This window comes from Centruroides vittatus, unplaced genomic scaffold (assembly GCF_030686945.1).
Source record: "Centruroides vittatus isolate TY-2023 unplaced genomic scaffold, ASM3068694v2 contig_301, whole genome shotgun sequence".
In the NCBI taxonomy this organism is placed as follows: Eukaryota; Metazoa; Arthropoda; class Arachnida; order Scorpiones; family Buthidae; genus Centruroides; species Centruroides vittatus.
In genome coordinates this window covers 4,176,495-4,320,673 of record NW_027121927.1, presented here as the reverse complement: position 1 = coordinate 4,320,673, position 144,179 = coordinate 4,176,495, and the positions used below count along the sequence as shown (strand labels likewise).

At 27.5% G+C, this 144,179-nt stretch overlaps 1 protein-coding gene and 1 pseudogene across 2 annotated transcripts; one reads left to right on the top strand and one right to left on the bottom strand.

The window, feature by feature from the left end:
- Window positions 1–24,960: 24,960 nt before the first annotated feature.
- Window positions 24,961–117,905, bottom strand: LOC136972786 (zinc finger C3H1 domain-containing protein-like). 2 transcript variants are annotated; one of them, XM_067267430.1, is made up of 34 exons: window positions 117,189–117,905; window positions 106,699–106,952; window positions 103,849–103,992; window positions 103,210–103,297; window positions 97,185–97,261; window positions 94,034–94,127; window positions 91,858–91,949; window positions 89,168–89,302; window positions 88,852–89,010; window positions 86,732–86,934; window positions 83,038–83,212; window positions 80,701–80,859; window positions 79,096–79,473; window positions 75,979–76,134; window positions 67,989–68,101; window positions 62,373–62,501; window positions 60,032–60,153; window positions 59,760–59,858; window positions 58,466–58,570; window positions 57,966–58,146; window positions 52,830–53,016; window positions 51,669–51,863; window positions 49,742–50,065; window positions 48,957–49,126; window positions 48,757–48,877; window positions 48,238–48,422; window positions 47,125–47,226; window positions 35,363–35,470; window positions 34,337–34,597; window positions 32,892–32,993; window positions 28,779–28,818; window positions 27,992–28,054; window positions 27,691–27,809; window positions 24,961–25,688 (listed from the first exon to the last, which is right to left on the bottom strand). In XM_067267430.1, exons 1-33 carry the CDS (start codon window positions 117,625–117,627, stop codon window positions 27,708–27,710), a joined length of 5,262 nt encoding a protein of 1,753 aa, XP_067123531.1. In that variant the 5' UTR covers window positions 117,628–117,905; the 3' UTR covers window positions 24,961–25,688; window positions 27,691–27,707. The 2 variants fall into 2 exon arrangements, with proteins under 2 accessions (XP_067123531.1, XP_067123532.1); XM_067267431.1 differs by having other exon boundaries at window positions 103,210–103,290; window positions 103,845–103,992; window positions 117,189–117,902.
- Window positions 56,005–56,588, top strand: LOC136972705 (uncharacterized; annotated as a pseudogene).
- Window positions 117,906–144,179: the final 26,274 nt, after the last annotated feature.

Below are 144,179 nucleotides of genomic sequence, written 5' to 3'. Positions count from 1 at the left end.
AACTATTATAACTTGAATGTAACATCCATATATGATCCATAATACAGTTAAAACTATTAAGATCCACACAAGATTCATATTGTTGTATAGATCTTACTCACATATAATTCGCATCATAATTAGAATAAAGTAATTACTAATAATATGTTATTTTATATAACGAAGAGTTTTATAACAATATCATTAAATTTAACAAGGGATTTATTTTTTCTCAATAATTAATTAAAGTTTGTTTTTTATTTTTTGTAAATATTTTTTCTAATAAGCTAACAAAGATACTTTGAAACAAACTTTCATAATAACTTCCACTTCAATTTAATATATCTTATTATATTTATTATATAAATTTAAAGTAATGATCCTGATATATTGTTTCATGTCGGAAATAAATATAAAAAACCCTATAAAATCCAAAATTTCTGATTATTTTGGATTTTATGGTTCTGTTTTAGTGCATTGTTACATAAAATACTATAAAAATTATATGAAGTATAAGTTAACCATAGGTTATAAAATTTATTTAATGATATTAATCTTCATAAAAGGAGTTTTTGGAAGGAATTTATTAAAATGTCTGTCCAGTTTACTGATAAGAATAGACTGATTCCATATTTTCCATTCTTCTATTGGTGCTTTCATCATATGAACAAAATTATTTAAGTCTTCAAGATTTAATTTTTTGAAATTTTAAAGAAAATAGCTTTAAAATATATAACTTTTTAGTGCTTATGCGAGAGGTTGCCTTCTGTGTAAGATGACGATTTTCTGATAAAAATTATGGTGCGTGTGTTGCTAGGAATTTTATAAATTTCCTCAGTTAAGTATAGTAGCATATAGTTATTGCAGTAACTTATGAGCATTATCTTGTCCTATTTATGCGTCATGACGAACTGTTTCTGACCACAATATTACAACTTCTTCTCTAATAATAGAAACTCCTACATTTCCTTAAGTAGATTACATAAATAATTTTTGTTTCCAGAAAAAACAGCGAACTTCTGTAAGCTTCCATGTATCGTGGGAATCTATAATTAATAGCTCTCGTAAAAAATTATTTTTTGATTCCTGTGTATCTGCTTTCTTCTTAATATATTTTCAACTGTTTCCATAATCATACGAACACCATTTTGGCAATTTTCTTGGGATTTTCTTTGTTCTAATGTACTGTAATTTCGATCCCTTGAATAACATGTCTTAATAGTCCTTGGTGGTATCGGTGTTGCCCGAATTGTCCACTGAGATTAATATGGATATTTTCTCTTTTTTTCCAGAAATATGATAAATTTGCCAATATACCCAGCTGTATTTATGTTAAACACCATATAATACAGAAAATAAGAACGGTTCTACTAGTTCCGAAGATCTCAGTATAATATTAAGCATTTACGGTGGTTAAATTTAGCATTTATTCTCATATATATGCTATTCATTTCATTTACTGATTTGCATATTGACAATGCTCTTTTTATTCCATAAATTTCCGTATGTCCTACTAAGTTTTTTTTTGAAATTGTATTGAAATTTTCGCATGGCTTAATAAAAATTAACTTTAAAAATTCATAGAACTTTAAATTGTTTTTGCGTATTTGTTTAATTCTTAGTAATTTTTCACAGCAAGATTCCTAACAAATTTTATTATTTCAAAATTTTGCATCGTTATTTACAAACATTTTTCATAGCTTTCAACAAATCTTCTTGTAGTATTTGTAAGCAGGACCATCTGGCAATACTGGCAAATGCCAGAGAAGTCGAGGCATTCGGGGCTAGTTAACATGTCACTAGAGTTATACAACAAATATATAATTTTAGAAACCCATTATAAATATCTTTTATATTAAAATAAGCATAGTATTGACAGAAGACATTAATTTCTTAGTATTATTTTTTCCTTTAATTGAACATGATTGTCTATTTATAGGTCTATTTTTAATACGATGCCAAGACAGAATTTTGTTTCCAGTCCGGACCTTCTTGTAAATACTAAATACGGTAACATCAAATCTGCCGAAATCCAAAAGATATAGAACCTAAATCTAAGTTTGGAGTTTCGAAGGAAAAGTATTTGCCATATTTTAATATAAATTGTACAGTCCAGAAAACAGTTCATTCCATCAAATAAATCGAAAAATTCACATCATTTTTCTTATTTCTAAGAAAATCTAACAATGTTCAATCATTCTAAAAACTTTTCTGCTACTCATCAATCATATTTCGTAAAGAAATATAATTTTTTCTAAATTTATTTACATTCTAAAAAATAATCGACATTGATTTAGTTGCTCATCAATCGATAAAAATCATCGAATCTATCAACAAAATAAAATATATATATATATATATTTATTTATTTATTTATTTATTTGAAAACTTCTAAATTATAAAATAATTAAATATCGACAATAAATATTCTAACAGAAATTATACTGTAATTTTATAATTATTTCAATTATTTACAATTGTTTTCTTAAAAAATTAAACTATAATATGCTTATGGTATCATTCTTAATAATGGATTAATATAATGCCAAATAATTTACAGGAAGATTTTAATGTAAAATATGTTATTAGAATCTAAAAAGTTTTTAAATTTCAAAAAAACTATAATAATATAATAATAAACATTTAAATTCTCTTGTAGAATGAAGCTATTAAGGTTTTGTTTATGGATGCAGCGAATCTTGTCCAAAATGCAATACGATTTGTTTTATTCTCGAGGTTTATTTATTTATTTATTTCCTTAAAAAATCAATAAAAAAATCTTATAAAAGCGTTTTGAGAGACTTTTATCCAACTATTTTTACAGTAAAATGAGTTCCATTTTGTAGAATATAAGTGAATCCTATGCAGACAGACTCGATACCTGTGAGATTTCGACAGAGAGACTTTACAGTTCTGCTATTTATTGAACTGTTTTTATCTAAAAGTTCACATTTAATCTATTTAACAGCGTAAATATTTATAAATCGTTTTAATATTCACTGTTTTTTGATAGAATTTCAATAGAAGAAAAACTCTTCTAATGCTTACACGACGGAGGTGAGAGAGTAAAAAGGATCGCTTCTAAAAACTCCTACTTTTACTATTGTTTTTAGATGTTTATAAAAACACTTAGCGACGTTTTATAGAAAGGTAAAAAGCATAGAAAATAGCTACTATGATTTTTTTAAATAAAATTTAAAAAATTAATATTAACTGTTAAATCATTTAAATTATTCAAATTATTATCCAAAACACCGCTTAAACTTTTTAGAAAATATATTTACATTATTTTAGACCGACATATTCCAATAATAGCTCCAAATTATTCCTAATTTATATTGAACATATCATCAGAATATGCAATTAAAATCCTTGTTATATCATCAAAAGTTAGTTATTATTTCCATAAAAATCATTAAAGAAATTACTAATATACCATAAATAAAATTACTTTCTATGTATCTATATAAATATAATACTGAAAGAATTTTTCCCTTATAAAAATAAGTTACTTTTAAGAGTAGGAACTTTTTAAATTTTGTCTTCTTAAAACGTCGTTTTTTATTTTATTTTATGCAGAAATTTATTCTTTAATGTAAATAATTTATGCAAATTTTAATATTTTTGAATATGCTTTTTATATCATTCTTATATTATAGCCTATATAAAAATAAAATATTAAAATTTAATCTTTTATCTTTAGTATTAGTTATAAAAATGGAAATGAACAAAATGTACTCTGAATCTAACTTATATTTTTTAAAAAAATTGTTCGAAAATGTCCGAATTTCAATCAATCAATCAATCAATCGATCGATCAATTCTTTATTGACATAAAAGGCTTTTCCCTGTCTGCGGAGGGATATAAATATTAATAAAATGAGGCAAAATTTAATAAATTACGAAAGGAAATCTACAAATAATTTTTAAAAGATTGTTTAATTAATCCTTAATGAATTTGAAGTACTTTATCTTGTTACTTGAGCAGATTCAAATTTCATAATTAACAAATGAATTTACACATAATTTTGTTAATTTAAATTATTGATCAAGTTGATTTTTCCCCCTCAACAACTGATAGGATATTCATCTCAAAAGTAGAAAAGTGTGTAATAAAATTCAAATCTTTACAATCGAAACATTTATTTGAATATAATTTAACAATTTGATTTATTTTATAGTGTAGGACTATTCTGAACGTATTCGGTTTTATCTAAAGTATTAAGGAAACTAATTCATAATGTAAGCTAAGGTAAAATAAACAATGAATACCATGAATGAAAACTTGGGGCATTTAATTTATCGCGATCGTGTTGCAAGTTATCATAGCTCCATTCGAGGCTAAAATGTGTCTACGTTAGGATGCTTCCCGTTTCATTGACAAAAAGTTATCCAGATAAACTTGTCCAATTACTCTAAAATTCGGCGTATAGCTATGTCTCAGACAGGCATGTAAATCATTATAGTTGTTGTGATGCGACACTATCTCAGTATCATATAAACACGCTCAAAACGCTCATTGTGATTAGTAAGTACCACTTGTTGTTTTGGAGATCTTCGAACTCCATGCATGCCATTTCGCCGAATTACCCGACATCCAAATTGTTCTGATTGACTGTGAGGAAGTGTTGGGGCAGTAGGTACGTCAGGATACACATACGCCCCAAACAGATAAACAGAAAAGACTATTGTCTGATCTTAAGACAAGAACGAACAGCTGCAGTGGTGTCATTGTCCATCATCCACAAGGAAAGTCTTACTCCGGAATCCTGTCTTTTTCGGTACTATTGGCAGGCGACTAGCAGAAACAAACTTGCATGCAGTCGCCATGCCTCCTGCCTTTAGCACCCCAACAACGTTTGTACTCATAGTGGTGCCGTGACAGAGAAACATGAACTGCTGCTGAATGATAGCGCATCGTCTTTAGCGACAAATCCCGGTTCTATTTAGGAAAGGACGATCTCTATTGTAGAATGCGGAGGGCCACTAGTGAGCGCTTTAAGTCCGTCTTTATTCTTGAGTGCCAAATTACCCCACCTCTGACCTATCTCGTATGACAGTCGGTCACCCCTATTAGTAGTGCCACGGATATTGGTGGCACAACGATATGTTCAGGAAATTCTACGTCCTCACATATTGCTTCATGGCAGAACTGCAAACAATCTTTCTTCAGCAAGATAATGCCTCGGCTGCACACAGCTAAAGTTTATTATATTTATAATTTTTAAATTTTTTTCATATTGAAAATAAACAAATTGAATAATTTACAAGTAACTTTTGTGAATTTTTTATCCAATTAACCATGCAAATTTGTATTTATTTATACAGAAATGCCCATTTCTTTTTAAATTCATTAATTTTTAGAGATTTATAATATTTATAAACATTTATAAATCATTATTTTAGGTTTTTTCAGATTCAAAAAAGCTATAAATTTGTATTTAATAGTGTAAAAAATTACTCATTTTAAAATTATTCGTAATGTAATTTTAATGAGTTTTCAGTGTTTTTAATTTTTTTCATAGATTATAAATAATGTAAAGTATCAAAAACATCGCTTTATTTAATTATATATTTTAAAAAATTTTTAATAAATTAAAATGTGTAAGATAAAATTTATCTCTAGTGACTTAGAATAAAAAATTAGAGTTTGATACGACTTAATACAAAATTAATAAATTAAAGAATTTTTAGAAGATTAATAAATACTTAATAAGAATAAATTAAATTCTATCTCGAGAAAATAAAATATTTAAGACGTTAAGATCATATTTTATATCCCTAAATCCCATAGAATTACGTTACTTAACTAGAATTTGCATCGATTATTCTACGTCATAATTGGAAAATTTTTTGAAAAACTTATTTTTGATTAAATTTTTCTTGTTAAATATTCAAAAGAATTATTCGGAGTTAATGTATCGAGTTGTTTTAATGCATTAAATTAATTATTTTATTAATTTATAACGTGTTTTTATATAAAATAAAATTAATATTTTTCCTAAATCTTATAAAACTTCAAAATATTTTATGAATTTAGGGATTCTAGAATAATTTTTAGAATATTTATTTTATCTTTTAATCAAAAATTATCTAAAAATATGTAAATACCGTATATACCGGCATTTATAATTACATTTACCCACATATAAACTTAATTACAGAGAAACAGGAATAAAAAAAATCAGTAGAATGAAATCAAAAAACTCAATAGAAAGTAACAAGAAAGTTTGGTAGATTTTTATGCTTATTCAATGAAAATTAGATACATTTTTGTAAAATATTAGCATAAATGTGACAGTTGGTGCAATGCACATTGACAGCTCATTAGAACTATTTGTGAAAACAAGTAGTTAATTAGTCAATCTGGAAAGCTTCCTGACCTAATTAATCTTTCAATATCCCTCTAACCGATCAATATCGTCTCCAACCCTACTTACACCTCATTGATTTTCATATATTTATCCAATAAATTCAACAAAATATTTAATAAATTTTCAATTCACTTCTTCAACTTATATTATTTTTTTCGGATTTTTACAGCGATTTCTTCTAAAACGGCTCCTCTAAAAATACATTCCTTCGAAAAATGTATTCCCTAATATATCCTCTTCTAAAAACACCATAAGTCTTTATCAAACTCGACTTAGTTCAACATATATGTTTATTAAATTCAACTTACATGTGTTTTTAGAAGAGAATAAGTTGAATTTCATAGACATTATCTTTAAAGTCATGTGTGCTTATAAAATTTAACTTAGCCTCTTCCAAAAACACCATACCTCCCTATTAACACTCATCCTTTTCTAAAAACACTATGTATTTAGTAAATCCAACTTTTCTTCATCTAAAAAGTTATATATATTAATTAAATTCAGCTTTACATTTAGTATTTTTAGAAGAGGATATGTTAAATTTAATCAGTAGCCTCTACGTGTTTATTAAATTTAACTTATTTTCTTCTAAAAACACTATATTTACAGTGAGTATTCATTAAATTGAGTTCTCTAAATTAAGATCTTGCAGTGTGATGAAAGTAGCTTCATAATCTTAAGTTGAAAAGGAAAAAAAATGATTTTTTTTAGATTTTAGATGAATTTAACCTTTTGACATTTGTAAAGTATTGGATAATGTTGCTATTGTTACAAATATCGATATTCCTCTCCTTTATTTTATAGTTAAACAATTATAGAAACGAATGCTTTTGTTACTATAATAGCACATATAATAACTGTTATAAAAATTGATTTTTTCGAATCGAATCGATAGCAATGCAGATATTTGTATGAAATTTTAATGTTACACAGCTTTAAAAAAGAGCAATCTTTTACATTTTATTTAATTAAAATTATTTTATTTTAAAAGTGATCCAAAAAGTCATTAGAATTTCTAGTATTTTTGTTTTTAATTTAATATATAAATTTAATAAAATGCTAAATAGATTTTTATGAATTAATTTAATTATTTTAGATTTAAATAAACTTTCATTATAATTGATTTAATCATATTTTTAATTTATTTCATTTAATATATATATATATATATATATACTCTCCGCCTCAAATTAGTAGTGGCTTGCCCCTGTACATCATACTTTTCCTTTGGAATATCGAATCGTGCCAGTCATCTAACTCCTTTCAGAGGAATTTTTGAATTGAAATAACGTGACTTCCAGTTTGCATAGAAGGTTTATATATAGTCAATCGAGACCTTCTATCCCTAATCTTTCTACAACTAACTTCATTGTATATATTAAGGAAAGACAGACAAACAGACGGACGGACAGACTGACGACATGAAAATTTATGTCTACAGTTTTTTTTTCAAATTGCAGCCCAATTACAAGCATATTTCCTCGACGAAATTCTTATAAAGAATTTTTTAGAAAATATAAAACTAAGTTATTTGTATTTGTTTGTTGTTCCTGATGCTAGAAGAATTCAAAAAAAAATCTCATTTTAGTTCTAATTTAGCTCCTGTTATCAAGAAAAATAAATCAAAACTAAATAAACTTTATGACAGTCGCGGAAGGAAACATAAAAGTTTGCTTTTTATTTTTTTCCTTCTAAAAAATCTAATAAAATGAAACTAGACAGTAGTTGCTGCTGCATTTTTAATATTCAATTCATGAAAATGTTTGGAAGTAAAAATGATTTTTATCAAAAAAAAACTAAACGAAAAATATATTTTCTTTATTTTATTATCGACTTAAATATTCAAATAAAACAAAGAAAAGAGGAAAAGTTTATCTACAATTTAAAAAAAAATTATTTATGAATTAAAAGAGCTTCTAATGCGTAAATTTAATATGGATCGGTTGAATGGTTTTCCAAAAAAAAACCTTTTACTTTAACTCCATTTATCTGTAATGGAAACAGCGATAACAGCAAACCATTCATTAAAAACAAAAAATCTGTTATATAAAAGTGTTATATATAAAAAAAAGTGTTTAAAACATTCGAAAAGAATTTTTTGGAAGAGAAGAATGTAGAGAACTTCTAAAAAATAATTCAAAAAAATACGATCGATTAATTCCTAAGAGGGTGTTCTTGATGGATTAACAAAACTTTATTGGATGTACCAAACTTATCTAAAAGATTTTTGAAGGATAGAGTTAATTTCTTTTTAAATCTGAATAGAAACAATACGATAATAGCTTTTTTAGAAGTTTAAAAAACAATTTCTTTCTTTCTCTCTTTTATAGCTTGTATGACAAGAAGACCAAGTAAAATTCCAATTTCTGTACAGTTCAAATGACTTTTTTAGAAAAAAAATCGCGATATATATATATATGTACACACACGAATAAGGCTTCGTCTTCTAAAAAATTCTTTGCCACTTATCTGTAAATTCTAGTTCACTGTCTCTTAAAAGAACATCGTTGATAGTTCAACATTTGCAGTTAAGTCGACTTGAGAGCGTGTGAGGAATCTTATCGATCTGTACAAGTTGAAAACGTTATTTTCAGTAAATGCCAACTTTATTTGAAAATTTAGAAAGTTTTCTTTGAAATAAATTAAACTGCATTTATGTTTTTTTCATTTATTTATTTTAAAAAATGTTAATTTGATATTAATATTTTCTTGCAACATCTCGAACGTATTCAAGTATCCTCTATGAATGAAAGCTTAACTTAAAGAAAATTCTTCGTCTAAAAAATTCATAAAATATATTTTCTAAAAATGCAATTATTGCTTAAATTAATAATTTATAAATTATATTTAAGTAGCCATAAACTTTAAAGAAATCGTAACGTAAATGATAAAGTCGCTTCCACCTAAATGTGTAATTATAAAGTTGCTTTCTTTTTAAATTTTTCTATAAAAAACAATAAAATATACTTTGTAATTTGATTTCTTTGAAGATTTTCTTAGCTTTCTTCTGTGTAGTTATCATAATAGTAAGTTATTTTAGAATTAAATCGAGTAGAAAATCGACTCCAGTTTCAATCGATATAATGAAAGTTGAAGAGTTAATCAGCACATAAAACCATTTCGCATTAAATTTTCAGTAAAAGATTCTTTTAGAAGGAAAAAATTGAATTTTTAGAAAAAATTTTAATTATTAAAATCTCCAAATTTACATAATAAAATCGAAATATTAAAATGAATTACCATAAAATAAGAATATACGTTTTTTATCCAGACGAATTTTTTTATAATAAACTTCGAAATGTACATCTAAAAATAAAGTAAAATAATTAGAATTAATCAAAAAGATCGACAGAATCTAATGATAAAAATTTTTTTCATCATCTTTATAAAAGCGATAAAGGCAACAAAATTAGAGAAGAGCTTCTAAAATATATATATATATATATATATATACGTTTAGAAACTGTCCAATTTGTTAGTTGATGGAGCTGTGCTTTTAGTATTTTTTTAGAAGATAAAATTGCGTTTTTTGATGGGAATAAATATATATATAAGTGCACTAGGATCCAACTAATGCTTTACAATAAACTAGAAACGGCTATTTACACAACTTTAGTTTTTTTAGATGATGAAGTTTGCAACAACATCAGGTATTTTCTCACATCATCTTTCTATTGGAATTCGACCAATTTTACGTAATGCTGACTTTTTTTATATAAATTTTTTTCTTAAACTTCTCTGAAGAAAATTGCATTTTATTCAACTTTTCTATTTCAATAAAACGTGGATATTTTTCAAATAAAAAAACGTTTTTTTTTAAAGTCTTACTCTCTTTACGAATGGTTACAATAATACATTACATTAATTCCATTTGTATGAAAGCTAAAAAAAATCTATATTTGATGTTTTAGAATTTATTAATGCAGTTATTAATCTACGTATACATCAAAGTTCTTTATATACAGATATTACATTTACTAATGTATTTAAATGTGATATTTTTGAGCAGCTTCCAATAAACTTTTTGTATTTGAATTATTTAATAGTGTTACTGAGATATTAGAAATGAATTTAACATAAAGGTAAGAATTACATAAAGTTTTATATAAAGTCTTTACACAGAATTTCAAATTATATAAACTTTTTTAGAAAATAAATTCAGTGGAAAACTAAATTTTGGCTTCAGTTTAAAAGTTTCTCAATGTACATTTAGAAGTTTTTAAAATGTATTTATATTTTCCCCCTTTTAAATTGATTATTATTATTTTAATTACTCAATTTTGTTTAAAAATTACAAAAATGTTAGAAGAATTGTAATACAGTCGAACCTCTGAACGACAGGCGTTGACGAGAACGTAAAAAAATGGCCGTTGTTCGGAGGTGTTCGTTGCTTACAGGTTCGACTGTAATTCAAATAAAAATTGCAAAAACTGTAATAATTACAAATATTTCAAAACTTCATTTTATTTTCTATAAAATTCAACAGTTTTACAAGTTTTTTTTACCAGAATCTCTTATTTATTAAATGTATTTTCGAGATATTTTTTAATTAAAAAATCGTGCAGAAACTAAAAATTTACTTGAGTTTTTTTAAGAAAGCGAGGAAATCTTTGTGGAAATATTATAAAGGTAGCAATTAAATGCAATCAGAAGCAAAAAATTCATTTGTAAAATGATAAATAATTTAATTAAATATTGATTATTCTTTTAAAATTAAATCATTATAATTTCAAAAAATATTTTTGTTTAAGAAACTCAAGAAAGTCAAAAAGAAAATTCATATTAATTTTTAGAAATTTTATATTTAATCTTACATTTTCTTTCTTTGTTAAATAAGAAGAGTTATTAATTGAATTTTTAATATTACAATTCGATTTTTTTTTAAATTTTTCTCAAATTCGTTTATTTAGAAAAACCTTACAATTGTTTTCTTTTAATTTAATCAATAATTTTTTTATCGTACTTAATCTAAAAATATCAAACTTTTACGGTTGATTTAATGAATAATTGAATTTTTCACACTTTCACCGAAGAAGATGCCTAACAATTTATAAGATTGCAAATTAATTTTTTTGATAAAATTAATTCACAGTTTGATATTGATCTAAAAAACACTAAAAGTAATGATTTTCTATTAATTAAAGCTAATAAACAATACTTCTCCAATCGAAACCGTAAAAATCATTCAAACCATCCATCCTCAGCATCCTGAGATGCTTCAAAAACACCATCCAACACGATCTTGCTTCCTTTTTAAAACTATTTTATATTATTTTTTGCAACTTTTGCCAGCTAATGATTAAATTTTCTTCGCGGACACGATGTGTCCTTAGAAAAAATTGATTTTTTTTTATTAGAATCCATTTTGCAACAATAAAAAGACAATATATTCTTATGAAGAAATGGAACCCCATCCAAAGATTTTTTAGAAAGTAAGAGGAGCAGCTGTGAGAGAAAGTTCAATGTCTAGCCTCTATCGATAACAACTGGATATAAGATGTTGACAGAGAACAATATCGACAAATAGGAAACGAGTGGATAGCACTTCAATAAGAAAGCATCAGTCGTGCCAGAGCGTGATAATTCGTATCAAAAGAAAACAGCTTATTAGACGAATTCAATGGCTACTTTTATAGTAAATATAAAAAATTCATCGTTTTATTACATTTTTAACATTTTTTTTTCAACGTTTTCAACACGGTTCAGCAAGCACTCCTTCAGAATTTATGTTCTTCAAGCATCTTCCGTAAGGTATCTTCGATGAGATAATGAACATGATTAAACGCAAAATATAAATAAATTGTGTTTTAATTGTAATTAGTTTGTTTTAAAATGTTAATTGTCTACTTTTTCCATAAATTTGTATTAAAAATAACATAATTTTACCATAAAAATGAAAAATAAATTGTTGGATAACAGTTCTTAAAACATCCTACGTAAGATATCTTCAATGAGATGTACAGTACATTTTAAAATAATGCAAAATTTAATTATGTAATTTAATTTAATTATGATTAGCTTGTTTTAAAATGCCAATTGTCCATTTTATTAACAAACTTTTATTGAAAAATGCACGATTTTTGCATAAAAATGAAGAAAATATCATCAGATATTCAACACTTCCATGAAGGATACAATTAATTTCGGGAGGTTTTTAACACAGAAACTTTAAAAAAATGATATTTATAGCTAAAAACTGTCAAAAAATTAATAAAATTCTTTAAAAACACTTCTGAAAACATTGTTATCCAATTTTTTTAATTATTAATTGATTTATTTTAATTAAAATATTGGAGAATCACTCAATAAAGAGCCATTACTTTATTCTCAATTGCCAAACTACTTTAAAACTTCTTTTTAAAAAAAACGAATAAAAAGAAGCAAATTATCTCCATTAAAAAAAGGAAAATCTAAGAATAGTTTTGATGAAAAATAAACATTTTTTTATTATTATTTTATTTCACTTTTACTTGAGTTAAGTCGAAATCAATATTATTATTTATACTTAAGTAGTTAAAGAAAACTTAACTTTTAAGATAGAAATGTTTTTTTTAGAATTCATCTTAAAAAAAATGAAATATTTATAAAGCTATTTCTTTTTTAATATATTTTGTAATTTCGAAATTTTTAGAAGGCAAATTCCAATAGAGCAAATTTTTAAAATAACTATTAATGTTCTAATAAATCAAAACTTAAAGAATACCATTAAGATTTTTAAAGAGAATATTCTAAAAATACTGTTAAAATTCTAAGAAAGTACAGTTTAAATATATTAGCAAGGTTCTAAGAAAACATTTAAATTATGTTTTCTTGGAATTTTAACAGTTACTTTTGTAAAATATATTATTAAGATTCTAATAAAATTTCTCAAAAGAACTGCTGTTTAGATTCGAAGAAATGGCATTTTAAAGAAATTATTAAGATTCCAATGGAGCAAATTAGAAAAAAAAGTTGTTATTAAGTTTGGAAGAAAGTGCGTTTAAAAGATATTATCGAATGTCGAAGAGATTGTCTTTTGTGTAGAAGGAAATGATGAAAGTGAGAGTGAAGAATTCACTTGGCAAAATATCAAGTTGTGCAGAAAATTTAAACAAGAACTACAGCTGTCACATTCTTTCATTTCTACTTTTATTTCGCTACCTCTTATTGATTTTTCATCATTTAACACTTTTAATCCGAATTTTTCATCTAAAAAATTAGCTGTCGTAAAAATTCAATTTAATGAAATCAATCGATAGAATTTGATATTGTTCTATAAAGAAAGGCGACTTTTTAGATTTTTTTCATAGCAAAAATTAATATTTTTTTGTTTGTTTCTAATTATGTTTAATGTGCACTATCGATCGTGTGAAATCGAACGGAGCAACGAACTGACAAATGATCGATTGATCGTTTGTTAGTTCATTGCTCCGTAATAATAATAATAATAATAATAATAATCTCTAATATTGTTTGCTATAATAACTATTGTTTATTGTTGTCTTGTTGCCGGTGTTTTATTGTATTTCACGTAAAACTGTTTGCTTTGAAATCGTTTGTTCTTACACTGTCGTTAGTATTGCATGCTTATTCTTACAGTTCAGTGCATTGTTATTGTTATATTACTATTTTAATGCACTGTTACTAGTTTTAAGTTTGAACAGTACAAAAAACTACTATTGAATGCCAAGAACAATGCGTTAACTGATACGAAAACACTAATAGCGGGAGAATAATTTGAACCTAAACACTAATACTAGCGCAACGTTAAAACGATGTAACAAAATACATAAAAATAATAATAATAATATAATAATCAGTCTAAAAACAGAGCCGCGAGGAATAGAATACCATCTTCTTATGTCTTGTATTTTATTTTTTGATATTATTTTAGTGCATTCAATGTTTTCGCATTAATTATTGCATTATACAATATGAATACACTATTGATCTGGTGTTATGATTGTTATTAGTATTGATTCTTTCATTATTAGTATGTTTTTACTTTTCCGTCTCTGTTAATTATAAAGAGGGAGAGTATGGTCATCGGTCAAAAAATGACATCCCAAGATTTTTACACTTTTGGATTCAGGGAACCTTGAAACATCGAGAAATTCAAAAAGAATTCGGGTTTTTTCTTCTGTATTTATGGAGAGGAACGATTTTGTTTACCCTCTTTGAAGCTTAATAACTCCTGTGCTTTTTGTCGAAATCTGAAATTTTGCAGGGAGGTTTATGTATTAGGGGGATTGATGCTATTAAAGGTTGAAGGGTTGGGGAAATGGAGGAGATTATGTGTCATATCTCGAGTAAAGTCGGATTTAATGACGATTTTACTCGTTAGTAGCATTTACAATTTTTTTTTTTATAAAACCATTCTTGCCTTCAAAATTAAGCTTCTTGCCATTTTATAATAGTTAAAAAATATAAATAGTTTTTAAATAAAATATCATAACAGATGGCGTCACACAAATAGTTTTGAACGTTGCCGGGAAAGTTAAGCAACTCGTAGCTGGATTTTTATAGTTTATTGAGCAGTCGCTAATATAGTGTACTGCTTTTTGCACTTAATACTATTGTTTTCATTCTAGTTATTACATCGTTATTAGTGTTTTAATATAATACTGCATTGTCACTAATGCCGCACATTAATTTTGCATTATTATTATTATTAGCTTTATATATTTAACTAGCATCTCACAATACCGGCTGCAATCTGCGGCCGGATGGCCGAGCGGTAAAGGTTAGCAGCCTGCCGCCCTGGGGGACCCGGGATCGAATCCGGACGGGTCGAATAATCCCCAGGAATTTTTCGGGGGGTGGTCCGTCCGGATACGTCGGTCCCCGTCCCTCACCACCCGGTCGCCCCATTGTGGGCCTGGCCGAACCCATAATGGGCTTGCTATAACAGGCCCTCTTAATGCCCACAGGGCGGAGTTACAAAAAAAAAAAAAAAAAAAATACCGGCTGCACTATTATCATTGCTAATTATTTGTATATATTTATAATATGAAAGTTTATGATGTAAAAAGTGAAAATTTAATGAAAAGATCTTTCAAAAAAAGCCTTCTAAATAACATAATTATCTAAAAAAATCAATTTTTTTTACCTTCATTACTGCTACTCTCCAATAAATGTCACTCGCAACTGCAAAATATAAATTTCTTCGATGTTGGAAGTTTGTATTTTGGTAAATCCGTGTGTTTTGTAGAAGAAAAGAGAATTTTTATAACTAAATAACTGTCAAAGAATTAAAGAATTGTTACGTGTATCTTGCTGTTAATAGTGGGGATTTTTTTTGATGAATTGTTGACAGAAACAAGCTTAAGGTTAGCCACGACATGGAATTGCACTTCATCTTACAAGCATCAATCTCGTTTTCTAACAAAACGAATTTGTTAGAAATTTCTTCAATTCTTTTGTAAGACTTCTTTTTTCAAAATTTCTTTGAAAAGTTCTATATAATACGAAAAATTAATTTGTTATTACTATAAACAGAAAACACGAAAGTTCTGATACGGAATTCATTTCTAAAAATACTTCAAAAGTGTGGTCTAAATTCTAAAAATCTGTGGTTTGTGTTTTTGATAGTTTCTCAAACATTCTGGTTTTATTGAATTTCTGAAATATTTACTTACCTACTTTTGATATTTCCTCTAAAAAATCAATAATTTTGTTTTAAAAATCTCATATTTTTAGATAATTTCTAAAAAATTTTATGCAATTTACTAAATTTCTAAGCTTTTATATGCTTAATTTTCATGTATTTAAGAACAACTCGAGAATTTCATGTTATTAAACTAACTTGCAAATAGTTTAAAACTTTTTGATTCTATAAAAAAAAAACTCTCAAATTTCTTTTCAATTTCAATTGAACTTATTGTAATTCCATACTTGAACTTAATTAATATATTACGATTCAAAAAAACTCATAAGTAATCACTGGAGTAGAAAATAAAATGGTTTATGTATCATCTGGAACCATCATAAAAATCTAAAAAAACACTCAAGAGAGCAATTTATTTGAAGAAGTAATGGAGATTTTATTCGAATCTCTATGCAATAATCGAAAATTATAGCTTGCAATATCTTAAAAACTATTTTTTATGGCAATATGTTATTAACGTTTGGTGAATTTCCAAAAAAATTTATTATATAATTCTAAATTTAATTAGATTATTATTACATTTTTTTTCTTATTGTGTCAGTAGAGATAATTTCAGTTACTCGAATTTAATAACATTCTAAGAACATTAAAAATGTTAAAATGTCTTCAATTACGAGTTATAAAACCGTTGTACGTTTACATCTAAAAAGAATTCAAAAAAAATAATGTTAGATATAATTTTAAAAAATTCATTTTTACAGTAATCAACTCTCTCTCTATTCAATATTTTTTTATAATTCAAAAAAAAGTTAAATTAATTTTTGCTATTTTCTAAAAATACGTGTCTTTATCTTAAAAAATCACAATTGTCTTCGAGGTTTTGTTACATTAATCATTTTTCAGATGCAAAAATCTTTAATATGGATTTATTCGTTACATGTTAATAAGCAGTGTGGTTTTTTTTTTCAAAGCGTGTTAACTTTATATCTAAAAAAAAACCTATTTTCCGATACTAAGATAAGAAAAAAAAATTCTTTTAATTGCCTAATGTAAAGGATTTTCTATTCATTTAATTATTTGTAGTATCAAAAAATCGTTGATTTTAATACTTTTTAATTTTCCGTTCTCATTTTTACACCTTTTAACAATTAAGAAAGCATTTGAATTATAAATCTTAATATTTGAATTATTTCTAACAAATTCCAACAAAAAAAAAGTATTTTTTGAAAGTTTTGGTTATTATATTGCAGTCTTATATCATTATTCTATTACTATCCGTACTTTCAATGGACAAGAATAAATTTTTTAGAAAGTTGATGTTTTTTTGATGTATGCAAAAAATAGTAAAATCTTGTTGCCTGTCTCCTGACCTACGCAAACAGAATTTACAGCGAATAACATAATTTAAATTTTTTTTTTGTTTTTATTTTTTAAAAAAAAGAATAAAAAATGAATTTCCAAATGTTACAATCTACATACCGAATTTCAAAAAAGCAATATATGTAATAAAATTTCGTATATATTTTTTTCAATAAAAATCTTTTTAGATATATAAAACTATCCATTTTGTTTAAAAAAAACAGCTTGTTGACATAATTATGTGCATCATCATAAAGTAAGTAGCATTGCCTTTACCAATGAATTTTCATGAAATTTTTGGAAGTTAGGACACTTTCTAAATTGGAAATGTATCCTTTTCTTTGATTGGAGGAAAGTTAATTTTCATTACAAAAGACTTGTTTGCTACCTAGAGCAAGAGGAAAGTAAACCAGACAGGGATGTATCAAGGATCACGAATATCTGTCTAGTGTCATTTTCGGTTTGTGATGACGATTTTGATGACTCACGAGTCATTTGAAAGTCATTAAGGGTTTGCAATACGGAAATGGAAGTTATCTGTCCTCTGAAGATGCTCGATGTCCATAATGTACGCCCCTCTTCCTAATGAGATCCGCAGAAGAGCCTGTTGAAATTAGTGTAAGCATTGATTCAAGACAAGAATCAATCTAGATTACTACTGATCTTGATTCAAGTCACAACGATGATTCTCTCTGCAAAAAACTATGCAGAGAGAATCAATAATTCATGACTGGGCTTCTAATATCAAAGGGACAATTACGGGTTGGTGGTTTCATGATTTGGAAAGAAACTTCACGCTTAATACGTCATCGTGATAGTTCTGAATCATCGGTAAAGTATCACTTCATTTTTAGAAATGACGACACGATAATTAAAAAAAAAAAAAATGGAACCGAATGATATCTAATTAATGAAATTTTATTTTAAAATATTCAATTAAATTCTTTTTTGTTCGTGTAACATTTAATCTTCATTACGAGAACTTTTATTGGGGATTTTTTTCGAAAATTTGACATTTTTGATATAAAAAAAACAAAACAAAAAAGAAACAGAATACTTGTTTCAAAATCTGTAAAAAAAAAAAAAAAAAAAAAAGAAAATCAATAAATATTCTGTGAATTAGCAATGGACAGATGGAAAATTGAATAACGGAATTGGAGTTAACAGGCAACTTCACCTTGCATGTTAAAGTCCTATTTAAATTTTGATGCACTCGCTTAATGGATAGAGAACAATAGGCCTATACTTTTGTTTGTATTTACTGTTATTTGTCAGTTATTCTAATTTTCTGCACAATTATCTCTGTGATGGACCGGCAACGAATAACTAACTTGTCGATACGAATCCAAACACCTATAATGATCCGTGGATTTTTTTTTTTTTTTTTTTTTTATTAAACAAAAACAGAATTTAAAGCAATGTGTTGTTAATAAAAACTTAAATTTTTTTTTTTACATACCGACATATTTTCCATAAAAGATGAACTTGATAGTGTCGTGATAACCATCTCTTCGTAGAAACTTATTTTGTACGCAGTACCTTTCAATGGCAGCGAAGCAATTTCTAGAAAAACTATTAACAGATGTGTTATTTTCGTAAGAACCCGCCAATAATGTTTTCTTTTTCTAATATATTCTCCACTATGAATTCTCACTTCTCTAATAATGAACTACATCGTTATTACCACTCAAATATATATATATAATATCCAGTAAAAGCCTGTGAAATAAATTCTAAAAATTAACTAAATGCTTTTAGATGTACATTAAACTCATCTCAGTTAATTCTAATATGCCGAAGTAATTTTTTTAGGCGAATAAAGATGGGTGGCATATGCAATCACTTACACTTTTTCCATAAATATATTTTGGATTGTAAATTAAAACACACATTAAATCTAATAATGTGCGAATTTTATTATTATTTTTCGACCTTATTATGCAAAAGCTTACTTAATTAAGCTCAGAAAAGAATGATTTTTGTTAGAAGAATTACAGAAGGCGCACACGACTAAGTCCGACGAACTTCGGTGCATTGTGTTCCTTCTTTCCGGTGAAGCGAGCAAAAAAAACCTTTTGTTTCCAATTTATGTACTTTTGAAATTAGAACAGGATATAATACTTTTACACAGTAATTCTGTAAACAACTTTTTCATTCTTGCATCTCGCGAATATAATTTCGACGGCGACTTAAGAGATTTCATTACTTCGCTTGTTAACAATCACCAAAACAGTAACATATAATTTTTTTGGAATTATTACGTGACCTGTAAAATAATCCAAGCAAATTCAAAAAAATTATACGGTAAATTGAAAGTATCAATAGAAATAAATAATAAAAAACCTAGAGAGGCTTTTTACAATGTGAATTTCTGACATTAATAAATATAATAGAAAGTAAAGGTTCCAATACAAAAGATTTTTTTTTTTTTTATTACTTTAGAATGTTTCCATGCAATTAAATTTTTCCAGTTTAGTAAATAAAATTTTTCTGATTTCATATTTTGAAAAATAATTAAAGAACCGTATTATTAACAGCAATTCGACTTAAGTAACGCAAACTAAAAATCATCATATAATTTCCAAAACACGTCAGTTTAACTGACGTTTAATGTAAAAAAAAAATTGAAGAGCGTTTTATTCACAAAAATATTATAATTCATTTTTTAAATTTCCAATCGGCGCACACATCACAAATTTCAAAAGTACTAAACTTTCGGATCTTTAAGCAAGTTATTAATTACAAACAAACGCTATTTCGTTGTCATTTTAATCCAAAAACATCTAAAAAGGAGTTTTAGGAACCCACAGAGAGTCACTATAATTGACTCATACTTCGATTTTTTAGAAGAGATTTTCAACAGAAACACTCAAATCCCAAAATAACGAACGAATTTTGGATATATTAATTACATAATGAAATTCGTCGCCATTTTTATTCCAAAAAAAGGTCCTTTAAAATTCTTAAAGGCTTCAAATTCTACAATAAATTTGTCGCGCGAAATAAGCATTTTTTTTTTTTTTTTTTAGAATTTCAAATGAAATTAATAGGTTATATACACGGTCGGAATGTAATATTTTTCTGAATGGAACGTCTCTCAAGGTTCGATTTTTTTTTTTTTCCAGAAATTCTAAAAATAGAAATTCTATCTTTGAAAAAAATACTTTCCTATCGAATTGAAATCAGAAATATGAAAAAATCCAATTCGAGAAGTAATTACTTTTGTAACGATGGGGGATGATTTGTAAAAATCAAAATGGAAATCTGCAAGATAAGTGTCAAAATGACAATTTACCTCCGAAAGTTTTCTGATGGAAATTTCTTTTCAACATCGATATTTATGTAAATCATCTACTTTTTTTTCATGTACAAAATAAAAGTAATTGCCTGCTTAATCGATGCATTTTTAATATTGTAATGAACCAATCTTTTATGTTTTTGGAATAAATTTTTTTGGGTCGTTTCTAAAACCTTACTTCAAAAAAAAAAAAAAAAAAATTAAAACACGCAAACCTAACCGGTTTATAACTAAACAAATTACTTTCGAAATTTTTTGGATAATTTTATTAATTTAACGAATAAAAAATATATCTGATTTTAAATTAACAGAAATACTTCAATTTTCGGCTTTATCAGGGAGAACAATTTTTAAAAAAAGAAAGAGGGATATACCCCCTTTAAATTCAGAAATTGATATCTCGAGACGATAAAAAAAATTTTGAAAAAATTCAGCGATAAAATTCAATTTAATCGATTAAAATAATTGAATTATTATAAATGTTTACGGCGCGAACTTAGATGCAATACGACTAAATTGTTTTTTTTTTTAGATTTGAAATATATTTAACTACAAAATTCAGATGTTTATACACAATTAAATGTAATAAATTTAAATTTAGTTTTGTATTTTCTATAAGGGGAAAGGAAGAATCTTAAAGTTGAACGAAATTTAACGAGCAGAAAATAAAAATTAAAAAAAAACCCAAGCAAAAAATTCAAGTCGAGAAAGAAATATACGATTCATTTCTCAGATTAAATTTCAGCCTTCAAAAAAAATTATCGAAATGAGAAATTATCGAAAAAAATCTTCTATTGATTTTTTTTCTTTTTTTTTGAATCAACAAAGCATTAGCAATTCAAACATTATTTTTAGAAAGGCACCAGATGTTGTTTCGTGCAAACTTCCATTAAAATATGCAAAACACGACGTCGAGCAATTCTCCAGATATTTTATATGCAAAAATCACGTTTCATTTGAATTTCTAAAAAATTTTTATATAAATATATTACTGTTTTTTGGATTTTTTTTTAAACAACACGAAACGAAATCAAGTGAGAAAATATCATTATACACATCATTATTAAGATTTTTAGAGGAAAACATTTTGAAATAGTCTCTAAATATTCTAAAAAAATATATTTAATAAAAATATTTATATATTTATATATTCGAGGGATGTTTTTTAATGTTTAGCAAATATTCAATAATAAGAAAATTAATTTCTAAAAATCGTCTTTTCAATATTTTAAGGTTTTTTTAATTTTTTTTTTATGCAAAGGAATTTTAGTCAAGTTTTCTTCCTCTATCCAATTAAGATTAAAGATGATTCTCTTTATTTGATGATATATCTTGAATGTGGTAGACAAATACCACCGAGTTACCGGTATACTGTACTTATACATGAACGATAATTTATCCCAGTGATGATAGATATACTTTACTGTGATGGTAATATGATGATGAAGATATATACAGGGTGGGCCAGCGAAAACGAAACGGCAGAGTGTTCGTGTTCGTCTAAGCAAAGCGCTCGGACAGGTCGATTTTACTCTCGAGGGGACAACTTTTGCAATAAAGTTTTTGCGATTCTGAATATTAACTAAACAAACATTTTTTTCGAAATAAATGCTTGTTTACTTAATACAAAATAAATGAGTTTTTAAAAATTTTTGTTGTCTGTTGTATTCAGAATCGCAAAAACTTTATTGCAAAAGATGTCCCCTCGAGAGTAAAATCGACCTGTCCGAGCGCTCTGCTTGGACGAACACGAACACTCTGCCGTTTCGTTTTCGCTGGCCCACCCTGTATATATACACCGTAATACATACCGATATAGATATACTTGCTCTGGTAAAGATACTACAATAATGAAGGTACACTTATCCCGACAAAGGTGTATAATCAAGTGTATTTATTCCCTTGAATAATCAAGTGCTTTTACTGTCAGGTATAGTACACTTATCCCGATTATAAAAGGATGTTTATGTCGAGGTGCAATGGACGAAGATATACTTACCCTGATAAAGGTACACTTAAACTTGACATCATCGTCTGATTTAGAGTGCCTTCGCTATTAAGGTAAATGTGTCAAGGTACGTGTAATTCGATGAACACTTAGAGATGTACTTACCCCTATGTTAAAGACGCATATATTCTGATAATGACAGTATACTTTCTTTGATAATGAAGACACTATTAATGAACACAAAACACTATTGATTCACTACTTTCGTGTTCAGATAAATATGAAAATTTACTGGGCACTATACAGACATTAAAGACTCTTACTCTAACGATAACGGTACATTGCCATCGTATATTTATATAATAACGTAGTTACGTACAATCACTTTAATCATTTTTCTAACCTCCCACAGACCATCTCCCATTAAATCCAGTGGGTAGATTAGAAGGATGCGAATAATGGTGACAATAGAAATCAGTTTGATAGAAGACAGTTAATGACTCGGTAGGGTTCCTCGGAGAAGATTCGACGAATTCCTGACTGATTAACGACTTCGAGTTGGAAGGTTCAACTTGGAAACTAAGAGGATTTACTCGTCCAGATGTCTGTTCTACTCATTATCCTTGTCTGCAGGCATCTCTTAATTAAAATGTTACACAATAATTCTTTCCCCTAACTCCCTTCTCAACAACATCTTTATTTCTTACCATAAATAATCAAAAACAACTATTGTGGATTTTCTGACACTTAAAAACATCTAAAAAAACACATTTTAATGAGTTTTTTTTTAGATGTTTGTCTGTGCTTTAATTAGAAGAAATAATTTTACATTCTTAACAATCGATTTACACCAAATTGCTTATGATAAACATAATTTTACTGTATAAAGTCTTATAATAAGTTAGTTGTGTGTTATAGAAACAAGAAACTTATCAAAACAACAGTTTTTTCTTCTTTAAAGTAAACTTTGAGGAAAATACAAGAATTATGTTGGTAGATATGTCAGATGGTGATATAGTACAAGAAGAGAACACTTTTAATGCCAGGTTCCTTCTTAATCTAAATTTAGAATTTAATCTAAATTTCTAAATATGGTATGATAATAAATTAGGAATCAAGAAAGAAAAAAAAAGAGAGAGAGAGACCGACTTGAACCTACTAAAGAATGTTTTCCATTTTTCTAATGGGATTTAAAAATATAACAAATATCTTTTGATTACTTATAAATCTGTATATATAATTCTTTTATAGTGATTTTATTTTTGTATGTGAATTTATAACAATTCGTAAGTCATTTTGTATCATTCCTTATTTATGCAAAAAGCTAAAATGCATATTATAAGAGGTTTTCTTTAACAGAAAAAAATATGGTGATTTTAAATACTAGTCTCTATTCTCAGTCATACAATTTAAAGCATAGGAGCTTTTGTGAACTTAAAAAAGCTATATCACAATCTTTGTAAAGTCATAGCATCTTTCAGTAGTGTGATATTTGTGTTCTAGAACAGTGGTCGGCAACCGGTGAATTTTTGTATGGTCCGTGAAAATTTGGGTGGTGCGTGGAGACATTGACGAAAGAAATACAAAATGCTTAGTTGCTTTTTTCACCCATTGGGGATTTTTATTCAAATCTAAAACCAAATACGAAGTGACTGTTATAAATAAATAATGAACAATAAACAACATTGTGAGTGCAATTGTCGTCCTTGGTGGAAAGTGCTAAGAATCCATATACTTATTTCAAATGAGCAGCAACAAACTGTAGGCTTGCATCAATTATAATTAAACACACCAGTTTCGTATTAATATAGTAAAATTGAACTTTTACAATCATTATTTTACAGATTTTGTATCATCTAAAAAAATCATCATAGTGGTCCACGGGATTCAAAGTTACGAGTTTAGTGGTCCATGAGGTCAGAAAGATTGCCGACCGCTGTTCTAGAACATGCCTTTCTTTTTATGTCCAAATGTAAATTGAGTATAGAGAAAATAAAAATATACTTTATTGAATTGTTTAAATAGTTCTAGAAATTGATATTGAATTATTTCAACCATTTCTAGAAATGAATTGACATTTATTTCTAGAAACCAAATGAAAAATGAGACTTTAAAATACAAATTACAAATTAACCCAAAAATCAGCTAACCCCCACTTTATATTTGTTTTCTGAAGAATACTTGCAAATATGAATCAAACTGAATCTGTAAAAACATGATGTGTATTAAACAAAAAGAGATTCATTTCAAACACTTTGTAAATATTCTAAGTAATGAACTATTTAATTGATGCAACAATTTAGTTTTTTAATGATTACTGATTTTTAAACCACTCTGTATTCATGTAAGTGAATAAATTTAATAAATTTAAAGCTATTTTTGTGCAATGTAATTTTAAGAAAATACAACAGCAAAGTTCACTTCAAAGTTATTTATTCTTTGTTTCCTTTTTCTTCTTTTACATGATTGAAAAAAACACAATAGACATATATACATTCTCAAGTATGTAGTCATTCAACTGAATATTACAATACTTTAAATATTTTATTATATATTTTTCTTTAAAATATTAATTTTGTACAGTTGAATGACTACTATAATTAATATCCAATTAATTTTGCTGTTTATAAACAAACGAGTGTTTTCCTATTAAGTTAGCAATCTTCTATAAATGGCACTGAGGTTTAATCACAGTTCCAGTATAAAAGTCTCAATTGTTTCTTCGTTACTACAATTTTCTTGGCAGTATTTTGTGGCAATTGTACAAAAAAATTTAAGATAAGATAATTTTGTTTATACTTTTTTTCTTGGCTATTTCATTTAAAGTATATAAAAACTTTCAAACACTTATACTTTTAAGTCCTGTACTGAGATCGGTAAATGAAATTATTGAATCATGCATAAAACAAGACATTATATCAATAGTGAGGCTGATGTTTTGTTTTGAACAAACAAAAAACAAAAATACATACGTATATATACATGTATATGTAAATATATACAAAACACAAGTTGCAAATTATTAAAACAAAATGAATGTAAAAAAAGTGTGTATTTAAGGTAGAATGTATATGTATATATTAAGAATACTTACTTGGAATTTGGCATAAAATTTTGTTTTAAAGCTGATTCTGAATTTCTTTTCTAGAATGATGATAAAATAATAATAATAAATAAAGAAATATGTTAAACTCTAAAAATTATTTGAATATTTTTTCAATACTAAATGTGAATATTTTATATTTTTAATATGAATTATAAATTTAAGAATTAAATATATTCAGTTTAAAAATATTCAAATGGTTCAAAAAATTTCAGAAACTTTCTCCCATTTAATTATTATTTTAAAATTGTACCAGTTTTCATTTATACAATGTGTCAGCTTAATTTTAAAACACAAAGCTACAAAAATAACATTTTACTTTATTTTAAATTAACAAAACAAAAATATTTATTTATTTTAAATTTTTAATCCTCCAGAAGTCTTGCAGTTTCTACCTGTCCACATGTCTATTAAACTGCTTTTTATTCCAAAATTGTGTAACTATCAACATTGCATCAAAAAATTTGTTTACCTTTTATTTCACCACTTTTCTACTCTCTAAGCATGTAAAATACTTTGAGTTAGATAAAAGTAATCTTAAAAATAATGTTAGTATGTAATTGGATACAAAAAATAAGCATATCAAATTTCAAATAGCCAACTGAAATGGAAAATTACATTTATTGACTTCAATTTGTTATTAAAATAAAGTTAAAAGTATCCTATTTGAAAGTCAGCAAGAAAGAATTTATTGCTATAACAGGAGAGAAACACTAGAATTCATACAAAACAGCCTCAAAAAGTAAAAACAAAAAAAAAGATAAGATTTCTGATCTGTAAAACAAGAGTTAGTATCTGGCTTCTAATTGTTTTTACCAATTATTCAATTTTTCTTATTTAAAATTTTCCAGAAAGTTAAAATTTTTAGACTCAAACTAGTGTTTTAAAATTAAATCTGAAGTTCTATGACAATTGTTCCTTGTTGTTGTTTTTTGTCAAAAAATATGGCTCATTTTATTATCATATCCTTTATATACAGAATCATCATTTATCAATCCTTGTTTATTTTCTATTATAAATAAATGAAATATCATCATTATCTGAACAAAACTGATCTATTCCATGCTTATTATATATAACTTAATATTCTAATTCAGATGAAAGCTTTATCTTAAAATAATTATTTAATAACTTTCATTAGATTTCATTTCTACTGCAAAATTAATTTTATTATTTTTAATATATCATATATGATATAAATTTTAATCATATTGCTATTAAATATTAAAATTTATATAATATGCTTCTTAATACCTCTTAGTATTTCTGTGTAGTAAGCAAAATATATTACAAGTATTATAAATGAATGCAATTTCTGTGCACTAAGTACATAAATATTATGTGAGATCATCATTCTTTTAAAATAGCATTCAACTATATATACCTTTATAATGTAGAGTGCTATTTATAAGTTTACTGTAATAATTTGTAATGAAATTATTTGTGATCAATGAAATTAACGTTTTTATCACAAGTACAACAATAAAAATTTAATGTTAAATCAATGAAAAATATCGTTCAAATTGACACTTCTGAGAGAATACAACCAGCATGACAAAAAAGTTTGAAAACTTTTTTGTATTCATTCATCATACTTAGAGAAATGGAGTCTCTGCAAAAAAAGCAGTTTGTTCAGCAAAAAAGCTATTTCTCACATAGACTTGCGTTTTTGAATTTAAATATCTTTTTACATAAAAAGAATCTAAATAAAATATTAAATAATACATAGAACAATAAACATTTTAATTCTTTAGTTAAGTTTGATAAGCAAACAAATATTTAGATTTCAGATAGTTATTTCATAAATTAATTACTTAAATAATTTTTTAACTAATAGATACACAAGAAAAATGTTTTAAACAATTCAAAAATAATTTTTCAACATTAATTTCTATAACTGATATCATCATAATCATCATTTTTAGAATAATATAGATGATGATAATGAAATAACTGATTAAAAATAAACATTTATTACAATTTACATTAACTGTAAAAATATGTATTTAAATATATAAAATAAAAATAAAATGATTACAATACCTTATATTTTGAAAATATCATCTCCTATCATCTACAATATTAATTTGAAGTTTTTTACATTTTTCCATAATCATTTCTATATGTTCTTTGTGATTTTCTGATATTTCATATTTTAGGTACTAGAAATTCATTTTTGAAATGACAAAAACAAATATATATCATTACTTCTAATAGTTTACTTAAATGTAAACAGAATAAAATTAATGATATTGAAATTTATTATGAAAAAATTAAAATAGCAATTTTGATAAAAATTTTAACTATTTGGGATTATATTTAGATTTTAAATGAAGTGACTTACCTCTTTCCATAAAACAGCACTATTTGGCAATGTTTGGATGGCTTCATTATATGTTTTATGTACCTGTAACATTTTGAACTACAATTATAATATTTATAATATTTTATATATATATATATATATATATCAACATTATAAAATTATCTGTATTATTAAAATATTCCTACATGATACTTTTGTAATAACTAATGCTTTATTAAATTATTAAGATTTCTGAATTAAAATTAACAAATGATAAATGTCATTACAAATAATAAAAATAGTACAATTTAAATAACTTGTACTCATTTTTTAATATGGTTTTTATCTAATATTATAATATTTATAGAAAGTGGTATTATCCAAAACACTTTTAAATTAAGCATTTATACTATTAGAGTATAATTATTTATATTAGATTATATTAAGTAATGCTATAGAGACAAGAAATTATTTCCTCCAAATATAAATACAACAGCAATGGAAATAAATTCATTTGTTTTTAGTTTTTCTAAATATATAATTAAGAAGGTGTGATATAATCACAAAAAATAATACTATTATTAAAAAACTTATAACTTCAAATATATTTTTTATTTATTTATTTATTTATTTGGATGTTATATCTTAAGCAATTAATTGTATTTTTCAGAAAATTTTAAATATATACTTTGTATATATTTGAATAAAAAAATAAAGTTAAACACTTTTTTATAGAAATTAACTTGTGAAATAATGACATGAATACAATTTTTCAGAAGATACTAAATTAACAAGAACAAAGTTTCAAACTGTTAATATAACTTACTTCTTGCTGATCATTTTCCTTTAACAGCAAATAAATTGCCCTGCATTAATAAAATTTTACATTAATAGACAATATTTATTAATTTAATATTTTACACAACATAAAATGAATATCTATATATTTAAATGTACTTAGCTTATATTCATAAAATTTTAATGTTGCATTAAAAACATACTATAAATAATTCAGTTTTAAAACATATTAAACATATTTAGTAGATACCCTTTTCTCTGCAGAAAATATCAAAAAAGAATTACATTTAGAAAACTGGGTTGATTTTTATCATAATTTTCAGCTTAAAATTATTTATTTTTCAATTTTTAAAATAAAGTTCAATTAATACAATTACGTCTCAGCATATAGTACATTAAGATCATTAAAATTAGCTACAAACTTTTTATTGACCATCATTCTTTTTTGCTCTATTGATGTAATTAAAAGTATCATCTATTTTATGACTAAATGGTTTTTTTAAAACAAAACTGTTTACAAAATTAATAATTTTATTTCAAAAAATATTAGTTTACTGATAATTTTTTTTTGATCATCTATCAATAAAAATAAAAAATTCCCAAATCAATAAATTTGAGTGACAATCACTTTATAGATCTACGAAAACAATTTTACACACACACACACACACACAGATATACAGATTTTAAAAAAATATCAAGTAAAACACACAACTCTGAGTCATCAATAATGAATTTCAAATGCAAATAATTTTGAATAATGTAATATTTTGTATAATAAATTTGAAAAGCAAAATATTTCTGAATTTGACTTATTACTTTATTATTACTAAATCAATATAGTTTTTATCTTCAAAACAGTATTGTATATGCAGAGGATTCTTAATTTATTCAAAGGTTGCATTCCAGAAAGCACATATAATGTAAGCAAATTTTTTGTTATGTAATGTAAACTTATCTCATTTAGTTTAGTATAAATGTCATAGTTGCATTCTGCAAGCATGAGTATAACCCTATTTACATCTGTGAATAATAGAATGAATAATAAAAAAATCAAACAACACATTCTTTTAACCCTTTCCCGGCTGGGGCACCGATCTATCGTTACCCTAATTGTTAAGCAAAAAGGCCAGAGTACCAATTGATTGTTACCCTGTTAACGATCGATTTTTATAAAATTTATGGACAACAGATGTCAGCACTTGATGGCAACGTCTTGTTTATCGTCTGTTTCACATATTTTTGTCCAGGTGGGGTTTTGTTGAGTTAAAAAATTTTAATTGTCGGTTTTTTTCTTAATTTTTCATTTTCTGATAATTTTTTATTTCATTTTTAGCATATTCATGCAATAATATTACTGTAATAAGTTCATTAATGCTATAATAAGTTTATTCAGCTATAATATGTTAATGCATTATAAATATTCAAGTTATGACCTTCAGTTCTGATATTTTATAGATTTTTTTAATTTTTAATTTTTTTTTAAATCTAAAATATCAGCAAATGCTACATCTATTGCTACTGGTAATCATATGTTTATTACAAAAATATATAACCTTGTTTGATATGAAAGGAATAAAGTATATTAATTCATTATATTAGTTGAAAGCAGAATAAAGTTTAGATTTCAAACAAATGTTTGATATAATGTGTGATAATTTCACAACAAATAAACATACATGCATAAATGTTATATCAAATTGTACAGAACAATATTCTACATAGTTCTGGCTCAGTGACAATAAGAATGAAGTAACCAGACAATGTTAATTTTGACAAAAAGTAACAAATTTTCAAGTTTGAATGTCAGTTATCATATATTATTATTTTTTTCTCATAAATTTTTCAAACAAACTTTATTGAAAAATGTCGTATTTAAAACTAACTATATTGATAAATATATGTGATTTTTTTCATATGAATAAAATAATAATTTAATTTTTGGTGAATTTTTAAATAATACTGCCTGATTCACCTACTTTGCCCTTGGCCATTTTACAAAATAAACGTAAACAAGGGGCGTGGCAAACGTCAGGCTAAGGGTTAATACATTAACTTATAAAGTGTATAAAAGGAAGTTTACTCATAAGTAAAATAGTACTACTAAAACAGTATAAATAAATAATTGTACAGGTATACCTCGGATTACATCGTTCTTGATTATATGTCATTTATCCAAAAAATATATATATGGAAAAATAAAAATCAAGTTTAAGTCATTTTATTCGGACTTTACACCTGTCTGCCACAACTACGCTACGCCACTGCGTAATATCACTAGAAAAGCGTTAAAAGCATATAAAATCATATTAAAATACGTACATTTACAGTAAATGTTAATATAATCATCATAAATCCTAGAGAATGAAATATGAAAACATCTGAGACTCTGTGTCGTCTTATTTAGCGGTCTTTAATAACTCAATATTAGTGAGGTTGCGGTCAACGTTTTCAACGCAAAAATGTGTACAACAGACGTTTAGCACTGCCTTCCTGTAAGCCTAGAAGTTTGACAATGGCGTTTGACAATGGCATTTGGAATGTCGAGTATGATTTCAATGATGTTCTAAATGCCATTGTCAAACTTCTAGGCTTACGAGGAGGTGGCGCTGAATGTCCAACATACACGTTTTCATGTTGAAAACATTGGCTGCAACCTCGCTATTAGCGTTTTCCATGGTAGTTCCGATAGCTACCATATGGCATCGTTGTCAGCGCCACTCATCATTCCTGCCAAATTGAAAACGTTTAGTTTACACGTACGCAAGGTATATATCTGTTTATTGCCTACTCTCTCATTCTCATTCATTTGTGACTTTATATTTTACCCTAATGGTTCCTAAGAAAATTCCTAGTGCATGTGCTAAGCATCATGCTATAACACTGGACGATAAACTGGCTATGATAAAACGCCATGAAAAAAATGAAAAGCTTATATCAATCGCTCAATCTTTTGGAATGAGTTGGACAACTGTATTGAAGATTGTTCACAATAAGGATAAGATGTATATCATATCTGATGCACCAGGGATGAAGAATAATGTTATCAATAAGAAAACAGAAAAATCTTTGGAGAGATGAAACAACTTCTTTCTCTTTGGATTGATAGGATGAATCATCAGCTTGCTGCTGTTAGTCAAGAAATCATTCAAGCAAAAGCATTGTCTTTGTTTGAGGACCTGAAGAAAAAATACCCAGATGAGAAAGATGTAGAGTTTAAAGCGAGCCAAGGCTGGTTTATGAGATTTAAAGAATGATGAAGTTATCACTATATTAATTAAGAAGCAAGGTGAAAGTGCATCAGCTGACAAACAAGCAGCAGATAGCCCCTAAATCATTGGCTAAGATCATCGAAGAAAACGAGTTTCTTCCTGAGCAGATTTTTAATGTTGACAAAACTGGATTATACTGGAAAAAATTTCCAGACTGTTCTTTCATTTCCAAAGAAGAAAAATCAAATCCAGGCTACAAGGTCTCAAAAGAACATGTGACTGTTATGTTAGGAAGTAATTGTGCTGGAGATTTTAAATTAAAACCATTGCTGGTGTATCATGCACACAACCCCATGTCCTGAAGAATGTAATCAAGGCATCTCTTCCTGTTATATGGATGGCTAATCCAAAAGCTTGGGTTACTGTTGTTATTTTTGAAGATTGGCTCTTTAATCATTTTATCCCAGCAACAAAAAACCATTGCAAGAAGAAGGGGATTCCTTTTAAGATATTATTGATAATTGATAATGCTCCTGGCCACCCACAAAACATTGTAGATTTTCACCCCAACGTTACCGTCATGTACCTCCCTCCAAACACCACGTCTTGTATACAACCAATGGATCAGAGAGTCATTAAAATCTTCGAGTGTTACTATATGAAGCATATGTTGCGGTAAGCAATAGCTGCAATTGATCTTGATGAGTCATGCACACTACGTCGTTTTTCAACTTAAGTCGCCTCTCCTGGAACCAATTACTGACGTAAAGTGAGGTACACCTGTACAATGACAATTAAAATACATTGTGCAGTAGACTGAGACAGAGCATTGTAGGCATACCAACATCTCCAATATAACTCACATCACACACAATATTCATATCAATTTTTAAATATAATTAGTAATTTAAAATAATATATAAACTTACATTCTCCATAAATTCAAATTATATACTTTATTATTAAGTTTCTTTTTAATCAATGACAGAGCAAATTCATCCTTTCCAGAAGTCATATAAAAATACATTGCCCTTTAAAAATAAAACATTATAATAAATAATTAACAAATAATATACATTAAATGTACATTTGATTTTAAATATATATTTTTAAAATGTTTAAATTAATTAATTGAATAAAATTATATAACAAAAATAAATTCATTAAAATCTCTGCATATTTTAAACATTTTGAGTTTTATTAGCAAGATATAAATTTTGGGAACAGTATAACAAGCTCTAACTAATATAACTTTTTCATAATTAATATTTATGTATACCTAAATTACACAGTAGAATAAAAAATAAGCAAAAACTATCATTACTAAGTGAGATTGATGCAAAATATTCTTAAAATCCAATAATACAGTGCACAATTTTTTAAATCTATGAATTTAAAGTTTCCCTTTATATATTAAACCTAACATCAGTTTATAAGGTTTATGAAAATCATGGCAAATATCCTTATAATTAGATTCATAAATGCAAGATTTTGTAAGTTGTTTACTGTAAAAAATATGAGAGAGATAGTACTCCACTATACACTCATTCTAAACTATCATTTTATAATTCAATATATTATGATAGATTTAATCTGCTGGACTTATAGAAACATTTCGCTATAGAGCACTTACCAAGAAATCTATCTATTCAACATAATCATATAGTACTCTATACTATAAAAAATAATAATTTGCAAAAATTGTTACTAGTCATATATTATTTAAAAAATTTATGCTAAAAACGTTAATATTTACAGATTTAATTTACACACTTTTGATAAAACAATCATGAAATTTATGGTGAAATTTAAATGAGAATTTTTACCAAATTAATTAGTAATCAAATATGCTCAAAATTAAATAAAAATATTTTAATTATTAATGTCAAATTTTGCTTTAAACTTTAAATTCATAGGTTTAAAAAAATTGTGTGCTGTTTTATTGGATCTTAAAAATATTTTGCATTAATCTCACATAGTAATGAGAGTTTTTGTTTATTTATTATTCTACATTTAAACTGTGTAACTTAGGTATAAATAAATAAATATAAATATTTACTATTATGTAAATTAATTGTGGGAAGTTCCAACAGGAGTTGATTACAGGGAGGATAAAACTCTGGCTTCAGCAGTAACCTACAAGGAAAGGTTTGTTAAGAGATGTGTACTTTGCCATAAAGTGAACACTATCATTCTTAGAAATGTTTCTTTTTTTCCTTTTTTTAACAAGGACCTTTTTTAAATTTTTAAAAATTTGTAAATAGTTACTGTTTTTTTTTAAATTTTATTATTTTATTAAAGGAGAATGCTAATTTTCAGAATGATAAAAATTAAATAAATAAATATATATAAAACAAATAACAAATGATAAAACCTTTCAATAGTTGATGTATTATTTGGCATCATTTGAAGAAACCTTTCAGCCATGGTTGCTTTATCAAAGCAATATTGTGAAAAAGTAAGAAATAGTTCTGTCAAGGCAGTGTGGAAGCTATAGTCAGTTCTGAACTTTCCAGGAATATGTGGAAGAGAAACATTCCTTGGCATACTTATAACACATTCTGATATTAAAGTTATTAAACTTTTGATGCTTGTTCCTTTTGATGACACATAGAAGAGTGAATAATGAATATATCTAGAAAACAGCAGAATTAATCACATTTCATAATAATAATAAAATTAAAAAAACACATATTATATATAATATTTAATATGTAAAATAATACTTTTTAAAAAAATTGTATGTACATATGTATATAAAATATTTCATATTTATTTAATACATTAAAAAAAACAAATTAACGATTTTCTTCCAGAATATTCTAAATTGTTTAATAAATATGCCCTGGAGATACAAAGTACCACCCTTTATGATAATAAAGATTAATAATAAAGAATAGTAATTAGTATAATTAATATTTTTAGTTTATATTGTTTTGATAATAAAACATTAGTTTGATGTTCTTAAAAAATGGGTTAACATAAGTAAAAACATTTTACAGTATTTTATAAACTAATTTTTTAATGAATATAATAGCATTCATTACAATAAATTACTATTATACTCATAATATTTGCTAAAATTAAAAATTCATAAGTTTACAACAGGTATAAAAATTACTTATGTTAACAAAAATATATATATACTACACTACAAATAATTAATTAAATTAATTATTATGCACATACAATGTTTTTATTAATAAAAACTTTTGTTGTTCTTTTAATTATAAACACAAGTTAATTCCCCATTTAAAATTTAATATAAAATATATATTTTGCAATTAACAACTTAAAAATTCTCTCATGATTTAAAAATTAGTAGATAAAGTACCCTCTTCTTTTTTCAGTATTACAGAAATTATGCAACTGTCAATATTTTATAAAAATAAATACTTACTGCCACCAAATAATCTTTAAAATATTGGATGAATGAAATGATGATAATGCTGCTTCAAATGCAATGACTATGTCAGAATGAGAACAGTTTTGACATTGAAGATACAAACTGTAATATATATAAAATAATCCAATTGAAATTGCTTACTTATCAATGTAAATATGCATATCATAAATAATTGAAAACATTAAAATAATATCTAAACTGAACAGTTTTTCAAACTGTTGATAATGTTTCTTTTGAACATGTATATATGGAAAGACTTCTGTAAATATCTAAAATTAATATAAAACAAATTTGTTTTAAATGTAAAAATCTAAGATTTGTCATCACAATATTATAATTTAAGCATATTTGTAAAAAATGTTATCTTTCTTACTTTTTCAATGTTCTAAATTCATTACTATTCTTATAAAAATAATAATCTAAGTTCGATTGTCATTAAATATAAATTTTTCTGATGTATACTATCAAATATTTAATTCACAATACGGTCACAGCATGATTTATTCATATTTTGAGATAAAAATTTATTGCTGTTAAATGTAACAGAATAATATATCAATAATATGTAATCATAACAGATTTTTTCATGTTCAATAGTTGTAATTCTAGTTGTTGGTTAAATAATGTTGGTTGCTTACAGTTATATGAACTAGATATCAGTTGATGCTTCTGACAAAGATTAGATTCCTTTTCTCAGCTAAAATGATACAATTACCTCTGCTCATTCAAAATTTTCTTTGAGCTTTGCAATTTTAACTAAATCTGTAAATGGCATCAGATATCCAAACTATTAAATGATAGCTCAAACTTTGTGTGTGGTACAATACAATTCAGTGAATTAAATGAAGTTATGTACATAATGTTTTTAAACAAATCTTTTATTTCTTTAATTTCTATTTATTTCATATTCTTCTGAAATTCAGCTCCAAAGTCCAGTGAAAATATTTAAAATTCAAGTTAATTATAATACAGTCATCAATTCTTTTTTCTTTTTAATATTCAGAAGCTATACCATAATATTACCTATAAACACCTAAGCATTTGCATTTAAATACAGGGTGATTCAGAAGTCACATAAACTTTAAAAAATTAATAACTCACAAATTACAAAAAATAACAACTCACTATTTACATTAAGATGATGCAGTTTTCATAGAAATGTTTAGAAAGAAGTGGGATTTTTTTGTGTGTAATAAAAATTTTAGTACCAAAATAGTTACATTTCTTGCCATAGATAACACTGTAAAAAATTGAAATCATTTGTAAATTTGTTAAAGTAAGAATAAAAAATAAAAATGTTCTTAGTGTAAGCTCTAGTAACAACTTCACAAATTATGCAATTTCATCAAATGCCATCTATGGCAAGAAATGTAACTATTTTAATACTAAAATTTTTATTGTACCTAAAAAATCCTGCTTCTTTCTAAGCATATCTGTAAAAACCACATCATCACATACTGTAAATAGTTTTCGAGTAATTAATTTTTAAAATTTATGTGACTTTTGAATCACCCTGTATATTAAATCCATAGGACTGTATAAGATATGTTAGTATTAAAGGTTTTAAATTTAATAAGATTAATTTGAACATTTTAATTATTATGTTGGGTTAAGTGAGATATACTCGGTTAACACCGGTGGCTGTGTACTATGCCAGACCAAAGTCAAGGCATAGTAACCAAAACAGAAATTAAAGAAGTGTATCAGTTTGTGTGTCTGTATTCAGGAATTTTCTCACAATATGACATGTATTCAATATAGTGGCCTTCTGTAGTGTGATGTACATATTTCTATTCAATTGTAATGTGCCCAGGCTTTTGTGTAGTGTGTGTGGTATGACACCTGTAGAGGAGAGAACAACAGGTACAATAAGCATCCTATCCATCCTCCACAGATGCCTTATTTCCTGTGCAAGTTCTGTGTACTTGCTAATTTTTTCAGTGCATGCGTTTTGTATATTGTGAGTGTTTGGAATGGATATGTCTATAATGTATGTCATTTTATTGTGTTTGTCAATGAGTGTGATGTCTGGTCTGTTGTGGTAAATTGTTTTATCTGTGATTATGGCTCTGTCGTAGTACATTTTGTGCGTGTTGTTTTCCAATACTGTCTGTGGAATGTATTTGTAGTATGGTTTGTGGATGTCTACTAATTTGTGTTTCTTTGCAAGCTCTTGGTGTATTATATTTGCTACTTGATTATGTCTGTGTAAATAATCTGTCTGTGCCAAGAGCTTGCAACCAGAGGTGATGTGTTGTATAGTTTCTGGCATGACGTGACATTTTCTGCATGTGTCATTTGTGAGTGTTGCATCTTTGAGTATGTGTTTTCTGTAGTTTTTAGTATTTATGACCTGATCCTGTATGGCAATCATGAATCCTTCCGTCTCCCCAAAGAGGCATCCCCGTGCTAACCAGCTGTTTGACGCAGTTTTGTCAACAAAATCCTGGGCCAGATCATAAGGATGCCTGCCATGGAGTGCCTTTCGAGCCCACGATTGCTTAATGGTGTCTATGCTTTTTATATGTTGTGTTGTGTCCATATGATGTGAGTGTAAGTTTAATGGTGTGTTATTTGAGTCTGCTAGAGTTACTGCTTTATGTAATTGTGATGTTTCTTGTTTTTTGTAGAAAAACTCTCGCAGTGACTGTATTTGTTTGTAGTGAAGGTTAACTATGTCAATCAGGCCACGTCCGCCATCTTTACGTAGAAGGGTTAATCTTTCTGTGGCAGATTTAGGATGATGTTGTTTATGCTTAGTAAGTGTAGTTCTTGTTTTCCTTTGGAGTTGCTCAAGATCAGTGTGAGTCCAATGTATAACTCCAAAAGAATATGTGAGTACTGGGATGACATATGTGTTTATTGCTTTAACTGTGTGTTTTGCATTTAACTGTGTTCTGAGAATAGCATTTAACCTACTTTGGTATTCTTTAATTAATCTTTGCTTTATTTGTGTATGTTCTGTTAGTTTGGCCTGTTGGAATCCTAAATACTTGTAGAACTCGCCCTCTTCCATGGATTCAATAACGTCTCCATTTCCAAGTGCAAAATCTTCTTTCTTCAGGATTCCTTTTTCTATGTGAAGTGTTTTGCATTTATCTAGGCCAAATTCCATTTGTATGTCCTTGGTGTATGAATGTGTGATTTGTAGGAGTTGATGAAGTTGTTTTTGTGTGGATGCATAAAGTTTTATGTCATCCATGTACATGAGATGTGACAGTGTAAACTGTGTTGTTTTTTCATGTCTGATATTGTAACCATATTGCGTGTTGTTTAACATGTTGGATAATGGGTTCAGGGCTAGGCAGAACCAGAGAGGACTCAAGGAATCTCCTTGAAAAATTCCTCGCCTAATAAAAATTTGGTTTGTTTGTATGGAAGTGTTATGAACCCTGAGATGTAGTGTTGTTCTCCAGTGCTGCATAGTGTTTTGAAAGAATGCAATGAGTGATGGATGTATTTTGTACATGTGTAGGATATGTAGCAGCCAACTGTGTGGAACACTGTCGAATGCTTTTCTGTAGTCTATATATGCCATGTGTATGTTTCTGTGTTGTTTGTGTGCTTGCCGTAGAATGACTGAATCTATGAGTAACTGTTCTTTGCATCCCCTGTGATTTCTACGGCAACCTTTTTGTTGTTCTGTTAGAATGTCGTGTTCTTCAATATGTTTGTATATTTTGTTTGCGATACAGGATGTCAATAATTTGTAGAGTGTTGGAAGACATGTAATTGGTCTGTATTGTGTGGGGTCTGTGGTATTGTTGTTTTTGGGTTTCATGTAGGTGATGCCCTGAGTAAGAAAATTTGGCATGTCTTGTGGATTGATGATGATGTGTGTTAGATGTTTAGCTAGTTCCTGGTGCAGTGATGTAAACTTTTTGTACCAGAAATTGTGAATGTTGTCTACACCAGGTGTCTTCCAGTTGTGTGTTCTGTTAACAGTGTATTGGAAATCATGTATGTTTATTTCAGCACAGGGCATAGTTGGTATGTTGTGCAAGTTTCTGTTCTCCTCCTCGATCCAGCCTGCATCAGCATTGTGCGTGACAGCACTGGACCAAAGAGAAGACCAATATGTTGTGAGTTCTTCTTCTGTTGGTGTGCCACTGTGCTGTGTATCAGTGTTTGCTTTGTTATTAATTTGTCTGTAAAAGAGTTTTTCATTGTTTGTAAATAATTTATTTTGTTGTTTTCGTAGTGTACATGTTTTGTATCGTTTGAGTCTACGTGCTTTGGCAGCAAGTTTTTGTTTTAGTGTATCAATGTATTCTGTAATGCGTGTGTTGTGATGTTCGTGTTTTGTGTGTGTTTTTATTTTCTTGAAAATGTTTTTGAGCTGTTTCCTTAATTTGGGTGTTATGTTGTTTTTAGTGTATTGTGTCAACCTGCCTAATTGCTGTCTAATGTCATTTATTTGTATTTCTATTCTTCTCTGCCAGGCAGGCTTGTGATAGTATTGTGTTTTCTGTGTATTTGTCTGTGACTGTACTTTCAGTCCATGGTGTGTCACTACTGTGACTGCCCCAGCATAAACTAATGTATGAATGTCTGCGAGTGTAGAAATTGAATGAATGTAGTGTGGTAGTAAGTGAGTGTTTACATAATTTAGTGTTTTTCCTACTTCCTTTGACGTGTTGATTTTTGGTATTCGTGGTCGTTGTGTGGGATCTGTGCCTGTATATTTAGTGAGTGTTTCCTGAAATATAAGTGAGAGCGTATTAACTAAATCTATGTCTATGTTATCAGTGATGGATGAGGAAGTGTCTGTAGTATCATTAGTGGTAATTGTTGTATGTGTGTTATTATCAATGCTTGTTGCTGGATTATCCTGACAGGTTACATGATCTTCATTAATGTTAGATGTTTCTGTCTGTTGATGTATTTGATCAGCAACCTGTTGTTTGATAAGTTCAAGTGTTGTTTGTGGAATAAGGTTGTTGTGTATAATTGTTCTTTTTTGATCAACAACCCTTTGTTCAGTGACAGTGAGGTGAGGATATTGTTGTGTGAATTTATGGTGTAGTTGTTGTCTGTACGCTGTCATGTTTGTTTCGAGTTTTGTGATCGTGTAATAAGTACGGATGATAAACTCGTTCATTTCTACTGTCCATTTCATCCGTTGGCGTGGTTTTCCAGCCTTTGTGGTCTGTGGATGCATTGCCACAGAAACACCAAGGCTGGGTTGGTTCCTCACATTTGTTGAGGGCATTGCAGTAGCCATGCTTGGGCCGGTGCTGCTTTCGCCACCGGTAACCAAGGGAGACTGTGGCCTATTTTTCGAACGTGAGCCTCTGCCTAACTCACGAACGCGGACCTTGTTAACCCGGGCGACGTCCGAGCCGGTATCACATTTAGATCTGGTTACTACCATGATACGTATCTCCACAGAATGTGGTGTGTGGTCACTCTTAGCTTCATTTCTCCCCATAGACCTTACTGGCATGGGTGTCCCTACCAGGAGCTTGTGCTCCAGCCTGCATTGCCCTATGGATCAGTAAAATTACTGGGCTCTCCCACCACGACCAGGTGGTGACCATGGGAGATTTATTGTTATTGTTGTTATTATTATTATTATTATTCTAAAACAAAAAAATTTTTGCTGAATATATTTAAACAATATGAGCTGAACATATTGAACAGACTGTACCGCATACTAAATTATGACAATACATTGAATATAAATCAAATATGTATTACATTCAACATACTGCCACAATAAAAACAACCTGTCTTTGAGCAATGTATGTACAGTAGGGCATTGATTATCCAAAACAATTCAGGATTGGAATTGTTCAGATAACTGATCATTTATGAAAAAGTATATTAAACACAAAACTGTACTGTATATAATTTGTATCACAAGTCTTACAAATACATACCTTATGTAATGTTATACATTAAACTAGGCCTACAGTTTAGGTTGGTAGGGAGAGGAAGAGTGCTGCAATGCCACAGCACTAGTGGAAATTTGAATTTGTTGACTGGAACACTTTTGGTTAACCGATGTTTTGGTTGATCAGTATTTGAATAATCAATGCTCTACTGTATTATCATCTGTCTTATAAATTATAATGCTGTCAAAATACATGGTCACAAAAAATGTTTCAATTCTTTAAAACATTTTTTGCTCTAAACTTTAGTTGTCTTATCATTTTAGTAAATTCAAATTTTCCTCTTGTTTAATATGAATGCTTAGTCATATTAATAATCTAAATTTCATTAATTATAATAAAGCCATGCACAGACACAAATATATTATCATGTAATGCCAAAACTATTTCAAAACACTATTTTGTACATGCATGTTTTTGATTAAAAATTTCCTGTGGAACAAAGTACAGACATACTATTTTTTAAAGCACTTTCACTTTAGAGTACTTCACTAATACAGAACTTTTCAATTACAGTAGAGCATCAATTATCCGACTTAATTGGGGACTGGGGTTGGTCAGATAACTGAAAAGTCGGATAACCGAAAAGTATGAAAAAATACATTATTAGTATAGAGTATTAGGCCTGGTTTAAATACTAGCCTCCCTTTCATGGTCGAGCCAGTGCTGCCAGCTAAAACATGCAAAAATTTAACAAAAATAATATTAAAGTAGACAAGACATAACCGAATATTGTAGCGCCACATCACTAGCAGACATTTGAATTTGCCGACTAGAACGCGGTCGGTTAACCGATAAGTCGGTTAATCGGGGGTCGGATAATCGATGCTCTACTGTATATTTATGTTTATCACTTTTAGCACTTGTTCTGCTCTGAATGAGATATGAGTTTTTTTATATTATTTTCTTATTTTTGTATTATTTTTTTAGGTCTAACATTATTGTGCACTTAAAAATGCTAATATAAGTATATTTTAGGCACAAACAATTGGAAAAAAGCCTGTGATTCACTTTAAGATAATGTTCACTTTATGGTGATGGTCTAAAAAACACTTACAAGGGAACTGTCGGAGTGTCATCTAATAGATTTTAATAAAATTTAGTTAATAATTACGTTAAAAGTATACGAAATCTATGACAAATTTCTAGTATTCACTAAAAGTGTTAATCAGAGTTATTAGCAATCAAATGTCGTACTATTTTATAGTACTTAAACACAAATATGCAAATTTTTAGAAGTGAAAGGGTCGCGGAGGAAGACGGCGATATTACATTTAGAATAAATTCTGGAATTTTCGAAAATGGGAGAAGAATTAATAAAATTTAGTTTAATTACGTTAAAAGTATACAAACTCTATATTAAATTTGTAATGTTTACTAAAAGTGTTAATCAGGATTAATAGCAATCAAATGTCGTACTATTTTATAGTAGTTTAACACAAATATGAAAATTTTTAGTAGTGAAAGGGTCGCGGAGGAAGATACAGTAATACCTCGATTTTCGTTGACTTTGGTTTTCGTCGATTTTTTGCAAAAAATTTGCCTCGGATTTCGTCGGCGTGCCACATGATCTCGTTGCTAATTTTGCGAAAACAAAGAGCGACCCACGCATTTTTCTGCTCACAAGTCCTCGTGGCGGTGTTTTTTGCTGTACGAGCATTACTCCGCGCGTCTAGCCAAACAATTTCATTGCTTCCATTCTTTTTAGTTCCATCGAGGGACCAAAGAAAGTTTCCAGAGCCAGTAGCCCTTCGAACAAGGCCAGGAACACGATCGAGTTGAAGGAAATCATTAAAAAATACGTGACTGGCATTAAAATTGCTGAAATCGGTCGCATGTACTTTTCGGGAAGTCGTCATCCACGATAAGTTTCGTTGTGGCGAAAAAGGAAGCAAAAAGGAGGCTAATGTAGCGAAAGGCGTAAATGTGCTAATGAAACAGAGACCGCAAACAATTGAAGAGGCCGAACAGTTATTATTAATTTCGATCAATCAAAAACAGTTAGATGGTGATTCTGTTTCGGAGACCATTGTATTAGTTTTTTATACTCATTTTATATTAATTCCTTAATTTTTTTAGTATTAAACACTACGAAAACAGAGGTATCACTGTATTACATTTACAGAGTAGAAGAAGAAATAACTCAAATAAATAATATAAAAGATTAGATATATATACATTTAACAATGAAATTTAATATAAAAGTATTGATAGAATAAATATAAAGAAAACAATCGAAACGTAATAAATAAATACATTTTAATAGATATATTTAAAAGTTATTATATTCACAAATTATTAGATGGACAACTATTTACATGATATTTTTCAACAAAGCAAAATAAACAAAGAATCTGTTGGCATCGTGCACATTTAACAAATCGAAGATTTTCGCAATTACTCTCGACACAATTTAAACTGTCAGTGTTTAAAAAAGAAAAACAAACTTGTTTTACATTTAAGAATTGACACTTTTCATTTATGAGTCCAGAAGCGAACCATGCATGTTTAATCAAATTATTAAATATTGGCGCAGATAATTGATGATGAAGAATCGAATGTAATTTTATAATGCCATTTCTAGTTGTCCAAAACAATTTCATCAAAGAATCATTACAGAATAATTGTATAGCATTTAAAATTTCTTTAGCTAAAAGTTTTAATTGTCTATGAAATCCGACATCTAAAGGTTGGCATATAGACGTACACTCTGGTGGAATAATTAATATTTCGCATGAATTTTGATTTGTAGATGTTTGAAATACTGTATTATAAATATTAATATTTGTTTGTCCACTCCACGAGTCAATTATTAATAAAGAGTTTTCTGTTATATTTGGAGATAATACGTCTTTTACATAGTTTGTAATAATTGCTGTAGATAATTTGCCAGATGAGCTAGCTGTAACAGTTACGTTTGGGGCATTGAACAGCGATGCTTGAACTCTACGTCCAAAGGTTCCATGAGCCTCTTGTAAGCAAATAAATACATTACCTACAACTTGTCCGTTAGCATTAATTAAATATTGAACAGTGTAGGAATGCGTTACTTTATTACTTGGAGAATGTGCAAATCCAATAGTGTTTTTTTCTCCTTTATATGAAAGTGTTCTTGGTGAAATCATTTCGTATGAAAAACCACACTGATCCGTATTGAATATGAAGTTACGTGAATAAGACGGCAATAAATTTTTTACTGTTGTTTGAAATTGCGCAGCTTTTACTAATATATCCTTTTCGTTCACTATTTCTGTTTTATTTACAAGTTTTGTAATCTTTCGAGATACTAATCTATATTCTTTTTTAAATTTTGCAACCCAAGAATCACTAGCGGTAAACTTAATTGAACTATTCAGTTGAAGAAATTTCTGTAATGCCCATATTTTTAATTGATTTCCTTTAACAATTTTATAGCTGCCTCGAGCTTCGTCAAACATTTGTTTAGTATGTTCTTTAATGATTTTTAACGTTTCAATTCTATGCTTTCGAGATTTAAATTGTTTTTCCCATTTATATAAATCACTAAAACGTTTTAATTCTTTAGCTCCTTTCCGCTGTAATGTGTGTAATTTCCATTTTGGGTGTTTCTTATGCAAGTTAAGAATTTCTTCTTTTCGTTTTGTTGAGATTATATTCTTATCGAATTTTTCATCATCTGAATATCCCAATTCACAGTCAGTGTCTGCGTTATCAGTTTCTTTCTCTAGAAGCAGACGTGTTATTTTATTATCTGAAATAGGCCTATCTATAATCAAATTATTATTTTCCATCTGACAAAACTCTTCGTCATCTCTACTTACATAACTACTTAAAATATCGCTAAATGCGTTAAAAAGCAGTTTGGCTACCTGTTTATCAACGTCTGAAATATTAGGCATACAAATATTTTCTGTAGGCCAAACATTATCACATAAACGTTTAAATTCTGCTATAATGTTTTGAATATTTACATTTAATTCTCCCATTTTCGAAAATTCCAGAATTTATTCTAAATGTAATATCGCCGTCTTCCTCCGCGACCCTTTCACTTCTAAAAATTTGCATATTTGTGTTTAAGTACTATAAAATAGTACGACATTTGATTGCTAATAACTCTGATTAACACTTTTAGTGAATACTAGAAATTTGTCATAGACTTCGTATACTTTTAACGTAATTATTAACTAAATTTTATTAAAATCTATTAGATGACACTCCGACAGTTCCCTTGTTAGTGAGGCATATCTGTACAAATAAATGTTTTTATATCTTGATACTAATATAACAATATTTAGATATAAAAATATATGTTGGATATACATTATATATTAATATTTATATTTATATATAATATTTATTTTATATAATGTATATATATCAAAATTAGAATTTTGATCAAGAATTATATCGAATTATGTTTCTTGCCAATTTATACAATTATTTTTAAGCAGTTCAGCATTTGTTTCATTAGTTAAAAGTCGAAATCTTTTAATGATGCTTCTCAAAACTCTTCTTTCTTATACTATATCAACTATTGAAAAATAGTAATACAAGGTGAGAAAAAACCTTGAAACACACTTCATAATTTTTCAATGACTTTGTAAAGGTCCGCTTTTAGCGTCCTAGGTCGAAAAGCCACGTGACCGAGATAATTAGTCCCACCTGGCGTTGGGGCTATAAACGGCCGGAAAGAACAAAGGGAGTAGCGTCTCCATTTATGAGTACACGTCAATGTGTTTGCCACGTGTTGGTCGACTTGAAAAACGTCAACAAGGGACGGACGCGATTGTAAGCTACGTCGTCCGGAAGAGGGCGGACGTCTTTGGAAGCTCCCAGGGGAAAAGAAGGATCCAATTGGTCGCAAGTGGCCGCCTTGGAATCCCTTAAATTGGAAGGGTGGCAAGAGAAACGGGAAAAAGGGCGAGAGACCGGATACGTGGTAGTCTCTGACACTAGGGAAGCCCTTGAGGTGTAGAGAGAGCGTTCTCCTCTTAGAAAGTCCTCTGAGAAGGGTTAGTGTAGAGGTTGGACGGCCACGCAGTTGAGCCAGCTCCGAAAAGCAACCTGAGTTCCCCGAAGTCTGACAGTCCCCAATAGACAAGCTGACGTGAGATACCACATCTTTGCTTCATAGTGTATGTAATGTTGTCAAACTTGTACATCCTGTAAATATTTGTTGTGTAAATAAACTGTAAATATTCACTGAACTGAGTGTGGAGGTGTAGCTTTCCTCGGACCATTGTACGGACATTCTCGAGTCGTAAAAACCAATTTGAGACGGATCATCGTAAAGATCGTAACGGATTATGTAAGGATCTTCACTGACTTGTTTCTGTTAATCCAATTCATTACATCACTATTTAAATTGTTCAAATATATACTCAATTTTCAAACCAATAAAATATTTATGACAGTCATGTTTAAAAAGAAAGAAATGGATCTTCTAAAATGTGGCACAATTTAATGTATCCATTGTTACATATTTTGTAAAGCATTAATACAAAAATGTTTTTTTTTTTATAATTAAAATCTTTCTAAATGATTTATATAACAATTAACTGAAAGTTAATAGTAATTTCCAGTTCTTTACACTTTAAGAATTTCATTTTGAATGAACATATCTGAATTAGATTTAATAATAATTATATTTGAATGTTTACATAAACATTCGGTATATTTTATCATTGAAAGAAAATTTATTCTTGTTAATCATAACTAACTTTCTACATATGTACTGTACATATACTTATTTCTTTCATCATTCTGCTAATGTATTAAAATAAAATTAGGCAAAACAAAAGTCATTGCAATTATTAATATAAAAACAATGTAAATGATACTTAAAACAAATATACATAATTCCAATATTTAAAATTTACTTACATATAATTAAGCCATAGATATGCTTGAGCTTTTTCAGGAATCTCATTTTTCTTTTGATTTTCTGATTGATGAGTTATCTCATTATTATGTTCAAGTAATTTACTAAAAGCAAGAAGAAAAATTAGTAAATAATTTTTAAATGTGTAGTTCATGTAGTAAATAAAATATTTAAATTATTAAAAAATGTAAATAAATTTTGTTAAAAAATTTTGAACTTTTCAATTATTAAATATATATAATCTAAAATAGTAAACAAAAAAAAATTCATTATTTAAATTAATTCAATACACATTATAAATCAGTATGGAAGAAAGAATATAATTCTAAGAAATTCAAATATTTAAATTCAAATAAAATATAAGCAATTTATATTATGTTGATACTAAAATAATGAGAGATAAAAACAGTGAAAATAAGTCTCCATATTCCACATACAATTTAAAATAAAAAAATCTTAAATATAATAATAGTGCAAAAATATATTTATTTTGAAGCCATTTTAATTTTAAAAAACAACAGTAAATTTACATTGTTTTCAAAATAAAACGAAAATAAATCATTACAGTAAAAATAATACATATCATGTTTAAAATATACTTCTAATCACTTCAGGAAAATTTTTATGGATACTACATTCAATTAATGTTAACTGTATAATTTGTTTCTAACTAATTTTGATATGAAAAATAAAATTCATGAATTATTTTATAAAAATAATTTAAACAGGAAAGAATTGAATAAAGTCTAATCTTCATAATACAAAATAGAAAATTATTACTATTTGTATATTCAAATTTATAACAAAAAAAAATTCAAATTGTAATATATATTAGAAAATATTTTTAAAAACCTGTGTATGTTCTAATCTTATATAACAAATGCAAATAGTTATTTTTAAATATTTTATTACCATTTTTATATTAAGAAGTGATAAACAATTTACATTGATGATAAACAACTTTCTCATTGAAAAAAACAAGAAAAAAGAAAATGTTTTATATTTTAAAAACTTATCAATATAACATTCCACTAAGTTTATCTGAAAATTATATTAAATATAAAACAATAAAGACTGGAATCAAGTTATTTGATACATTATATATTTAAACTTACCAATAAAGAGAAATGGCACTTTCTGGTATTCTACAAGACATGATTGAATTATTAAAAGTATTATATATACACTTTTCTAATAAATCCTTTGCCTTTTGTGTGTTGTTGTTATTAAAATAAAATAAAGATGCCGCATAATATAAGTAAGGATCAAAAGGTGCAACGATTATTGCTTTTTCAAAAACCTATATTAAAAAAATTTTTCATTATAAATTTCATAAAAATAAAACTTTTAAAATACTTTCTCATTTGATAAACAGATTATTATATACTTTACCTATATTTATTTTTATTGTAAAATAAAAATTATTGAAGCATCAATAAATTATTTAACATGTGTTTGTGAATTAATTAATAAAAAAATTCATTATTTAATCTTTAATCAAATGTGTATATCAGAAAAATTTAAAAACAATTAGAGAAATGTGATATCATAAACAAATAAAAATGTGAAAACTGATATGTACAGTATGACAAAATAATTTCTTATATTTAAAAACTTATAGTATATTATTTAACCTTGCTTGCTTCTTCAAATAAAGATTGATGAATATATATTCTGGCTGTTAATAACCATGTATCAGTAATTTCTGATGATAATTCTTGTAACTGCCTACAGATATTCATTGCTGATTCATAACTATAAAACACAAACATTATTTTTCAATTTGTCAACAGTAAATTAAGCAAAAACTATAATTATCAATAAAATATCTTACTTTTCATTATACAATTCTAAAGTAATCAGTTGAAAATAAAATGGAAAATATAAATCTTTATTTTTACATCTCTCTAAATAAGTAGATAAAATTTCTTCAATTGTTTCTTTAATTGTTTCTTTAGATTTATTAAGTTTTGAATATTGTGCCCAATCAATCAGGAATAAATCCTATATAAAAATTGTATTAATAATCATTTTTAAAATAAAATTATGTAATAAATAAGAACAGTAACAATATTTTAAAATATTTATTATAATCTATTTTAGTCAAATTGACACTATTATATTTCTGGTAAAATTACTTATAAACTACCTAATAAAGTTTGATAAATATATTATAATCATAATTATAATTCCTAATTTGATATTAATCTTTAATAAAAATCATATTACTTTCATTAGCTTATTACAAGATACATATTCTAATTTTCTAAATTATAATTTAATGTAATTAAGAGAAAACATCAAAAATCAATATGACAAAAGTATTAACAAAGGAAACTATAAATGTGAAATTAACAAACTAATTAAAATTTAATTATTATTCATTTGAATATGATTCATTACTTAGATATTCATAACAGTGGCTAGTAATTAAAACTAATTTTTATAATCCAATTTCAGTAATATTTGGAATTATAAACTAATATATCAACCAAAGACTACTCTTAAGTGTATTAAAAACTTATTCAAAGTTCTTTTGAAAACAAATTATTACTAAAACATTATTCATTGAATTCAAAATTTACTATTTAAATTACATAAAAAAAATTATAATCTTACCTTTGAAACTATATGACCAAGATTATCTTGACCATTTTGAAAAATGAATGCTGGTAGAGAATTAAATACAAATAAATATATATAACACAACAATGCAAAACAATAATCTTTTTCTGTTAAAAAATTAATAGAATTTTCTTCAATCTCTTCTTTTGTCATCTTCATACAAGAATCATAAACAAACTGATCATTTTCTTGAAGATTTTTAGTTTCATCAATATGGAGGGTATCTGAAATTTGATTCATGTTTACATTTTCAACCTTTTCTTTACTGTGTTCATTTTGGTCACAAGTTTTTTCTTTTCGATGGTGAATGAGTTTCCTCTAAAATTAAAAATTAAAAGTATATTGTGCTTGTCTCTCAAACAAGCATATTACAATAATAAGTAAAAAAGAAAAATCACATTAACATTTAGTAGAAAATTTATCCAGAAATCTTATAAACACCACAGTTATTAATTATACATATCTATTTTCATTTTAATCCTTTTTATTCAGGCAAGAAAATAGTATAAGTTACTTTTGTCATTCTTTTCTAACCAAAAACATATTTTTAATCATGTCATAGCTTAATATGATAAAAATGACTATTTCCCCATTTGTCTAGAAAATATACTTTTACTTTTTACTAATGAATAACATAATTGTTGTTATTGTCGTCAAAAAAGCAAGTACTTTAATTTCAGCAAAATTGAAACATTTTTTAATCACATTTTGCTTATATATAATAAATATTTTTTAAATAAAATAAAAATGATTAGTTTATAAATATAATTAAATCAAATAACAGATTATAGATATAACATTTCTTACAAAAAGAAACTGATCATTTCATATTGAGATTTTGTATGAATACAATATTTCAATATCAAATCATGACACTCAATTTGTGTAATTCCTGCACAAATCATAAGGTTTTATAGCAGGTATCACAAAATATTTACATTGAAAATAATTTTCTAAAAGCTTACAGAACTGCTGTAATACTAAGTCAAGCATTAAAAATGACTAGAGGTAGCTTCTCTTGCTATACATAATCATAAATTCAAAATATTAAATATTTGAAGAATTCATTAATAAATATATACAGAAAAACTCCAAGGAAATTTGTTGATTCTACTATATGAATTGAGATCCAAATAATTCTGTTATCAATACAAAATTATTAACTTGATAATAAGCTGAATGATTCCAAAACCACACAAAAATAAACTACTAAAGAAAAATCTGTTATCTACTGAGGTATAATAAAAAAATCATACCACACACATAGTAGGTAAAGAGCATATCATATGAGTCAGTCAAACTTTTAGGGAGAAAATTATTATTATTTATAAATTCAATGATTACATTATGACAACAAAATTTAATTTATTTTTAAACAGAAATTTCACATTTTATTTTTGGCCACTAGCAGAATCATTAACAATGTGAAGTTCGTATTATGAGTATTGGAACATATATATAAATTATTAAGATATATATATATTATTTTTGTTTTTTTTATGAGTTATTTCTTTATATATATAAAGAAATAACTCATAAAAAAACAATTGAAAAAATATATATATATATATCTTAATTTATATATATGTTCCAATACTCATAATATGAACTTCACATTGTTAATGATTCTGCTAGTGGCCAAAAATAAAATGTGAAATTTCTGTTTAAAAATAAATTAAATTGTGTGTGTGTGTGTGTGTGTGTGTGTGTGTGTGTGTGTGTATATATATATATACACACACACACACACACACACAAAAGAAATAACTCATAAAAAACATGATTGAAAAAAATTAAACTAATATTCTAACAAAACACATATATTAAAAGTGAAATTTTTAATCTAAAATACTTATATGAGTCAATATATTGCAATTATCTTGAGAGGACACAAACTATTATAATTTTTAAAGTAACTTACCTTAAATAATGAAATGGCAGATTCATAACCTTCAACTTGTAAAGTTAATTGCACTTGGTAAATTATTACTTCTAAAATGCAATGAGACAATATCTCAGGTGTAGATGTACGATCTAGTCCTTTGGAAGTAAAATATTCTAGCATCTCCAAACAAATAACATGTTTAGATGGATATTCTTTGATAAACTGAAGATACTAAAACAATAGTAAATAATATATTGATATTACATAATGAGATAACTTCAATTTTTATTGTAATATATAATTTCATTAATTAAAATTTAATTATATGAATAATATCAATTTAAAATTTTTAAGCATTAAAAAGCAGTTTAAAAAAAATCCTTTAAAGTATTAATAAACTTTCCAAGATGAAGTACTTAACTTGAATGCAGAACTTCTTGAAGTACTACATTCAAGTTATATGATTATTATTATGAATTATGATTATTCTATATATCTTTACTTTGTGTGCAATATTCTTGGCAATCTAAGAAATTAACAGTTTTATTATATATTTTTAATCCAAAATATATATTTGCATATAAATAAATTGAATCAATTTTCTGATTACATTTTTTTTGTATATATATTTCAAAAACAGCTCCTACTTAACAGATTCTAATTTCAAAATTATATAAGAAATTATGGAAAAAAAATAAAGTATATTTTAGAAAAATAACTTTTTTTGATGATTATTATTGTAATTTTTTATTTTTATTTACAAATAAGCTTCCACAAACAAATATATATAGTGTCTACATAAAATTATAACTCAATACATATGATAATATAAAAAATTAAATGGATATGTAAAATGGTATGTAAATATAAAATTATTAAGTAAGTCATAATCTAAAATTCATATGTTATGATCAATAATCTTTAATTTAAAAACAAAATCTATATTTCATAATATTCAAAATTTAATATACAGTAGACCCCTATAACACGGTAGATACGTTCAGTGTTATATGAATCCGTGTTGTACGAGTCACTTAAATACATGAGCCAATCACAGCCCAGCACACAGGCTGTGATTGGCTCATGTATTAAAGTGACTCGTACAACACGGATTCATATAACACTGAATGTATCTACCGTGTTATAGGGGGGTCTACTGTATTTAAACAATATAATAATAATTTAAAAAACCCTTACTTTCCACCAAATTTCATAAGCAGGACATAATCCCACTGCTTGTCTACAAACTCCAAGAATATCCACACTAGATGGATGTTGAGAATACATATTCAAATAATGTTGCCACAGTTCTGGACTATGAGGATTACATTCAAGTGCTCTTGATAAAACATTAAGAGACTGCTCCAAACAAAATTTTTCAGCCCTAAATATTCAATTAAATTTAAAAATAAGACTTTTATCATTTAAATCTAATAAAATATTTAAAATTTTATATTCAATTTCTTAAAATGATTTATTTTCCAAACACACTTTATAATTAATAAAATTAGATAAAATATTTTGAAAATTCTTCCTATGTTTCCTGTTATCTATTTAAAAAAATATTTGCAGTAGACACTATGTATAAAATGTTATATAATCTTTACGTGTCTTCGTACAACAGTTCTACATTGTCTCTAATGAATAGCTAAAAAGAAACATTTTAAACACAATTTCTAACAATATTTGCATGATCTTTACATTCCATTCATATTTAATGAAAATATTTTCTGCACAAGTTACATTCATTTCCTATAAAAATGGAATTTTATAAAATGATGAGTTTATAGAATTCATTTTTTACAGTACTTTTTATAGTTAGAATGTAATTTGTACAGAAATTACATTAATAGTATTAATATAAATTTATTAATACAGAATATATTATTAGAAAATTAAATTAGATTAGCAAGGAAAAAATTATAATACTTTCTCTAGCCTATTAGTATCATTATTGATATATCTTTATGCTCTATAAAAATCATTTAAAATATTGATTGTTTGTAAAGAAAATAAATAAATATTAATCTTTTTAATCTCAAAAGGCTCTGTGGCCATTTGGCCTTTTGCAAGTGTCACAAAAATAAAAAAAAACAAACAGAGAAATAAAAAACATCCAAAAATTAACAAAAAAAAAAGTGAAGAAAGTAATTTCCTGCATTACAACAGAAAAGGCTTAAGTTATCCATTGTAGCAAAAAACCCTTTGGAAAATTTACTTCGCCCTCTTACTTCGTTCTTCCTTTCCTTTTGGTGTATGTCAATTATCATTTTTAGATATTAAGTAGGCAGGAAAAAAGTCTCTAATCTGCAGAATCATTGATTTTTTTTTTTTTTGATAGAATGTTCTTACTTTGAAGATCTGACTGAAAGGGTTTTTTCTTATGTTTGAGTTAAACAACTTCTTGTTAGTTATCTTTTAAAATTTCTATGTAACAAGTTCCAGTATTTTATCATTTGAAAGACTGGGCAGTTTGTCCAATTGAAAGTTTTGTTGAGGGTTTTAAGAAGTTATAATTTAGACAAAAAGTAAATAAATTCAAATAAAACCAACTAAAAATAATAATGTCCTAAAACTTTTTAAAGGATATGTTTTAGAATGTAACTGGCCTATCAATTAAATTAGACATAAAATAATACTCATATCAATAAAAATTCCTCTTATATTAAAATATTAAATTCTAAGACATCTAAAGAACTTATTCCATAAAAATCTAGCTTTTAAATAAATGTTAAAAAATAAATAAAAATATTAAACATCTGCTAACAGTTTAAAAAGCAAATAAACAAATCTGTGACAATGTCAAACATAGATGACACATTCTGGATTATGTTATTAAAATAAAGACAGTTTCTCAAATATTAAAACTAAAATTTTATGCACATGTCAATTCTATTTTATCATCTTTATACACTTTATTTCATTAAAATATTTTAAAATTTTGACCTTTTTTTAGAGAAAGAACTTAGGTATTACATTATTAACCCACAATCACTTGTAGTAACAGTGATTTTCCAGCTACTCAATTTTTTGCAGGCATTTTAACCAAATTAACTTACTTAGTTGTAATTCCATGATAGTCTCATGCTACATGTTATCCATCTAACTGTATAAAAATTTCAGCCAAAGAATTTTTTCCATTTATCACAGATCCTCGAAGACCTGATGCAGAAAATCACTGCCTTACATGTGCTTTAGTGTACAATTTTTTTTTATTGTCACAATCACATGCATATTATGGTGATTTTCTGCTTTTATGTTATTTTTGGTAACCTGATATCATTAAAAACAACATTATAGAAGTCTTACATGATTGTTGCAAGAGACAGTCATGACATCATGTATGTTTGTCAGTTTTGTCAGCTATGCAAAATATAATGACAGGGGAGTCCACAAGTCACTACAACCTTGAATGTTTGTCTCTAAGATAGCCCAGGGTGCTATGCCTTTCAACAATTTAAATGTTTTTGCAGTTTATTTCATGCCCAAAAAATACAGAAAAACCATTTTCTTATCCTTCAGAGAAATACCCCAGCTGTCCCATCATTTATTTCAAGCTAAACTTGCTTCACATTCTTGCAAAAATTTTTTTCTATTCCATAGTTTGAAGGGTTTCCTATGGGAACCCTTAACATTGTCTGTAAACAAAACAATATCTCAAACCAAACATATGACTAACAGATCTCTTAGAATATTTTTCACTGGATTGTGCCAAATGTTTTTAACACAAGAAATGAAAGGAGAATGACAAACTTACAATTTTGGGACTGAACAAAGTTAGTAGTTCCACACTGAACTTCTGAATGTCCATTGAATAACTCAACAGACAAAGCAGATAATCATCATAAGGGTGTTAATGTTCCTTTGATTTGTCTGAACTTATAACTAAGTGTGTTATAAAATTGGCACCCAACATGGTGATAAACTGTTCCATTTCCATCTCTCTTCTCTTCTAGTAGTTTGTTGAGTGTAATGCAAAGATCTGACCAAAGAGATCTATGATATTTAAGTTATATTATTTGCTGATCAGCTTAATTAAAATATGTTTTGTATTTAGAAGATACATTTGAACAGATATATTTTAGTGTCATTAAGCCTAATCAGCTAAGAATGGCTTTCTTGGAGAAAGGTAGAAAGAGGATGATTTAAAGATAGTAGCTGAAGAACTAGAGAAACTGTATAACTAGATTAAAAAATTACTTATTCAAGAAATATAATATTGAAGAGTAAAAATTATGAAGACAAGTTTGTAAGAGAATTGCTTTCAACCATTATCAACAAAAACAGGGCAGCAGGATACAGAGAGAAAATGGAAGAAAGTACAAATTGGAAAAATTAAAACTAGAGCAAGAATTACAATCTAAGAAGATTGATGTTGGCCAGATTAAAATTCAAATTACAAGATTTAGTTCCAAGATTTTACTCTGATGAAGATATTGGTTTGTTTTTTGTTTTGTATGAGACAAATGAAAATTCTGAAGATTGCAGAAAAATATTGGGTTACAGACTTATTGGGAATGTTACCTACTAATATAGCAAAACTAATTACTAGAGAACTTGAACAAAAATCACAAGACTGATTACATTAAGTCATTCCTACTAAAAAGGTTAAACTGAGCCCTGATAAAGTCAGACAAAATTATTTTACAAGCACAAAAGGTATCAGATAACACTTGGAAAGATTTTTACTTTGAATTAATGAACTATTTTGAAGGATGGATTTCTGGTTTGAAAAGGGAAACCTTCGAGCAGTGAGATATCTCATCGTAACTGATTAAATCAAAAGAAGACCCCCTTAGGGTCTTTTTGGATGTGTGAGCAAATATTGTATCTGCAATTGAATTAGTCAAGAAGTTGAACAGATATGACAATATTAGAAGGAATGAAGGAAAGTGTAATCTAGGGGCTCTTACAAAAGAAAATGCAAAGCAAGCAGATATCACAAGCAACTCCTAAGCTGTTATCAGGAGACTAACCTACTACCAAACTGCTGTGTTTTTACAGTTTGGTCAAGAAATGCACACCACTAATGATGTGGCATATAACATCTGATCAATAATTGGTAATGATAATTTTATATCAGAAATTATACCTTATTTCAAAAGAATCTCAATTATATTAAGAAATTAAGTAAGATCAATGGAAGAAGCAGCATATACTGATAGACTTTGGAAACAAGCTCCATATTTCCAGTATGGAGATTAAGTATTAATTATATCACATTTGTGAACAATTTCGATTAGCAAAGGTGTTCTATATCGATGCCTTGCAGTGATGTATTTTGTTATATTTTTGCAAAGATCACTAATATCATACACAATGGACAATCTGGAAAAACCTACTATCTCAGTGTGTAATCATACCTCAGTCTTGAAAGAGTATCATGATCAAACCAAAATCCCAGTTGCACAATTAAGAAAATGGAGAAGATTAAGATCAGTTAGTAATTCTGTATCTGGACAATTTCGAAACCAGAGGGGAAATTTGTAACAAATCTCTCAAAAATATTTTTTTTTATTATGTGGCACTAGTTGTTGTTGCTAGATGGATGAAAGGAGAATGACAAACCTATAACTTCAAGACTAAAAAAAGTTGGTGGTCCCACATTAAACTTCTGAATGTCCATCAAATAACTGGACAGACAAAGGGAAGATCATCATAAATGAGTGTTTTAAGTTCAGTCAAAGTAGACAAATGTTAACTAAGTGTGTTATATGAGATTGAAATTTTGCACACACAGAGAAGATAAATTACAGGATTTTACACAATCATCAAATTCAAGAAACAGTAATAACATGCAATGCAATTGTGTGAAAAATCACTTCCTTATGCATATATCCTGTAAAACTAAACTATATGTTATTACAAGTTAATATTAATGAATCATTTCAATAGTCTCTTACACTGAAAATTTATACAATTGAACTGTCACTACTATAACAAAATTTATCATTTATTTAAATTATTTAACATTAACCACTATTTTTAATAACGTTATTTTATGACATTTTATTTAGATATCAAATTTTAACATTTTTTGTGAAAAGACATATACATACAATGTATGCTTTTTATAAACATATTTTTATAACCTAAATTCAATAAACAGTGACAGCTTTAATAAACAAAATGCCTTCTCACTTATGTTCTCTTTTACCCCTTCATAAAATATGGAGACATCACTAATTTAAAACAAAAATATGAAAAATAAATAAAATTTGATTTCCTAACCAACAGCCAAATAATTGCAGCAATGACTAAATTATCAATACAACTATAAATTTAAAAAACACAAGATATTAAATCAGTTTTTTAAAATAGTTAATCACTTACTCTGAATTGTGTAAATGTTTATATGCCAATTTCAGCCATAGTTGTATATTCTGTGGGTTTTCTGTAACAGCAACTTCAAGTTTAGCTATCCCTTTCTCTGTCATATTGAAATATCTTTGGTCATTTTCAGTTATCAAATTGTCAAAATCATCTTGAAAAGATGTATCAAAGCAACTCCATTCTTTAAAAGAAAAGTTAAAAATTATTCAAATTTTGAATACCAAAGAGAAAATAGTAACTCTAATTGTATAAGACGACAATCATAAGTAGTGTTTGTTTTCTCTTAAAGTTAAATTACTAAATAAAATCCTACAATGATTATATATCATTAAGTAGCATTCATTTCATAAATAAGCATAAACGTATACAGCGAAAATTTTTATGCAAAGACATACTTAATATATAACTATAAAAATTTTCAAAAGGCACACAGCATTACTTCACAAATATTGTTGTCATCTTTATCAAGAGATAAATAAACAAACTTCAGACTTTATTACCTTTAATAATTTTTGTTGAAAATTCATTATCCTCTAAAGTATACTTTTGGTTCTTTATTTTTGGTTTCCAAAATCGGTTTGCAAATGAAACAAAATACGGAGCCTCTGAAATAAATTTAATATATTTTTATTTTAAATAATACTCAAATATGACATTTGAGCAATTAAATGAATTAAAATATATATTTATTTATTTTAATTCATTATACTGTATTTACTCGTATATAAGATGAGGATTTTATTCATTTTTCCCTGCTTCAAAAACCTAGGTCATCCTATACACACAAGCAAAGAATTTTTTGCATTTTTCAATAATTTTCGTAAACTGTGTATTCATCTCTTGTGTTTAAAAACAAAAGTATTTTATCTGGGTCGTTTGAATCATTCTTGTGTATTGTCAGGAGTAAAGGTGAATAGTAATAAGAAAAGCAAAACTTTTGAATTGAATTCCAAATTCAAATTCCAAAATCACACGGTAGCACAGTAGCCCAAAATAAGTTGTAATCCATGTGAAAACAGATGATTATTCAGAAATCTGTATTCGGAGAAACTCATAAGTGTAATCGACGGAGAGTGGATTCGACTGTTAAGAATTGGCAAAGAAGGTTCCTGATTGTCCAGCTTTACATGAACAAATTATGTTGTCGATTTTACAAGATTTTTCCTTAAAGTTTAAAATGCCAGTAATTTTTGCAGAACGACGTGTGCATTTACTTGCATTTGATATGTTTGTTTTGATTAAACAAAATAAAATTAGAATTCTATTAATAAATCCAATTTTCTTTATTTTGATCTTTAAAGTCACACCTCGTCCTATATGCAAGACCGTCTTATATGCGAGTAAATATGGTAATTAAATAATTTTAAAAATAGTTTTAAATATCAAAAACCACAATTTTTTAGAAGTTGTGTTTTGGCAGATTATTACATAAAATTGTGTGTTGCTAAATATATTTTATATAAAATATGTAATAATTCCAAAGTAATATAAATTTCATAAAAATTTAAATATAACTCTTGTAAAATATGTATCTGCCAACAATGTTTTAAGCTAAATGTTGAAAAACAATAATATTTTTATTATTACTACTTAATAAAAACCTTAAAAATTATAATAATAATAGTAGTAGTAATAAAAATTTGTTAATGTTACTTTTGTCATCAAATAAAGTTTTATATTATTTCAATAGTAAAAAAAATTCATATATAAAATTTTATTAATTATTTATTGAAATACTTTTCCTGTAAAGCTATGCTCTTATCAAGATATGGGGAAAAATGAAACATCACTCACTATTTTGTAATGAAATATTAACTTTTTCCACTGCAATTTTACATAATTCTTCTAATGACAATAATGGATATTCATGAAAGAAATCATCTGCTGCTTTTTCTGAATATTAAAAGAAAACACATAATTTAATGATAATTATGTTTTATAAACTAGAAACATTGATGTTTAAAAACTTAATTATATTAATATTTGAAATTAAAATGCTTTAAAACTCTAAATTACTTTTTCTTTGTAAATTTATCAAATAAAACATTTTCTTAAATGTTACATACTTAATTTTTTTTCACACAATTGCAAATTATCCAATTTTTCAATTTTTGCAACCAAAGGAGCAAAAGCTAACAAGTTTACAAGTTTTTCATTCTCATTCAATTTGTAATCATCATAATGTTGCCTGTAAAATTAAATTAAGTTTTAGAAGCAAATTTGAATAATATCCATAAAATTGTCAATCTTTAACAGAACATAATACTATTAGAAATGAAACACTTAAAAATACATTTATCTTATGAAAAATATCAAAAGCAAATTCATCTTGCCATTATTTTTAATCACTATTAATTGACTCAATAGACAATATATAAACAGTTTTATATTTATTGATATAGAATATTTTAAATTTCTGATTTCCTCTTTTTCAATAAAGCATTCTATTATACAGGGTGTTTCAAAATGAATATCAGGGTTTTAAGGCTTTATAGTATTTATTACATTTAAGTTACAATTATAAATAATACATCAAATGAAAGAGCAACTCAAACAGTTTTTCCTACAAGTGTTCAACGTGAGCACCATTCGTCACACAGCACACATCTAGTTGATAGGCGAGTTCTTCCCAAACCTTGATCAGTGTGTCTGGAGTAAGTCGGGTAGGACAGCCGGTAGCGGAGGCACATACACATGATCCTTTATGAACCCCCAAAGGTAAAAGTCGCATGGCATCAGTTCAAGTGAATGAGGAAACCATGCGAAACAACCTCTCACAACTTTCTCACTCGTTCAACACATTCTTCAGTCACTCTTGGCCATCCCGTACTCTTCCCTTTACAAAGACAGCCAATGTCTTCAAACTGATGATACCATCTACAGATATTATCATCACTTGGAGGATTACAATGGAACTTAGTATGGAATGCATGTTGCACTGTAACTACAGATTCAGTCTTTGCAAACTGTAAAACACAAAAAGCTTTCTGTTTGCTAGTCGCCATCTTTGCAACTAGCACTTTCTAACGAAAGACAGAGGAAACAGCACATCACAGGTGTACCCAACAAAACTTTGAGTTGCTCTATCATTTGATGTATTATTTATAATTGTAACTTAAATATAATAAATACTACAAAGCCTTAAAACCCCAATATTCATTTTGAAACCAAAATGAATATTGAGGTTTTAAGGCTTCCCTCTATTTTATCATCAATAATCCTACAACCTTTTCTCTTTTTCCTTCATTCAATCTTCATACAAATTCTGCAATTCTAATGTAATATTCAATAAACTTTTATTAAATCATTCTTTAATGAAAACGAAATATTTGTTTCTTTCTTTATTAGTCAAGTTTTGTATTAAAGAACTGTTATATTTTAAAATATAATCTTCTATGACAAATATAAAATTAATTTCTGTAATAAAAATGGCTACTGCTGTAATTTTTATCTAATAATATTTGAAATAATTTGAACTCAAAGGTTATTTCACAGAAAATTTTTAGCTAAAAAAAAAAATCAATCTATTTCATAACTTGCAATTATATTTTATTTAAACCAGTATTTAATATAATTTATAAAGTGAAACTGAAATATAAATAACTAGAGATGAAGTTCAAGTAAAAAATGTTTAAATCAACATTTAAGTAACATAATTTCTGCCTGTATGCATATTAGTAAATCATGATTAACTAATTCAGATTGGTAATGTGCTTTTTGTCTTTATATTACTATAATTGGATTCCAGACACTTGTGATTCACAATTTGTAACAAGCACAGATAAAAAGGGACAAATTGACTGTCCAAAATGCACCCTGTTGTTACAACAAATAATCAATGTTCATCCATCTTTCTATGATTTCTCATATTGCATCAATATTGTATGATAAGCCCTCCTCAGAGCTGAAACTCAGCCCTTACATATCAAACAATGATCAATGAACATGACACTGTATAAATTTAAAAATTTATACAGTATCATGTACATTGATTATCCTATTTTAAATAATTTATACATCCAATAAAAATCAAACTATAATTTAGATTATAGAAAACTCAAATATTTTTATGTAATTTATAAACAGATTCATGTATTATTTTATTACAATTTCTTTTGTATTGAACATTATCAAATGCATCTTTGTATTTTACAAGTAAAACAAAAATCAATTGGTAATTCCTAAATAAAAAAACAATAGATTCTGGATTACAACAGTCATTAAAATAATTATTTATAACTCATTTACTAAAATTAAATAAAAAATTTAAAAAAAAAAAATAATAGAGAAAGACATGTCATATTAATCTTTATAAATTAAACAAAGAAAACTTTTGCCATACACTTAATAAACATTTAAAAACAGAAATAATAAATATAATATTAATTTTAAAAATTTATACAGTACCATGTACATTGATCATCATTACATGTACCCAGCAAATCAAATCTGCATATTCTACTTCTGGCATTTACACCATGTGCAAAACTGCTGCTGCTAAGATTTTTCCCAGTGATTGAAAAATAGGGATTTAAACTAAAAATTAAATATTAAAAATGAATTTCCATTTTTATAATTCCATTATTATTTTAATCATTACAAATATACTGTTTTAATTAACTATGTTTAAAGATTTAAGTTACAAAATAAAACATTTAAAATATGTAATGAAATTGATATAACATTTGTATGTAAGGTTCATACAGCAGATAATGTATTTATCAGATTCAAAACTTTTCATTTAAAAAAACCCATGGTAGGTTTTTTCATAACAGTCATTTTACTGAACATGATAATGTAAAAAAATTTTTTAAACTGGAAAGTCAAGTTTTAGTTTCAATAATTAACGATATCCAAAAGATCTTTACATGTAAAAATTAAAAAAACCTTAATAATAATAATATACCCTCTCAATGGGTGTTGCCTGGTCGTGGTGAGGGGGGCTTATGTGCTTCTGAGAAGCTGAGAGCTATGGTGGTGGTAGTATACACACTACCAGTAGGGTCACCCAAGCCAAATAGATCTCGGCGAAGGAGACTGACTAAATGGCACCTACAATCATCCCAACCCATCTACATGGTTAAGCCAAAGAAAAAAAGAATCCTATACTGAATCAGTTGTTGCCCTGGTCAATAAAGACCACAATGGATGTTAGTGTCTGTGAGCATCCATTGACAAGTGGGCTACAGGACACAGTTGCTGATGCTGATCAACCAGGGCACAGCACTGTAGGGTTACTGAAAGAAACTCAAAGGAAGAAGCGTCAGAAAAACAAGCAGTAATGGCTTCTTGTTATAATTCAGAACCGTCAAAACATGGCTACTTGAAACAAATGTACAAATTGTGGAAAGTTAAATACACAGACTCAGAGATTACTGAACAGAGATTAGCAGTCCAAAGACAATTTATCATTTGAAACAAAGTGTTTAAATGAGGTGGAATTAGAAAAGATTGTTCTATCTTATAAAATGGAAAAATCTGAAAACAACAACAAAAGAGAGGAAAATTCTCCAATGGAAATATCAAATACCAGGGTAGAAAAGATCAATATAAATAAACAATAACATTAATACCAGATACATTCCAGCTGTTAACAGGACGTGGGCACTTGATGTGTTCCCAGCTGGCATTGTAATAATTGTCAATGGTTATAATGTAAGCTTATATATGTTGGAAGAGAAGATTGGACTGGAGGTCCGGGTAGCGTAACTGGCAACACGTCTGCATGGTATGCAGGAGTTGTGGGTTTGAGTCCCGCTCCAGGCTGATTTTTTCTTCCAATATTTCTAAATTATTTAAAATTATTTAATTAAATTATAATTATTAATGTTAATAAGAGATGGCACCTAATGCCTCACTCTAGTACCAAATTAATTCATAATTAAAATAATAATATAGCCTTTATCTAGCCCGATATCTTATGGCATTGATACAGGGCTTAAAGCAGTCATGGCAATAAAAAAAAGTGAGAAAAAAGAGTTCACACTGAAAAAAAGCTAAAAAAGATAATAGTGTTAAAATGAACGAAAACGGGCGTTATTAAAAAAAAACACAAACGAACACATATTTTGTATCAATAACATTGCATATGATATTAGATTGATTATTAAGTGGACTGATAAGATTTAATATGAAAATAGTTAGGCTGAGTTTATACTCCAGAAAAGTGACCAGTAAGACTGCATTAAGCCAGAACAGGCCCGCATTAAGTTTTCATGTGCCCCGTACAGAATTTCCACCATTACACAGCAAAGCAAATGGAATAGTAACATAACTACCAGAATGTGTTTCCATATAACATGCCAAATTTCAAATGCCATTTATTTCAAGGTACATTTTTTGATTTCTTCATTAAAAAAAATGTAATTAAAGAAGGAAAAAAAACAACTTCTGGCAGAATCAGTGGATTGCATGTTCATTACCGTATTTTACGGACTATAAGATGCACTTTTTTCTTCGAAAAATTGCCTCCAAAATTCAGGTGCGTCTTATAGTCCGTAGCGTCTTATAGGTATTTTTTTTAAAAAATTGCTTAAAAATTAAGGTGCGTCTTATAGTCCGTAAAAAACGGTATATAGCAGGGGTGGGCAAGCAAAAGTTCAGTGGGAGCCAAAATGTAGGTTTTGCAAAATGCATGGGAGCCGCAGTTCTGTACTTTTTTATTCTGTACTGCAGTTCTGTACCTGGATTTTATTATATAATATAGAACAGGTATTGAATTTTTTAAATAAACATATTTTCACAAAATTGTGGAAATAAAACTGTAAAAATAATAATAAAAAGCAAAAATTAATACTTTCAGCAAGAGCCACATAAAATTCAAAAAGAGCCGCATGCGGCTCTCGGAGTCTCATTTGCCCATGTCTGTTATATAGCAATACCACTAGTAATTGTGACCCAATCACTTATTTAATAATTTTATCAATATTTTTTAAATGATTAAAAATAAAATTACAGCATTCATTACTGGTAATACTAGTCTCCAAATCTATTCCCCTGAATACAATAAAACAATTTGTTAGTCATTCGACCCACAACTGACAGAGAAGAGAGTTTATGAAAACAATGTAATTAAACATTTAGCAGTTTGTTGTCCTTCACAGTGGGGAACCGGCAGAGTCTATTACTTTCACGGGAGAAAATATACAAAGCTTTCTACTTCCCTCAAGTTGAAAAATAATACAATCCCATGAAATTTAACAAATCTGATGTTAATAAGTAAATGATGAAATTATTTACAGAGAGGTGATATTTGATAAGTTTAGTTTTTTGCTCTTATAGATCAAATTACAGAAATTATAAATAAAAATCTCATTTTTTAAAAATTAAAATCATAAAATTTCGCTTACAAAAGATTGAGATGGAACACACGCTTTTCATTTTTATAATCGCTTTGTTTTATTAGACACAGATATTATTCCTATATAGATTTATTAATTATAATAAACATACATTATGTATAAAATTACATTAAAATAACACTGTAATTAACGTCTGAAATGAAAAAGTAATTGAATCGAGTCTCGCCTCCATATTAATTAACGCGTTGTTATGGGGGCCTAGTAGAAGCTGTAATTTTCTGGGGAGGGGCACCAGGTTAACTGGGGGGGTGCCCACCCATGCCCGTTCCTGGCTACGCCCATGTTAAAGCACCACAGTAATTAATTGATTACGTCACATCAAATTAAATAATTTATAAAAATTGAAATAATAAATACGTTTATAAAATAATTGGCTGTATCTGTTCGCAATGATAATGTAAAACACACTGTACTTATAGTTTAGCATTTCCAATATTTAATTTATTTTTGAATTTTAAAATATAAGAAAAACAATTTTTTAAATAAAGTTTTACGCATTTATATCTGCAACTTTAGATAATACAAAGATATAAGAATCCATCAAAAAAGTTAATTAATAATAATTAAAATCAAGAAAAAATATAAGTTTCTTTCGAGGTAAGGAAACTTGTAAAAAGTCAGGTACGCGATCACATGATGCCCATCTCCCCACTTTGCGTAACCAAATGGTGAGGTTGAAATAAAACCCCAGCAGAAGTAAAAACAAACATTGGCGCGTGTATAGGACAATAAACTTGAACGGGAGTGAAGATGAGACATGACACCATGTAATTTATGCTAATTACTTTCTAATATTAAAATATTCAATAAATTATAATTAAATTAATTTTTTGACTGAGTTCGACTAGAAGCATATCAAAAAGCTAGATTAAAGTGAAAATAGTGGTTTTTCGACGATAAATATTTACAAATTAATCTTTTAATTTGGTGCCAGATTGACCGCAGCTGTTCGAATGCGCATGAAGAGTTTTATAGTTTGTCGAAATGGAAAGTGAAGGACACTGTTAGAATGCAGAAAACCATGGTGCATGCCAAATATATAAGCACCCACTTAAAACCAAACTTTTGTCTTTGTCTAAAGATTGTCTCTACAGAAGTTATTAATATTTAGGATATTAGTTTAAAATCTTGTATTTCCTGGCACGAGATTCGCTCGACCTTTAATTTTACAGAGTGCTAGAAAGATACAAGCTTTGAAACGAGTGTCCTACAACGTTTTATTTAATAATAACAGTAGAAATCAAATTTATTATTGCTCAACAATTATTTTTTCGGTTTTTCTACGGTAGTCAAAAACGAGTAAATGTCATCGTTTAAACTAAAGAATAGCAGGTGGTTGGGAAGAAGTTTGCTGAGCAACTTACTTCAGAAAGTATTGGGTTCTATACGATTTTCTGTTGCTAAAACATGAGTTTCTACTGTTAGTATTAAATAAAATCTATTTCTTTCTTTTGTCCACTGCACTTAAATACAAATGCTAAAAATAATGCTGTATAAAAATCACCCTTAACGCCGAACTAGAAGTGTACTTGACTTAATGCAGCGTGATTATATCGAAGCGCTGTGGAGATCGGTATTTCACAAGGATACAAGCAAGGAGAACCCACGTGCAAATTCCTACAGCATGTGCAGAGTATCAAGCTTTGGGAAGCTCCTTGTTTTGTTAGTCTATATAAATGTAGTACACTACATGTGTATACGACAGTACCTTAACATGTCGCGCACGGTCCATAAGGCTTACGGGGAAGTGCTGGTTGCTATTTCGCTCCTGAGCGCATTTACGAAAAAAAATTTCACATGGGAAGTGAAAAAAGCTAAAAAAAGTGCGTTTTTCTCAGAAAAAGCTAAAAAAGAGAGGAGCTATGAAAAAAAGCTAAAAAAGCTAAAAAAAGAGAGTCACTTTAAGCCCTGTTGATAGCATGTAGAAAAGATCAATGCCAAAACAATAGAGATGGCTTAAGTTGATAATTTGGACCAGCAAGGCAAACAAGAACATGTCTGCCCTGAGGGAGTTCCTGAGCATTGAGTTACAATTGAGTTATAATTGAGAACTTATTTATGTGACTTAATACAAACAAGATATGATTAACTATGGAATCAAGATATAACTTAATATTTCATTTTATTTAGATAATATTTATAAAAGTAGTATATTTAAGTTATAATATTGGTTTTTATTTGAAATATCTTTTGATACAACTATATCTTAATAAATGTTAAAATTAGGTGAGTGGTCAGCAGTTGGATTTTTCTGAGATATTTTTTTGCCCATATTATACCATTATTAATCCACATCTTTGTGTCATGTCCAGTCTTACATTTATTAGAAAGATTGTGATGAAATTTCAAATAATTATTTATATGATAGGAATATATCACAGATAATGGTATATAAATTGTATACTTTTTTGTTAAATCTCTGGGATAACTGTTAATCAAAATGTTTAAGTACAGAGCAAAGAAATACTGTTGTTATTGCTCATAATTTTATTTTCTTTCTCCCTAGTATGGGAATACCTGTATTCACATACAAGAGGGAAGAAAAACAATTAATGGAAGTTTTCTTATTAAAAAATTACATATTTTTATGAATATTAAAAACACTTAATTTGAATTATTATTAATATTTATTCTATAATTTAAATAATAATTAAACTCTTACCGATAAGAATTTATATGCAGCAAGGGACTGTTATATTTGTAATCAACATGTACTTTAGATGAAACCACAGAAATTTGTGGACATGTTTCTTGATAGAAATCAGTAAAATTTATCTATAAAAAAAATCAAAAATTTAAAAAATTTGATATTCCCATATTTTATCTTTTAAACAATAATTGATTTCATAAAATATTATATTTTAATTTTATATTTTAATCATATAGAAAAATTTATCTTTACATTACTGAAATAGACAAAATATTTTATTCCTCATAAAAATATCTAAAAAAAATATATAATAATAATAATAATATCTAATAATAATAATAAAAAAAGCTTAATTATGAGAATCTATATAATACAAACTTATGTAGACAATTAACATGTACTGCAGTTCATTTAGTCAAAGCATCATCACAAACGTAGTTGTATAACAATTTGGTTTTGTTATAGTATCTTAATATAAATATTTTATTTATAAATTAAGATATACTTTTAAACTCCATCTAAATTCATTTATATTGCCATTTTCTTATTAATATAAACATCAAACTTAATAATATTTACAATAATAGTGAACAATAAAACAAAACACACATCATCTTTAAATAAATATTTTAAGCTTTCGTTTGGTACACAAATTCTGATTAAAAGTGTCAGACTTTTTTTCATTGCAAGTATTTGCAAGCTGGAGAAAAAACTATGTCATCATGTAACCTTGGACCTACTTTCAGTGTGTGAATTTTGGCAAGCCTGTACCACTCTGCAATCACTGTCAAGCAGCCATGATAGTTGCATGTTCACACCTTTATTGTTGCATTAGTGATTAAGTGAAAATGGCAGAACATGATGAATCCTGACTTCATTCGGATTATAACCAGTGATGTGATCTGGATCTAGAGTTATAACCCTGAGATAAAGCACAATCATCCCAATGGAAAATGTCATGACCAAAACAGACACAGCAATCACACAACAATATGAAGGACATGTTAACCTTCTTTTTATCACCAGGGTGTGTAGTTCATCATGAGTATGTCCCTCATAGAAAAACTGTGACAAAGGAGTACTACCTAACTGTTTTACATCATTTATGAGATGCTGTTAGGTGCAAGAGACAACAGCTCTGGCAGTTTGGTGACTAGTTCATTTATCATGACAATGCTTCAGCCCATAGATTGTATCTCACCCAGACATTCCTTGCAAAACACTGTATTGCTCAGGCTCAGCAACCTACTTACTCCCCCAGAAAGGCTCCAGCCAACTTTTGGCTCTTTCCCAAACTCAAGATGTCACCTCAAAGGAAAGATTTCAGGATGCAGGAGAGATCAAGACTAACACAACAATGTGCTTGATGGAGATCCTGATAAATGACTGAAAAATGCTTACAACAGTAGCAGACCTGCTAGATGTGTGTGAACTCAGAAGGAGACTAGTGTTTGAACCAATACATACATAGGTGTTTTTTTCCTGACCTCAAGTCAGATACTTTTTGATCATTTAGTGATTATAAATTATAAAAATTAATTTTGCAATTTTTGTCATTTTTGCATTATATTTGATCTGGTAGATTTCTCCTCTACCCTCCTTTTTCCATCATTATTTCTCAATATAAATCAAAAATATATTAACCTTTCTTATTTTTTTTGTGTGTAATTTTATAAACTATTTTTTATATTCATATTTCTACCATTTACAAATTTTGGATTATTACTAAATCATAGTTCAAAATCATCTCTTTCTTAACTGTATTTTCAATTGTTATATTCATAAATATGATTAACATAATGATAACTATTTCATTTAAAAAATTTTTGAAACTTAGTAAAGCTGTCAGCCTAGTCCTATTCAGCAGTAACCTCAGTATAAAATGAAATGCAAAAAAATAATACATCAAATATATATATTGAACTTACTAATTTTTTATAAGCTAATTGTGTTAACAGTATTTCAGCAATTAAAATTAGTTCTTAAATTTAAATTTTTTTATAAATATCAAATATTTACAATAATTCTCATCAATTTAAAAATAACTGTTCTTAATTGAAGGTTTGCATTGAATAACATTGCAAGTGCCAAAATAGCCAAATTCAGATTTTTACAGTAGTCACCACTGAACTTAGACCAGACGACAGTTAACATGCCATCCAATAGATAGGTTTAAAAAAAAAATAGCTTTGATTTCCTTGCATGAATGTTTTACATAATTCAAAATAAATATACAGTAATTAATCTTTATTTTTGCTAATGTCAATTTGATATCTTAGAAGTTTAACTAAATTGAGGCAGTCAAACTTGAGTCACAGGCATCAAAAAACAGACAGATGCGGCATTCCTGTCAATGAACATAGACCAGCTAATAATTTGCAGTTAAATAATGTTACAATTGCAGTATTTCTGAAACAACTGATTATTTTGGCTTCATTTTAGTCTGTAGTGATCTTGTGAATGATACAAGGTGCTTTTTTAGTTTTATTCATGAACCTTTGCATTTTGTCTACAATGACCAGAAGAAAAACTGTTTCAGAAGATTTAAGGAATGCTATCATTGCTAAACACAGTTGCAGCATGTCTGAGTGAGCTATTAGTAAAGAGCTAATGCTAAGCAATACAACAGTGCACCAGATTATTGTTCATTATACTAACTACAGCTATGTTATACTTATTAAAGCTGCTGGATATCAGCAAAAAACTTCAAAAGTTGATGATAGGTGTTGGAAAAGAATAATAAAAAACAATTGACATGCCACAGCATTGGATGTAACTACAATATGGAATGATACAACTGGAAAGAATGTATCTATTTCAACAATTCACAGGAGAGTGCAAGAAATGCATTTCCAGTCCTAGGCAGTGCATGAAAAAACCTTTGCTAACAGCACATCAAAAGAAGAAATGGGTACAGTGGGCCAAAAAACATCTTTCCTGCTCTCAACAAACGTGGCATGAAATTCTGTGGTCTGATGAATAAAAATTTAAATAATCAGCAACAGACAAAAGCAAACTTGTCATTCAATCTGCCAATGAAGCATTATCGTTAAACCACTCAGTGATGTTTCCTGCCAGTGTCATCTTTGGGGGTGTATGAGCACTAGTAGTATGGTTCAGTTGACATTTGTTGATGGAACACTTGCCTCAGAGCAATACTTTAACATTCTACAACAGTGTCTACTTCCATCCATAGCAAATTATATCCAAATAGAACCTGTATTTTCCAGCAGAATGGGGCCACATGTCATACAAGCAGAAAAACAAAACAGTGGCTTGCAGAAAAGAACAGAGAAGCTCTTCCTTGGCCATCCAACAGCCCAGATCTTTTACCAATTGAGAATGTATGGAACATTATGAAAAAATGTCTGCAAAAAACATGCCCTCAGACAGTTAAAGGACTAAAAGATTCCATCCTAACTATCTGGAATTCCATAACGGCAGATGAATGTGAACACCTAGTCAACGGCATGCCGAAACATATGGAAGGTGTTTTGGCCACAAAAGGTGATGCAACAAAATATTAAATATGCAGTGGTCTATGTTCATTGACATAGGTGATGCAGTGGTCTATGTTTTTTGATGCCTGTGACTCAAGTTTGGCTCAATTTTGTTAAACTTCCAAGATATCAAGTTGATATTTATCAAAAATAAAGATTAATTACTGTATATGTTTTAAATTATGTAAAACATTCATGCGATGAATCAAAGTTACTTTTTTTAAACCTATCCATTGGATGGCATGTTAACTTCAGCCTGATCTAAGTTCAGTGGTGACTACTGTATAATAAAATTATGCACTGTGAAACAATGCAGCAAACAATATCTTTACTATTAAAAACAATCTGCCTGGTTACCATTAGAAATGCTTCAAACTTACCAACTGCATGGAAAAATATTGCATGTGCATATGGCAGAGAAGCAAGTATTTGCTCTCACCTCTTTAGAGTAGATGCAAAATTTAGCAAAGAGAATGCATCATCAACCCTCAAATTGGGATTCAAATTTAAAGAATTTGAATCTCAATTTCTTCAAATTCGAATCCCTCTGCATTTTCAATAAGAAATTGAAAATGCAGAGGAAATCAGGAAATGAATATTTGTCACACAATAGACAAATCAGCTGTAAAGACCCCAAGTAAGGAAAATGAAAAAATGTTGCATATGCTAAGCTGTAAATTTTAAAGCATGGAGCATGAAAAATGATATGAAGGACCTCAAGTAGTTTAAAAAATTTTTTTATGAGGCCAAAAAATGAATCCACACCACTGAAGTACAGTAGAGTGTTGTATATCCGAAAGCCAATGAACCGAAACATCAGTTAACCAAAAGCGTTCCAGTCGGACTGTGTCATGCTGAATTGAACGTTTTTGATACTAGATTAACTTCCAAAATATAAATTTTTTTTGTTTTTATATTTTTCAATATATTTATTTTGTTTGTACAAAATAAAGAAATAATTTTTAACAATACAATAGCCATGATTATTATTTTAAAAAATTTACGTCAGGCTTAACATCGACGAAAATTCAATGCGTAGCAACACGCAATGGAGAAAATTTTCAACATGGGATAGGTTAATATATTTTTTCGTACATAATCGGTTATCCGTAAAATAAGTTATCCGAACAACCCGAGTCCCCAATTGATTCGGATAAACGACGCTCTACTGTAATTTTCACAAAATTACTTCAATGATATGGATTCAGATTGTCTGATGACCCTACAGTCATTAGAATAAGACAGATTATTTACTGCCATCAAAAAGAAATCATGTACACAAGGAAGTTCTGAATTGCTTTGGCCTCCAGAACATCTATCTGCTATGTACTGTACATACAGTAGGCTGCTCCCAGTGAAAGGTGCCAAGAAGGAGGACCTACTGTCTTTGTGCAAATTTCTGGCCCAAAAATTGCAGACTTTTATAAACTCTGATGATAAAAATATAATACATGATTAAATCCAAATAAAGCATAACTTTCCATTTGACAATCTGTTTTCATTAAAGGTATTTTCATGTTTGGCTAGCAAAAGCTATTATGCAATGTTTTTCCATTCGCACACTTTTTTTGTTAAGTGTCCCAAAACATACAGCTTATAAAATTCGGTGTCAAAAATAAGAAATAAAAACATTTGTTACAAGAGAAATATGTACTTTAAAGGCAGAGTCTTGCTTTGAAACTAATATAAATTTCTAATATATAACTAATAATGTGATTCCTACACCTTTAGCTTGTTAAAATCATTGTTTCAACTACTCCAGTGCAATATAGGGATTTTCCAGTTTTTTGCATTTTTCTGAAAACATTACTTTGGCACTTGCAATGCTATTCAATGCAAGCTTTTAATTATTATAATTTCAAATAGGTAAAATTAAGAATATTTTAAAAAAACAAGTGAAGTATTTTTGAAAAATTTAAAGTTAATAAAAAGTATATTAACTATCAAAATATTAATGTTCATAAAGAACCAAATTTATGCTTTAAAGTCCCAAATGATACTACTAGGCTGTAGTGTTATTCTTTCAAATTTTTGTATTGACAATGTTCTTGTAAAATAATAAATTCTTTCTACAATGAATTTAACTTGACATTTACAAAATTTAAGAAAATTCTTAAGTAGACAATATATACAAATGTGTCTTTTCACTTAGTCCTATCACATGCACACGAGGAAAATAACAATTGTATGGAAGAGTCAACCTTTTATTTGAGGCTACTCATCCATCTCGATACGTAAAAAGGTTAAAAAATCCCTCTGGTGGTGGCACAATTTTTAAAAATAAATACATTTGATAAAAAATTTCCAGGACAAAATTTTAAATTTATGTGAGCCCAGATAAGACAAAAAATTTTTGAAAGAAAAAAAAAATCAAAAAGGATATGATTATATCTTTTCCCACAGACTTGCTTCCTTGTCCAGAGGTGACATCATCTGGATGTGTCACTGGAAACTAATGAAAAAAAAAAATGCTATTGGACATGGACTTTACAATTTACCAAAAAAGGGCATGAACAGTGAGGGGGAGGACCCCAGAATAAAAGAATGGGATCAATGACGATCAACAGTTCGTCCGTCGTAGAGAGTTGATCAACATTAAGTGTTTGCTCTTGTCTTGGACTACCCCAATTAACCATCATCACAGTCGATTGTTGCCTAGGTTAACATGCCACCTTCCTACCTGCCCTCTGAGGATCTTATATCAAACTATTGAATTGTCTAACATCCAATTGAATCTACAGGCTGTCTACATAATCAAGAAACAAGGAACCAGCTTATCAAGTGTATAACGACTACAGGTATTTATCCTCATGCACATAAGTGTAAACTCTCTCTCTCACTCACTCCTAAGTTTGTGTGTGTAAATAGTTATATAAATAAATGGGTATTTGTTGATGTTAACCCGGTAGTTGAGTGCACTTCTTTTGGGAACGCTGACTCTCAAACATCCTCAATCCTGAATCCAACCACTTTCACATGCAATCACTCGCACAAAAAATGAGTTTAGCAGTCATCCAGGTTTCTGTGTCTGTCCTTAAGACACAGTGGTGTCAGTCCTGATGAAGCAGTCATTGCAATTGTGGTGTTGACACTTCAGTCAAGTGGTGTGGAAGCATAGGGGGTGCTTCACGCATTGTCACATTTACAAAATTTAAGAAAATTGTTATTTTTGTTGTGTACACATGAAAGGACTAAGTGAAAACGCACATTTGTATGTATTGTCTACTTAAAAATTTTCTTAAATTTTGTAAATTAAAAATTTTGTCCTGGCAATTTTTTATCAAATGCATTTATTTGACATCATTCATTATACAAAATACACTTTTATTTCATTCTCAATTACTTCAAAAGTGACTACAAATGAAACAAGAAACTCTCTTTTAAATGTTATTTGTCTTATTAGAATTAAAAGACCTAAAATGTGATCATCACAGAAGAATATTAATACCTATTGAAACATTTTAGATAGAACTAATTATTGCATATCATTTTCTTTTTTTCACTACACATTCAAGAAAGGAATGTGTAGTGAAAAAAAGAAAATGATATGATTGGACTGTTACTCATTTCTTAAATTATTAATGTTTTAAGTAATATTAATTTTGTTTATTCTTTTTTCAAAGTGATACATTTTATAAAAATATTATAAAAAATATAAAACATAATAAAACTACAAATTGTACAAGAAAGTCTTTAAATGATTAAACTATAAACGCAATGAATTTAACTGAAAATATGCAACAAATTTTTAACTTTTTTCTTGAACCACACTAGTAAATTATGTCATACTAAGGTAAATTTTCTTCCTAACACAGAATCACATAGTAGTTATTTTTGCCAAAGTACTTTATTTCTTTATAGTACACCTTTTACAAAATGCATTTCAGACTCTCTTAGACCTGCTGTGCAACTGAGAACAGACTCTCAGAGCTCAAATGCATTTTGTAAAAAAGTGACACCTTAGAGAAATAAACTATTCTTCCAATACAATCACAAAATGTGGTTCCAATCCTTGGAAGCCTTATTACAATATGCTAAAAACTGAAAAAATATTTTAGTTTCATTCATCTGGTAATAGTGATAGAGCATATTATGAATTCTGGATGATGCTACTATTTTAAATGTTTATGATTTCAAAAGTTTACTATAAGCAAAATACAAAACTACAAAAGAAAATGTTTTTAAATGTAGAGAAAGTAGAGAAATTTTGAAAGTTCAGTTACGAGTAAAATAAATGTCTTAATAATTAAAATATATATAAGCATTGTATACAAATATAGATGTGTTCTTTGTCAGATTATTAATTCAAATCTTCGTTGTCAATAATTGTTTGTCATTTTAAAGAGAGATTGTTATTTGAGAAGAGTGCTTTATGATCATAATTGTTTGCATATTTGAACTCATTTAAAATTTAAAAAAATAGTGATAATCATAATATAAAATTTAATGATGTAAAAATAGATATCATATTTTCTCCTGCATTATATATCTGCATAACTTACCTCTTTCATTTTTGGCCAAAATATATCACACAGTTGGTAAGAATACATCATCACACCTTTATCACTGTAATGATCCAATACATGTTCTTCTTTCTGCAATTCTTTAAAATTTTCCAAATGTTCAGATGAATTAATTTCAAATTTTTCTGTGATGTTCTATAAATAAAAAAAATTTAATATTTTTAAGAAATATTCATAAAATTTTTTTGTTTCAATGTAAGAAAAAGTATTATATAGAATCATGCCCAAAATTTAAACTGTAATTTAAATCATACTTTTCATTCTATAACTTATCTTATTCTTTATTTTGCTTTTGCAACCTCTGGAACATTTAAACATTTTTATTCTTTTACTTCAACTATAAAAAATTATGAATGAAAAGTCATGCCCATGAAAACATGATTATTTATTCCTTTAGAGTTAATTACCTCTGGAAAGGGGAGTATATATGAGTATTCTTACCATATTATAATGTTTAAAAATAATGTTAATTTAAAAATGATAAAAGAAATTTTTACAAAATAATCTAAATTTTTCTAATTTAACAACAACCTCATTTCCAAAAACAAGATTTATCATTTCTAATTTCTAAAAATTTTTCAGTCAAGAAGTAAGTGCTGCAAAGAACAATAATTTTGTTTACAAAAACAATGAAAATTTGTTCTACATAATAGTATACCATACTTTTCTGAAACCAGATTTATCAGTATTTATTTATTTATTTTATTAACATTGAAAAAACATTTAAGATTAAAGTTAATATTTCTATTATATAATGTGAATACATATGAAAACATTTCACTTTATTATATTTGAAATTTTATTACTGAAAGCTTACTGTGGACGTATTTGGAAATTCTAACTGGTGTTACTGGTAACACCAGTTACAATTTCCAAATGCACCCTGTGTGCTGTCTCCAAATAGTTACATTGAATGTGGATGTCAATTTGAAATAAATATTAATATATAATTAAGTTTTAAATTCAGCTAAAATAGATTCTTAAATTTGTTAAATGGGTTTTCAAAAGATTTATTTGTAAAATTTGTATGCATTCTTTAAATTCAAAATTAGCATTACATTAATAAAAAATCAATTTTTAAAATAATGGAAATCCCATCATCATCAGAATCAGAATTACTCAACTATAAAATAACATTAGATAAATGAAATAATAAAATAATATTTATTTGATTTTTAATAAATATAGATCAAGAATTCTTAAGTTTGCTCAAATTATGGCTAGCTGAATAATCCTTGTAATAATGGATGTGTTTCTGATAAACTGTTATCAGTGAACGGACAATGATGACGACACATTAATACAATCTATACTTTGTGTTAAAATTCTCTCATTTCAGAGAAATATGAAAATTTAAATTTTGCTCATCTTTGCTAACTAATAAAAACTTGAAAAGGTTAAAGTTTCAAAATTATTATTCATAGATTGCTTTCACTTGTTAAGTGTAAACAGCATGGTTGTTATTCATAATGAAAAGAAATTATTTGAAAATCATGTTCAAAAATTTAAAATAAAAAAATAAAACAAGAAATTAAAGAAACAAAGAAAACAAGGATTATACAGGTTGAAGTCATCATCTTTTTTCATTTAGAAGATTATTGGGCAAAAATCAAAATCATTTAGAAAGGGCTCATATTCATATAGACATTATAATGTAGGCACAAATAAAGCATAATATTAATTTATAATCTGCATTTATACAATTTTACTCTAAGACAAGTTTCAGGATAATTTAAATAAAATAATAATAATCATAATGCAATTTAACTATTTTGGCTTTAGTAAATTGAGATTAAACAAAGCACAGTCTTTCCATTAACTGGCATTTAAATCCCACAAAAATGAAATTAAATATTGAGGTCAGAGAGGCAATTGCTCACATCTGACTGACACACACACACAACAATCAATACTCACAATAACAGTGAGGATTATTTTTTACAATTTTAGCAAAGAAAGGCAATTTTAACAAAATTAAGAATGTGGAAATTAAAAAACACTGTTGTTTTTTAGTACTAATCAAAATTTTTACAAAATAAGTACAATTTTAAATTTTTTTAAATGAAAAGTATATTTAAAGTACAAGCATTTATTTATGCCACAATGCCAGGCTGCAATTTTTCACCACACTGCACTTAAGTTTAGTAGTGTCTTCCCTGGTACATCATACTTTTCCTACTAACAATATTCATGCCGGTCATCTATCTAACTCCTTTCAAGGAAAAATTTTTTTAATTGAAATAATGTGACTTCCGGCCCAAAGCGGAAGTTCGTATATAGTTAATCAGACCTCCTGCCAGCTTTCCATATCTGGTCTTGACTTTCATCTATCTAACACTGTTCTTGAGACAGACAGACAGATAAACAACAGCAGGAATTTAGACGGCTACAATTTTTTCAAATTGCAGCCCAATAAATACATTATATTTGAATTTTTCTTTACATAACATATTTTTAAAAAATAATGAATATATTTAATAACAAAAGAACTTTAGATTATTTATTATTAAAAATAAAATAAATAATATATAAAACAAGTTGATAAATAGAATAGTGTTTCCTAAACAATAAATTAACAACCACTGCCAATTTATTAATCAGAAAATTGATCAACGTATCTTACACTCAATTTTAATTTTACTGCTAATATTAAACCTGTTAGAAACGTTAATTCATTTCATGACTACGATTATAATAAACTGAATTGAAAACATTCAATAAATATTAATTATAAAATAAAACAGTCTATTTAATGATTTAAATGTAATAAATTTTTGCAATTAAGAATCTATAAAATAATTAAAATCTCAAGTATTTTCAATGATCAATTTGAGAGAAATTAGCAAAAATATTTAAGAGAAACTTCTATTAAATTTCTTTAACAACAATTATTATTTGTTACTTAAAAACTTATGAATTATTTAATCAATTATAAGAATAGCTACTACTACAACAATCACCATTGACTGATTAGTTGTGACAATTACTGTAATAAATAATAATAAAAAGAAGTAATTTGAATCATTGATTTCTTATGAAACACTTATAATAAATTCATATATTATTCAATAATTTTCATATTATATTTTAACTTACCACTTTATCTTTAGATAAAACTAAATTCTCAAGACATTTCTCAGAGTTATCACTTTTATTTAATACTTTTTCTTCTTTTTTAATTAATTGAATATTCCGATGTAATTTTCTTCCATTATTTGAAACATTTTTATGAGGTAAATCCACTGTATATTTTTTATTTTTCTCATTAAAAAATTTTGGAGAATTATTTAATTTTTTTAATTTTTTTGACAATATTGTCTTATGAGATTTCTTTCTAAGTTCTTGTAATTTTGTTGTTATTTCTTTTTCTAAAGTTTGCAGTCGCTTCTTTTCAATTGCAATTTCTTCACCAGTCATTCTGGCTTTTGGTCTATTTGTCAAAATATTCATTTCAGCTTTCATTTTAGGTGTTGGCTAGAAAGAAAAAAAAAGTAACTAATTAAACACCAGAAAATTTTAGCAATTTGAAATTTTAAGTATATGGTTCTGATACTATACATATAAAAAGCAAAAATACAACAATATTTATTTAAAATACTCAATTTGCAAATATTTTGCCAATAATGTATTAAAACTATTCATTAAGAAGTGTTTTATCCTGTTACAAAGATATTGTATTTTTGTAAATTTCATCATAAGACATAAGTAAACATTATAATGATTTGGTCAAGTATAACTAGTAGTTACATAATTTTTACAATTATTTATTGCCATTACTTTTTAAAAAATAATGATATTTTACTATATTTTAAATGTTTTACTAGAGAAAAAAGACAACAGCTTGTTACAATGACACATACAAAACTAACAAACATAGCAAAAACATAATTTTGCATAATATTTAAAAATTCTTATGTAAATTATTAAGCTATGTTTTGTATGTGCCATTGTAACAAACCATTGACTTTTTTCAATAAAATAGTAATAAGTTTCTACAATTGGCATTTAAATCATATTAGCTAAACAGTTTCTATAATTGTCTACCAAAAATCCTTAAAATATCTTAATTAACACACAATTCTCACATGGATAACACACAATTCTCACATGATTCATAACATATCAAAAACAATTTTAAACAATAATATTAAAAAAGGAAGTTATATAAATGTTTAAAATTGTTTTCAATAGTTTTTGATACATTATGAACTACTATCCAAGTGAGAATTGTGTGTTAACTAAGATATTTTATGGATTTTCGGAGACAGTTATAGATACTGTTTAGCTAATACAATTAAATGCCAATTCTAGAAACTTATTACTACTTTATTCTCCACTCAATTCAGTTCTATCAAGTAGACTGTTTTTTGAAAATGATATTGTTCAAAACAAAGCTGCTTAATTTGACACTGCTTAATTATTTCATTTCACATCTGATTTAAAACTATTAACAACTGTAAGTTTTTAAATAATACCAAGATTTGTATTTAAAATAATTCTTCATAATGAAAATATATTATTGATTGATTTTATTATGTATGCTATTAAATAAAATTTAGATAGATATATTAATAAAATATTATTGTTTACTAATTAAACCAACAATAATAAGAATATTAAATATTGTTAATTATGAAAAAAATCAAAATATTCAAACTAAGTATAAGAAGTGAGCATTAAATGTATTCATTCAATACTTACATTTTTCATCAATGTGAGTGATTTATTATTTGATGGCTTTAATGATTGATTATTTCGTTCAATCTTTCCAGAATCATCTGATACAACAGACTTGCATTCTTTTTCTAATTCTTTGATATCCGATATTCTTTTATTTATGCCTGTCTGTAATTGTTTTATCTGAACATAAATAAATTTTAAAAAAAACTTAATTTTTTGCTTAAACAAATACATAGGAAAGCAATTTTTTTTAAATTAATAAAATTTTATCATTATATTTAAATGCCTAAATAGGCATAAGAATTAAAAAATTTCTCTCAAGAGCACTTTTACATTAAAATAAAAATACAATTATTATTAACTTCTCTGTTTTTTGTTTATTTTTGGAAAAACGTTTAATGAAATTATATGAAATACCCAACAGAATAATAAATGATGATAAATGTTTATAAAACTTTATGTAAAATTAAAATTTATTGCAATTATTCAACCCAATCAAAGCAAGCAACTATTTCTTTTTCAATATTCATATAATAATAATCTTTACAATTAGAAAGTTATAACTAGAGTCCCACCATAAAAAAAAAATCTGTAATTATTTTTTTATATGTTGAACTTTTTAGACTATTTCTTAATACAATTCTACTTTCGTTGACATTTTTAAAGACTACCAATTATAAAATAATAATAAAGGAAAAATATTCAAAGGGGATATTTAATGTAATAGGTGTCTACAGTGAAATGCCTTGATTTTTAATGCTTTCACAATTTAGGAAATAAAAAACTTTTCAGATTAATGGTATATTTGCTGTTGCAAAATTACTACTTAAATTTTTACAATACATTTTAAATTGTATTTTTATAATACATTTTATTTGTATTTTTGTATTTTTATACATTTTATTATATGTATTTTTATAATACATTTTAAAATGTATTATAAAAATACAATTTTTACAATACATTACAATTTTTAATTTTTACAATATTTCTGATACTCAGAAGCATGCTTTTAGTTGTTCCCACAAAAATGAATTACTGCAGAACACACTGGTTGTGGTGTGATTTGCTGAGTTTAAGTCTATCATTGCAAAAGAACTTTTCCTGTGTTTATCAGAAAGCAACACCAGATACCAAGAGGAGAAAAGTATGGTACAAGAAATTTATGGTGTGTGGAAGCATGCTGAAACAGGACAGAGATGGCCAGAAATGTCTCCCCAAAGTCGCAATTGAGAATATCTGTTAAGTGTTTGTCAAAAGTCTGACAAACTCAATTTTATGAGCTTCCCAGGAACTGCAGATTCCACGTGCAACTGTGCACAAGGTTCTATGCAAACTGCTGCATCTTTACATTTACAAGCTTCAGATTCTGTAGGAGATAAAGCTAAATGAACAACAACAACAACAGGAATTTGCTGTGGACATGCTTCATTGAATTGACAAAGATCCAAAATTTGTCAAACATTCTGTTCTCTAATGAGGTAACTTTGTGTTTCTGAAGACATGAACAAACAATGTTTGAATATGGAGATCCAAGAATCCTCATTGCATCAGGGAACACATGCAAGACAGTCCAAAAGTCAACATTTGGTGTGACCTTAAGAAGGACGTGGTTATTTGACCTTTCATCTTTGTGGAAACACTATCATAGGCAACATTTATATGGACAAGCTATAACTCTGCCTTTCCTCAGCTGAAATACCTGCAACCAAATGTCTTTTTCCAGCAAGATGGTGCTCCATCTCATTGGTCACTAGATGTCCAGCAAGTTCTGAATGAAACATTTCCAGGTTGGTGGACAAGAAAAGACAGACCAATACCATTGGTTCATGTTCACCTGACATTATGATACTGGATTTCTTTTTTTGGGCTACATCAAGGATAACATTTACAAAAGTCCAATGTAAAACCTTAAAGACATTGCTGCGAGGATTGCAGAAACTTTCAGCACAACCAATATAGACATGTTCTAGAGAACTTGGAAAGAAACTGAGTACCGACTAGATATCTCACATGTCACAAAGAGAGTCCATGTAGAGGTGTACTAACATATGTTTCTATAAACTTGTAGTATTGTATGATTGATATTTGTTAATAAATCCACCACATCTTTATTCTTTAACCCTGCAAACATGATAATTTTCAGGCATTTCACAATAGAAATCCTATACAATGTACCAGTTAAATAATAAAAACAAAAAATTTATTTTTTATTGTTATTTTTGAATGATAAAATTGAAAACAGCAAAAATAATAATAATAATAAAAATTTTATATTTATATATATCCCTTTTTAATGCTTAAATAAAAATAAAGTATATTTTAAAAACTTTTGAAAATTAAAAAAAACACACTTACCTCTAAACTACACATTTTTACCATTTTCAAATCTGCAGCTGCCACTTTTTCTGCAGCAGCAAGTTGTTCTTTTAATTGTTGAACTTTATTATAAGCAGATCCTGCAATAGCTTTCTTTCTTAATAATTGTAATTGCAGTAATCCTAATTTCTCTTTATCTTTCTTCAGTTTCAATCTAAATTTTATTTAATTTTGTAATTTGACTACTTAATCAATTTAATAATTGTATTCTTAATTATATATAATTACAATAAAATCTTTAATGATTATAATAATAATCTTGTCACACAGTTTTAAAGATAACACCAGTCTTTTTCATTTAGTTTACATTTCTAATTACATATTTCTTGAAAAATAACTTGAACAAAAATAATTTTCTGCCAGTATTTTAAAAAGTGTATGTATGTCAACTTCAAAGATGTGTGCAGTGATTTATCTTTTCTCACTTGCAATCGTGTTTTGATATTATTGATCTTGAATACATCTCTCTTATTTCTCTTTAAATTGCCCAATTAGTGCAGAAATTATAAAAGATTCCAAAAGAAAACAAAAGTTACATAAATATATTTTAAACATTATAAATACAGTAGAGAACCGAAAATCGGAATCAATTGGGGATTGGGGTTGTTCAGATTAGTGATTTGTTCCAATTACCGATTATGTACGAAAAAATACATTAACCTGTCTGATGTTCAAATTTTTCTCTGTCGCGTGTCGCTTAGTGTTGAATTTTCGTCGATTTTAAGCCCAACGAAAATTTTTATAATAATAATTGAGGCTATCGTATCGTTAAAAATTATTTCTGCATTTTGTACAAACAAAATAAATTTATTGAAGAATATAAAAACATGAAAATTATACTTTAGAAGTAAATTTTGTATCAAAAACGTTCGATTCAGCATGACACAGTCCGACTGAAAATCGTTCCGATTACCGGCGATTCTGATTACCGGGGTTCCGATTAACGAGTCTCTACTGTAATTTTGGTAAAAAAGAAATTCATCATGTTAAAAAGTATTAAATAATTTTTCATGTAAAACCTGCTTTGTTTATTTTTACAAAAATTTTTATATCTGTGTAATAGTTATGAATAATAGTTTTTCTATGAATAGTTCTTTCATTCAAACAGTTGAAAAAAGAATTAGGATAATGATATCTGTGTACAGCTAAACAAACACTACAAAAACATCACATTCTCATATTACTACTTATTTCACAATTTTCAAAAATTATTAACATTGCCCACACACACTATTTTCTATCAGATATATTTAATAAAATGCAACAAATTTTCATTTTTACAAACATGTATTTTATGCCATATGAATGTATTTACATTACTTTCAGGTTGTAGAAAATGTATCAAATTATCTATCAAATATGAAATCTAATGCAACAGCATATAAATTAATAATCAAAAGAAATTATGTCTATAGACTACTGAATACATTAAGAAGTGCCTAAAAATTTTAAAATATGAATAGAAATGAATATAAATAGAAGTAGAAGAATGCAATTTTCATTATAAGAAAGAGTACTTTTTAAAAATCTCTCTAGTTTTCACAATTTTAACACACTTCAATTTGTGTTTTCTTTGTTACTCATGAAATGTCCATTCAAAATTTTCAAACATTCAAATTCTTAGAAAGTGTTGCAATACATTACAGATGTGATTCCTTCCAAATCATGGATAATGCAGTTTTTCAATTCATGTAAAAATTGAGCTGTAAATAATAGATGTTATCATTTGCTCATTTCCAAAGAATTCATTGGCATTAAATCTTGCAATTCTTTCTGGGAATGGATGTTATAATAGATAATACAGTAGAGAGTTGTTAATCAGAATTGCTGGTAATCTGAACGATTTTCAGTTGGACTGTGTCATGCTGAATCGAACGTTTTTGATACTAGATTTACTTCTAAAGTATAATTTTCATGTTTTTATATTCTTCAATATATTTATTTTGTTTGTACAAAATGAAGAAATAATTTTTAACGATACGATAGCCTCGATTATTATTAAAAATTGTACACCTATAAATTCCCACTCTCATCCATCAGTCCATCTGTCCTTCCTTAATCTCAAGAACAGATTTAGATAAATGAAAGTTGAGACCAGATACGGAAAGCATAGGGCAGGAGGCCCCGATTAACTATATACAAACTTCCAATGCAAATCAGAAGTCATGTTATTTCAATTCAAAAATTTTTTCCTGTAAAGATTATGTGAGAATACAAGGCTCAAGATTAGACTCGGGAATCTTTAATCGTCAGAATGGTTAGTTCTGCTCACGGAGTCGTTGATGGCTATATAGGAGGGTCTTAAATGAGAGTGGGGAGGAGTTGTGGGTAAGTTCTGATCTTAGCAGGGTAAATGTCTGTACTTAAATAATTGAGGGAATCAACAGGTTAACAATAACAGTAAAGGATTTAATGTATAAAATAAAACAAGAGGTACATAAATCAAGACGCTTAATATAACCTATCGTGAATCAAACCTCTAAATTTAAAATAAACCTTTAAATAAAATCGAGAGAGAGAGTTTACAATCGGTATAAATAATGATAATACCTCAGTAGATCAAACTTGGAGAATGCAAAATGAATGCGGGACTATCTTCTGTTGCTATTTTTATGGCAACTTCCTTCTGGTCATGAACTGCTGTCTGATATGGCAATGTCGAGTTTCTATTGACTGCCCCAAACTCATGAATTTTTCCCTACTTATTCTCAGTTCTCACCAATTAGATTATAGAATTCTGATCGTCTGACTGGACAAACATCTGACACAAGAGACAGAGGCTATAGATAAATTCAGGGTAAGAACTTTCTAAAGGAAGTGGAACTTCCCTTTCCCACTCAAAACATTGATTTTTGCTCTATTTTATAGCTGAAATATTACAGAGAGATCATTTATCAAGTGGGAAATCTAAAACTGTAGTAAATAAGATCAATAAATTATCGAATAAAATGGACTTTCACATTCTCACAATTAGATAGATGACTAGAATTACTCTGTTGTTATTAGGAAAAGTATGAAGTAAGGGAAGATAACTAATTTGATGTGGATTAAAAATTGCAGCTTGGCATTGTAACAATGTCACAATAAAATAATTGCTCATTAGAAAACATATTTTTCAAAAATGAAAAATTGTTAATTATATAAAAAATTTCAACGAGTGTCATGTATAATTAAAATATACCCTATAGTTTAAATGAAAAAATATGATTAAAAACTAATTTTTGATGTTTCTAGTATCATTTATTATATCTAGAACCTTTCCTTAAAAGTTTTTTTCTCTAATGTACAGTACAAATGTTATCAATTTACTCTCAACTGTAATATTTCATCAACTGACTGATAGCTAATTGATATATCAAAATATAATTAAAAAATAAAAGCCTCAGTAGTTGCCCTTAAAATAATTCTTATACTATGTGTTTTCAATTTATTCTCTAACAATAGATTGTGCAGCTGAACAGTTTTTGTTTAGCTTATTTTAAAATTTGAAATTTCTAAATGGCAATAACTGGTACAATTATCCTCAACTGGTAATTTGCTGGTTTCTTACTGGTACAATTTGCTCTTCTTTAACAATAGACAACAATAATAAATTACTTTCAACAGATGCATAATAATAAAAATCAAGTTTCAAAAAATTTAAACTTTAAAGATTTTAAAAGTTAATTATTACCTTTCCAATGACAATTTCTCTTCATACTTTGCAGTTTGTTTTAAATTTTCATTGCCTGAATCTTTATTTTCATTCTTTTGTAAAGATTCTCTTTTAGCAATTTCTTCTTTTAATTTTCTATATTCTAACTGTTGAGCTCTTGATAATTTGGATACTGCTGAAGGTGTCTGAAGGCTAACATTTTTAATAAATCCTGCTTTTTTCTATTAAAACAAATTTTTATTCATGACTATCACACAATAAAATTTAATAAATAGATATTAAAACATTAACTTCTTATTTAAGATTTCATAAAAATTAGATACTGACTGAGACATTTCCATAGTCTCAATTTTGTTTTCATTAGTTTGCCAATACCAAATTTTTCATAAAGAATTTGCAAAAGAAAGTTTATTTCAGAACTGTGTTTATAAACATTTTAATACTTAATTATTATATTATGTTTATAATAAAATATTAAAATAATAATATGTACTCTTCAATTACAATTTTAAAATTTATATCTATGAAAAGTACTACAAATTACAAAACAAAAATAAGAAAAACTGAAATAAAATTATAATTGATAATTAAAAAAGTGACAAGAAAATATAATTAAAAAATTATATTTTCTTAAAAATAATTTATAATTATTATTATTATATTTCTTGTCATTTTTTCTATTATTACATAAAAGTTTCCTTCATTTCTTTAAAAATATGAATAATCAGAATTTAGATTTTTAAAATGGTATTATTCAAAAGCACTTTATCAACCAAATAAAAATTACAAAAAATTAAAACTGACATTTAAAATAAATTTTGGTTTAACATTTCAGTAAATGCCTTTAATAGAAGTATACAAAATATTTACAAACTGATAAAAAAATTGTAATAAATGCTGAAGAATAATGAATAAATAAAAATTACAGAAATGAATCCTAAATGTAATTTCATAAACCAATCATTATATTAATGATTAGTAAAAACAGTGTAACCCTGATTTATGAATCTATCTTGTTCCTAAAAAAAACTCTCATAAATTAAAAAGAGTGGAGCGTAACTGTTCTTTCTTACTGTCAAAATTTCTATCTCATTACAGCATAACCCAGTCACCCTACATATGTTCTCTAAATAGCATTAAAATGCTAGTCACCTATCAACTGAGTAAATTCAAAATACTGATTAGACTACATACCAATATAAAAGTAACTAATAAAAAATGAGAGCATATACCTAAGTTATCTGATATTAACTTAATTGTAAAAAATCTAGTTAGTTGAAGACTATAAGCAAGCAGAAAACAAGTAAAATAAAATAAAATTAGTTTTTTAATTAATAACATTATATTTACTGCTAGAAGAGGTGACTGTTAGGTGAAGCAAATTCATTATCACAAATCTGCATCAGAGGTGAGAGATGGTATATATTGGTTCCATAAACGAAGATGCAACGTAAGTAAAACAGAAAATGAAATTGGAACCTATAAGCCACCTAAATGAAGAATAACTGGAACCAACAACATCACCTGTTTCAATCTCAACAAAATTCTTGATTAGAATATTTTGTTCTTGTGAATATTAACTGGTGTCCATTCTACCAAATATTTTATCTCATAAATGGGAAAGAAATGTTTAAAAAACAGTTCACTGTATCAAGTTCTCGTATATCAAGAACTGTGAACAAAGATCACATAGTAATCATTTTTATAAATTTCACAACAAATAAAATTTAAACATTTATAAAATGCATTTTATGGAACTTGGATTGGTCAGACAATATAGAATTCATCTGTGATTCAGAAATACATAGGATTAACTCTAAAGGAAATACCAGATTTTGGCCATCTGCTATCTTTCAAATGAGTATCTGGGATGATCACAGCTTTTTTTAATCATCCCAATATACTCATTTGGTAGAAGGCTGCATGAGATGCAAATTACAATAATTCCAGTTCTAACTTTTTCTAGCAATAATGAAAATCACAAATGCCATCTGGTCTCAAACATGCTTGTGAAAGAATCCTTCACCTCTTCTATTTTTAAATACATTATTAATATATACTTTTAGATCTACATTTATCTGTTAAATTTTTATATAATTTATATATAATGTATATTGAGGTTTTCTTTGAATATTTACCTCAGATTTTTTACGAGCCTGTTTTAATAATTCTTCTAAACTTGCTGGAAGTGCTTCTGTATTATCAGGGGAAAGTGTTTCTGGATCTTTTGTTTCATTGTCTGAATTACTAGATGATGAATCTTCAGCAAGGTTTATTACTAAAGGTGCAGGTTTCGGCTAAACAATTTTATAAAAATTATTCAACAAGAAAAAATTTTTTATATTTTGTTTGAAACTATATTTGAAAAGTAACATATTAAACTTCATAAAAATGCCATCAATTGATTCAGTTACCACTATATTAGTTACGATATTGTTAAACAAAAATACATACTATAGTATTATTTATAGTTACAGCTTCAATGCAATTATTTTTAGAAGATTCCTCTGTCATAATATTGCTTGTTTCTGTAACTTCTTCAGTATTAGAAACAGTAATTTCTGGTTGCACATTTTCAGTCAATACTTCCTAGAAATGAAAATATTTATAAAATTTTTAACAGAAAACAAATGTTCATTAATTTTTCACAAATGTGTTTTAAATTAATTATTAAAAATTCTAAAATTTGTAAAATATACATCCACATATAACATCTGACTTTAAAAATACATTTATATTTTTGAAAACTGACATTTTATCATCAAACATTTATGTATTATGAAACTTAATATAAAAAATTATAAGATAATTTTGGTATTAAGTTCCATAAATAATAATTTCATTGATTACATTTTTTAATTAATTACATTTTTAAATTATTGATGATATTAAGTGATTAAAATAGTTCATTTAAATTCTCATAATAGAATAATAATCATTTACAGTACATGATTTGAATATTCAAATAATCATTCAAAAGAATCACTCAAACCTGTAAAATTCCTTATTTAGCCTAAATTCTTTCAACTTCTCAGATCCTTAATGCAAAATGATGTTGAAAACATTATTTTTCATATTAAGCACAAAAATGTGAAAGTCCTTACATTATTATAAACTCAATTATTAATAATGTAATACTTTTAGGTTACTTTTAATCATATTCAAATATAGTACTTTAATTTATATTATTATTAGAGTCCAAATATTTTTATTTTAAATAAGCATGCTTAAAAATAAACTGTTTTCAACTGTCTACTATGAAAACAAATCAAGATATTATTAAAAGGAAAAGGCAAGTGCTATAGATTCCCATGAAAAGAAGAAAAAAAATCAAGACACAATCTAAATTTATCTTGATAACCATTGTTTTATAGCACTGATAAGAATCTACTTGACTGTGTAGTGAGTAGACAAAATTGCCCACTTGTAAATGAGAATAATATTTTGCTATAAAATTGTGTGTTTAAACAAAGAGACTTTTGCAATGAATGATTGTGATGATTGATCAATCAATCACACTGTTCTGCATCAAAATCCTTGAAATCAAATGTGATTTTTTTCTTTACATAATTTAGTGTGCTAATATGAATCTGAAGTCATACAGAATTTTTAAAAATACCATTTTTTGTTTTTTTTTTGCAGCAAAATGACTCTCTTAGACAAATTTTCTGTTACTCTTATTTGAATAAAATATAAAACCAACAGCAAAAAACTTTTGGAGAAAGAAGTTAAAGTGTCCTGTTACAAAAAAAGAAATCAGAAAATGTGAAATTTTTTCAATGGAGGAGAATCTCACTTTTTGCATTGATATATTGCATTAGTTTGAGAAGCTTCAGCTCCCACAGAATCCTGCAGAGACTCTTTATTGGCTCATCAAGATTTTGCTGCAGAATGGCAACAAACATCCCTCTGTACCAGTTGCTCATGCTGTTCACATAAAAGAAACTTATGACAATACTGCTCAAAGTACTGCAGCTGAACAAGATAAAATACAAGGAGCATAAATGGAATGTGTGCTGACTCAAGTTGTTGCGAGGCTAACAGGTCTTCAAGGATAATATACTAAAATTTGCTGTTTTCTTTTGTGAATGGGACAGCTGAGCAAGAACCAATCACTACTTGATATAAAAGTGGCCCAAAGCTGCAAACATACAAGATCAGAAAAATATTGCTTTTCCTGCTCTGATGGAAAAAACTAAAATCTTCTTACCTCCTCTTCGCATCAAGCTCAGTTTGATGAAAAACTTTGTGAAAGGATGAAAGGTACAGACAGAGAAGTAAGCTTTGCTTAACTGAAACAAAAGTTTTCTTATCTGAGCAATGCAAAAGTGAAGCAGGAAGTTTTGTTGGTTCCCAAGTAAGCCAGCTTTTGAAGAACTCTAGTTTTGAGGAAAAACTTAACCCAGTGGAAAGGATAGTGTGTAATGCATTTTAAAATGTGAGCAAGAAATTTTTTGGAGAATGTATGAGTTAACAACTATGAAAAAATTGTAGAAAAGTTGTTAACATTCTACCAAACACTGGGTTGCAATATGTCACTCAAGATGCATTCCCTGCATTCCCATTTAGATTTTTTCCCTGCCAAACTAGGAGCTGTTTCTGATGAACATGGAGAAAGATTCCATCCAACTCTTTCTCAAATGAAAAAACTGTATAGAAGGTGGAACAAAAGCATGCTAGCAGATTACAGCTGGACTTGAAAGTGAAAGACTTCAGAAAAATATAAAAGAAACATGTCATCAAGTGTTTCAGTTTTTAAATGTATAGAATTATGAAAAAGGAATAATTAAAAAACTTATTTGTATCCAATTAGCCAAGTAGCAATGTGCCTAGCCAATAAATATATTTCAAACAGAAAATGTTTTCCTTCAAAACTCTCATTATCAAAAGTGGTGGATGATAGGCCAATTCTGTTGCCAGATTCAGATTCAGCACCATTGAAACAATTAAAATCAGTGAAAATGATTCACAAAAGTAAAAATAAATTTTTTGTAGAACAGTGTTATTTTTTATTTGAATTACTACTAATTACTAATTATAATGAACAATAAATTACACATTATTTTTAAATCATAATGTATTTTTTTAAAACAACAATAAAAAACAATATTCATTTTTCAAGTGCATTATTATTGATACAATACCTTTTGTTCTTGAATCTTTCTCTTTCCAAACAAAGACTGTAGCAATTGTTCTCTTAAAACTTTATCATCAATATCATCTCTAGATAGTATACCTAATTAATGAAATAATGAAAAAATGTAAGTATAAAAATTACCTCAAAAATTAAATTATAAATTTATTAAATAAAAAATTTTGGAAAGCTTAAATAAATATCATACCAATATTACAGTAATGTACAAGTTTGTTAATCTCGCATCCAATAATTCAAAACTAGCATGCTAATATATAATCTAGCATACTAATATTCTATAAATCATAATTTATTTGAACACATGATGCACTAGACTCACTATAAAAAGAAAGTGAAGAAATATAAAAATTATGCATCATAAATGTTTGAAACAAAGACAAACTTTATCAGAACACCATCTTGTGGAAGAAGACATCAATGATCCAAATCCAACAGATGAAACATTTCCATCAATGTTGTCTCAAGGATAATCAAGATGATTTCAAACTCCTATGCAGTATAATTCAGTAAATTATATATGGTTACATTGTATTGTGTCAAATAAATATTGCTTTATTTGTGCTAGTGCACATTTTGCATGACTGATGTATTTTTTTTTCCACAGGCCAATGCAAGAACAGTACAAGAACAATAAGAAGTTCCTCATATTCCAACTGTAATTTGTGGTGTAACTTTAGAGACTTTTGTGAATCATATGTATACTGTATAGTACATGTCTGGAAAATAATTACATATATATCTACATTAACATTTGTAGGCCTTTCAATCAAGTCTAACACAGTATATCATGTGATGTATCATCTTCAGACTAATTAACAAATGTGTAACAAATAGCAAGTATACAGCAGTGTGTGCTGGTATAAGTATACAGCAATGGCTGCAATGTCAGATTTCATATCCTATCAATTTTGCAAAAATACAAAAAGCATGTAATAATCTGGAATTTTCAAAATTCTAGCACTACTCTGGTCCCATAGGTGACACTTAACAAATTTCTGCTCTATATGGTTCTTAATAAGTTTATCGTTTCTGTACGCTTTGCACTAGAGAATTCCATCAAAGTTGTCAAAACTATTACATTTTGATTAAAATTTTCACTGTCAGCTTTTCCTGGCCATAACATCAGTTTTTACAAAATTAAAAGTTGAGAGCTTTGGGACAGTCCTTGCCAGAAGAAACAGTCCCAAACTATCACTGATCCTCCACTACATCATACTGTGGGAACAACAGTCATGACTGAACCATTCTCTGGGCAAGCACCAAACACAAACTCACCCATTCAACTGGTTAAGCATAAAGCATAATTCACAACTCCACATGATTTTCTTCCAATCATCTATATGATCCAGGAATATTGTTGTTTACACCATTAGAGCCATTAGCTTACATTGGATCATGAGACTTGAGGCTTGTGGATGGCACATCTGTTGTGATAACAGCAACTGTGCAACTCCCACTGGAGAGTTTTGTTAATGATTGCTACATTTGTACTTGCTGAAAGTTCTCAACAATACTGACAGTAATAGACATGTGCTTTTTCCTCACAATGTGTACTAATGCTCTCCTCCCATGATCAGTGAGTTTATGAGGCCATCCACTTCTATGTGCAGATCCACATGTTCCAGTTTCTTTCTATTGGATTTTGGAAATTCCAGAAGCCTGGAAATGCTACGTACACACTGATTACTGTGATGGCATCCAATAATCATTCCTCTCTGAATATCAGTGAGCTATTTTCCATGTAGCATTTTGGCAAATACTAACCTCCAGAAGTGTGCAAAATTATACAAATGAACATGACCACTCTATATGATCACAAGACAAACAGAAGGAAACTTTTTGCACCTTTTGTCAAAATATTTATAGCACTTGTCCCTTTTTATCAGTGTTCAAATACTTTTGTTCACTTGATGTATATCCAATATCCAATTATCGATTACAAAATAAATCATATTTATAATTTGTTTTTATCCATTCTAAATAAAATACAAAATTAATAAAAAATATAAAACTTAGATTGTTAGGAAAAATTGTATAACAATTTACACAGAAAATAAAACTGAGAAAAGAAATTCATAATTTTTTAAAAGGAGCAAACAGATATCGAAACAAACATTATATTGTGATATTTTAATGATAAAAATTTTATGCTTATGTTAACTCACTTTCTGAAGAATCTGGATTATCATCACTGTCTAAATCCATTTCTACTTGTTCATAATTATCACCCAGTGAATTGCATAGATGATCCTTTTCTTTCTGTAAAAAAAAAAATTATTTTTTATATTAATATTTAATTTAATTAAATATATAATTTTAAATACAGTCAAACCTGTTTTTATGTGCTCTTTTTATGTGCGATTTTTAATTTGTGCAGTTTTTTTTGTGCGATTTTTTATTTGTGCGGTATAGTTGGCATCTAGTCTCGTGCGATTCGTCATGTCTCACATTGACTTATTATAGCTAAATGAACTTATTATAGTATAAATGCACTTATTATAGTAATATTATTGCATGAATATGCGAAAAATGAAATTATTTACTTTTTAAGTCAACAAAACACCACCTGGACAAAAATATGTAAAACAGACGATAGACCAGACGATGCAGTCAAGTGCTGACATCTGTAGTCAATAAATTCTATTTCGTACGGTTTTGAGTTATTTTCTATGTGAGACTTTTTTTATACGGTCCCTGTTGATCGCATAAAAAAAATATTTTTTTAATTGTGTTGCGAAAACTATTTTTTATAGCCACTCGTAAAGTTTCGTGCAATTTTTTTTATGCGTTTTTTTTAATGCGGTCCCTATCCCCCGCATAAAAACAGGTTTGACTGTATATACATATATTTTTATTTTTTTAATGTAAAATTGCGTAAGAATATCTACAAAAATTATTTAAAATTATTTTTTTTGAAAGTTATGGGAGTGAGTCTAAAAATATAATAATTTTAGTAAAATTTTTTTAAATGTGCATACAAAAAGTTTCTATGCAAAAAATAAATAAATAAATAAATCTATGGAAATTTTTATATCTATCTATTAGCATACAATTAAATTTTTTTAACTTCAACAGATGGAATTATTTTATCTATTACTTAAGAATAAAATTTATTAAAATAATTTATCTCAGTATTTTTCTGCAGCTTTCATTTTTTTTTAATTTAATTAATCAATAGGCAGTTCTTACTTAACTTTTTTCATGTTTTTTTCTGTTAATGTCATCATTTTAACACAGTATTGTAAATAATACTGTATAACAATTAGTTGATAAAGTCAAAAATAATGTTATAAATTATATTACAGAAATATTTTTACAGTTAATATTTTTTGATATTATTACAAATCATTAAAATCATAAAACTAAATTAAATGTTACATACTGTATTTTTGTGCATATAAGAGTATATTCTTATAGGTGAACTATATTCCACAAGTATATTTAAAAAACACTATATTTTAAAATACTTTTACAGTATTAAAAGCAATTTTTTATTTTGGCTTTTTATTTTTAATAATAGTTATCACAGAAATGTCCCTGAATAGTTACGTATCAGTACACTGACATTTAGTTTTACATTGTCACAGCAATACAGTTCTCTTATAAGCCAGTAGAAGCTGACACACCTCTTATAAACAAAGCAGGCTGTGTTTTTCAAAAATGCAAAAATAAGCAATTTTTACATATAACATATAAGCATGCTCTTATTTGCATGGACAGTACAAATATGCTTTATTTTTAAATACTAAAATATTAGCATAGATAGCAAAGCAATTTTTACATTGTTAACATTTTCAGCATACTTTATACATCAGAAATTTTTTAAAAATCAAATCACAGAATATTCTATCATTATTTAAAAATTATGAAAGTATAGACTATAAGAACATTATGTGAGGCTGCAGATTTTAAATGAATGTTAAACCAGTTTTTTCGAAATGTAAACATCCCCAATAGGAAAAACTTGCCTTGCAGAGTATCTGGTCAGATGTCACCTTTTTGTATCAACAATCAAGTGGAAAAGTTGACACTTAGTCGTCAAAGGTGCATCGTCATTGTCAACAATGGACAATCACATGGCTCATTTCCCACGACAATTGTATAAAAGCAACAGCCACCGAAAGCTTGGCGATCGAAAAAGGAAGTTGTATTTGAGCTTGTGTCCATTTTGGTCTCCCATCCCAATCTTGTCCAAGAAGACAGTAGAAAACATCTAGGACTTCCATAGCTTCCATAACTGAACGATCATCGCCATCACAACTGAGAGGCGATCTATCCCAGAAGTTACGTATCATAGTGCCAATTTGAGGTTCCATGAAGCGGACCCAATACAGTCCAAAAAGACTTTGTCTGAGAAGACACTCAATGGTTATGACTCTTCCATACAGACAATGCTCACCATATCGACTCTTTACTCCCACATTGAGGTATAAGTAGATTGCTGTAAACTCTCTCTCTGCGAGCTTAGCATCAGTATTAGGTCAATAGGTCAAGCACATGCCTCGCAAGCTAAATAGAACTTTTTATTATTTCACTCAATAGGAGTATATGTAACCACATCTAATTGCATATTCAGTAGAAATTAGTCTCACTAGAAGAATTGTATATATCATAGTGTAGTTATATAATAAAATTTTATTTTTGTTATGTTAACCTGTCACTGTCTATTATTTGACCAATGGACACCTACTGGCTTACCCAATGCACTTCCTACTCGATATTTGCCCTCCTAACAAGTTTTAGCCATCCAACAACACCGAGGTCAGGTTCCAACAACCCGTGCTGATTAAGTGGTAAATAGGGTACCCCCTTTAGCCTCCAGCTTATCTCACAATTATTTTTAAAAAACTCCATTGGTTCTACACTGCAAGAAAAAGTTCAGTTTAGCAGAAGCCTTGACTAGCTTGAGAACAATCTTTTTGTAAATTTTGGCCACTGGTGCTTTTGTGTTATCAACACTGTTTCAATATTAAGAACTGTCTGATAATGGTCTATAAAGTAGGTTAAAAGCATTAGAGTTGTAAAAATGATTTTTCTGTTTATGGTAGCATTGTATTATTTGAAACTGAACAATAATTCAAAGACATCAATGACACATGACACCTAATTTTTGTTTTTTTTATAACCATGATGACAAAGTATCAGAAATAAATGATATTCACAATATCACTATTTAAAATTATTAATTTTATAAATTACCTTACAATGTTTATGAAATAAAGTGAATAATAGGTATTTAATAAATTTAACATTATCTTTTAAAAATGAGTGGACTATTATATCTTAAATGAATGTTTAATTTATAAAATATATTACCTGAAAAGGCAATTCTAAATCTACATGAGCATCAATAATAGGATTTTCATTTTTATTTATTTCAGAATTTTCATAACCTATATTAAAAACATATGAATAAAAATCAAATGTGACAATTAGTTGCTTATGGAAAAAATTATTTTAACTTTTAAAAAAATAAAATATTAATAATTTATTAAATATTTATAAAAGTTATTAAATATCAAATGTCACTAATCAAACAATTAAGTCAGATTTATTATTGGGGTATGTTTGAAGAGTTTATGATTTAGGCCTAGTTTCTTATATGATTATATACATGTCACGCCAAAGTAAAAGCTTAAAGACAGCTGATTGCCTTAGAGACATGTAGTCAACCCCAGTCAGCCCACTGTTTGGCCAGTACTCAAATAGTTACTTAAAGTAAGCAACTTAATCACCTACCTTTAGTCAAAATTTCATAATATTTATATACTTAATTAGCCAAATTGTAGCCTGGAAAATTGATCTGGTGTAATTATTTGATTAGGACCTGATTTCTTATCATTATATCAAATAACTTCATTCTTATATTAAAAATTTTTTCATTAGAACTATCTGGAATAAATTTCATTTTTTAACAACAAAAAGATTTTAGTTATATAAATGGATAAACTATCATTAAAAATTAAAAAAGTCATATCAGGATATTATAATAAGTTAAATGGCTTATTTTAAATATAATAATTTACTCAAAATAAGCTGCTTATTAATTTATCATAAATATATTTGTTAGCATATCAAACAAAATTCTTTTTAACAAATTTTGATGTCTAGTAAGTATATAGTATATATGTTAGTCAAAACCCGTTTTTAGTTAGAACGCATTTTAACTAGTTGAAACTAGTTTATACTGGATGTTTTTGTTAAAACCCGTTTTGTCTAGTTAAAACAAGTTTTAACTCAAATTCATTTTTGACTAGCAGTAAATTCTAGTTTTAACTACACAAAACGGGTTTTAACAAAGACATCCAGCATAAACTAGTTTCAACTAGTTAAAATGCATCCTAACTAAAAACTGGTTTTGACTGCAACATATAGAGTGATTCGGGGTAAGATGGTAAGCGGGGGAAGATGCCTACTTTTTGATATTTTCAAACGGTGACGTCAGATATTGTCATGTGTTTGTATGATGAATTGTTGGGCCAATATTGAATGAGGAAAGCTGTAGTTGGCTATCGTTACCTCATTTTCTACATCTGAGAAGAATAAAAGCAAGATAAGAATGAAGTTTTTGTTGTGAAATGTTTCTAGAATCATTTTAAAACTAAAAGTTAAAATAGAATTTATTAAAAATTGCAAAAAATAATTAATGTGTGATGTAGTTAAGGTTCTATTGTGTAAAAGTTTCCATTGTGAGCTACCGCCGATCCCGATCGGACACGCTAGAACACGTGACTCCACTAGGCATCTTACCCCGACAAATGGGAAAGATGCCACATTTTTTTTGGGGTAACATGCCTATTTTTTGTTAATTGAATTCCAATATGCCTATTTTTAATAAATTTTTGTTTTCTCATTTCATTGCAGGATATGTATTGAAATTAGATAAGGACTTCTCAAAAAGGTTTTTGGACTGAAAAGAGCTTTCAGCTAGCTATAGAGCACATTAGAATGGGTGGAAACTTAACAATACTTATACTGCGCTGTTATACTTACTGTGAAGTACTTTGTACTACATATGCAATAAATTAAATTTGCTTAAGATATTCAAAAATTAATTTTATGCAATTATATTTGTTATCTTACCCTAATGGCATTTGGCATCTCACCCGGATACTTGGGGTGAGATGCCTAAAATGCCACAGTAAAAAAGTCATCATTGCAAACACAATATACAATTATTTTTGATATACTCCAAAGTTTTATTTAAAAAAACACGGCTCAATAATATGATATTTTCGTTAAAGGCCTCCAAAACCCAAATTATCGTTATAATTTCCTTCATAAGCAAAATGTTAGGCATCATCCCCGAATCACTATACATAACTTTATTTATTTCCCCCAAACATATTTATGTAGCTAAAAACTTTTATCTAAAATCAAAACATGTACAGCAGTAAATTAACTAGACAAAATGGGTTTTGTCTAGTTAAAACTAGAATTTACTGCTAGTCAAAAATGAATTTGAGTTAAAACTTATTTTAACTAGACAAAACGGGTTTTAACAAAGACATCCAGTATAAACTAGTTTCAACTAGTTAAAACGTGTTCTAACTAAAAACGGGTTTTGACTGTAACATATAAAACAATAAATATCAAAGCAAAAATATTAAGATAAAATATTTTTAAAAGATCTTAATTTATAGAGTTTCCATTAAATTAAGACTCAATTCACAATCACCATCAAATTCTAAATTCAAAAGATATTAAATAATTACATTACATTACCAAAAGTATTTGAAAACCTACTTATGTTATATATTCAACAAACACGTCAATTTTGATATCTAGTATAGGTGGGGACCCAAAAATAATAGGAATAATTTTGTGGAGGGTGGAAGGTTCATAGTATGTGTACCCACCACTAGATGTCAGTAGACGGAATCTTCCAGGATCAGTATGTAAAGCGACATCAGCGTGTCAATACTTGTTGGCCCGTAGCAATGTTTTTTGTGAGAGTTGTTTTTCGTTTTCATTAAAAACATCAGATTTTAAAGAGCAATGCACTGCTGTGAAATTTTGTGAATTGGATTGGAAACAATTGAAATGATTCAACATTCTTATAAACAAAATACTATGAGTAAGAAAAGGATTTAAGAGTGTTTTCTTGCTTTCACAAAAAGGAGAAATCTCTCTTAAAGATCAACCCAGATTTGGGCCAATGTTCAAACTGATGAAAATGCTGAGAAAATTTGCAATCTCATCAACGAAGATCATCACAAACCACTGATGAACTCGTTGATTTGTCTGAGTTTTCATGGAGTTCAATTCAGCAAATTTTGTCACAAGAACTTAGCATGCGAAGCATTTCTGCAAAGTTTGTTCCACACCTGTTGATCACCAATCAGAAAGGCAATAACTTGGCAGGCTTTAAAAGAACATTTGGAAAATGATCCAGACTTGTTTTCTAAGGTGATAACTGGCAATGAATCATGGTGTTATGATTACAATCCAGAAACCAAATGTCAATACAGCCAGTGGAAAACATCAGGATCGCCTCTCCCCAAAAAAGCAAACCAAGTAAAGTTGATTGTGAAAACCATGTTAATCTGTTTTTTGATATGAAAGCAAGTGTTCATTTCAAATTCGTCCATCCAGGCCATACAGTCAATCAATTTTGTTATCTGGAAGTCCTCAGAAAACTTTATGATACTGTGAGAAGGAAAAGAAGGGACTTGTCGTGAACGGGAATTGGTTTTTCCAATGACAACACGCCCACTCACATGACATTCACTGTGCAGTAGTTTTTGACAAAAAATGGCATGACACTCTTCCCACCCCCTATTCACCTGATCTCGCACCTTGCAATTTCTTTTTGTTCCCCAGGATGAAGAGAGAACTCGAAGGAAAGTGTCTAATGGCAGAGGTGCTAAGAGGCATTTCAGAAGAGGAATTTTCTAGGTGTTTTGAACAATGAAAGAAACATTTGGACAAGTGTATTGAGGCTAGCGGAGAGTATTTTGAAGGAGATTAAAATATGAAGTTGTTAAAATAAATACATGATTTTATTCTGAATTTTTTCCCATTATTTTTGGGTCCCTTCACATATACTACAGCCACTTCTGGGTGAAATGTTAACAGTAATCCTTCTGCATATTTTTCATTAGAACACTCACTTGTACTTGTATTCTGAATTCAGGTACCATATATAACCTTAAACAGTATATTTCTTCTAATTCCCATGCAAAAGCTATTATCAAAACTGATTTGGAGGAAAGACACTTTGATCGATATCTGATTCATATATTGTTTCATAATTTTGAATAAGAGTTGAACAATCTAGTATTTCATTCTTATTTTCAAAAAAACAGTGTTGTGTACAATGTGCAAAATAGCTTGAAGCATGGTTATGTTGAAATAAAAAACACAGCAAAAGGAGCAAGTAGTAGTTAAAGATATCTAGAGAGATCTTAGATTTCATGCTTCCAGATACAACAACCAAGTTGGCTATTCAATTGATTTGAAAATGTTTCAACTATCTAAAACAATCTCAAACCATTACAGAACCAACATTAAAGTTGACAGTTGAAATGATACATTCCTATAAAGTTCTCTCATCAATTACCAAACTAATGTGTAAACTACTGAAATTCCTATCACTTTCATTTAGCACTATTATCTAAGAACAGTAGATAAGATGCCAATCCAAACACTGTTTAATTTGAGTCTAATGAGTGCAACAGATAAATGTACTAACAGATGTCCCAACAATATTTTCCACTTCAATAAAGAAATACACAATAAAGAAATACAAAGCACAGATTATAATAACTGGAATCTGTTCAATGAAATTTTTCAGTTCATCAATAATTTACAGTGTTCCAATGCTTCTTTTGTCTAGTGATACTGTTGGTATCCCACATCTAATTATTTAACTTACAATATATTTCGGGATAATAAAATGGCTTGCAGTATCATATATAAAAATGTTATTAATGTCATCAAACTCACTATTCCATGTAGAAAATTCACAAATTCAATTCCAAAGTGCTCAATTACATTGGACAAGTTTAGTAGCCACTCACCAATGAATTTACTTTCTGCTATTAAACTTGATCAATGTAATTACTTCAGCTAGTAAACTACTTATAATTTATCTGAGTGAGTGAAGTTGAAGACCAGGCTACTTTTCTTAATACTTGCAAGTTTAACTAGGAAACTTATTCTATGATCAAGTGCAGTGAGTAACACAGCAAGTAGATGATGTCTAAATCTTTTACTTTCACATTTACATAATTAGGATGTTTTGTATTCCATAATAGTAAATATTGTTTATAAATGACTAAAAAACTATTATTACAGTTCCACTTTCTTGACATTTTGTGTGTCAACAAGTCAGCACCTAACATCACAAAAAGAGCATCAAAGCTGCCAACAGACAAAATTAAAGTCATTACCAAAGATTTCTTTTCTTTGATTGCTATATTTTGGGCTAAAATTCAAAATGTACATAAAATAATTATTTTCATTAAGAATATTGTCACTTTTGGATTAATTTTGCTCTATTGCCATTATGCCAATTAAACAGGCTAAAAATCACTATTCATAGCAGAATTACACCACTACTGGCAACCTGAAATACTATGTATCTTGCTACCAAATTTATTAGCCCAGTGTAATTGATACTCACTGTGTGTGTGTGTGTGTGTGTAAACTTGTCTACTCTTTTCTGAGTTTGCATGACAGCACCCGTAGCTAGTAAACACATCCAATGTAATTGACCCCATACAGTATATTAATCTGAAATACATCATTTATTCCCAAATAAATGTATGATTATACTCTAAAGCATCCAATTTTAATACATATGCAGGTGCATTTCCAAAATATGCAGAATCAATCAAATGTTGAAATAATTTTGATAGTACATTTTTCATTCATTTTTAACTCTGTTTATGGTCACTAAATGGGCAAGTATATTTAATTTAGTTCTTTTATCTCATAATTGTCAAAATAATTCTTCAATAAAATTAATTTTCAACTGATGCTCAAAGATGACATATGCCTTGTCATTTCATTTAGAACAGTACAGAATAAAAACAGCAAAATTCAAATCATGAACATAAAATGACACTATAATTATGGTATTTTGAAAAGCTGCTGTTCAAATTTTTTTCAAAATGAATAGTTGAAAAATATAGATGTGAATAAGATACAAAAATAATAAGCATCAATTCAATGAATTTAGTTATTTACATATGATATATAATTTGTATTCAGATAGAATTACAAATTGGACAATCTCAAAATTCAGAATGTTTTAATACAAATAATATATATATAGGTCTTTATAGGTCAATAAAGAGAATAAACATAAGCTTTAAATATAAAAAAGAATAACAACCTTCTGGACTATTTTCAAGTGCTTTCAAATTTGTTTGTTTCGTTAAAGTTGCTAATGCTTGTTTCCTTAGTTCCAGTAAATCTTCATCCTAAAAATTAAAAAAAATTATGTTCATTCTGAATCAGTTTATTCATAGTTCTACATAAATTCAATTAATAGTTAAAGAATGATTAAAATCTGATTTCTAACTGTTAAATTTCTTTAGTGAAGAAATGATAAAGTGAAATTAAAATCTGAAAATATTTTAATTTCACTTTATCATTTTTTGAGTTAATTATTGCTAATTTTGAAATTAAAAAACAGAAAATTTCTTTGCTTAGAGTATACAGATTTCTAAAACAAAATATTTTTTTCAAAATTTTCAAATCTAATTTAGTGAGACAAAATTACACACACAAATAATAAAATAATTGAAAAATACTGAATCTAAAATAATACAAAATAGAAAAAATAAAGTTTTAATTTATTTTAATACAAAAATAAATAGATAAAATTAAAAAATAAAAATTTTATTTTCTGTCTTATTAGAGAAAAACATTATAAAACAACACTTACAATTTATATTTAAAAAATTAGTTTCAAAATAAAATTAAAAATTATATATTTTTACTAATTCAGAAAATATTAAACAAAACTCACTTCCTCATTATTATTTTCTTTAATACACATTTCTTGGCTGGTTTCTTTGTCACTTAATGTTTTTGTATTGCTTTGATTCTCACAGGAAACAGCATATTTTTCAGAAGAATCACTGTATCTTCTTTTTATTGATTTGCCTTTATCCTTAATAAAATCAACAGAATACAGTATTAACAGAGAAATACATATCATAAAATCTGTTTTTAATAAATAAAATCTAATACTTTATCCATTATTTTTTTGTTTGTTAAACTTAATTGCTAAATTATATCATTTTTCAAATTCATAAACATGGTTTCTACTCAAATTTTCTTTAAAAATTCTATGACTTTTTCTGACTTCCCCTGACCAACTTTGTACAAATTCCCTGACCTTCATGTCCATTACAGTATAGCACACAGTATAAAATTTAAAAAAACAGCATTTGACTTACTATGAACATATGCTATTGGTTTCTCTAACTTTTTAATTAGTTATTTTTTCTAATTAACAGTTATATGTTTTTTCATAATTGCCAAAATGTTTTATCAAATTAAAGCAGTTTATTCTGTTATTAATCCACAACCATAAATCTACATGGCTTTGGAAAAAAGTATTTATTTATTTACTATTCATTAACAAATCCTGTATAATCCATGTAAATCCATGTATAATCCAAAATATATATTTATTAAATTTCTCTCTTAATAAACTGGGGGGGAAATCACAAATTGTTTTGTAATGCAATCAAAATTATTTTAAAAAAATGATAAATAATACTATTTAAATTTATTTGTCATTGCTGTACTTTGTAAATTTTCGGGGAAATATTTCTTGGAGGACTTCTAATTCAAACAAACTTTCAAATTATAATAGTGTCTTAATCAATCTAAACAGGAACGGTAACAGAACGGATAAAAAAAACCATACTTCATATAAGGAGTATTTGAAAAAAGATTGTTAGATAGAATTAATAACAAAATAAAAATCCTTAGAAAGCTTGCTAACCTATTTTTTGAAAAATTTTGTTATGTCCATATTCCCAGCATAGTAAAAGATAAAGATCTGTGAGTAGATAATACAGAAAACCTGGCTAAGGACATTACTGTAGAGCATAATAAATATCACATTAATTTTTACATGAATATCAAGTGATTGAAATATAAAGCATAATATAAAACAACTTCATGATACTGTTTTTCAATTTAATATCTAATATAAATGATGCCCTAAAACCATTTACAGATTGGAATAGCAATCTGTAAATTCCAATTCCACATTAGAATTTGCAATTCTAATATGGAATTGGAAAGAGCTTTTTCATCTGTATTGCTGAAATGAATTTTGAGTTCATATTTTATGATTATCTCACTTTCTAAAAAAGAAAGCTTTGTATCTTTTTTTTTTATCAAAATCATTTTACTTAATTTTAAACAATCCTTCTATCATTCAATTCTGTATTTTTTCTCTCTTAGTCCTTTCTTTTACAATAATTTATAGATTTAACACACAATACTTCAAAAAACTATCTTTTTAATTTTTTTTAATCAAATTTTAAGTCTGATGTAATAAATGCCAGACATAAAATTTAATTATATTAAAATTATATTCATCAAGTCTATTAACCCATGATTACATGCAATAGCAACAATTTTCCATATCTACCAGTTTTTTTCATGGGCCTCTTTAATCAAACTAACTTAGCTGTATTTTCATGATATCTTCATGCCACATGCTATTCATCTGTGTAAAAATTTTGGTCTAAAAATTTTTTCTGCTTATAAGACCTTCAGAAAACCATTGCAGAATTTATCATCATGCACATGCAATCACATTCATTTTCTTCACAAGATTGCATGCATACATGGCAATTTTCCAGTCTGACTTCATTTTTGAAGCTGATAAATAAATAAACAAATAAATTTGACCTGATATCATGAAGGTCTCACTATTGCTACAAGTAGTAATCACATCATGAATGTTTATCAGCTATGCATAATGTAACAACATGACAATCTGCAAGTCACTATAATCTTGAACACTTGTCTCCATAAGAAAACTGGGGCACTATGATCTTCAATAATTTAAATGTTTTTGTGATTTATTTTGTGCCCAAAAATATACAGAAAAATCATTTCTGGTCCTTCTAAAAAATACATCCCTCCTGTCATTCATATTCAGCTGAACCTATTTCACACTAGCCCAAACTAGTATGAATGGGTTAAGCTAGAAATAAAACTTTCACCAAAACACACTAGCCCAAGCTTTCAAGGGGTCTCTATGGTAAGCGCTTGAAAAGACACTGTTCTGTAAACAAGTAAACAAAATCTCAAACTACATATGATGTTGAAATTTGGCATGTGAAGAGAATATACATTATTATCAAATGGTCAAATTTGAGGAACATCAATTACACATGAAAATTCAGCAGAAAATTGTTGCCTTATGCATGCAATCCCGTAAAAAAAAAAAAAAAAGATAATGATTGCAAGTTAATAATATAAATTGTATTATTACACATTACCTGTTATGTATTGTATTGCATTTTAATTAAACATGTGAATTTGCTGATTTAAAGTAAGGCTTCGCAGACTTGAAATGTAAGGTACGATGAAAGTGATAAAATTAATTCTCAGAACAAATTTTCCCAAATTATAAATTAAAATGATTTTCGAGATTAACAGTAACAAAGGTAAGCATTTAAATTAAATTATAATTGTCCTATAAAATTAATTATGTTAAAATAGCAGAAAACAATAATACATTAACAATAAGTTTAAAGCAATAAAATAATTTCCGTTAAAAATTTTAATTTTATAATTCCAGATATCTTAAAGTTCATATCAAAATCACAACTACATCACTACTTACCACAGAATGATCAACTGACTGTTTACATCTTTTACTTGAGACTGATAACTTTCTTTTACGACGATTTTCTTTGTTACCACTTTCTCCATCTGTATATTTGAAGTATTTTTCGTCTACTTTATTTTCATCTAATCGTTTTTCCTCTTCCTCATTCAAATCCTTTAAAAGGAATTTAATTTGCCTGTATTGTTCTAATAATTCTTCAAAACTCACATCTGTCTCAGAATTTTGAGAAAAGTTTTTCACTTTTGCATCTGTCAAATGTTAAGAAATATTTAGATTCACTAAATTATTAAGATGCTAGAAAAAGTTTAAAATTCATCTTCTACCTAGAAAAAATCCTAAATGAGAAATCATACATTTTTATCATCAATAACTACTGATCCAGTCAGTTAGTACATTAATCAAATAAACCATGTTATCTTCATATTTCTGTTTATTTTAAATTATTTTACACATTAAAAGTTCAGAATAAAACTTGGTGTGATATAGTAGAAAATATATTTTAAATACTTTATCCCTCATCAACGTACAAAAATAAATAGTTAAAAAACTAACTTTAAAAAACTAAATGAACATGGCATTCATTTATTAAAATCTTATATCAATTGATGATGATATGCTGGTATGCTTGATTTATATTACTAGCAAATAATAAATATATAAATACAGTCTATTAAAAAGTATATTTGAAAAACAAAATGCCAAAACATAGAAAACATAAGGAAAACTTAATTAAAATGTAAAAATAGGTGCTTAAATAATAAGACATAATTAAAACATTTTACAGAATTTTATAAACTTGAATTTTATGCCAATTTTAATATCCAATTCTTCATAGTACATTCAAAAACTTAATTTAAATTGTGAGCAGCAGTTGACACTTGAGTAGAGTTCATATCAAATGAGTCTTGAAGAGAAATGAAAAAAACATTACTAGGAATTACTTAAATTTTCTTGTGCTCCAATAAAGCATGAATTGGTGTGACTGTTACTAAATTATAAGATAAAAAGATATAAAATATTGCAAAATATTTATTAAAAATTTTTGTATTGTTTTGATTTTAAGAATAAGATAATGCTAAAATTATACAGTAAGACTCCGTTTAACGCGGGGAATACGTTCCTAGACGACAAAGTGCTAAACGAAACAGCGTTAAACAAGGTCATTTTAACACAGAGTACATAGGGAAAGGGAAACACGTGACCAAAAATAAACAGATTTTACTTTAATTTTAAGTTATTTTTATATTAATTTGCATAATATATGCTAAATAACACACAAATATATGCACAGAAATGTAAAGTTCATTTTTTGTGACAAAGGTCTTGGCTCTTCTGAAATTCTTGTTTTTTGTGATAAAGTCATGTAGTTTCATTTGTCGCTTTCTTTTTCTTTCCTTAAGCAAATGTCAGTAGCAGGAGATCACATCCAAAATGCCTCGTCTTGCTTTTGCACTCCTTTCTAAACCTGGATCATTCACTACAATTTGATCAACAATTTCAGTTATCATTACCAAACTTTTACTAAAGAAATCTGTAGAGAAATTCTTTGGGTTTTTCATTTTCAGAATCACTATTTTTCAGTTCTACATGAATTCCTTATTCTGCCAGTTCTTAAAAATCGTCATTGGTAAGGCTCTCACCAGAAATCTGCAGTAACTCTTCAATATCTTGCTCGTCTACATCTCCTAGTCCTGCTGTATCGATTAGGTCAACTTAACAATAAAGTGAGAGGCTCTTCTCGTTTGAGAATTCTTGGATACCTCCAGCTATAACTTCTTCGACACTCCATTCGTGCATTTATCAGTTAATTCTTGCCAAGCGAAGTCGATATTGCATGTGGCATACATAATGTTATATTTTTTTCCAAAATTGCACCAAACAAACAGATTTAAGGAAAGTATAGCACTACGACGAATTGTCACCTTTTGCTGATTGGTTCATGTATGGGAATAATCATATTATATATGAATCAATCAACTGCCGCGTTAATTTGAATCAGCATAAATTTTGAACACTTTTTAATGCTTCGAGCAGACTGCATTATATCAAATCAGCATTTGATATATCGAGCAATCGAGCAGTCAAGGCAGTGTTAATCTAGGTCTTATTGTAATTACATATTTTTATATTGTTAGATTATAGTTTTATATAATTTATAATTTTACATATAACAGATGTGTCATATTGATTGTAGCCTGCAGCTTCAAAGTATTATTTATACTACAACATTTTTTAAATTTTTTAAATTTTTAATTATATTCTCCAGTTTCAGCTAAACTTGTATATTTATTCACAAAGTTACAAAATCTTTCTTCATTCTTCTATAGATAATTTATATATACATATACAGGGTGAGTCAAAAGTCTCTTGCACATTTTTCATTCCACAAGTACTGAAGATTGATATAGCTTTAGCACTTTTGGAATGAAAAGCATGCAAGGAATTTCTGACTCACCCTGTATCTACACACAACAATCTCCCTAGTATTATAATAGTATATCAACTAAGTCACTTAACAATAAACTGTGGCAAATATCACTCAAAATACTGGTAAATATACACTCCAAATATGGTACAGATTGTAGATGAAAGATTTGGTCCATTAGTGGCAGATTTCTATCATAATGGGGCCTGCTAATACAGATATACCTCGTCTTACATCAGTAATTGGTTCCAGGAGAGGCGACGTAAGTCGAAAAACAATTTACTTGCCGAATTTACTTGTGTAGTTTCAACTTACATCGTAAGTAAACGCCAATAATGGAGGAAACACCAATAATGAACACTTAAAGACTGCTAAATAAGACGACAACACAGAAACACAGATGTTTCCATGTTTTGTTCTCTAGGATTTATGATGATTATATTAACATTTAATGTAAATATACATATTTTAATATGATTTTATGTGCTTTTAACGCTTTTCTAGAAAAGCGTTAAAAGCACATATTACGACTTCAATGTTTGTGGCGGACTGATTTAAAGTCGAATAAGCTGACTTAAACTTGATTTTTATTTTTTCATATACTTTTTTGACAAAACATATAATTGGGAACAACGTAACTCAAGAGCGACATAACTTGAGGTATACCTGTATATGTAGATCTAATACAGCAATAATGTAACAATAAATAAATTTCTAAATTTATTTAATTTATTTATAGAAATTTATTTATAGAAATCTTCATTTCAATAGCATTTTACTGAAAACTTGGAAAATAATAATAAATGCATGAACAACAGTGATCAAAGTCATTAAGCTGTACAACATGACTGGCTGGTTAGTTGGTTATTTCTTAAAATCAGAATATATAAAATACTGTGTTTAAAATAATTTTGTGGATTACATTATATTTTTAAAGAAAATGAAAGCTCTTTGGAAACTTTTATTAATATTTTTCTTATCCTTAAAAATTAATATATTTATAATTGTTATTTAATTCTATTTGTTCGGCCTAGTATATTTAGTCTGATATTTCAAGAACTGAGGATGGACTGAATGCATCATTTTTTCAGTTGAATTTGCTTATTATAATTAAGATATTGTTACATCATCTAATGTTTTCAGAATCAGCAAGTCCCAAACAAATTAAACTTTTAAAACTTCACTTATAAGAAGAGTTTTAGTTATAATTATCATCTTTTTGAACTACAGTATCTGCTTTAACATATGGCTGATAATTTACAAGAAACTTAGAATTATCAGTCTTAACTAATGCTTGAAATGTAAAACATTACTCATTTGCTCACAGTATAGTACTTTAAATTGTAGTCATTTCTTACTTCAATTATATACTAGCTGTTGTTACTAATTACAAAAACAAATTATTATTAATTAATAATACAATAATAATAATTATAAATAAATAAATATTCAAGTTAAAACAAATTGTAAAAACTGTATAACAAGTTAACAAGTGTTTTGATGTCACAGTCAATATAACCAGAATTCATCCTAATTGGGAGTCTTATTTACTTATTACTCTTTATGTTATCAGTCAGTCATCATCATCACCAGTACAAGCAAAAAAACAAGCACCTGGTTATAAAACAAAATAAAATCTAAAAAAATGTGATCCCTACAGAAAGTTGGACTAATAATGTTGAAACAACAGGAGGAGGAGGAGGAAACTGATATAATAAACAGAAGACTGACTGGAATAACTTATCAAATTGAAAATTGTGTATCAGTAATATTTCAAAAGACTAAGACATAAAAAGAGTGAAGAGATTCAAATCATTGATCATTTGATAAATATCTCCAAAGAATAATGCTTTTGAAACTGGGATATTTTCCCATTAAACTGCTTTCAGAACTTATCTATTACCAATATAAAACCATATTAATTAATTCGGTAATTAATAAAGCAATAAAATACTTGTTACTCTTATAAGTTTTCACATTTTCAATTTCTGGCAAGTATATTTCTTACATTTTCACTTAATATTTAAGCTTTTAAACTAACATTACAAAACTTTCAGTCAAAGAGATCCAATAGAGCAGTGTTTCTCAAACTTTTTTGTCTGGTGGCACACTGAAATTATTAAACAAAATTCATGGCACCCTATTATTTTATTTATTTATTTATTTTATTTTTGCTTTTTTACGGTTAGTAAAGATATGAAGGATGAGAAGTCTTTGAAAAAAGTAAAAGTTTTTTAAAGTAAAGTAAGTTTATTTCCAAACAACACAAAAACATTCAAAACAAAAGTTATTATTATAAAGGTATCTGGTGATAAAATGTGAACTTAATGTGAAGTATGCACCTGATGGTGTTTGCATATTTCCTTGATATTAGGTCGTGTTTTTGAAAGACATACCCCCATCTCATTTTCAAGGGCCTTTAGTCTTTCTCTCTTCTTTGTTTTAATATTTACGAGTGTAGAGAATCCCACTTCACAGAGATATGATGTGTAAAACTGCAATAAAATATTAAGTGCTTTGAATCCTATATTTGGATACTCCTTCATAATTGTTATCCAAAATGAATTCAGACTCATTTCTGAATGCTTCAATCTTAACGTATGATTGTTACGTATATTAATTAATTCTTCGGCTTCTGCAAGACTGAACTTACTTATTTCTAATGTTGTCTCTACAAAAGGATTTCGAATCCAGTCATACAGATCAACTGATATGTCAGGGAAATAATGGTTAATTTTTTCTTCTAACGACGTTAAATGACTGTAAATAAGTTTTTGCAAATCTGTATTGTTATATTTTCCTTTGGCAACTTGAATAAACATTTCTACATTATTTGCATTTACTTTTATCTTCCACATTTTGATTTTATCTTTAAAAGCTTTAATTTTATCTACAGATGTTAAAATATTTTTATTTCTACCTTGCATGCTTGAGTTTAACTTGTTCAGGTGATCAAATATGTCTGTTAAATAAGCTAGTTTGGAACACCAAGAATCATTTTGTAATAATACACAAAATTCTGGTTTGTTTTCATGTTGAAAAAATATTAATATTTCTTTTAAGTTCAAAAACACAATTTAATATGCAACCTTTCGAAAGCCATCTCATATCAGTATGAAGAAGCAGGTTATGATGATGAGATTGCATCTCTTCACATAGTTTTGCAAATATATGCAATTTTAATGGTCTAGCTTTAATATGATTAACCATTTTAATGATTTCTTCTAACTCTTTTGAGTTCAGGGCCTATTGTCTTTGCTACCAATGATTCACGATGAATGAAGCAGTGAGTTGTTACAATGTTTTCGTTTTCCTTTTTAGCGTATGAAACAAATCCTTTTATTGTTCCAATCATTGAAGGGGCGCCATCTGTGCATGCATACACCCACGCAAGATTTCCAAGATAGACCATTTGTATTAAAATATGTGTTTATGATATCAAGAACATCTTTTCCCGTTGTAGTTTTTTCAAATTCCTTGCAGCATAAAAATTCTTCCAAAATTTCATCTTCTTCAATAAATCGAGTGAAAGCAAGCAAGTGTGCTTTACCACCGATATCAGTTGACTCATCCAACTGCAAACTAAATAATTTTGATTCGATTATTTTATTTATAACTGATTTTTCAACATCAACTGATAGATCACTAATATGTCTACTCATAGTGTCATTTGACAAAGGAACCTTTTTTATTTCTTCTTCTGCTTCATCACCAAAAATTGTTCTCACAATTGCTGTATAGGCCGGGCGAATCAAAGTTTCGCCAATAGTATGAGGCTTCATTTCTCTCGCGATTATTTCTACGACTAAATAACTGGCTTCTCGAACACGGTCAGCAATTGTATATTTTTTTACAAAACTTTTACTTTGTTTTTCTTGTAATTTCATCAGATCTTTGAAATATTCAAGAGGTTTCTTACACAAGTGATCATGTTTTGTGGAGAAGTGTCGCAATAGTTTACTGGGAACCATAGCTTCATTTGATAAAACCAAACCACACACAATACATTTTGGTCTGGGAATTAATTTATCACCACACCAGGTAAATCCCATTTTTAGGTAACTGTCTTGATATACGCGAGTTTTTACGTTCTTTTTTAATGCAACTTTAATGCATACAAAAACTTATTGTTTCTGTTTCTTTTGTTTCAATAGTGCTTGTTTGTTGCTCAATGTTAAAAATAGTCAAATCTTCACTAATAGAGCTCTCAATTTTTGATGGTTTACTAGTGCTAATTGATTCCTTAGCTTTGCTACCAATAACCACTTCTTGATCATTAGAATCTTCACGTTTTCTTTTTTTAATGAAAAAATTATTCATGATATTGAACGACATAATTAACTTCAATATTTTATTATAAAATTTAATTACAAGTTAATAATTTATTTTTTCTTGCTGTAAAAAAGAAAAATATTTGTATATGATGTTTTTGCGTTATTGTCTGAACATATAGCAATAATAAAAACAACTACTTACTGCATTCAACGCATTTATATTGCACTTCTACTCGCTGCAGGAACAAAAGAACAGACAAGTAGTAACTAGTTCGTATTTTTTTCTGCCATTTATGTGTCGCCAATTACCGAGTCACTGAGACAAGTGGCGACGTAACAAAATTAGTAAAAAAAACAATATTCATTTTTTATAATTGTTTTATTTATTTACTTAATTTAATACTTTAATTCAATTATTTTAAGTAATTTTAATTTAATTATTTAAAAATTTTGCGGCACCCTTGTGGCACCCTTTTTGAGAACCACTGCAATAGAGGCTTAAGCACTTTTAACTGACCAAAAATAAGATTTGTTTGAATTTCAATACAATTTATAACAGCAAATATGGTTTATTGGACCATTTGTAATGCAGCTGTCTTGCACATGTTAATGAAAGATTCTTATTAAATATTCAAAGATTTTTTGGGAAGCAATTTGAAAAAATTGTAGACCTATAAATTCCCATTGTCATCCATCAGCTGTCTGTCCTTCCTTAATCTCGGAGTTAGATTGATGAAAGTCGAGACCAGATGTGGAAAGCATAGGGGCAGGATGCTCCAATTAACTATATACAAACTTCCAGTTTGCACTAGAAGTCATATTATTTCAATTAAAACATTTTTCCCTGAAAGGAGTTAGATAGATGACCGGCATAACACTATTGTTAGCAGTAGTAGTATGGTGTGAAGGGGCAAGACTACTAATTTGAGGTGGAGAGCATATATTTTAAATTAAATAAATTAAAAATTACAGCCTGGCATTTTGACAATGTCATAAATAATTGCTCGTAATTTTTGAATTAGCTCCTCTTTGGGTTCTTCTGGATCTGTGGCTGCTTAAATTACTTATTTTTATCTAGGTTGATTCAAATAATAAAATAAACACTTCTCTATTAGACTATATTTTACATTTGTTTTTCACTTTATTCTGTAGCATTATTTTTGGATCATTCTATTTATTCTATTTATGTCACTTAGCAGTAATGGCAAAAATAGCTTCACATAAAATATCAAACTCACTTTTCAAAAAACAAAAATTCTACAAAACAAGAAAAGTTCATTCATAAAAATAAAGCATCAATCTAACTGCAATCAAAAGCAACAACCGTTTGATCAAGTCACAAAAGATTTTTCTCAATAATTCTATGGCAATATAAAGGAACTGGGTCTAATAAATAAAAAAATCTACAAAACCTTTGTATCTTCAATTGTAAAATTTATTATTATTAGTGACTAACGTTTTCGATCTGAAACAGATCATTGTCAGGTTTGAATACACAACAAAAATAGAACATACTAGGTTAAAAACTTGGAACAACCAATAAACAAATACATAATGTAATTAGATATAAAATAAAAATAAAAAAAGAAACATCAGCAACAATTTTTTAAAATTAACAAAAAATTAAAATAAAATTATTATTTAAAATTAAAGCATATTTATAATCAATATTTATAATCCATGTTTATCGTCAATTTGGGGGTAATTGTTTTTCACATAAATATTGCCATGCTTTAGACAGAGGCCATTCTTTAAAGTTGATGTTATTTCCTCTTATTACTGATTTGTGAATTTCCAGGGCCTCAAGGATTCAGATATATTCTATGTTGTGGCATTGTTTGATAATACATGCATTCTTGAAGTCTACTTCCACATTCTGTTCACAGGCAAACATGGCGAGGGCAATAGTTAGCTTTTTTTGCTTAATGTCATATCTGTGTTCCTGTAGATGCTTATGGAGTGAGTGTCTAGTAGTGCCAATGTATTCAAAGCCTCTATTACATCTATTGTCTGAAGATGATCTGTTTAAGATTGAAAACGTTAGTCACTAATAATAAATTTACAACTGGAGATACAAGGGTTTTGTAGACTTTTTATAAGATTTTTCTCTCTGCTTGAAACTAATCCTGTTACAGTTGTAGAACATCCATATATAAACTTAAAATCAAATGAAACTATAGATATGCAAGTCCACAAGACAGTCTGCTCCAAAATTTTTCCTTTCCCTTTTAGTTTGGCCAAAAATAAGGACTTATTACTAGTAAATTACTAGCAATTTTTAAATTTTGACTCTAAATACAAAAATTAGCACACTAGGATTGTTTAGGATTGTTCACTTATTAGTGAGTTTGCAACAAAACAATCACTAGTGCACAATGTCCAATTGAATTCCTTTTGATCTGTTCTGAAAAGCAACAATTTTGTTATCTAAAAAATAAAGCATTTTTTCATTTTTTAGTTGCCAAGATTAAAAAGTTGCCAGTGCAAGTATCCACATCTATTTTGTAAACTAAAACTCACTATTTCACTCTACAAATTATGGGTAAACAAACAACTTGCCAAACTGCCCAGCACAGTGCTGTAATACAATACATTAAAAATTGAAAAGAACTGTGAAGAAATATTTTTAATAATTTAAAAGATAAATGACATTATTACTTTCACAGTTTAAATAAAAACATTTGATGCTTCTATCTTTAATGTATAAAAATGTAAATGTATATAAAAGTGCATACAAGTAAATATTTGGCTTTATGCCTTAATTTTTACCAAATTTATTGATATTTTTTATATCAAATTACCAGTTTATTTACATATGAATTTTTAACTGATTACCAGTAATGCAATTCCAAGACCAAATACATCCAAAATTAACTCTTAGTTTTTCAAATATTCCTGTCAATGCTCTTAGCAAGATTATTATAATCTGAATGCTATATTCATTTAGTAAACAATTAAATTTTGCTGTAGTGTACCATGTAGTGTCAACTGTATACATTAAAGCAAGCAATGACCTTATACTGATAATACATATCCATGGGCAGATGGGTCTTGTTCAAGCAGTGCAGGAAATATAAAGATCAGTGCCTAAAAATATAAAGGATTGGACCTATATGCACCTCTGGAAATTTCTCATCCATCCCACAATATACATATAAGTATTTGGTTAAATTTACCTATGGTGGACAAAATGGCGCCTCGTCTCTGATTCCAGCAAACAGTGGGGACGCACATTCTAACCTAACCTAACTTAACCTAACCTATTCTAATAAATTACCATAATTATTACCAACCAAATTATTAGAATAGGTTAGGTTAGAACGTGCATCCCCACTGCTTTCTTCTATTTGCTGGAATCAGAGATGAGCCGCCATTTTGTCCACCATTGGTAAATTTAATCAAGTATTTTTTCCTAACCTTTATAAAAAACATTAATTTTAAAGTTTTTAGGATCTTGTTCCAATTTTTGTTTATTTTAAATTTTCATTAAGTTTTATAAATCATTCATCATGACAGGAAGCTAGTTTTGAAGACAAATATGAAAGACCATTCTTAGGGCCACAATTCCTTCAATTTATTTGAATGACAAACTTTAGCGCAGTACCAATAGTAATCTGAAAGAGAAAATCTTGCTAATTCGTACATTAAAATAGTAAAATCTTTACACAACTCCTCACTTACCTTTTATAAAGTTACTAGCATAATTACTCATATAATTTTTTTGAATACTTTATATCAATGAAATTAAACCGATATCAATCTAGCATTTTATACAAAAAGGATACTACTAGCATGTCCACGCATGTCACAAAATTTTGGCAATCTTCTCTTATTTAAGTAAGGTATTGACGGATAATTTCTAGGCATATGTTTAAATCTAATCCTGTTATTGGCGAAGTAAGGACGTCTAATAACAGGCTGTAAATTACCAGTCACGGCATTAAACCTACTACAAGAATCTCTCGAACCATAAAAACTGGGTACATTTTTAAATCCAAAGAACTGATTTCTATTGCGATAACCTTGTTTTACTAAATATTGGGGTCTTTTTGGTCCAAAAGGTGGTTTATTTACAAATGAATTCGATTCGACCTTTTTATTTGAAGAATCTCCTTGATCATTAACGGCAGATAGAGGAGAATTTTTACATTTCTCATCTTGATCTTCACTTATTTCACCTTCTTCCAATTCGCTTTCTTCCTTCTTGCTTTGGGAATTTTCCATTTTTTCAATTATATTTATTGGAGTTATATATGCAAGAAACGTCCCTTTACTTTCACATTATCCTTTTTGGTCGTTCGAAATCGTTAATTTTAACGATAATAACGTCACTCTATTTAAATGACTCAACTTATGGCGAAATATCATCAACATTCCATCGAACCTAATCTCGCTACAAAATGAAAACTGTTTGCTGTGAAGTGTTGCCATCCAGTTTTTTAATTTTACTACGAATTGTAAAATATAATTTTATTTATAGATATTTGATTTGATTTATTTATTTAATAAAATATAAAATTAATATGATTTTTAGTTAATGTTAAATTTTTCATCTTTCTCTTTTGTAATTATCTTCTGTGATTTGGTCCATCTGGATATGTCGGGCACCGTCCTTCACCACCCGGCCGCCTTTTTTTTTTTTTTTTAACTCTTTCCGCGTAGGCACTAAGAGGGCCTCTTTTAGTAGGCCCATTATGGGTTCGGCCAGGCCCACAATGGGGCGACCGGGTGGTGAGGGACGGGGCCCGACATATCCGAACGGACCACCCCCCGAAAAATTCCTGGGGATTATTCGACCCGTTCGGATTCGATCCCGGGTCCCCCAGAGCGGTAGGCTGTCACCTTTACCGCTCGGCCGTCCGGCCGTCACCCGGCCGCCCTGTCGTGGGCCTAACCGAATCCATAATGGGTTTGCTAAAAGACGGCCTCTTAGTGTCCACAGGGCGGAGAGTTAAAAAAATATATACAGTATATCTTCTTGAATATGAGATTATCTATATATATAAAATTACATGTCCTGACACAGTTACCATGGTACACAGAAAATTTGGCACACAGTTAGAATACGTCATAAAAATGCACGCTAAGAAGGGATTTTTCGAAATCCCCCCGCGGGGAGAGGAAAAAGGATTAAGCCTTAACCTGAAGAACGGCTTCTACTGTACTATTTTTAGATGCGATTTTTTGTTTTTGATAGTAATAACTTAATCGTTTGCCCGAGCAACGCCAGGCTCATTTGCTAGCTGTGGCTTAGCGTAGTGGGGGCGGCAAAATTTTAAAATAAATATTAATAATACAATACACTTGTACAATATACAATAATGATGATTGTTTTTGCCGAAAAGTTCTATAGAATTACTGTTTATTTTAGTCTTTTAAATTGAGATACCTAAATAAGGGGGCGGCGAATTTTCCTCCGCCCTGGGCGGCTGACACCCACGCTACACCACTGTTTGCTAGTATATCATAATTTAGATAATTTATTATTTATTGATAATTATAGTTTTATCAGATACTTAATTAATATAATCCATCAAGATTTATTCGACTTTTGATGAAAATAATAATTCAACGAGCGGTCTCGAGTCGGAATTGATCCGACTTCGGATCTCTCGTAAATGTAAGTTTCTTATTATGTTGTTTCTTTTTCTCGAGTTTCTATAAGATTAAGCAATACAGTTATTGAAGAAATTGCTTATTTAATGTTAGGGTTTCCAACTTCCTCCATTGAACTGTCTTGCTCCCGTCTTGCTTTTGTCAATAGTGTCCTTCTTTTGGTTACAATTTAAATCGTTTCTGTCTGTTTAATTTTACTTTATTGTCTCTAAAATATTACTGGCAGATGACGTATGAGGTTAGATTTATAGAATAAATCACAGTGAGATTTTCAGCTGGTGCGAGCTCTCGCGTCGTCTCCTCATAGCAAAGAAACTGTCATGGAAGGCGAGACGTTGACTTTTTTTGTTTTTTTCTTTAGATACAGGCCTACCGAGTGTCACCCCTACACGGGTGAACGTGTAGGGGTGACACTCGGGCCGCCCCCACCGCCCCCTAGCTACGCCTATGGTTGCGTGTACTGTACAACAGTTGGTAATACAGTAATTCTAACATTCAGTTTAAAACCCTGTTATTTAATGTATAATTTATAGTTAATCAACAAGTTTTTATAATAAACTATTTTGTTCTAAATGTTTTTCATTGTACAATGTCTGTGCAATGTCCTCTTCTTTTGTATAAAAAAGTTGGCAATTCTATTTGATGCATAATTGTGACGTAGTATATTAAAAACAAAAATTAAATCTAGTGACAAATATACATGAATTCAATAGTGATTAAAAAGTATGGATGACTTTTGTTTTCTGTAAGTCCCATTATTTTTTTCACATTCTTTGCTACTAGATTGGTTTGGTTTACATTATTTGATTACGGCAACACGACACATAGGCTACCTGCCGAGGGAAGAATGCCTCCCGGAAAACTGGCCCTTTTTCTTTTAATTTATTAATTATTTCCGTCCTGTGGGCACTAAGAGGGCCTCTTTTACAAGCCCATTACGGGTTCGACCAGGCTCCACAATGGAGCGGCTGGATGGTGAGGACAGGTCGAACGGACCACCCCTGAAAATTCCTGGGGATTTATCGATCCGTCCGGATTTGAGCCCGAGTTCCCCAGAGCAGTAGGCTGCCATCTTGATCGTTCGGCCATCCGGCCGGGAAACTGACCCTTATTTAGATGTTACCAGCACCAGATTAACCAATAGACAAATAAGACAAATGTCTAAAGCCCGTAATTCGGAGGGGACCGGCTTCAGTACAGGAAAAATAAATAAATACACAAGAAATTTTAAACAATTTTTAAAATTTATTATGATTTATGTTTTAAATAAATCTTTAATAATATAAAATATTTATGTTGTCATTTTTAAATAATACTAATAAATGTCATCATAATAATAAATTGATAAAGTAATAAAATCGGATTCGGTGCTACATACTGTACCAGTGTATAGTGTACTGTACATGACAACTACAAATATGCATACTGTACATGTATTATATTATTGTTTGTATTCTCTATTATTAATAAAAATTTTAAGTGACACATTATTTCAGATTTTTTTAGAAGCAACTTATTTAAATGAGGCTCAATTTATATTTTGTCTAGGCCCATTAGAAGCTTAATCTGGTACTGGATTCATGCCAGATTCTCAATATCAGATGACTGTACAGAGAATTCTGTTCTAAAGCTTGGACTTACGATTTGATAACTGATTATAACAGTGAACACAGTAAGACTGTACTAGACGTATAGTACAGTCCAATACAGTTACTAATCAACTTATTTAAATGGGGCCACAATTTAAATTTTGTCTAGGGCCCGCTAGAGGTTTAATCCGAGACTGGGGTGTTACTAACATGAAGATAACCCGGAAAACTCCACGTGGTCGTGGGTTCGCTTCTCCGCCAACGTAGAGTTGGCGGAGAAGCCACGACCAATTACAGTGTTTAATGATTTTATCCACTTGGCTACTGGTGGGCTTTCTTTGCTACTACACAATTTGTTTACGCTGTAAAACTCATTTTCAAATGAAGTACATGAATATATACAGTATTATTAAATCATAAAGTTTCTAAAAAATAAAGGGTTTTTACAGTTTATTATTGTAATTCCTGTAATTAATTTTTTTCAGGACTCCGCGCTCAGGTCTGGACACTGAGTTGGCTAGTGGTATTCTTCTTTTGGGATTTCACAATAAGGTAACTATATCCATTCAAATATTGATGGCCGGATGGCCGAGTAGTTAAGGCGCTAGCCTGCTGCTTTGAAGAACCGAGAATGAATTTGAACGAGTTGAAAAACCCTAAATTTTTCGGGGAGTCCGTCCTGCATATCCCTCAACACTCGGCTGCCCATTGAAGTCCGGCCGAATCCACAATGGATCTTGATATATATATTTATATATATATATATATATAAGGCCCTCCTCCTCGACTGCGTAGTGAAGGACGGAGCTGACATATCCAGAAAAGTGAGGATGGATCTCCCGAAAAATTCCTGAGGTTTTCGACCCCGGATTAGCCCGAGCGGTAGGCTTCCACCTTTAACCGCTCGGCCATCCGGCCGTCAATAATAGGAATTTTATAATTTACGAATCTTATATTCGACATTTTAACTAACACTCTGTTTTAGTTTATTGAAAAGAAATTAGAGAAGGTTCTAAAATTAATTACTGTTATAAAATAGAAAATGACATGCCGCGATAATAGAAAATAACCGTGGAATCAAAAGAAATATTCAAAAAATCATTTTCCTCTGGATTTAGAATTTATAACACCAGATGGCGGCATAATCAAAAGTCGTATCATTTGCGCCCACTCGAAATACTAATATAAATACATTTAAAAATTGAAATAAAACGATAGAATAGTGATAATAATGCACTTATTGATTTCTGTATTTATTTTTAGACAGATTCCAGCTCTAAACAATTTGAATCATGAACAGATTTTTTTCGAGTCACACACACACACACACATTATCTAGTTTTCTTTCTCTAGTCATTTTATACCTTTATAATCCAGTCATTCTCTTAGGAGTAATTTGGTAGGCTTATATATCTATAGATAATTCTTTCGAATCATTTTTCATTCAATCAACGAATCAAATACGATATTTCCGTTTTGATTACTTGAAGTAAACCACTATCTTTTGAATTTTGGTTTTCGATCACGTGTTCGTTTCTTGTCTTACACCACTACTCATCCACTATCATGGAAACGGTAAAATCAAAACTTTTAATTTTATAAAGGACCAATCTTCAAAGGCACACGTTGTTCCTAAAAAAAGTGAGAAATTGTTATCTTTTAATAAAATTCTATCTAAAGTTATCCAACTAGGTTTCTAAATTAGCCGAAACTCCAAACACTTGAAATAGTGATCATTGCTTATGGGTGAGAAATGCATCTTCAAAAACTATAAGCCAAGCATAATGATATATAAATACACCTCAATATCAGAGATGATCCTCTGGACATGGTTTCGACAATTTTTACATTAAGACATTTCTCAGAATTTAGAGTAGGAATTTTATAGTAAACTAAAAGAGGTGAGATGTACAGGTACAGTACATTTCATATTAATCCCATGTTTTGATATATCATATTTTGCTATTGAAAAGAAAGGGTAGACTAATGTAATTCCTATTAATATGGGCACGTTGAAGATTTCGTTAAAAATAAATTTATTTAATAATAAACAGGTAATTGATATATATTCTTCACATCAAGAAATCAAAAAGATTCATGAATATAGTTTTATCATGAATTCAGTTTTATCATAAAAAAGTGATTAGCGAAACGTCTTCAATAATCCAATGAAAAAAACTATGATTCAGATTCATTGATTTAGTCTTAGTGCTATATAATCTTCAAGCTGACCCTTTCTGGAGGGGAACGGAGACTTTGAAATAACAAACCTTGAAAATTTGTTCTTATTTGATAACAGGGACATTTGTGAAATACTTTATTCTAAAATTAAAACTGAAAATAAGAAAATCAAAGACTATGCAGTAAAGTATCTTTAACTATGAAAAATTAGTTGAAAATCGCAAACAATTAAGCATGTAGGCTAGATGATATTGTAAAAAAACAAAATATCAATTATTATTCTAAGCTTTAACTTAAAATTCTGGATTATTTGTAATCCAAAAATATAGAAGGTAAAATCATCATAAAGCAAAGTATAATTCAAGAATAACTTGACTTTCGGTGACAATTGGAAGTTCATATATAGTTAATCGGGGCCTCCTTCCCCTACGTTTTCCACATCTGTTCTCGATTTTCATCTAACTAACTCCGTTCTCGAAATTAAAGAAGGACAGACAGACAAAAGAAAGTGGGAATTTATAGGTTTACAATTTTTTTTCAAATTGCAGCCCAATAATTTCTGAATTGCCATAAATTCCATTTTAATATTATAATTTTTAAATCAGTTAAAGAACTTTATTTAGAAAGACTTCTCAAAGCGATTATAAACTCTATAGTAGCAGAGATGTGCATAGTGTTCCAGATCACAAGTGTATTTACATGAAAGGTGGATTATCAACATTTTATCATATTTACTATGTTATCATGTATACATTTTCAAATGTTCCTCTTTAATATTGTTTGAGTGAATGATTTGCTTGAAAAAATTTAATTTTTTATGACCTTTCAGTTACAGAAGAAAAGAATGTCGAAATAGAAAAAGAAGAAGAATATGTTTAATAGAATAAACAATTAATTATATTCCTTTAATTAAAAATAAATTCTAAATTAAACTCGGAGAATTATATAATACTCAAAACTTGATCGTCCAACCAAATTGTGCTCGAGGCTTTGCATTAATTCTCATGATTTAGGGCTAATTTAGTACTGAATTTTCATATCTGCCAGTTTGAAAATGAAAATATAAAAATATCTATTTAGTAAAGGGATTATTTTTATTCGATGATCGATCGAAAACAATCGGAACATACATCTCAGCGATCTCGATCGATCATCAACTATAAAGACCACTTGAAGTCGGTCGAAAATTGATATATTCGTGTTCGTTTGATTGGGTGTTGTGCGCTTTAGCGTCAATATAACGCCACTCCTTTATTCTAACAATGGGCGAAAGTAACCTGACGTCAGATTGACGTAAAAAGGGTGTACATCTCAAACCAACAAACAAATATGCATTCTGTTTGCTGTTTTCCTGATAATTTATTCAATAAAAGTAAAAATTAATTACAAAATAATGTTTAGCTATTTTCAGTTCTAAATTAATATACAGTATTTTTAATATACGAAACTCAAAAATCCGGTATAGAAAAATTTTAGAGTAACTTTATTTTATGAATAATTAATTTTAAAAAATTATAGTAATAAACTAGACTATTCTAAAACTAAAGATTATTTATTTTTGAAATAAAAAATTTTGGTCGACAAAGCGACCTTGTATGAGAACAAGTTCAATTAATGTAGCATTTTTTAAATTAAATATTACTTTGAAATTTCGTATAGAATTTTAGTTATAGTTAGTGCTTTAAATAATTTTGAATATTTTTTCCTTTTCTAATTCAACACAACGCTATCTGTTAAAGTATTACCTCGTTTAACGACTGTAGGCTTGTAGTCCCTGATTTTACTAGTAAATTTTCAATTGTGTGATACAACATTCTGAATCGTTTGTTTGTCGATCTTGTGTAATATTTATACAATTAAAATCATTTCTAGGAACATAATCTAAATTTATAACGTTGTTTAAATGGCTCGCTTTACGACGGGGTTTCAGTAGCCAATTACAATCAATCTTAAAGCGGGGTAAAACTTTTTAAATATTTGAATTTAATATAAATTTTCCAAAAATTAAATTTAAATGAATTAGCTTCTTAAATGCGTTGTATTAATTAGATCCGAAATAATTATTAATTATATGTTATAAAGTAATATTTATTTTATTTTAAAGTTATATTTTCGTTATTTTTAATAAAAAATATTATTAAATCTCCTGAATATTTTTTATATAATTGAAACTAAATTAGAACTAGTTTAGAAGTCAACTAAACCAAATAAAATAATTTTATCAGAAAAAAATTCATTCTGAATTATCAATTACAATAACAATTACAATCAATTACAATTACAATATACTAAATAATTTGTTATAATTTTTGCAAGTTGCTTTCAATTCTTTATTTTAAAAATTGGCTGAATGCCTATAAATAATACAATTAAAATAAATAAGACGTTCAATTACATTTTTAGAAAATATTTACCCTAAACTAAAGTTGTATTTTAATATTTTCCACTAAATTAAATTATATAAAATCCATGTCTGAGAGGTTTTCAGAAGAGTTTTTATGTAAAAAAAACTTGAGAGATTTTTTTGGTTATTTCTTAAATTATTATTATTTTTTATCTATTCTATTCACAGTGTTTTGTCTGTGTTTTTAGTTATTAAAGCTTGTATTTAAGCTTATGTATACGCTGTATATAGGCTATATATCCGCTATACTTTGTAATTTGATATATAATTTATATGTAATCGAAGTTTGATTGTATATATATATATAGCCTATAGATTATAGACGGTCAAACTTCGATATATTGCCACTATTGGAGGAAACGTGACTATATAAATAAATTACCTATATTTTCATGTTCCTACGAAAACAGGAATATAATTTTCGTGTTCCTGTGGCAGTCCTTAATAGATCCTTACAGATTAATCTTTAAGTTATTAATATAATGTGACAAGTACTGTACATTCGCGATCACAAATAATATTAAAGATGTTTTCATTATATTGAAAAATGCCATAAATCTTAAGACATTATAGTTGTTAAGTTCATGAAAGTTGCATTTGTAATTTCTTTCATTAATTGAAGCAAAAGTGGATATCAACCACCAATAAGATACTTTAACAACTAAAGAATATTCGGAAAATCGTGGTTAAACTATTAATAATAGATTCTTACCTAAATGTGTCGCACAGAACTGTAAATGTGTAATAAATCAATATTCTGTTTCTATAGATTTAATCTAATCCTTATAAAGAGTAATGATTTTAAAACTTGAGTGAATTTTTAATCATGCCTTATTTAAGTTACCGTAGTCTTATGAGGTAAACGTACTGTACCACGAGCAATTATTTATTGTGACATCGTTACAATGCCGGGCTGCAATTTTTAATTTATTTCATTTAAAATATATGTTCTCCACCTGAAATTTGTAGTATCTTGCTCCGGTACATCATACTTTTCCTTTAACAATAGAGTCGTGCCGATTATCTATTAACTGCTTTCAGGGGAAAATTTTTGAATTGAAATAACGTAATGTTTGGTTAGTATCGGAAGTTCATATATAGTTTATCGGGGCCTCTTGCCCCTAAGATTTTCATATCTGGTCTTGTCTTTTATCTATCTAACTTCATTCTCGAGATTAAGGAAAGACAAACGGACGGTCAACAGTGGGAATTTACAATTTTTTCAAATTGCAGTCCAAAAAAAAAAAAAAAAACCCTGATTTTTGGTATAAATCTTGAAGCTGAGAAAAAAAATGTGACGATCTTCGAGTGTTTTAAAACTAAAATGTTTTCTTATTAAACATTACAATATTCAAATATTTTAGATCCGTTCATAATGCAAGAACGGATTTCACTTGTTTTAGCTACAGATGTGTATAATCTGTTATATTGCCTGATTTACTTTTTAATTCTGTAGAATATAACATTAAAATATATTTTTCGAACATTTCGATTAATATTATAACAAACATAAATTTTTAAATGACAATTTCCTAAACAACGTGTACATTTTCGACTAATTTACTAATGTTTTAGATCATTTTCTTTTTATTAAAAAAAAACTCTAAGACAGATCTAACCTATTTATCTGATATTTTGTTAGCATTTGCTAAACGTGCGCCGGTTAGTAACTTCAGCATGTTCTTTAACCGTGTAGTTGCTATACAATACAACATCACGTACAGCACCACATCCTGAGAAGACAACAATTGGTCACTTGTCAAGAAATGGTCACGAAAAGCACAAATTTAGTATTGTTATACATAACTTAATTTTCTCTAAAGAAAAAAAATATTTATATGATAAATTTTCAAATTATCTTGATAGGAAAGTATTTCATATTATTTTTTTCTTTAAATTAATTAATTAATTAATTTAAAGAATAAAATTAATTAATTAATTAATTAATTAATTTTATTTTTGTAGTATAAATTAATAGTTTCAAATCAAAATAAAGCAATAGATAATTGTTAAAATAAAGTGATTTTTATAGTTTTTTGTGACTTAAATTCTTATTTAAAATCAATTTAATATGAAAGTCAAAAAATATATTCCAAATATAAAAAATCTAAAATTTTAGTATTAAAAATAAAAAGTTAATTAATTATATTGTATAAGTATAAAATTCATATTTTATTCAACAATTTTCTAAAATCTAGACATGGGTTTAGCATCTTAGATGTTAGTAGGATTTAGACTCAAGGATGATACTCTGTTTATAGAGATATAATAGGATTGCCCCCAATTCAGTATAAAATATCGCTTTTGTTTTTTTATTTTAAATAAAAATAATAAATTTTATAAATTTAAAAAATATATATATCTTTGCTTGTTTTGAGACAATCAAATTGCATCAAGGGATCAGAAGGATCTTAAGGGATTTTTCCGTTTCTAGGATCAATATATCATGCACTTGAAACCAAAATTTCAACTTTAATGATTATTGAAAAGTGTAGAAACATATTTATTAACTCTAACTTTAAATAAATGAATGAATTCGGGTATTAAATTACAAACTATTAAAAATTTAATATCACGTCATTGATAGGCATGGAAAAATGAAGTATCAAAAGATATGTTTACGGGGTTCTTTGATAGAAATTCAGCTTCTAATTATAATAATTACTTGACAATAATAATGGTTCAAAAGTTTAGGATTTACTTATTGTTTTCAAAAACATTAAAATCAGCTTCAACAGTTGCATATTTATTACTCGTGATTCATTAGCTTCCAATTAAACAGACTGTAGCTGTTCTAACCCGGTTTAAACATTTCTTAAAATATATCTCTGTTAACTTGCTTTGGCCTATCCTATATACCTGTAATGGAAAAATTGAATGTACGGAATAAATTTACAGAATATCTAATATTTATAATTGATGATAAGTTTTAAGATAAGGTAAAATTGAAAAATAATTAAATGTGACGCTTTAATTGCGAGACATGATAGTTCTATTAAGGAATTGGTCCCTAGTATCTCTTGATAGGATTTTTAGAAAAATTTATATCAAAATCTATTGTAAATCTTTCATAAATGCTAATAATTCCACCGAAATGTTAAGAATACAGCTTACATTGTTTCTATTTTCTAATTAAAGCTGTCTTTTTTTGCAAAATTTTCTTATGTATGAATAAATAAATTGTATAAATCTCTAGATATTCAGTTACAAATTGGATAATTAACTTAAGATAAACCTGTCTTTGACTTTCTTTTATCAACATAACTATTTATGTGCATTTTCAATTATTAAATTGCATAATAAAATATACCGTAATATATATATATAACAACTTTAAATAATAAAATACATTTAATTCGATCATTTCAACGATAATAGATGATTTTTGACATTTCTTATGAATGAATTTGCTTATTTTATAATTTTATAATGAATTTAAATATTGATACGATTCAATTAGAATCAATTTAATTTAATTTCAAATGCTAAAAATATAAGTAAGAAAGAAATCAGGAAGAAAAATGCGGATACAACGCGGAATAACGCGAACGAGAGACAAAAATGTTAATAATTTCCGTTTCCGGTATTGGATCCTCCTGAAAATCAATAAATCAACATCGTACAAATATGACATATTTTTTGATATAGAAATGGTATTTTTATTCTTTATTAGGTCACTTTTAATTATTTTTATGTTTTAAGTAACGACAAACTTACAGTGTTGCTTGAAATCAGTTATTCTTTGTCAGAAACAACTCGAAACATGTAAATCTCTGTATCGATTTTTTCACCAGAGCATTACTCTCCCTACAAATATACTACATATTATAAAAAAAAGTAAAAAATCGAACTTTTCTTTGGCTTTTTTTAAATAACAAATCAATAAAAATTGTAATTACCTCAATTTAAAAAATATAAATTATAATTGATCAACATTAATTTATATTGACATTATAAATATATATTTTCTTAAAATAGAATAAATTGTATTATAAAATTAAAATAGCTCATAAAATGTACGCTATTTTGGTGATAATCGAATATCTGAAGCGTTTTTCGTGATTATATTTTGCAAACACGATTTTTTTTATCACATTTACACGAAAGTAATGTATATAGTAACCGTATTTTTATATTTGACAACAGATTAAATTGTCTTCCAATCAATATTTTTCTTAACATTTGAGTCTACGAGGCCCTACAATTATTTAAAATAAACCAATATATGTATAAAATAATATAGAAATTATAGTTTCTTTTCAGAAAAAATTGCATGATTTAATGAAATATTCCCATTCAATTTTATCATTTTCATTATAAACTTCCTTTAAAAATCTCAGAGATAATATACATAACCAAGTAACTTCCTTGTTTAATCTAAAATTTAAATGAGATTTTTATCATCTTTTAAGAGGTGTAACTAGTTCTTGGCAATGTTATAATTATTCTATAAATATCATACATGTAATTGTTTAGTTATTCATCACCTGAAATAGTTTATAGATCTATATAAAGTAATTGAAAGTTTTAAAAGTTAGAAGTTTCTCCTTACAATTAAAAAATATACATATTGTACGACAGCCAGATACAATAATGTCTTCATCCGTAAGTCTCTCTGTAGAAATTCTGTATTACTAATAACTCGTTTACATATTTACATACATAAAGTACGTGCATACCCATATACATTGACACATATTTACTCATATTATAAATAAACATGGTTTAAATTTTCCATTTATCTTCAGAAATAAATTAATATTCCTTCTGTAACAGTCTCTTCTTCCTTGTAAGTTAATAAATATATAATTTACGTAATAAATAAATTTAAAAACAATTTAATTTATTTCCTTAATTTCGTATAATCCTTATTGTCTAATCTATTAATAATTTTAACATATATTCAATATTTGATTATATATAATTGTTTCAAATTAAAATTTTATTTCTACTTAAATGATTTTCTTAATAAATTTTTGTAATATTTAACTTTAAAATTATAACTTAATCCTTAAATGCGAAGGATTTATGCATTTTTACGAATAAATAGAATAAAGGATGTATGCTCTTTTAAGTCAATTTACATATTTTTATAAGCACTATTAATGATTAATTTGGTCATTATATATATTGATTTAATTGTTTGCTATAAAAATACTGTATTTTATTTATATTTTGTAATATAAAAAATATATATTATATACATAACGAGTCATTCTATTTAAATATATTTAACTAGAATGTTCCTTTACCTAAGCTATTCTCAAGCTGAATTTTAATTAAAGTGATAATGGTAATGAATTATTTGGTATTTTAAACTAAATTAAGTTACTGTCTTAATGAATTTAACAATGAAGAATATATTTTTATATCAAGATATCAATTTTTTTTCTTCTTTCCATTATTTACTACACAGTTACGATCTTCAACCTTTTCTTTCCATTGATGTAAGCATTCACGAATAAGAATATATACACGAAACTCTCACGATCACAAAGAAGACTACACAAAAGGAAGAGCATTAGTCACGAAGACATAGAAACGTCATTAAGAAAAACAAGAATAAAGTACAAACATCGAAGATGAACAATGTCTGCGAGAAAGCAGAAGCTGCCAGAGTTATCACAAAAGATAAGCAACACGGAATGAACACCGGCAGTCACGAAGAACGGTCAGAAACGACGAGTGAAACAATCACTATCACCAACCACGGACATCCACTCACTTCGTGATGTCAGCTACGTTGTGGAAGTTAGGGGACCACATCTCGTAAGAGCAAAATGGGACATTGATTGGTCACGTGACGAGAGCATTTTGTCGTATACTAAGTGGAAGAGGGTATGGTGTCGCCAACCACGTGACCGACAATGAGCTACGATGTTATCTCCCGACTGCAGTTCATTTTTTTCTTACTTATTCTCCTAATCTTAGTAATCTTTCTTTTTTAAATGTTATATTACATAATATTTTAAATGAAGAAGAAAGAATTTTGAAATAATTTCTTGTACAAAACGACACAACAGATTCAAAAATACATGACAACTCCCTTTTTCCACACATGCCAATCATCTTAACTGTAGAAGTCTCAGTCTCGTAGCTAGGGGAGGCTATAAGATAGCTAAGTTAGTCAATAGTGCCCATATAAAGTATATATAATATATACTTTCGCTTCCATCACATAAACTCAGGCTAATAGGCCTATTGCTGGCTGAAAAAAATACTAGTCACAATTTTTTCAGTCGATCTCTCTAGCCCCGCAATGATTTATTCCTGGCTAGGGGGACTGAGAAGTCTAGAAGCATGACACAGTCCTAATTAAACTAATTAGAGAATATATGATGCTATAATTATTTATAAACATAAAAATATGAATCTAAAACAATACAGTAAGTTATATCGATTATTTTCAAGTGCTCAACATATAAAGTACAGGAGTGTCGTTATCTGTTAATCTGTTATCTAACTTTATGTTTAGAAAAGATTGGATAATAAATAGATTTGTTATATTCATTTTTATTCATTTATTAACATAATTATCCAAATTATTTCTCTCTAAATTACTCAAGAACATAAAAACTAGTTGTATTAGGCTATACACTACAGGCCTATAATTTCATAAACAATTGATATTTCTTTAACTTTACTTATAATCTAAATGTACTGTCTACTAAAATTTATTATATTTTTTTCTAATTTTAGATACTTTTTAACGTCTGTTTTACTGTAAATTTTCTATATTTTTCTTTATGCGAGGCAACATTGTTGTGACGAAACTACTTGATTCGGGAATAATCAATACTCGCGTGAAATTGTGTACTATCAAATTTACGGTGTTAATAATTGATTTGAGATGAAATTTTAATTTCGATATTTAGCGCATAATCCTGAATATTATTTATAAATATTTCTTCCTTCAAAACTATAAATCAAATAAAATATCTTAAAAAGTAGGAAAGGTCAATGTCTCCTTTGCTTTCATATTATCTTATCAATAAAAATTTCTATCAGTTGAAGCTGTTCTTGATTCTTAATCTTTCTTACAATATATTCTTAAATATAAAGTTTTAAACCTTTAAAATTGCTTTTGGATTTGTTTTCTACGAATTAAGAAATTTTCTTTATAAGCTTTTTAGAGTAAAATTTTGAATTTAAAACTTTTTGGGTTACTATTTTTGGATATGAAGCCGTTTTAGAGTAGGCCCTAAACTGTGTCTTTTAAGAAACTTTTATTCTAAATGCTTTTCAGAGTATAAATGTTCAGTGGCTAATTTTTTTATAAAGTTCTTAATTTAGTGAAAATGTTAAAAGAGACAATAAAAATAGAACTGTTCACACAGTTCGCGTGCATTCGCTTCAACAATCTGTCCTTGGATTTCAGAGGTTAAAGGTCAAAAGACAACTAAAGTGGTCTATCAGGTGCGCCCTCTTTCGCTCCAAACATCGAATCGATGCGGCCATTTTGAACTAGAAATCTTTACGAGATAAATCAAGAATAAAATTATAAATAAAACTTTATTCCGTGCCAAAATTTTTTATCATTATATTTAATCGTTTTTGATTTTATATAATGGTTCTATTTTTTGAAATTATAATAAAAATAAATGCTAAAATAGGCTTATATTTTTGTTAAACTTTATTATTGATTTTAAACTTAAACGATTTCTATAAATAAATAATTTATTATTTAAATAGAATAAATAGTTGTTATAATAAATATTTTATTAATTTATAATATTTTAAATTTTAAATTAGGTTATTATCCGCGGATTAAATTTATTTCGTATAAAAACTGTACTGTGACGTGATTGGTTGTTTTAAAAAACGCAATTGATTTTAAATACATAAAAGTATAAAATAGTACATTTTATTTATTAAACTGATTGATTTTGTTGCGTGTTTTTATGAAATGTTTTTTTATGAAACGCTTAATTGATTTCCATATAATTATTCAACTGAATATAACTATAACATAAAATGAAATATTGTTTTGTCTATTATAATGCCCTTGCTTGATGATAAATTAAGTGCAATAATTAACCTCAAAATATAATTGGATGGGGGAAAAACTAGCTTACATTTTAATTTTAATAAAACTCTTCAATTATTTATCAAAATTTATATTAATTTAAGATTTCTCAAGTTATATTTATAAAACGAAATATGACATAATGTAGGCAAGATTTTTATAGGTTTCCACTGTAAAAATTTAGATTATATACATGTAGTCAAATCTTTATAATAAATTTATCATTTATATAAATAGAATGAATATATAATTTATTCAAATGCCATTTAATGCTGTAAAGTTACAATAATTAAAATACCAGTTTAGAAATTTTATTGAAGAAAATCTTTTTATTCTACACCACGCTTTTAAAGACGAACAGGTCTGTAGTAAAACAGTTTTATAACTAAGATCGGTTCTGGGTGGTCGGAGGGATAAAGAGTGACATTAGAGTGGGTTTGTTCAAAACAACGTTTTACTGTATTCACGTGAAACATAATAATGATTCTGAATTCCTCTATTTTTTAAGGAAATTTTTGAAATCGTATTTATTTTTCTGACTTTATTACATAAGTCGCTATCGCAAGAGGGCCAGTAAGCCCTTTTATAGGAATCCTGCTGGTCTCTCTTTGAGAGGGCATCACATCTAAGGGCTTCGCATTCAAAGAACCACAAAAACACATTTTATAAATTATTCATTCTGTTGTATTTCTTATGTATTGAAGAAAAACAAAACCTTTGCTTTTTGAATATCTTAGGGTACCTCAAAAAGACCTTCAATATATAGATTCTCTCTCAAGCTACTTCTGAAACGGCCTGATTGTAAAATATAAACTGATTTTTATGTTATATTTTACAATAATCTATCTACTATGTTTATAATTAATCTTAAAAGAAAGTAAAATATCAACTTTGATTCTTTTAAGATTAATTATAAACATGGTAGATAGGTTATCATTAATATATTGAAGATATCAAACTATAGCAATAGGAAGTTATAATCTGAAGATATATGAAAGAACATCAGTTTGTGTACACTCATCTATCAAAGCACATTTTTTATGAGTTTATAATGTTTAGAACATAGGATTATTTTTGTATATACTATAAAATTGAACATCAAGAAAATATATATTTTCATAATGAAATTCAGTTCAAGATAGTAGATTGCAAAAACGGGATGTAATAGATACTCTCATCTCATTACAATAATTGTTACAAGTAGATATTAATGTTCAGATTAATGGGCATTTTTAATAATAATTTGGAATATTTTCAATGATATATTTTACAATTTAAATTGATTTTAAAAGTAATATATTTATATAGTGTTTTAAATTGAATTTTATGTATTTTTTAGGAACACTTACATGTTTTCTGTACTTTTTTCCCCTTAAAAATAACTATAGACTATAGACTTAATTTAATATAAATAAATATATTAAATTTTATTAAAATTAAATTAAATTTTGATTAAAAAAGGTGAATTTCAGTTTAATATCAAGCCACATATTTTGCCAGTTATTGATTTATTTAGTGATTCGCTATAAAATTATTATTATTATTACATTTTAATTTTGAAAATTATTTTAAATTATATATATAATAAATTTACTTTTTAGATATTGTATTACTACAAATTACATTTTTCATGTTGTTTTGTTTTCTTTTTCTCTATGTTATAAAATTTTTATGCAGTAATCTAAGTTAATCTTTTTATTTTTAATCAAAGTGTACATATCTAAGTTTCTTTCTATATATTTTTTTTATCTGTTCTGATAACAAACTATTCATTAAAACCTAAATAAAGAATCATGTATGAGCTCTCTCTAGCAACTGATTTACAACCGTATCAATCAGTGAGGCCCACTAAATTTCACATAATAGCTCAGATAAAGTAACCTAATTGTCTCTACAAAAAAAAGGATGACTTATCTTTAATATATATACTTTAAATACAATTAGTATTGAGAAGATTTAGCATTTAAATCACTTTTAAAATAATGTACACGTCCTTAAGAATATAAGGCCATATATAAATTCTAACGATATATCGAATATTTTAAAATGGATATTTTTAACGTATTTTAAAGATTATGAATTTGTATTCGAGTTTTTAAAACGGTTATTTAAATTAGTAAAAGAGTAGAAGTGGGATGAATGATCTCGTAAAGAGGAAAAAAAAATAACGACTCAAAATGTCTGCCCATTCTGATGGTTAACCAATGCGAAAAGTGGAAAGGAAAGTTATATATTTATGAGAAGAGATTCGCTATCGAAGATGACGAAAGGGGCAAAATAATCTAGGAGGAAAAAAAGGTGGGGACAATGCGGAAAAGACAACAGGTATGCCAAGTTCACTGTCACTGCCCTACATATCCAACCGACCTACATACTATACATACGGCGGTTAGAGAGGGGAAGAGAGACGGGCATCTCGCTGTGCAAGTTCACGCAAGCGTGCCTGTCATTAATAAGTCGGGGGAAGGAAGAACTGATTGTCACGTGTCCCCCATTCGCACGTGTTTACTTGTGTGACGTCACGGCTCCTTGACCACGAAGACCGATGACGCGACCAAGATGGCGGCTAGTGGGTACATGGAGGATAAGAACAGTGGAGAGAATATGGACGATATGTTGGACTCTTCTAACTACGATTATTTAGAGATTGTTCATAAGAATGGTCTTTTTAATCATACGTATCCCTATTCAAACAGTACAACGTTTAGTTGCAGTCAAAATGGTACAACTATAGTGAAATGTTTGGAACGACTGAGCGGTTTAAACAAAGTTGAAACGTCTTCGATAAATGGTTTAGATATATTGAAGAATGGTATGAAGACATTATGTTCACGTCACGATGGCAGAAATAATCATGTTTTTCGACACGAAAGACGTACGACTCGTTTGGATAGAGTCGGGAGTACTGACAGGTAAGATTCCCTTTCTTTGACTTCAATTCCCGATTATCTTACTCCCAATGCATTTCCCTATTTCATTCATTACCAATATAATCAAACGCGTAATCCTATGGCATTTATTTGTTTATTTTAAATCATTTATGATTATCTGATTGGATTTATAATAAGGCTGACGACAGGAAGTGGAACAAAGGATCGACTTTCAATCTTCTGGTCCGAGGCCCTTCTAAGGGGCGGACGGTAAATGCGTCGGGCGAATGAGATATCCACCTATATTACCATTACCTGCTTGTATTTTCTTCTTTAAATCGTCCCTCTTTCCATCATTCCTACTCTATACACATTTTCTAAAGCCACTAGTGATGAAAGACGTTCATCCCGAGACAATGAATTGGGAGGGGTCGTAAACTCCCCGTTTTGTAAATAATCCCTTCCCCACATTCGTATAATTTATATCCGTATAGGTTAAAACTAATCTAAACTCTTTCTTAAATCATACACTGTCATGAGAGAAGCTCCTAACTTATGAAAGGGAATATATTTTTTTCCCTTTGCATAATCGTTTTTAATTTGCATATTTTGATTATCGTATATCATAAAGGCACTCGAAATTGTTCTATGTATATAGTTACCATATATTGAATACTTTTTATAACCATATGGATCGGTGGGCAAACAACGTGTTCGTTGTAAACTCGATGCAGATATTAATAGCTGAAAGAACAATAGAACCGATGTCTGGTTCATCTATATTTTGTCTTAAAAAAGTTTCTCTTGACTTAGTGACTATCATGTGGATTGCTTTTTAAAATAATGTATATAAATGGTTAAATTTATAAAATTGATTTATCAGAATTTCAAATTTGCTGTTTTTCTTCACTTAAAAACATTGATTTTGTTCCAATGTAAGGAAGTCGTTTTACTGCCATTAAAAATGAATTTATAATCATTTTTATATAAAATTATCATTGATTATTGTCATCTATGTGCTCATTGTGACTTTTTTAAAATGTAATTTAAAAAATATACTTTTGATGTTTTCATTTATTGTATATTTGAATACAAAAAAGAAAAAATAAACAGTAATTACTATTGTTTTACAGTGAATTTAAAATGTCTTTTTTAGCAAGATTATTGAATAATTTATAAGTTTTAGGCCCATGTATTATTAATATAATTTTAACGAGCATTATTTTTTTTATAATTCAAATTGTTTAAAAAAGTTAATTAGAATAATTTAAAATTTTTTAAATCCTAAAAAGACTTAAAAGAGCAAACAAATATCTTGTTTGCATTAAACATTTTATTCATTTTAGGGATATTTCAGTAATTTAGCAGGCATTTAGGTACTATTCATAAACATTGTAATTTCTATAGAATGGGTAGAAATTAGAAAAGAATTCTATTAGATTCTATATATTTAATAACTTTAATTTCTTCCATAAAGACTCAATTAATAGAAAGTATATTTGTTTGGATAAATTTAAGTGTTGAATTTGGTTTTTTTCAAATTGGAAAATCCTAAATTTATAATTTTACTATTTATTCAGTTTTGTCATTTTATTTTATTTGAAAAATTAAATTAATTTATAAATAACAAAATATTAGTATTATTGATTTAAAAAATGTGGTTTTTAGGAAATAAACTCAAAAAAGAAGCTTGCAAAACATTGCTAGATACAGGATTGTTTATAATTTATGCGAGCATCTATTATAAGGATTTAATCATGTGATTAAATTAATTAAGTGTTTATATTAAATATAGAATTGATTTAATTATGTAATACTAACATTACAATAAAACTATGTATCTTATATCAATTAGACTAGTTTTTAGGTTGGTATAAGGAAGAATATTAAGAAATAAATTACAGAAACTAATCAAATTAGTAACTTGCTGATATATTCTTTTATATTTCTGATTTATAGGCTTCATAGGTTGTTTTTTAATAGTTACATAAAATATTAGTTTACTGCTTACTTACTTATATTTCTATATTATAAAAGGAGTCATTGTTGTTAAGAATATTTTTAAAGTGATAAATGAATACAACTAGCATTTTAGAATAGAAATGACTGATTTGGATTTATAGAACAATACATGATAGGAGTATGAGATGCTGATAAAGAAAACCATTTGCTTCTGTCTAATTTAAAATTACATTACATAAATATATTTTATATTATATTTATGTTTCAATTGTAATAAGAAAGAAAAAGTGATTTTGAAATTTGTTTTTTTATTGTGTAAAGTAATAAAGCTTATTTATAGATATAGTATTTAATTGAGTTTAATATTATTTTGCATATTATATATAATATATATATATATAAATACACACACACACTATTTATAGCAGTACAACCTAAAAATGTATAATTTAAGTATAAAATCAAATTCGTTGCAGTTAATTTTGTTGATACTTCTCATTTTTCCACAATAGAATAAACTTTGTCCATGATCTTACTTGTTTACAGTGGCAAAAAAAAATTATAAGATTAATTACAGTAAGTACTTTAAAATTTAAAAATGTCCTTGAAGTTTTGAAGTTTGGATTTTTTGGATATTCTTTACTATATTTCTAAGGCTTTACTTTACTTTAATTAAAAATTTTTAGTTTAATTTGATGATTAAATGTTAAGTGCTGTTGTTATAAAGACTTCTATCATAATTTTTTTTCACAAAAAATCAATTTATTTATTTATTAATGAAGAAATGTTTTTTTTTAGTTTGATAATTCCATTCTGTAAGTTATACATTATTTAAGTGTTGTTAATGCATCTAAAATAATTACTTTTGTATAACAGGCCAAAGTAAATATCAGTAAAAACCTATTAAATCTGAAAGAAATAAATCCAGTCTTCTAATACTGACTGAAAATTTAACCGATGTATCTCTTGATATAACATAAAAGTCTTGTATAATAATGTTATAATAAAAGAAACAAGTTTGCTTGATTTAATATATTATTATATTTAATATTGTCTTTTTTTATTTATACTTTATTAAAAAAAATTAAAAATAAATTGATTAAATTGGCATATTGGCATAACTTTTGTTTGTAATTTATATGCAAGTACCTTTATTTTGAATTTTTAATGGATTTCTATATAAATATTCAATGCTTAGATTTACAAATTTGTATCTTGAATAACTTAAAAGGTTCAGAGAGATATCAGCTATGCTTCTAAAGAGTTATTAGTTAATATATAATTTGTTGTTTGAAAGATGTTATAATCGATTAAGCCTGTTCATTTTAAGCTTTTAGTAGAATTCATGGGATCTGTCGATATAATTGAGATTCTGTTTGTATATGGATGTTTTTATAAATCAATAGGTACAAATAAATATTTTAGAAATATTGATTTTAATAATTAGAATTTTGGATGATTAATAATTAAAAGGCTTATTATTTTTGATGTGTTGGCCATAAAATATGAAATTGTAAATTAATTTTTTTATGCAAATGTATATTTAATTTTATATGAACTATTTTATATTGCAACTTACTGTTAGATTTAAAACAGGTTTCACTTTGTAATGATAATTTTATTCTGGAATAAGTTAGTATATGAGTAAAAGCCAAATATCCTTCAGTATTTTCAGATATAAAGATATTTTTATTCATTAATAGAAAATGTGAGTTTTGTGATGTCTAAATTTAAAAATTTCTACAGGAATTTAAGAAATTTTTCAGACTAACAATTGCATTTTTGACATGGAATTTTGTTGCTATGCTTCACATTTCATTATGTCTTTTTTGAAAAATTTTCTTTGATCATGAAATAAAACAGATCTGAAAATAGTTTTAAATTATATATTTGAAAATCCTGATTAGAATGTGATTTTTATTAAATTATTCTAAAATATTCATTCATTTTTATTGAGTCGTTCTTTGTTATATTTCTACATTTTGAATCTAGCAAAAATTAACCAAAAATAAATTAAAAGAACTAAATGCAAATCTGTATTCCATGTACAATATATAAAAAATTAGTTGCTAAAAATTATTTTAGCAACTAATTTTTTATATATTGTATTATATTATTCTGATTCATTTTTATATTACAGTTAATAAGTAAAATATATTTATATGCATTAAAAGTGAAATAAATGTTAATGGTTATAAAACAAATTGATTACCACTTGCTATTACTTAGTTACCATCACCTGTTTGTAGAAAATAGACAATGTAATTATGAGTTTTAAATAAACTCTTAGTAACTTAATTTAAGTAAAGATGGTTATGTAAAAAATGGAACAGAAATATAGTATTATTTCAGATACAAGTTTTGATTATTTTGAATCATCTTGTTGGTTTTTTTTATGTTGATTAGAACTTAAAAATGATAGTGTCAAAATGTAATTTTATCTATCTTTATCATTATTTATGAAATAGAAATTCCATTTTATTTTATTTTATTTTATTAGTCAACAAAAGATCAAATTATTAAAGAAATTTATCAGTTTTAGTTTAGAATTTAAATTAATAAAAGATTTTCTAATGAAAGTTGTGCTATTTTGTAGAGTGAAAGGTGTTATTAAAGACAAAAAGATCTTATGTATTGACTCAGATATTTGGTATATTTAGTATGTTATATAACTCTCAGGATTTTCAGTTAATAAAAATGATAGACCAATCAATTGCAGTTCATATTAGACGAAGTTTTCGATATCACTCAGATAATTTTGTGTAGTAAAGTAGAAGTTTTAATTCTCAGTTATCTTTAATGAAAAATATGAAACATGCACCTTGAAATTATTTTAAAAATATAATTAACCATGTTTTAAATATGTAGCTTTCTATAGCTTTCCATATTTTAAATATTCAGGTTTGATGTTAAATAATTTTAATTCTGCCTTTTATGTTTATGAATGCAATAATTTATGAATATAATTGCTGATTATTTTGACATAATTGAACTGTTTTTTTTTTCTATAAGAACAGGATTTAAATGTGATATTTATTATATTTTAGGCTTGTTATTAAATTTTATATTAGGGAAGCTGATTTTTGAGTTATATTTAAAGGATCGTTATTACAAATGTAGTAATGTAATTTTATTTATTATAAATTACATCTCTTGCCATTTGAGAATACTCCAAAAAACAAAAAAACAAAAAAATTTGGATGTTGTCAGAGCTGTTTTAAATTTTTGTACAGTATTATGTTTTTTATCCTTGTTTATTTTATACAAATAAAATATTCATACACATACATAATATTTTATTTTTATTTGATCTGCAGTTCCAATTGGTCAGTTCTTAAAAATGTCTAATATTAGAATGAAGATAAATGACACTCAGATTTATAATAATTCGATATTAAATTTTAAAATTTCTATTGATAAACTATTAAATTGCTTGAATATGAAAACATTTTATTATTATTTTTATATAGTGAATTTTAATATATGTATAAAAGGTTTTACTATCTCTTATATAATTCTGTGCACGTTTTAATTGACAAATGAATTTTTATATTTGGAAAATATGAATTTGGAATTTAGAAGTTATTGCTTCTGCTCATCTTTGTTTAATTTGCATTATTCATTTATTGATCATCATAGATTAATCATTCCTGTTAGGCTCTTTATAAAATTTCTGTCAGATTACGAAACAAGTAAATTATAAATGTAACAACTGGATAAATGTATAATATATAGTTGTTTATAAGATTAATTCTTCTTTACATTAGATAATTGTATAAAAAATGATGATGATCTAAAATAATTACAATAAATTTGCCTTTCATTATCAGAATTAAATGAAGAATCTAAATTAGGTATGAGATAATTGTAAGATATTTAATTATTTCTATATTAGAAAGAATTAATTTATTCTAATTTCAAATGTTAGATATGATTATAAATTTCAAGATAGCAATTTAATTAAAATTTTAAAATTTTATTACAAACTGTTGAATTTATTTCAAGTATTTCTTAATATTCTTTATACTTTATTTTTTTTTTAAACTCTTTTTACCCTGTGGACACCAAGAGAGTCATTTTCCATGTCCATTGTGGATTTGGCCAGGCCCACAATGGGAATGACTGAGTGGTGAGGGATGGGATCTAACATATCTCAACAGAGACCACCCATGAAAAATTCCTGGAGTTTTTTTTGACTTCCCTGAATTTGATTTCAGATCTCTTAGCAGTAGGCTAAACACCTTAACTACTTTGGCCATCTATTTATGTATTCTTTATACTATAAGAATCACTTACATATGTGATCTTTTTCCCCTTTGTTTTTCTCTCTTTAGTTGTTTTGAAAATATTCTCATAAAAATAAATCTCTGTAGTGTAAAATATAAAAAGAGAAATGCATTATTTTTAATATGACTAGAAAGATCACTTATTTTTCAGTTTCATATGTAAAGAATATATTTATAGTTTTAGATACAAAAGAGAAATTTGATATTGTTTTAAATATAATAAATTATATAAAGGTTTTGTAGTTGTTAAATTTGAAGGGAAATGCAATACTTTAATAGATTTGATATCACAAAATAAATAAAGCATATTATATTGTTTGTTATATAAATCTCTTTTTAGATTAAAATATCATGTTAACGTTTAAATTTTGAGTAAAGCAAATTTGTTTTACAAACTAATCAAAATGATATATGTATGTAGTAAGCTTAATCCTATCTTAACACACAATTTGAATCAAGTCTGTTTTATATGACTTTTGAACTTTTGACAATATTTAAAGTTTTATAAATGATTTTATAATTAAATAAATTAATGTTTGTCTGAATTAAAAATTATTTTACTTAAAATTCTTTTTATCTAAGTTTAATCAGTCATGTACAGTACTAGTATGATAAAAGTTAAACTGGATATGTTTGTACCAAGCAGTTGTTATTATTAATAAACGGATAGTATGTAGAATACATATTTTTAATGACCATATTCACTACCAAGGATCAAGAATTAGTTAGAAATTAACAAATTACCATTTTTCTTACTATTTGTGCTTGAACTCTTGATCCCTTGATTATGAATACAGACATAAATGATTTATATTTTCAGTTTTTTTTATTAGAAGATAAATAGTTAATATACTTGTAGCATGGACAATTAGAACATTTGGCACACTAACAAATAATGTCAGTTTAAATTCCATTGGATATCACATGCATTTTTCTCTCTATGTTTAGATAATAATATAATAGTTTGTGCAGATATTTATATTTTGTGTTATTTTAGATATGTTAATTCTTTTGATTAAATAGTAATTTGACTATATAATCTTTTTTGATTATTGCTAGAATAGTATAATGAATTTTTATTATATATATTCCTGTTTACTGAAAATAATATTTGATGACAAAGGTAATTTTAAGCTAAAACATATTTGTAATTGAAGCATTTTTGTGCAAGTTTTCATTATATTTTCTCTGGAATTAGCATATGTTTTGAAGTTATTAAGAGAATAAATTTATTTTTCTGAATTATATTTATGATTATAATTCAGTTATCATTTTGTAGTTAACTGTTTATTCTGTATTTTCTTCTAAATATTTTCTAAATTTCAATCTTATAATTTTTTTAAGAATTTTAAATTAGTTCTTAAATCTTCTATTATTTTTGTCTTTGGTCTTTTGTGTATTATTTTGAAAATTAGATTCAAAAATCATTCATTATATTTATGAAAACTACTCATATTCTGTTTTAGAATTGAATTATATATATTTTAAGTGAAACACACAATAATTTTTCACTTATGAGAAAGATTCCACTCTGAAATACCTCTTCAATTAATAAAAATTATTTTTATAAGTAATCTATGAAGTGTGTATTATTTACTAGTAAAATATAAAATATTTAAATAGATTATCATGAAAAGTGAATTTTTTTATTTTATTTAAATCTATTAATTTAGTTATACAGTTTTTTATAGGAAACTTCATGAAAATTTGTCATTAAACAAACAGTTATGTATATTTATTTTTTAATTTTTTTCTTAATCTTTATGTGAAAGCTTTGATGTAACAACTCAGTTAATAGTTTCATATGTATATAATTTTCATATCTGATGATATATTTTATAA

Coding starts and splice junctions, on each gene's coding strand:
- LOC136972786 (XM_067267430.1), bottom strand. CDS start 117,627: ATGGAAAATTCCCAAAGCAAGAAGGAAGAAAGCGAATTGGAAGAAGGT. Junction 50,066..51,668: donor CTGCCATTTCATTATTTAAG/GTAAGTTACTTT, acceptor TTTTAATTTTAG/AGGAAACTCATTCACCATCG. Junction 48,423..48,756: donor TATTTGAAGAAGCAAGCAAG/GTTAAATAATAT, acceptor TTTTTAATATAG/GTTTTTGAAAAAGCAATAAT.